The sequence below is a fragment of the Canis lupus genome, chromosome 28 (genome assembly GCF_003254725.2).
Source record: "Canis lupus dingo isolate Sandy chromosome 28, ASM325472v2, whole genome shotgun sequence".
Taxonomy (NCBI): domain Eukaryota; kingdom Metazoa; phylum Chordata; class Mammalia; order Carnivora; family Canidae; genus Canis; species Canis lupus.
This window is the reverse complement of record NC_064270.1, coordinates 269972-392112: the sequence shown is the minus strand read 5'-3', so window position 1 is coordinate 392112 and position 122141 is coordinate 269972. Positions and strand designations below refer to the sequence as shown.

At 44.5% G+C, this 122141-nt stretch overlaps 1 protein-coding gene across 1 annotated transcript; it reads left to right on the top strand.

The window, feature by feature from the left end:
* The first annotated feature begins 8385 nt into the window (after positions 1-8385).
* Positions 8386-121067, top strand: FRMPD2 (FERM and PDZ domain containing 2). Its single transcript, XM_049103128.1, is given in 32 exon segments — positions 8386-8504; positions 38463-38588; positions 40295-40452; positions 43755-43820; positions 47213-47404; positions 49157-49289; positions 50071-50158; positions 52374-52488; positions 52490-52510; positions 54405-54476; positions 55343-55517; positions 61346-61496; positions 62158-62296; positions 69168-69323; positions 74377-74560; positions 76995-76996; positions 79271-79418; positions 84987-85112; positions 85115-85202; positions 90702-90802; positions 91850-91942; positions 93288-93395; positions 93484-93600; positions 96844-97049; positions 100508-100612; positions 101510-101595; positions 102460-102553; positions 104390-104537; positions 106407-106624; positions 109031-109141; positions 112880-113223; positions 121019-121067. Coding segments are annotated over 32 exon segments (3939 nt in total). The 5' UTR covers positions 8386-8485.
* The last annotated feature ends 1074 nt before the right edge of the window (positions 121068-122141 follow it).

Sequence of the window (122141 nt, the reverse complement as noted above, 5' to 3'; positions counted from 1 at the left end):
AGTTCCAGTTGTTTATTTTTATTTTGTTGCTTGTAGTTTTAAGTGTCACATTGAAAAAATTATATACATACATATATATATATTCACTTATATATGGAATCTAAAAACTACAATGAAAACAAAACCAAACTCATAGAAAAAGAGATTAGATTTGTGGTTGCCAGAGGCAGAATTGGAGAAGGGGGAATTGGTGAAGGTCAAAAGGTATAAATTTCCAGTTGTAAGATAAATAAGTATTAAGCGTACCATGTACAACATGATGTCTAGAGCTAACATTGATGTAGGATATATGGGAAAGCTCTTGAGAGTAAATCTCAAGAATTCTCATCACAAGGAAAAAAAAATTTCTTCTTTTCTTTTAATTGTATCTATATGACAAAATGGATATTAGCTGAACCTGTTGTGGTAATCATTTTACAATATGTGTAAATCAAACCATTGTACTGTATGCCTGAAACTTATATGGTAATGTATATCAATTATTTCTCAATAAACCCAGGGGGAAGAAGAGAATAATCATTGACAGAGTGATAACTTGAAACCTCAGGTATGGAGGAGTTAGCCCAGGCCCATGGGACAGCGGGTAGGAAGCAAAAAAAGAAGAAGACTGGGAGCCAGACCTTAAAGAACTTCAGCATTCAGTGACCATGAAGATGACGAATCTGCAAAGGAGCTGCCAGGGAGGTAGAAGGAAAGAAGAATTCAAGAAGAAAAGAGTGTTTAATAATATCAATATAAGACGAAACTTGAAATCCCAGAGTACTTAGAACCAGGAGTGGATTAGGAAGCACTGAGGGATGAATGGGAGATAGAAAAGTAAGGCAGTGATCATAGAAGTGAGTCAGGCAGTGAAGAAAGACAAATGTATTTTACATCTGATGGGAAGACTTTGTTGAGAGAGAGAATTGAAGAAATAAGCATGAGTGTAAGTTTTCTGGGAGAGCAGGAGTAGGACCAGACACACAGATGGAAGTATTGGCAGGTACCTCCTACTCTGCAGTAGACCTCCAAGTAACAAAAGACAATATAATCAGAGAGGTTATGAAGTGAGAGGTGTTGCCAGGACAGAGTTCCTGTGAGTTTCATGTCCATTTCTGTAATGCTATTAACAGCCCCTGTTTCATTCAACAGGGAGTGCTCCTAAGTTAGCATCAACCTACCATGTCAGCATCTAATTATCTACATCTAGAAAGGACATCCCACATGTTTATATAAGTATATGTGCATCTGTGTGATTTCAGAAAGCATTTCACTGCTTGTGACTGACTGCAATAATCTCTGATATTCTGCAAATTCAAAATGCTTTCTCTACCCATATGTGGCTCTGGGCCTCTTTCCTTCTCGTGGCATTGTTCTTTGTTAACCTATCATGCTCTCTGGTTAACCTATAGGGGCCTAACTCAGAAAAGGAGGAAGAGCTAAGGAATTCAGGTTTTTTGACTTTTGTCCCAGGAGACTTGTCTTGGGGACACCCAGTTCTTGGCTCTCTCTGAGGCTGCGATGGGAGAAAAAAAGGAGGGGAGGCTATAGGTCCCTTAAACCCAGTCTCTGCTGGAGCCCTGAGGGATAGTCAGAAAGAGGTTGCACCCTGTCCAGAGCACCTCTTTCCTTGTCATTCTCCTGAGACCACACACATATACTAGACTGTGTTGGATTTGGGCCTTTGACTAATGTGTCAGGTGGATCTCACTAAGCTGTTCAAAGGTACAGTAACCAAAGTTGAAATTTTACCTCACTTCCTAGTTCCCTGGTTTCAATTCAAGAGTGGGGAGCCAGAGAGAGGGGATTTACTGACTAAGGTCCGATGAAGGACACCTCCAAGGATGCACCTTCTCTCCTGACCTCACCTCCACTCCTGTCCTTCCTTTGCCTCACTTTTAAGCTTCCCAGTCTGGCTTGGCTTCCTTCCACTTCCCTCCTCTCCTTTCCCCTTCCCTTCCCTTCCCTTCCCTTCCCTTCCCTTCTCTTCCCTTCTCTTCTCTTTTTAAAATAGGGTCTAATGCTTTACAAAATTAATTAATTAATTAATTAATTAATTTATTTATTTATTTATTTATTTATTTATTTATTGGAGAGAGAGAGAGTGAGCTGAGGGAGGCGCAGAGGGACAGGGAGAGAATCCTTAAGTAAGTTCCATGCTGCTGAGCGTGGAGCCCAACGCAGGGTTCCATCTCAGAATCTGAAGGCCGTGACCTGGGCCGAAATCAAGAGTTGGACGCTCAACCATTGAGCCACCCAGGCGCCCCACCCAGTGTGGTTTTCTAATCATGCCCCTGGTCACATCTAGTCCCTCTGCAAGAAGAAGGGGTTTAGCCCCCTGGCTCTGGGATGCTCTTTCAGACTCTTTCAAGGTAGCGGCTGCTGGCTCCAGAGGGAGCAGTGCAGGCCCTGGTTGTGTGAGGAAAGGAAAGATGAGTGTTCACCTTGCAAAGTGATCTCTCCAACTTCACGAACTGTGGCTTGTTTCCTTAGGGGTAAGACAGGACCAAAAATGAATGGAGTTCCTCAGTTACAACTTGAACAAAACAAAGTGGGGGTAGAAATGATCAGTTCTCTGATTTGAACTTACAAAAGTATCCCCCTCCTCACTGGGGCTTCTTCTTTTAAAAAAAAAAAAAAGAATATATATATATATATAGTCCTTTTTTAAACATTTGTTTTATTGGAGTTCAATTTGCCAACATATAGCATATCCCCCAGTGCTCATCCTGTCAAGTGCCCTCCTCAGTGCCCGTCACCCAGTCACCCCAACCCCCTGCCCACCTCCCTTTCCACTACCCCTTGTTCGTTTCCCAGAGTTAGGAGTCTCTCATGTTCTGTCACCATCACTGATATTTTCACTCATTTTCTCTCCTTTCCCCTTTATTCCCTTTCACTATTTTTTATATTCCTCGCTGGGGCTTCTTTTTTCCCTTCACCCCCATATGTGCACATGGTTTCCAAGAGCACACATGAGACAAACCAGCTCTTCAAACCTATAGATTGAGTATACACAATTTCTCATAGAAAAAATGGGGAGCATTTACTCCTCTAAGAAGCTGCTTCTAAAATTGTTGTCCCCAGCCAGCATCATCAGCATCACCCAGAGGCTTATTGGAAATGTAGATTCTCAGACTCACTCAAGACAAGCTGAATGAGAAGCCATAAGGGAGGCCCCCAGCCATCTGCGTTTTAATGAGCATTCCAAGTATTTCTGGTGCCCATTCAAGTTTGAGAACCACAGCTCTAGGACACTAGCTCTCAAGTTAGCCAGCTCAGTCAAATCACCTTGGGAACTTTTAAAACTAACCAAACCTAGACTCTACTTCTCCAGATCATTTTTCAAAGCTCTACCAGGGTTTTGCAGTTTTCTGAAACCCCTCAGGTAATTTTGATGTACAGCCAAGATTGAGAGCCAATGCCTTAATTCAACATATTTTCTGTATTTTAAAATCTCAGAGCAAATCTGACAGGACAACCCACCCTCCAATAGCTTTTACATTTCAATTTCTCTCTGTATCCTTACTTTCATTGTTGGCTCTTTTTTCTAATGTTCTGCCTCCACCTCCCACAACTTAGATGTACCTCAGCTAAACTTTCCTCCTTCCATCCACATCCAGATATTGAAGATATTCAATATTTATTCCCTGGAGAAGAAGAGAAAGGGAAATGAATGGGAGGGAAAGAATATGGTGTTGAAGTCATGTACCTAACAAAATACTTTTTGTTATTTTAAATAAATATCTACTTAGAAAGAAAGCTTTCCAACAGAAAAGCTTTCCAACTCTGACCTCTCAACAGAGTCTCTGCCTCATTTATACTTATTTAGCCTAGAATTTCTTCTAGGTTGGTGGAATTTTGCCATTTGTAACTCCTATACTGCAGGCAATTTGTTCAGGCCCCATGGTAGAGAGGAGTCAGCACCTCATTACTGGCTCTCACCCTCAGCATCTTCAGAGAGAACACATCTCCATGTCCATGGTACTTCCTTCACTGTTCAGATGTAAAACTGGAACTCATACTAGAATGGCATTCCACAAATGACCCTTTGTCAGAAAGACCCTGGGATTTCTCACTTGTTATCAGTTAAAATTCCAAAGGCTCTCTGTGGTGGTATTGGGTAACAAGATAGATTCTGGCATCCCTGGAAGGTTAAGAGTCATTGCCTGCAAGTGGCAGAATTTTGAACCCCTCAGAAAGCAAAAGTGATGCTAGGAGAGATGTTTCCTTCCTACTGCCTTGCTGGGGCCCTCTGATAGGACAGGATTTATCTCATTTCTCTGACTCTAGGGGTGACCTGAGGCCCACCTGAGAAGGTGTTCTTGCTTCTAGAAAGCAGAGATTAAAAGAAAATCTGATACAGGAATTTCAACACCCCTTTATCCTGTTCCTGAAGCAGATTTCCATACAAGACAGCATTGCTTCTAAGAGTAGATTCCAGTGCCCTTCATGTCAAAACCAACAGGATCAATTCTCAGTTGTGAGTTGACGTAGCTGCAACAGGCTGGTCAGCTCTGAGCTTGTCATGGAACTAAGAAGGCAGAGGAGAGGAGAAGTTCTATACTAGGAAAAAGGCAGGGGCTGGGGCCATAACCCTTAAAGTACGACATCTGAAATGAAGGACAACTACATAGGGGAGAAAGAGAACATTCCTTCTGAACCTAAGGCAATCTACATGCCAACTGATGCTTGAGGGAGAAGTAATCCAGGGTAAATAGAGGGGCATCATATTCCATGATGACTGGTCTCAAGCCCAGACTCCAGCTTACTCCCCCGACCCCCACCCCACAGTATTCTATTTCCTTGTAGAGTCAGGGTGTGGTTGTTAACTGTCAGCCTATGCCAAGCAGAGAGCAGGACTTCCCTTGGAATCAGCAGGAAATATAGGGATGTCACTAACACCTTCTTCTTAAAGGTCTCGCCATGGCATGTGGTTCTCTCTACCACCAAGCAATCAAGCAAGGTCTACCAAGTGAAGGAGTGTCTGTATAGAGACAGGGACCATGCTGTTTGGATTATCTTGTGAGGGCACATACCCGTGTACTTAGAGAAGGTAGAACCACACGAAAGGACATCAGATTCAAATACTTGACTCACTCTGCTCTCACAGCAGGTTGGGACATCAGAAGGCGTAATTTCCTCACTGTTTTAGAGGTCAACAGCCCTGAGAGGCAGACTGAACAGGGCTGGAGGAGGCAAGCCAAAGAGAAAACCAAATACAGAGAGCTGGCCTCAAGGGGCAGAGATAGTGATCATAAAAAACAAAACAAAACTATGAAGACACACAAAAATAAGATCCCCCTAAAGAGGCTAGCAGGTGCACTAGATTTCCTCTTACTCCAAAAAGGCTTACAGATTATAGATCAGAGAGAAGATGCTTGAGAGTGCTGAGTAAACCGTGAAGTCAAGGAGTTTTGAGTGGTACTTGGTAGGGATTGAAAGCCATGGATTCAAAGTGACATAACTGTAGATATTTCTCCAGAATCCTTGTCAACCCAGGTAGAGAAGCAGAGACAGCACTTAAAGAGTTGTATCCACAGTCAACAAAACTAAAAGACAACCTACAGAATGGGAGAAGATATTTGCAAATGACATATCAGATAAAGGGCTAGTTTCCAAGATCTATAAAGAACTTATTAAACTCAACACCAAAGAAACAAACAATCCAATCATGAAATGGGCAAAAGACACGAACAGAAATCTCACAGAGGAAGACAGAGACATGGCCAACACGCACATGAGAAAATGCTCCGCATCACTTGCCATCAGGGAAATATAAATCAAAACCACAATGAGATACCACCTCAGACCAGTGAGAATGGGGAAAATTAACAAGGCAGGAAACCACAAATGTTGGAGAGGATGTGGAGAAAAGGGAACCCTCCTTCACTGTTGGTAGGAATGTGAACTGGTGCAGCCACTCTGGAAAACTGTGTGGAGGTTCCTCAAAGAGTTAAAAATAGATCTGCCCTACGACCCAGCAATTGCACTGTTGGGGATTTACCCCAAAGATACAGATGCAATGAAACGCCGGGACACCTGCCCCCCCATGTTTCTAGCAGCAATGTCCACAATAGCCAAACTGTGGAAGGAGCCTCGGTGTCCATCGAAAGATGAATGGATAAAGAAGATGTGGTCTATGTATACAATGGAATATTCCTCAGCCATTAGAAATGACAAATACCCACCATTTGCTTCAACGTGGATGGAACTGGAGGGTATTATGCTGAGTGAAGTAAGTCAGTCGTAGAAGGACAAACATTATATGTTCTCATTCATGCAGGGAATATAAATAATAGTGAAAGGGAATATAAGGGAAGGGAGAAGAAATGTGTGGGAAATATCAGAAAGGGAGACAGAACATAAAGACTGCTAACTCTGGGAAACGAACTAGGGGTGGTGGAAGCGGAGGAGGGCGGGGGGTGGGAGTGATTGGGTGATGGGCACCAGGGGTTATTCTGTATGTTGGTAAATTGAACACCAATAAAAAATAATAAATAAATAAATAAATAAATAAATAAATGCTGCTCCCTGAGGGTGTGGCTTCCAGTCAGCCTGAAAAAAAAAAAAAAAAAAGAGTTGTATCCAGAAGCTAGGGGGGTGGGGGTGGTTTCCTGGGTTTGTCGAATGGAAAGATGAAGGGCAAGGAGATTGAAATAAGGACCCCAGGAGCCAGCCTGAGCAGAAGGAACAGTGAGGCTAGTAGAGGACACATAGACTGGGGCAAAATTAAGACATGGAGGGAGTGCCTTCTGTTCTTTAGGATTGAGAATGGTTGTCAATGCACAAAAAGGAGTTTAACAGCAGCGACAGATAGGCATTGGATGAGATACTGCAGTTTAAGTTTCCAGCATGCAGCAGCCTCTAGGTATGTTTGTAACTGTGAATGGTTGGTCTAAAGCAGAAGTAGAGATCTCTCAAAGTGAGTAATTGAAAAAACTGTGAGCCTTTTGTGTTAGGTAGGTAGTGTGACTAGATGTCTCAACTTGTCTAAGGTGGGCCCACTTTCTATCTGTTGCTTCCCAGGCTTTCAAAGTATCCAGGTTTGATGGATACATTCATCAGCAGTGGGAGTAGCAGAAGCCAGCAGTGGTGGCCATGGCCCAGGAGAGGGGAGGGGAGCTGCATGAGGGCAGTGCTGGGACTTCAGCAGGAGGCATGATCCTATTCATCTCCAGAGACATTCTCTGGGGCATCTTCACAAATATGAACTCTTTGGCCTGAACTCAAGGACAGAAATTACCCAATACTCTGGCTTCTGATGTCATGGTTCTGGGTAGAGGACTTTCATGCTAAGTACTCATCTTTGGAGTTAGCTCACCTCTGTCTTCTCCAGGCTTGGCACAGTGTCAAGAGATGGATAAAGAGTGAGAAAGGCTGGGGATCCCTGGGTGGCTCAGCAGTTTAGCGCCTGCCTTAGGCCCACGGCGCGATCCTGGAGTCCTGGGATCGAGTCCCGTGTCAGGCTCCCGGCATGGAGCCTGCTTCTCCCTCTGCCTGTGTCTCTGCCTTTCTCTCTCTCTATGTCTATCATGAATAAATAAAAAAAATTTAAAAAAATACTTTAAAAAAAAAAAAAAGTGAGAAAGGCATCCCAGGAAAGCAAAGTTAGAGAATTTGGGTGATTGACCCAGCCAGTCACTTCCATTTTCCCTCTGGTGGAATGAACCGGTCTTTAGCAGCTTAGACACAGTTGGTTTTCCATTCCTGTCCAATGTGTCTAGGACATACTGCTTTCCCATCTTCCTTGGCTGGGGGCCCCTTCAGATCTTAAGACCATAGATCAGAAAGAGAACATTGGAATAAAGTTAGCAGGCCTGTGGAAATATACAATCTCTGTCCAGATACAAGAAAAGTTTTTGCCTCTGGTTTGGGCATGTTGGTATCAATGATGTGTATCCTAATTGTCTTGGAGCCACTTACACTGCACCTTTGATTTTGATATTGTGCCTGGAGAAAATGATCTGGCATGAGGCCAAAGTTCCCCTTGGAGGTGAATTGAAGTCCAGAATTTCATATTGTTCTCATATGATTCTATGAGAAGTAATATTAAGAGTCTTGTTCAGATGAGGAAATGGGTTTAGAGAGGATAGGTCATTTGCCTAAGTTCACCAAGGTCCTCACCAGCGGCATCTGGAGTTACAGCTTAGGGCTGGCTCTAGTCACTGCCACAGCTGCTTCCCAAGGAATGTATTGTTTTCTCTTTGATTTCTAATAGATGGTTGCCTTAATTGGGCAGTGTTGCTCATCTAGTGATCTTCAAGGTCATTCTGACAAAGAACAGTGGCTTTTCCCATCCAGGCAGTTGGCTGTGGTTCCAGGGGTGGCCAGCAGGTGTCACGGTCACTGGCCAGATGCAGTGTGCTGAGTCTGCATAGTTGGACAAGGGACTGCCCTGTCATTGTTCTTAGAAAGGCTTTCTCTTCAGCAACTTGACAAGCGCAAAGAAAAACATCCTGGACAATGCATACCACTCCTTTCTTTATGAACTCTTGCTCAGGTTTGGATGAATGCTTCAGTTCACGGTAAGAAACCATATTGACATTGAGCTCACAACCCAAGAGAATATAAAGAATTCCTAGATTTCTAAGAATCTAAATTTCTAAAAGAAATGCTTTATTCAAGAATATGTTTTTCCACAGATAATGGACTATAGATGGAGGCGCAGTATTGCAAGCCTCCCCAGTACTAAGCCATTTATACACAGACCTCATTTACCACTCTCCTTTGCATTGTGAAGTGTGCCTGCCACAGGGTTGATTTCAGTAGATGATGATAATTAACTTGTATCTGTGTCTGTACTCACTTAATTCTCACAATCATTCCGTTTTAACAGAAAAGTAAAGTAATTCATACAAATTCCCATGGCTGTTGAGTGGTGGAATTGATGAATGAGTGAGCCATGGGAGGATGGGGAAGCTTCATTGTTCTCATACTTTTCTAGGCCAGGCCCCTGCCTGTGAATGGAAAACTCAAGCAGATGCAGGAGGTCACAGCAGGAGCTAGGGCAAGACCTGGAGAGGCAGACTTCTCATCCCCAGATGGGCAGGCTGTTGAGGGCGGGGAAAGGAGTGTCAGAAGGAACTGTGGTGGTGGTGCTGGGAGTGCATAGCTATGGCTGCCACTAAGAGCAGAGGCAGCAGGGCAAAGTCAAGCACCACTTTCCCACCTCAGGGCCCAATAGCAGCCCTCCCCACAGAGCCACTGTGGGCCGTTTATGAATGAAAGCTGTCTCATTCAACAAGGGTAACATTTGGACAAGAAGTGGTGGGAGGGTAGTGTGCCCGGCCCTTTTATTACTGGCAAATCTGAGATGTCTACTGCTGTGTGTAATGTGGAAGGAGCAATCACAAAGAGTCCGCTATGGCCAAGCTCACCTTCTCAGTGGTAGAGAAACCAACAAAGAATGGGCCCCTTTCCTGAATTTTGTGCTTCCTTTGTCAGTTGGGCACTCAAGAGGTTATCTGTTTGTTCCTAGCACCTTGCCAGCAACCTAGCACTTGCCATGAGAAGAAAGGACATAGGAGTTTGGCGTCTTCAACCTTCAGTTTGGTGGCCTTGACCTGTATTTATCTCCATCTGTATCCCAAAGGACTTTGATCCTCCTCTGTCTGTAGAGCTGGCTTTAGTGGATTCTGGCCCTAGTGTACTGCTGCTGTGTTTTTGAGTTCCAGACCTGCCCTCTTTTCTACCTGGACCAGAACATTCCATTGAAATCATTGCTCCTGAAAGGAGAGCCAACCACATAAGGTTAAACGAACAGGGAAAAGGTGTCTGCCTGCACAGTATCTGACTGTGAGTGAGGTAGATCGTTCTGCTCAGGCTGTGAGGACCCTCCTTGTGACTTACAGAGTTGGACCACAGAACCTTGCCATGAGAGTCTTATTAAGGTATATGCCTTCCTTTCAATTACGGTTCCTAGGAAAACAGTGCCCAAATTTTTTCTCAGTGAGTAGCAGCAACACTGTCAGTCATTCCAAATCACACACATTTGTCAGATGCCCTTGCACCTGACTACGTAAGCTTAGCAGAAGTTAAAAGTTTAGCCCTGAAGCAGGTAAGTAAAAGCGGCAGGTCTCAGGCCCTGCCCTGACATTTCTGGCTAGCCTGCCAGTCACAGTTGGCTCTGTCCCCCTCCCCTGTCTCTCTACTTTCCCTGTCCTTTCTGATCACATATAGATCCCACGGAGCCTAGACCTGTCCTGCTCAGCACTACCGGGCCCTTCCATGATATTTACCAGGATCCTCCTTCCTCTATGTCTAAAGCTCCCATTCTGCCAGTCTTCCTCAAAAACTGCCCAGGTGCCATCCGCTCCAGATTTGGATGGTCTTTGATGTCTGGTCTTTAAAAATCCCTGCCCTCATCCACTGAGAGGACATGCAATGTCAGGCACTGAGCCCATCTTTGGCACTTGTCTGTGCCTTGTCCCAGTCATCTCTCCTCACTGGGCCTCCCTCTGGGCTTCCTGATTCTCTGACCCTCCACATAGCTCCCATGGCCCACCTGCTGCTTATCATCTTTGCTATTCCCCTCAAACTGATCACTATCTCAGTCTTCTCAGGGCCCACCACAAACCAAAATTGTTTCGATTTTTAAGTCTGAACTTCAACTGACTTTGTGAGCTACTTTCCTAAAAAGATTCAGGCCATATGACATGAAATTTCTCAAATTCTCCCCCATCAGCCTTAAAATTTCTGTGTCCTTTCACTCAGCTTTTTCCTTCTTTCACCTCAAAGAAAGCTACTTCTTCACCTCTTCAAGGCTTTCCTTTGCACTGGTTCTTCTAGTGGAAGGAATATAGGGTTTGAAGTGTGACTCTTTGGAGTCCAAATCCTAACTTTGCCATCTGCTACAGCTATGTATCCTTGGGCAAATTATTTGACTTCTATGAGTCTCAATTTCCTAATCTGTTTAAGTGGAGACAATACTACCTAATTTCTAGTATGTGTGCATATGGAATCATAGGCTATATATAAAAAGCCTTGATAGACAGTACAGTCTCATTAAAGAAAGTAATTCTTGGTCCTGCTCTTGTAAGACCACTCACTGCCCATCATCCCGCTGTTCTTGAGTGCAATTTCTGCCATTTTTGAAGCTTCTCCCTGGATTTGAGCACTATACCCATTTCCTGGCTGGATGCCCTTAACAAATTCAGTCAACCTCTTTAAGCTCTAATCTTCTTCTTTGAAAAGTAGTAAATAGACATTGACTTCACAGGTTTGCTATGGAAGATGAACAAGACTGGACCAAAGAAAGTTCATCTCTGCATTTCATCATGGGTGCATGATGAAAGTCTGGGTCACTTTTAGTCTATCAAGGCACAAACATTACATCAATCAGTCAGCATGTATTTATTGACTATCTGTTCTGACTACACTGTTCTAGGTGTATTGGAATGGCAGATATTCTTGGTTTCTCATCTAGTAATCACACCTCCATCATCCTTGGTGTCAGATCCCCTGATGTGCAGACATCAGGGAACAGGTGCTCCAGAAAGATGGGTTGGTCCTCCTTTCCAGCGGGAAGCCATGATTGACTTGAGCCAATCACTGTCATCCTATTCCACTTTGGTTTAGGGATTTGCCCATGACCTCCTATGGACAACAATATAAAAGAGGAAGTTTGCTAGGATTCTGAAAAAGATTCTAATGAAATGTAAGGAAATGAAGTTCTTTCTCTCTCTTCTAACATGGCTGGGTCAGGACATAAGGCTGGAGCTGCAATAGCCATTCTTCAGTGTGAGGAGAAAAGAAATGTCAACCCAGGGTTCTGAGGCTGTTGAATGGTTGAAGACACATATATGTGAGAACACAGATGTCCTTGATTGCCTGAGTCACTTTCCATTGTTTCACTTGCCACACACAGCTGAAAACATACCAAAAGCAATAAGTAAGATGGGTAAAGTCCCAGCCTTCATATAGCTTTATCTGTCAGTGGTAGAATAGAGAATAAACAAGCCAACCAATAAACACATGCTATTAAGATAAAAACAATAATTAGTACAAAGAGAGGTGAAGGAAGCAAGGGGATCCAGGATGATGAAGGCGTGTTACCTAAGGGTTAGCCTTTCTAGGAATGCTACACTTGAACAGAGACCTGAATGAAGTGATGAAGTAAGTAGATGAAGATCTGAGCGAAGAACATTCCAGGTGGGGGGAAACAACATGTGAAATCCTTGGATCAGGGCAGCAGGGTGGCTCAGCGGTGTAGCGCCGGTTTAGCGCCGCCTTCAGCCGAGGGTGAGGGTGTGATCCTGGAGACCTGGGATGGAGTCCCTAGTCAGGCTCCCTGCATGGAGTCTGTCCTCCCTCTGCCTGTCTCTGCCTGTCTCTGCCTCTCTTTCTCTACATGTGTGTATCATAAATAAATAACATCTTTAAAAAAAGAAAAAAGAAAATCCTTGGATCAGGAACAATCTGGGCCTGTTTGAAGGGGCAAAAATACCACCGTGACTGGAGTGCAGGAAGTCAAGAGGAGAGTGTGGTAGCCGGGTTAGATTGTCCTTCGTGAGCCCTGGCAAGACTTTCAGCTTTTACGTCACTGGTGTGATGGACATCCATGGGAAGATGTTGACGAGGTGAGGACATGATCTGCCTTTGATTTTAGAAAGACAGTTGTGATGGCTGAGTGGAGAATATTCTGGGAAGGGCCAATTGTTAACGCAGGACCAGCAATGAAGCTACTGTGCAGTTTCAGGTTAGAGAGGATGGTGGTTCTGGCAGAAGATAAGGGGTGGTGCTGAGAAGGAGCCGTCAGGTCCAGTATATGTTTTAAACAGCCTGCCAATTGGTCAGACATGAGGTTTGAGAGACTGAAGACACTCAAAAGTGACTATCAGTTTTTTTGACCTGGGCAAATGGGTGGAGGGTGGTGCCATTAATTGAGATAATTAGACTGAGGAAGGAGAAAGGGTTTATTCAGGTGATTGAAATCACCAAGCCTCTCGCAGATAAACTTCAATTTGAGTTTCTTATTTGACGTCAAAATGAAGATATGTGGACAGTTGTAGAAAAGAATCCAGTTTATTTGAGAGGTAAGGGCTGTTTGTAAATGAATTAGGGATTCATCAGCCTATAGGTAAAGCCATGGGAGTTGAGATCTTATGTGGCAAGTGAGTGTTGAAAGAGGAGAGAAGGAGGCCGCGGAAGAAATCCCCAGGTATTCTAGCACTTAGAGGTCAGCAGGAGGAGGGAAGAAAGCACAAGGATTGAAGAAGTGTCTGGCAAGGCAGGAGGCAAGTCAGAGGAATTCATTCTGAAATCCAGGAGAATAAAGCATTTTAAGGAAGGAAGACTAATCCAGTGCTGCAGCAGATCAACTATTATGAGCATTGAGACCTGATCCTGGAACTCAGCAGCCTGAAAAATAGCCCTTCCCGGGGCTCCTGTGAGGGAGAGCCTGATTTGGGAAGATTGAGGAGAGGAGAGGTGAGGGAAGAGACCGGGGAGAGCAAGAGGTATAGACTTGATGCTGAGACCATGAAGGGGCTCTTCCTGTACAGATCCTCCCTCTTCAGTACAGCTTGAAACTATCTGCTGAGCATGGAGGGGTGGGGGAGAGGAGACAGCATGACTGTGCCCTGGGAGAGTTGACGGCAACCAGGCTAGGGAAATGTGGTGAGATTATTGGGTGATGTGGTTGAGCTGTGTGGCCATGGGTGCACAGTGAGACCGTTTAGCGCAGGCTCGTGCTGTTCTTCAGCCTGGCTCAGCTGCATGGACATGAGGGTGCGGTAGGTGGAAGCAGAGAAGCAGAGGGGCATATGCAGTAGCAGTAGACACTTGGTGCTTATTGTGCCGGCACTGGTCTAATTGCTCTATGCTCTTGACAAGTGTTAACTTGTCTCCCTCCTCCATTTCACAGATGAGGAGACACAGCACAGCCAGAGTCAGGATATTGCTTAGGTAGCCAAGACAGTAAGTGGCAGAGCTGGGATATGAATCTAGGTGGTCTTAGCTTAACAATCCTCCTCTTAGTCATTATGATGTGTTGTAGCTCATGCTCCCAGTGACCTACAGGTGAATGATTTTAGTGACACGCTGTCCTGATGTGACAAAATCTGATGGCTTAGACAACATATTTCTTTTCTTTCTTAACACTCCAAGGAAAATATTCTAGATGGGTGGAAATTGGGATCCCAGGCTGAAGGGGACTCTGCCATCTATAATCTGTGACTTCCGAGGTCCCTGAGATCATCTTCACTACCTTTCTAGCACCCCCTGCTGTGGAGGGGTGGATGAACAACCTGTCCACTGGCTGGAACTCTGCCTTATGGCTCCACCTAGCCACAAAGAAGGCTGGGAAGTGTAGTCTGGATGTATGCCCAGGAAGAAGGGGAGAACAGATTTTGATGGATGGCTAGCAGGAATTTCTGCCCACATGGACCATGGACTCAAAGCTGGATAATGAGGGAAGAAAGTACAGGGGTTAAGTGATGCTCAGTGAAAAAGTGGTAGGACCCAGGGCTTTCAGGTCTTCATGGGCACAAAAATTTGTCAGAGTGGACATAACTTCAAGTCAACAAGCTAGAAAAATAAGTGTCTGAACTTAGGATATTTGAAATGTAAATTTTGGAGGTGATGCAATGACTCGTAATGACAAAGGCTATGTGTGAATACAGGAGTGGATGGCAGATGTGGGGTGAGGAAGGTGAAGTGACATGGTCAAGGACTTGTTGAGGTCCTACAGAAGATGGTGGGGAGACAAATGGAAAGCCTAGGGCAGACACCATCAGTGAATAGGGGCTGCCCCTTCCTAACTGTTGCAGGGCCCAGGGCCAGGGTGTAAATGGAGGCCACCAGACTTTAAATATGTCTGTCCCGTTACCCTGACAAATGTACTTTTATAACTTCCTGCAAGACTACATTTGAAATGAAAGTTCTGAGCCTCTGGGTTTTATGAGAACAGCTGCCTTGGACTTGTAGTCTCAGACTGGGCTGCTGCTCTTCAGGCTCTGCCACACACATGGTGAGGTGCCTTTGGTCTTCATATCCAAGCTACAGCCACACCTACACTGAGAGAGACCTGCACAAGCCTTGAAAGCAGGCTCAGTCCAGGGGTGGACAGAGCTACATACCCTCTGCATCGCCACCATCTCAAGCAAGATGCAGAACTCTCCAGTCACCAGAAAGGTTGCCCTGTGCCAGCCCTTTATAATCACCCCTCCTTCCATCATCTCTAACCTCATGCAACCACTAAAGTATTCTCTCCATCTCTAGAATTTTGTCATTGCGAGGATATAAATAGAGTATATATACTCTTTAAATACTGTATGTGACAATTTGAAATTGGCTTTTCCACTCAACTTAATGCCCTTGAGATTCATATAAGTGTTTCATGTACCAATGGTTCATTCATTTTTATTGCTGAGTAGGATTCCGTGGTTTGAATGTTCCCTGGTTTGTTTAACCGTTCACCTACCGTAGGACATTTTGGTTGTGAACAGTTTTTGACTGTTGTAAATAAAGCTGACAAACAATCATGTACAAATTTTTGGGTGGACAGAAGCTTTCATTTCTTCGGGAAAAATGCCAGAGGTTCAATTACTGACAAAAGCATGTTTAGTTTTTTTAAGAGTCTGCCAAACTATTTTCCACGATAGCCGTGCATTTTTTGTATTCTCACCAGCAAAGTGTGAGAGGTCTTGGATTTTGTTTAGAATAATAAAACTTTATTATTTTAGATGTAACTAATTTGCAGTATAAGTCAGTATAGACATTGGACATATCCTTGGTAGCAAGAATAAAATAAGGGGCATAACTGGGAATTGGTTTTAGTATTAAATTCTACTTGATTTTATCTCCTACTTTAAGGAACTGTATTTAAATATGAATAAACATGATTCTTGAAAGTGAAGCAATCGGATTTTCTAAAAATATGCAAATCCCTAAATCTCAGTACTGAATTAGGATTTTTCCTTGCTTTAATTTGAATGAATGAAATCTTAGCAGAGATAAGTACAGAAGGCAATTGTTACTGAGTGCTAATATTTGTAACAAAAGAGGTGAAGGCAGCAATGACTTTAAGCAAACCGGCATGTCCCTGGGTGTCAATGACTTAGATGTTACTCTCTGTTCTCCTAGGAGCCAGCCTCATGACTGGAAGTGTTCACTTTCTCCCTCTGGGACTCAGTTTCTTCAATTGCACATGGTTGGCCTGAACAAGTTACTAAATGAAAACTACCAGCCACTTGTTAAAATGCAGATCCCGGGCAGCCTGGGTGGCTCAGCAGTTTAGCACCACCTTCAGCCTAGGGCGTGATCCTGGAGACCGGGATGGAGCCCCACATCAGGCTCCCTGCATGGAGCCTGCTTCTCCCTCTGCCTGAGTCTCTGCCTCTCTCTGTCTCTCTCATGAATAAATAAATAAAATCTTAAAAAAAAAAAATGCGGATCCCTCTGTTCCCTCCCAGAGAGTCAGGTTCAGCAGGTGTGGGATGTTGCTGAGAATTTACCAAGGTCCATTCTGAATCTGATGAAGGGACAGATTTGGGAGAAACAGCACAAGATGGTTGTGATTATTGTAAAATCCTTTACTACCTAGTGTGGAGAGCAAGTAGCTTTAAGGAAGAAAAAATAAATTTTGTAAGATATTGTATAATGTTTACTGCTTTAAAAAAAACCCATAGTATAACACAAGGGTGCAGGGGAAAAGCCCAAAAATGGACAATAATTTTCCTGATTAAATAATAACTCATGATTAATTAATAACATTTAAAACTCGCTCCACAAAACAATCACTGTTAAGTTCCCAATGATTCCTTCTAGATAAAGAATATACATGAATATTTAATATGTATAATTTAATATATAATATAGATATATATATAAAGAATGTATTATATAATATTTATATAGCTATTCACAAAGGGGAATCATACAGGTCGAATCCACACTTCTGGCTTTTTAAAAGGCTTTCTGGGTAAGCGTTGAGTGCCAGCACATGCAGATCTGCCTCCCTCTGCATAGCTGTGTAGTTCGATTTTCTTATTTTTTATTTTTTATTTTATTTTATTTATTTTTTATTTATGATAGTCACAGAGAGAGAGAGAGGCAGAGACATAGGCAGAGGGAGAAGCAGGCTCCATGCACCGGGAGCCCGATGTGGGATTCGATCCCGGGTCTCCAGGATCGTGCCCTGGGCCAAAGGCAGGTGCCAAACCTCTGCGCCACCCAGGGATCCCGTGTAGTTCGATTTTCAATGTGTGTGAACAACAGTCTACTTACCTGTCCACTACTGATGGACATTTTGGTGGCTTCCAGCTTTTCACCATAACAAAAAGAAAATACTGCAGTAAGTGTCCTTTTATATGTGCTTGAGTGAACATTTGCAAGAATGCTCATGGGGCAGTTCCTCACAAATAGGTTTCCAAATGCTTTGTACATTTACAGTTTTTTTGTTACATTTACAGTATTAATGAATATTACCAAATGCCCTATTGAAAGCAGGCACCGATCTACATTCCCACTACTGGCAAGGGACTGCTTGTCCACCATGCTCTCAAGCACTGAGTTTCATCAAGTGTCATTTTATTTTTTGGTCAATATATGAGGTAAAATGCATATTTTTGTTTGAAAGTCAGTTTTGAAATTGCTGTTTATTTAGGGGGCTCCAAAGACCTGTTCTTCCACCCCTACTTCTGCAGAGCTAGAATCTAATTCTTGCTGTTCTTCTCCTCTGCTGGTTCTTTTCTGAATCCAAGTACCAGAGAGTGTGACAATTCCTCTTCCTCTTTCTCTGACCACATTCCTCTTTTAAAAACAAAACAAAGCATTTTATTGAGGTATGATTGATGTAGAAAGAGCTGTGTATATTTAATGTATTTATTTAACGTGATGAATTTGGAGATAAGCATCCACCTGCAAAAGCATCACTATGATCTATGCCATAAACCTATTTGTCACCTCCAAAAGTTTCCTCCTACCTTCTTTGTTTATTTAGTTATTTTTATTATCATGATGATTAATTTTGTGTGTATATAACAATCACAACCACATTCCTCTTGCCTTCGCCCTAGCAGTTCCAGGTCTTTGTTCCTCATCATGATCTTGCTTGTTACTCTGCCCTGCCGACTGCAGGTCCAAAGTCTAACCCTGTTGAACAGCATGGAGGGCTGTTGAATAAATGAAACTAAGACTCGGCTCTTGGCTGGCCCCCTTATTCCTTGCAAGGCCCTTTCTTTTGATTGGACCAGGAAATAAAGTGACATCCGTGTAAAAGCTCACTCTGAGCCACAATCCTATTGTCTTCAGTGGCACCTAATCCACTAGAGCTCTTACAAGCTCTCTTACAGGTCACGGGCCTTGGGGACGCAGTTATAGTGGGGTGGCTCTGCTTGTGAATAGGCCAGAGACTGCACGGGGCTCAGGGCAAGAAAACAAGAGTCAGGAAAGGGAAGGCCCTTTGTTGACTCACTCCCTGGGCAGCCAAGTGCTTAGTAACAAACAGTAAACAGTGGCAGCAGTGCCAGGGGCCTCAGTAGCTCAACAGAGGTGAGCAAGAGACCCCTGCTTGTTGTTGAAAAATTGTCCCTGGTGAAGGCCTAGACCTGATCATGATTGCAGAGACTTTCGGATGCAGCCTCTGACTCAGGACACAGGTACTTCTTGGTGATGTTCACTTTTCTTCCATAAATCTGGGTCAGGGGAAGGGCAAATCCATTCCTTAGCTTTGGGTATCAGGAATAAGGATAACACAACTGGACTAAGCCCCATGTTAGGAATTCTGCAGTATTATTTGGAGTATTATTTATTCAAGGCTACTATAGGAGCCTGCCTGGTTCAAATGTGGATTTGCTTTAAAGCGGCGAAGAATGGGCTTAGCAGAGAAAACTTGGGTTTTAGAGTCAGACCAACCCTTGTTTGAATCATCACTTTGCTATTCAGCATCTGTTAGCAAATTCAAATTCAAAGGTAATGTTTTAATTTTCCTGAGACTCACTTTCCTCATCTGTAGAATAGGGATAATAGTACCTACATTAGAGAGTTATTGAGGATACATGAGGTGATGTATTTCAGGCACTTAGCACATGCTTGAAGCAGAGGAGTAGTCCAATAAATGACAACTGTCACTATCTTTGAGAAATGGATATTTTGATTATGCTTAAAGCAGGTCAGTGCTTTAGAGTAGAATTTTGGGCTTTATTTAGTTGACTTCCAGAAAACAATGGGAAATAAAGTGTCAATGACTTTTGTTTTTTAAGTGACAACTGAATTCAGAGGTGAAGTGTGTTTATTTCTCCTGGCTACATCCTGTTATTTGCTATAGGTTATAGCCGAAATCAATGAATTAATCAATTCAGCAAGCACTTACTAGGTATCTCCTGGCTGCCAAGCCAAGTGCTAGGTTCTGGGGACACCTGTCTCTGCCTGGAGAATCTTCCAGGTGAATGCAGGAGCCAAAGAGGTGAGCCTGCATGACAACATGTGGCAGTAGAAAGTGCTGAAGTGGTGAGGCTCCTGGAAGAGATGGTGTTTGAACAGGTTTGAATGCTGGGTGTGAACTAGCAGGAGGTAGGAGGAGAGGAGTTAGGGCAAGCTATCGCAGGCAGAGGAAAACATGCATAAAAGTCCAGTGATATGAATAAGTAAAGGATATTCTGGGAATAGCAGGCAGTTTGGCATAACTGTAGTGAAGTGTGAATGTGAGCATCTGATAGAAGAGGAGGCTACAGAGGTGAACAGAGCAGAGCAAGAAAAGCCTTCTATGGCTTGCATCCCATTTAGAAAGTTCTGGAAAACCACTAATAATTTTAATAAGGGGATGCCATGATTGCATTTAAATATCAGAAAGATTCTTCTGGTAGTAATATCCATGTGGGGTTGGAGGGGATCAAGGCTGGGATGCCAACAGACATACTGACCTAGGGAAACATGAGCGGGAATGTTCCAGACCCTCCAATCAGGAGCTTCCAGCACAGTGAAAAGAAAAATAAACAAACGTGCGTACTATACACATATATATGTTTATAATAAATTTTATTTACATGAAGGATATGCGTATTGCACAATTGATGAGTAGTAAAATATATGACTCTTTTTTTTTAATTTTTTAAAAAATTTATTTATGATAGTCACAGAGAGAGAGAGAGAGAGAGAGAGGCAGAGACACAGGCAGAGGGAGAAGCAGGCTCTATGCACTGAGAGCCCGACGTGGGATTCAATCCCGGGTCTCCAGGATCGCGCCCTGGGCCAAAGGCAGGCGCCAAACCGCTGCGCCACCCAGGGATCCCAATATATGACTCTTCATTGCAAATTTCATACAGCCAGTTGATTCACACAGACTGCATACATCGATTTTGCTGAACTCTTAGTCAGCCTATGTTTGCAATTAACCAATGAGTATAGTCCCAACATGAATGCTGGCTGCTTTTTGGTTTATACTGGCAAGTAAGAAGTTAAGCAATGAAGGTGAATGTTTTAACTTCACTCATTTGTCACTGACATGAGTGACTGCTGAATTGGATAATAGTTTTTGAATTCTGGAAGAACAGTTCCTCAATTTTTGTGCTATTCACAATAGCACAGCTAGAGACGTGACCCACTTTTAGGTTTAATCTGAATGATTAACATTTTCTCCATCACTTTCTTAAGTCTAGATCATCAACAAAACAACAAATCAAGCCCTGATGTGTACATTTTGCCAATTTCTGTGGTGTAAATATTCCCTCTGTGGTCAATTCCAAGCTTTCAAGGTGCAATTACTGAACACAAAGTTTGAAGAGATATGTACTAACATATCATTATATAGTATCTCCGCCACACAAATGCAATTGATTTAAAGGAGCTGAAGAGATAGGCAATAATCAAATGTACTAAAATAATTAATGGTGGATTTTGAATATATTATGAATATAATTTATTTAATTGGAAGTTCATGCAACTTATTATTTATTTATTTTTACAATGATTATGTTTAACAACCAGCTTGTGAAATTTCTAGAGATTTAATTATTGACTCTCACTGGTCAGTAGTAGCTTTCCTCAGCACAGCACAGGATCCAAGAGGGTTTAAAGAGGCAGAATCCATGGGGATGGGAATATGATTATCAGGGATGGGAGAAGCAGGGACCAAGAAAGGAATTAAGAAGATGTTCTTCTCTCTATGGACAAATATACCACTCCTCAAAATAAGAAATATAAGAGTGGATTCCGGGGGTTCAAAGCAATGTTGGAGTCTTTGAAAAGGCCAAAATAGAAGGATAATCATAGATTTAAATACAGAGTGGAGAAAGTTGAGGGCTATTTCCAGTCTCTTTTTTTAAAAATATTTTTTATTTATTTTTTCATGAGACACAGAGAGAGAAAGAGAGACAGAGAGACAGAGAGACAGAGAGAGAGAGAGAGGCAGAGGGAGAAGCAGGCTCCCGGCAGGGAACCTGATACAAGACCTCATCCCAGGATTCTGGGATCTCGACCTGAGCCAAAGGCAGATGCCCAACCACTAAGCCACCTGGGTGCCCTATCTTTTTTTTTTTTTTTTTAAGATTTTATTCATTTATTTGAGAAAGAGAAAGATAGCATGAGTGGAGGGGGTTTGGGGGCGGAGGGGCAGAGGGAGAGGGAGAAGCAGACTCCCCACTGGGGAGAGAGCCCTATGAGGAGCTCTATCCCAGGACCCCAAGATCATGACCTGAGCCAAAAGCAGATGCTCAATGGATTGAGCCACCCAGGCACCCCACTATTTGCAGTCTTGAGAAGTCACAGATTCTTTCAGATGCCTATAGAATCTGTGCTCATTCCCCTGCCAGTTAGCCCCTCTTGGGGAGGAATGAGTCTGATATTTTGAATTCCCAGCATCTCAATCCCCAGGTCTGGCATAACAGTGCTCCATGGAACCTATTTTGGTTGAGTTGGTCTGCGTGAATCCTTTTATTTATTTAGTTAAAAAACTTGGCTTTAAAAAAAAAAAAAAGATTTATTTATTTATTCATGAGAGAAGCAGACCCAGAGAGAGGGAGAAGTAGGCTCCACGCAAGGAGCCCGATGTGGGACTCAATCCCGGATTCCAGGATCATGACCTGAGCGGAAGGCAGGCGCCCAACCACTGAGCCACCCAGGTGTCCCGAATCCTTTTATTTTTAAGGTAGTGTTTACTTCGCCTTTCTAGAAAGTGAATGTAATGCTACTCTCTTCAAACTGTGTTGTAAGCCTTTAGGAATATCTGGAAAGTGATGCAAAACTTCTTGGGTGCCGCCCCTTGCCCATGCTGCCTCTCCATCAGTCATGCTCACTTGAGGACTTGAGGTTATAGAGGAAGAAGGTTATAGAGGAAGGACCTAGCTGGACCATAGGGGTGCTCTTGGTGGGGGCAGGGAAGTGTGGGTGGGCACACAGCCTGTAAGAGAGCCCATATAAAAACAGTTCTGCTGACCATCCATCTCTCTCCTTCTCAATCTCCCTTGTCTCTGGCCCTGTTTGTCACCCTTCCCTCACATATTATCCTCTTTTATAGGTCCCCTTCACGCACAGTTTCTGTGTGTAGGCCAAATAACCCCACCTGACACTGTGCAGCTGGCCCAGGTTTATGGCCTCAGTCCATAAATCCTCCACCGAATTCCTCCCCTTTCATCTGAGAGAGTAGTTACTCAAGTACCCTGGAGCAAGCCCTAGGTACGATCTTCCTGGTTACCTAACACAGTAATTCTACCTCCAAATTTTAGCTGGCTACAGCCATCGCCCACCAGCCATCGTAACTGGTTCTTCCAAATAATCAATGGGACCTAGGGCAGTACTATCTGTAACTTATAATAGGCGGATGAACCATCCAGTGATCTTGTCAAAGATTCTGGGGGCACCTGGGTGGTTCAGTGGTTGAACATCTGCTTTCAGCTCAGGTCATGATCCCAGGGTCCTGGGATGGAGCCCCACATCAGGCTCCGCACAAGGAGCCTACTTCTCCCTTTGCCTATGTATCTACCTCTCTCTCTGTATGTCTCATAAGTAAATAAATAAGAAATCTTTTAAAAAACAAGCAAACAAACAAAATAGAGATTCTAAGAGAGCCCAGGGAGGGCCTGAGTCTGCATTTCTAACAAGTTCCCAGGTGATGCCCTAATGGCGCAGCTCTATGGGTGATGCCATTTCTACTCTCAAAAGCCCTCGTTTTGTGGGTTTGTCCCCACCCTATCCTCTGCCCTCACTTTATAGTCAATGTTGATCAATATGAATAGCTAGTGCTTATTGAGAAGCTACTGTGTGTCAGATGCAATAAGTCGTGTTATAGATGGGTAAAGAGGAAAAAACTAAGTTTCCTAAGGTAGATAGGAGTCAGTCCAACTCAGATTCAAGACCTGCCCTCTCAGCCACTATGCTTTGATATTTCCATCTTCCTCTCCGTATTGGCCCTGAGGTCAGTGTTTTTAGCTGTTTTCCCTCCCTTACCTCTCACATGAGACTGTCTGGTTAACTCTCCTTCGCCAGACTTGGTTTTCATTTTATTCTTGGTCACTGGCAGCTCTACTTCTAATTGCCCCCCCTTTTTTTTCTTGCCTTACTTCTGCTGCTCTATCTCCTTTTCCCCATAATTCCATTGAGTCATAATTTAAACATATGTAGCTTTAATTAGTCTTGTTAGTTTACAACCCACCCTCCCGTGCTTTATTTTAGAAACTTAAATTGCACTTATGAGCCAGACTTTTAGAATCTTAAGTCAGTTGCCTTCTCAGTTTCTTCATCTGCTTATGGGGATCATTTTGCCTTGCCTTTGAAGGAATCCTTTGAAGGATTTTTTTAAAAGATTTATTTATTTATTCATGAGAGACACAGATAGAGAGAGAGAGGCAAAGACATAGAGGGAGAAGCAGGCTCCCTGCAGGCAGCCGGATGCAGGACTCGACCCCACCACCCCATCCTGGGTTCACGCCCTGAGCTGAAGGCAGACAACCACTCAGCCACCCAGGTGTCCCTCCTCTGAAGGATTTTTGTGGGAATCAGAAGAATTTCTGCAAACTCTATGAGCTGCAAAGTGCCATTCTCCTTAGAAGGCATTACCTTAAAGTATAATTGGTGAGGACTCAATCAATCCATCCTGAGTACAGATTACACTAAAACCAGCCCTGAGACCTTAAAAAAGGATGACATAAGGCTTCCCAAAGGAAAGGCAGGACCATGGAACATGAATTGCATTAATAACATTGAATTATATTTTTGACATTGCTCCTTTCACAATGAAAGACCCAGCTTTGGGCTGTGGTAAGATTTCAATGATTAAAAAAAAAAAGTTACCATTATCTTCTATTTATGTCCAATAATACTAATTTTTCCATTTCTTTTTTTAATAATAAATTTATTTTTTATTGGTGTTCAATTTGCCAACATACAGAATAACACCGAGTGCTCACCCCGTCAAGTGTCCCCCTCAGTGCCCATCACCCACTCACCTCCACCCCCCGCCCTCCTCCCCTTCCACGACCCCTAGTTCGTTTCCCAGAGTTAGGAGTCTTTATGTTTTGTCTCCCTTTCTGATATTTCCTACTCATTTCTTCTCCCTTCCCTTATATTCCCTTTCACTATTATTTATATTCCCCAAATGAATGAGAACATATAATGTTTGTCCTTCTCCGATTGACTTACTTCACTCAGCATAATACCTTCCAGTTCCATCCACATCGAAGCAAATGGTGGGTATTTGTCGTTTCTGATGGCTGAGGAATATTCCATTGTATACATAGACCACATCTTCTTTATCCATTCATCTTTCGATGGACACCGAGGCTCCTTCCACAGTTTGGCTATTGTGGACATTGCTGCTAGAAACATCGGGGTGCAGGTGTCCCGGCGTTTCATTGCATCTGTATCTTTGGGGTAAATCCCCAACAGTGCAATTGCTGGGTCGTAGGGCAGGTCTATTTTTAACTCTTTGAGGAACCTCCACACAGTTTTCCAGAGTGGCTGCACCAGTTCACATTCCCACCAACAGTGCAGGAGGGTTCCCCTTTCTCCACATCCTCTCCCATATTTGTTGTTTCCTGTCTTGTTAATTTTCCCCATTCTCACTGGTGTCAGGTGGTGTCTCATTGTGGTTTTGATTTGTATTTCCCTGATGGCAAGTGATGCGGAGCATTTTCTCATGTGCGTGTTGGCCATGTCTCTGTCTTCCTCTGTGAGATTTCTGTTCATGTCTTTTGCCCATTTCATGATTGGATTGTTTGTTTCTTTGGTGTTGAGTTTAAGAAGTTCTTTACAGATCTTGGAAACTAGCCCTTTATCTGATATGTCATTTGCAAATATCTTCTCCCATTCTGTAGGTTGCCTTTTAGTTTTGCCGACTGTATCCTTTGCTGTGCAAAAGCTTCTTATCTGGATAAGGTCCCAATAGTTCATTTTTGCTTTTGTTTCTTTTGCCTTCGTGGATGTATCTTGCAAGAAGTTACTTGTGGCCGAGTTCAAAAAGGGTGTTGCCTGTGTTCTCCTCTTGGATTTTGATGGATTCTTCTCTCACATTTAGATCTTTCATCCATTTTGAGTCTATCTTTGTGTCTGGTGCAAGAGAGTGGTCTAGTTTCACTCTTCTGCATGTGGATGTCCAATTTTCCCAGCACCATTTATTGAAGAGACTGTCTTTCTTCTAGTGGATAGTCTTTCCTCCTTTATAAAGTTCAGGGTCCACTTCTGGGTTCTCTATTCTGTTCCATTGATCTATGTGTCTGTTTTTGTGCCAGTACCACACTGTCTTGATGACCACAGCTTTGTAGGACAACTTGAAATCTGGCATTGTGATGCCCCCAGCTATGGTTTTCTTTTTTTTAAATTCCCCTGGCTATTCGGGGTCTTTTCTGATTCCACACAAATCTTAAAATAATTTGTTCTAACCCTCTGAAGAAAGTCCATGGTATTTTGATAGGGATTGCATTAAATATGTAAATTGCCCTTGGTAACATTGACATTTTCACAATATTAATTCTTCCAATCCATGAGCATGGAATATTTTTCCATCTCTTTGTGTCTTCCTCAATTTCTTTCAGAAGTGTTCTGTAGTTTTTAGGGTATAGATCCTTTACCTCTTTGGTGAGGTTTATTCCTAGGTATCTTATGCTTTCGGGTAAATGGGATTGACTCCTTAATTTCTCTTTTTTCAGTCTCATTGTTAGTGTATAGAAATGCCACTGACTTCTGGGCATTGATTTTGTATCCTGCCACGCTGCCAAATTGCTGTATGAGTTCTAGCAATCTTGGAGTGGAGGCTTTTGAGTTTTCTATGTAGAGTATCATGTCATTGGTGAACAGGGAGAGTTTGACTTCTTCTTTGCCAATTTGAATGCCTTTAATGTCTTTTTGTTGTCTGATTGCCGAGGCTAGGACTTCCAGTACTATGTTGAATAGCAGTGGTGAGAGTGGACATCCCTGTCTTGTTCCTGATCATAGGGGAAAGGCTCCCAGTGCTTCCCCATTGAGAATGATATTTGCTGTGGGCTTTTTGTAGATGGCTTTTAAGATGTTGAGGAATGTTCCCTCTATCCCTACACTCTGAAGAGTTTTGATCAGGAATGGATGCTGTATTTTGTCAAATGCTTTCTCTGCATCTAATGAGAGGATCATATGGTTCTTGGTTTTTCTCTTGCTGATATGATGAATCACATTGATTGTTTTACGAGTGTTGAACAAGCTTTCTGTCCCGGGGATAAATCCCACTTGGTCATGGTGAATAACTTCTTAACGTCCTGTTGGATCCTCTTGGCTAGTATCTTGTTGAGAATTTTTGCATCCATGTTCATCAGCGATATTGGTCTGTAATTCTACTTTTTGGTGGGGTCTTTGTCTGGTTTTGGAATTAAGGTGATGCTGGCCTCATAGAATGAGTTTGGAAGTACTCCATATCTTTCTATCTTTCCAAACAGCTTTAGGAGAATAGGTATGGTTTCTTCTTTAAACATTTGATAGAATTCCCCTGGGAAGCCATCTGGCCCTGGACTTTTGTGTCTTGGGAGGTTTTTGAAGACTGATTCAATTTCCTCCCTGGTTATTGGCCTGTTCAGGTTTTCTATTTCTTCCTGTTCCAGTTTTGGTAGTTTTTGGCTTTCCAGGAATGCGTCCATTTCTTCTAGATTGCCTAATTTATTGGCGTATAGCTGTTCATAATATGTTTTTAAAATCGTTTGTATTTCCTTGGTGTTGGTAGTGATCTCTCCTTTCTCATTCATGATTTTATTAATTTGAGTCTTCTCTCTCTTCTTTTTAATAAGGCTGGCTAATGGTTTATCTATCTTATTAATTCTTTCAAAGAACCAACTCCTGGTTTTGTTGATCTGTTCCACAGTTCTTCTGGTCTCGAATTTGTTGAGTTCTGCTCGAATCTTTATTAACTCTCTTCTTCTGCTGGGCGTAGGGTCCATCTGATGTTTTTTCCCTAGCTACTTTATGCGTAAGGTTAGCTTTTGTATTTGAGTTCTTTCCAGTTTTTGAATGGATGCTTGTATTGCGATGTATTTCCCCCTCAGGACTGCTTTTGCTGCATCCCAAAGATTTTGAACAGTTGTATCTTCATTCTCATTAGTTTCCATGAATTTTTAAAATTCTTCCTTAAATTCCTGGTTGACCCTTTCATCTTTTAGCAGGATGGTCCTTAACCTCCACGTGTTTGAGGTCCTTCCAAACTTCTTGTTGTGATTTAGTTCTAATTTCAAGGCATTATGGTCTGAGAATATGGAGGGAACGATCCCAATCTTTTGGTATCGGTTCAGACCCAATTTGTGACCCAGTATGTGGTCTATTCTGGAGAAAGTTCCATGTGCACTTGAGAAGAATGTGTATTCAGTTGAGTTTGGATGTAAAGTTCTGTAGATATCTGTGAAATCCATCTGGTCCAGTGTATCATTTAAAGCTGTCGTTTCTTTGGAGATGTTGTGCTTAGAAGACCTATCGAGTGTAGAAAGTGCTAGATTGAAGTCACCAAGTATAAGTGTATTATTATCTAAGTATTTCTTCACTTTGGTTATCAATTGATTGATATATTTGGCAGCTCCCATATTCGGGGCATATATATTGAGGATTGTTAAGTCCTCTTGTTGGATAGATCCTTTAAGTATGATATAGTGTCCCTCTTCATCTCTCACTACAGTCTTCAGGGTAAATTTTAGTTTATCTGATATAAGGATGGCTACCCCTGCTTTCTTTTGTGGACCATTTGAATGGTAAATGGTTCTCCAACCTTTTATTTTCAGGTTGTAGGTGTCCTTCTGTCTAAAAAGAGTCTCTTGTAGACAGCAAATAGATGGGTCCTGCTTTTTTATCCAGTCTGAAACCCTGCGCCTTTTGATGGGGTCATTAAGCCCGTTCACGTTCAGAGTTACTATTGACAGATATGAGTTTAGTGTCATCATGATATCTATTCAGTCCTTGTTTTTGTGGATTATTCCACTGACTTCTTCTTAAAGGGGAATTTTAAGAGTCCCCGTTAAAATTTCTTGCAGAGCTGGTTTGGAGGTCACATATTCTTTCAGTTGCTGCCTGTCTTGGAAGCTCTTTATCTCTCCTTCCATTTTGAATGAGAGCCTTGCTGGATAAAGTATTCTTGGTTGCGTGTTCTTCTCATTGAGGACCCTGAATATATCCAGCTAGCCCTTTCTGGGCTGCCAGGTCACTGTGGAGAGGTCTGCTGTTACCCTAATGCTCCCCCCCATAAAGGTCAGGGATTTCTTGTCTCTTGCTGCTTTAAGGATCTTCTGTTTATCTTTGGAATTTGCAAGCTTCACAATTAAATGTCGAGGTGTTGAACGGTTTTTATTGATTTTAGGGGGGGATCTCTCTATTTCCTAGATCTGAATGCCTGTTTCCCTTCCCAGATTAGGAGAGTTTTCAGCTATGATTTGTTCAAATACATATTCTTGCCCTCTGTCCCTTTCGGCGTCCTCGGGAACCCCAATGAAACGTAGGTTTTTCTTCCTCAGGCTGTCACTTATTTCCCTTAATCTGTCTTCATGGTCTTTTAATTGTCTGTCTCTTTTTTCCTCAGTTTCCCTCTTTGCCATCAACTTGTCTTGTATGTCACTCACTCGTTCTTCCACCTCGTTAACCCTCGTCATTAGGACTTCTAGTTTGGATTGCATCTCATTCAATTGATGTTTATTTTTTTTTTTTTATTGGTGTTCAATTTACTAACATACAGAATAACACCCAGTGCCCGTCACCCATTCACTCCCACCCCCCGCCCTCCTCCCCTTCTACCACCCCTAGTTCGTTTCCCAGAGTTAGCAGTCTTTACGTTCTGTCTCCCTTTCTGATATTTCCCACACATTTCTTCTCCCTTCCCTTATTTTCCCTTTCACTATTATTTATTCAATTGATTTTAATTTCTGCCTGATTAGATCTAAATTGTGCAGTCATGAAGTTTCTTGAGTCCTTTATCCCTTTTTTTAGAGCCACCAGTAGCTGTATAATAGTGCTTCTGAATTGGCTTTCTGATATTGAATTGTAATCCAGATTTTGTAACTCTGTGGGAGAGAGGACTGTTTCTGATTCTTTCTTTTGAGGTGAGGTTTTCCTTCTAGTCATTTTTCTCAGTGCAGAGTGGCCAAAAACAAGTTGTATTGGGAAAAGGAGAAAAAGAGAGGAGAGAAAGAAGGAAAGAAAAGAGAAGAAGAAAAAAGAAAAAAGGAAGAAAAAAAGAGAAGAAAAAGAAATAAAAAGAAAGAAAGGGGAAAAAAGGGTGGGGGAAGCAATCAGAAATCAAAAAGCAAAAAGAAAGAAAGAAAGAAAGGAAAGAAAGAAAGAAAGAAAGAAAGAAAGAAAGAAAGAAAGAAAGAAAGAAAGAAAGAAAAAAAAAGAAACACAGGGGAGTATCTTCTGATTCTGTATACTTTAAGTCCTTGACTTCCCCTGGAACTTGTCCGTCTAGCTGGTCTTCTGGGGGAGGGGCCTGTTGTGCTGATTTTCAGGTGTTAGCACTTGGGGGAGCTGCTCTGCCCCTGCCTGGTGCAGGGCTCGGTGGGGGTTGTTTACCCCGTGAGACCGCAGGAGGAACAGCCCCAGTGGCAGCGGCCAGCTCTGGAAACCTGGAGTCAGCCCCTGCAGTAACTCCGGAGCGCTCATGTGCAGGGCCTGGAGGCTCCGGGGCGGGGCCGCTGAGCTGCTCAGCTCGGGGCAGGAGCGTCCTCGCTGTCCTGGGCCCTCCCCGCCTCTGCCTGTCCCGGGGGAGGTCGGATCCTGGGCTGTGTCCCGGCGCCCTGTGCTCCGGGGCCTGCGCTGTTGGATTCGCGCTCCCGCCCCGCAGCCCCCTCCGCGGAGCCGCTGCCCGAGCCCCTCCGAGCTGCTCCGGGTCCCGCCGTGCGCGCTGCAGCCCTTAGGGAGCTCGGCGCACTCTCCCGGGGCGCAGGTGTCTGTTAGTGTCCCCGGGAGCCCAAGGGCATCCCCGCCCTCCTGGGTCCTGCTCCACCTCCCTGCGAGCCCCTTTCTGCCCGGGAAGGTCGGTGCAGCTCCTGCGTCTCCGGGACGGGGCTCTCCTGTCCTGGGGACACTCGTCCCGGCCTCAGCCCGGCTCCTCGCGGGGCCCCTCCCCCTTGGAGGCCTTTTGTTTCTTTATTTCTTTTTCCCCGTCTTCCTACCTTGAATGAAGCGCGAACTCTTCTCCCTGTAGCATTCCCGCTGTTGCCTCTTTAAATCTCAGGCCGAATTCATAGATTTTCAGGATGAGTTGAAGGTTATCTAGGTAATTTGGTGGGGACAGGTGACTTGGGGACCCTACTCTTCCGCCATCTTGCCCCTCCTCCTAATTTTTCCATTTCTTAAAACAACAATTTCCTTTTAAAATAAATGCACTTAAATAAAAAAAGTTGCTGTATGAGCATAGGTAATATAACAAATACTGGGGAAATATTATGTAAAAGATGGATGGTAGGAGAAACACTCCTCTAAAATACTCTGAATGTTTTTCTCCACTTCAGTATCCATTCTCCTATCTAGAAATGCAACGTTCTATCTTGGGAGACTGAAGAAAGGTAGGATATCTGCTGGTCGTCGTTTTTTCATTGGCTTGTTCTGTTTCTCACAACCACCTTGTAAAGTAGGAAGCATCATTCTGTTTCATAGTGGGGCGGGGGAGGGGAAGAGATTTTGGGAAGTTACTTGCTCAAGGTCATACCATGTTGGTACAGCCAGTGTTTATATTGGAGAGTAGGGTCTCTGTGAAGAATATAGTAGTGACACAATATCATCCATTACTGGCTTGAGATCAAGTTTCAAGGAAGTCACTGTAGGAGAGTTCTGGAAGTTAAGCCTTGATACCTTTAGCCCTTTAAACAGAACCCAGATGAGGCAAAAGCTGTCTTTTTTTCCTAGGGGGGGATGTCATTTGCCTTCTGGAAAGTTTTGCTCATATTTTGGTCTGAGTGCAGGCAGAAGGTTTTTAATCAATGTCCAAAGGGAGAAGGAATGAAGGGAGACATAAGGACCAAAAGGAGGAGGGAAAACGGATCGTTCTGAGAGGTTTGATTCCTTGGGAGCCCCATCCTTTCCTGGTTGTGTAGGGTGTCTATTTTGGGGAGATTGAGATATTTTAGGCATCTTGCTAAGGTTTAAAATGGGTTGTTTAAAGCACCTCAATCTTGGCAGACAGATGGAAACAATTAACACCATATCTTAAGAATCTCATACTTGGAAACTTCTCAGCAGCTCTGATGCTTAAAATCCCTCTGAGTGATTATAACAGAGATAGAAAGAGAAGGGAAATAAGATGCATTCATCACTTTTTACATACCTAGCCCTTTAACATAATCTGCTAACAGTTACATGAGGTAGCTGCTATGATTAACCCTGTTTCCCAGATGACAAGACTAAGGCATAGAGACATTAAGAATATATATACTTGTGCCCAAGCTCACACAGCCAGGGAGTTGAGGAGCTGGAGATTCAACCTCCCAGGGCTGATACCTTTTTTGGCCAACAGGTAGAGTATTGAATGAAAAATGGCAGGTGGTAGGTTGAACAATGCTTCCCTGCCAAGCCCCTCAAAAGATTCTGATCTGTGGAATCCATGAATACTATCTTAAATGGCAAGACTGCAGATATGGTTAAGTTAAGGGGTCTTGAGATGGGGAGATTGTCCTGGATTATCTAGGTAGGCTCTAGATGCCATCGCAAGTATCCTTGTAAGAGGCAGATAGAGGGAGATTTAAAATAGAAGGGGAGAAGATGATGAGACCATGGATGCAGACATTGGGATGATATGGCCACAAGCCAAGAAATGCTGGCAGCCACCAGAAACTGAAAGAGACAAGGAGCAGATCCTCCCTTAGAGCTTCTAGGAGTGTGGCCCTGCCTGCAGCCCGATTTTAGCCCTGTAAAACTGATGTCTCTGAGATAACAAATTTCTCTTGCTTCAAGCCACCAAGCTTGTGGTAATTTGTTCAAGCAGCCATAGGAGACTAACACAGGGCCCGAGCTAGAATCCCGAGGGACAGTATTCCAGGGACGATGAGAGGAAGAAGAATCCTGAACAGTCAGGGGAAATGAATGTGAAGCAACAGGAGTGGTTCCAAGGAAAGAGTGGTCGCCCACTGGCCTGTCCTCACGAGACCAGAGGCAGTGTGCCTTGTCCCCTGAACTTCCCCCGCTTCCGTGCTTATGCCTCCTATTCCTGGGCAGTGGTACCTTGAACTCCTAAGCTGAGAGGGGCCTTTGAGGTCCTTCAAATCCATTACATAGCCAGCAAGTAGGTAAGGATTAGCAGGAATGTGCAGTTCTTCAGCACTTTACAAATGCTATCAAGTATCATGGCAACAAGGGCACATGGCTTGCCCTCAGATAGGGGGGCTTGATCCACCAGCTGGTACTTGGTGACCATCACTCAGTAGCAGCCCAGATGACCTGGACACAGTTCTTCCTGAGGTGGGCAGGACGGAGATGTGAGGCTTGCCCTTGATCAAAACCCTCCCTACTAACAGCACTGGTGAGGTGTTAAATGAGACAATGAGTTAGGTGGCTGGCCCTCAGGCTCTGTTACTTCTGTCTCTGCTCTAGTCAATAGCAGCATAACTGCGTCCGAAAGGGTCCTGCTGAGCCTTGCACTACTGTAGGCTAGTTGGCAGGCCGAGTTTCCTATGTGTCTAAGCAAATGTGCAAATTCGTTTCCTTAGCCTGAAAGGTGAGGTGGAGGGGCATCTGGCCGGCTCTGCAACTCCCCCTTCACACCTCTGTGCCCACTTGCTCCCCTTCCTCATCATGCTCCTGCCCAGCTTGCTTCTCTCTCTGTTCTTGGAATCTGTCGAGCCCTGATATTCCGTGCCTGTTGTTCTCTCTGCCCGGAAAGATTTTTCTGCAGCTGGCACCTTCTCAGCCTTTCAGGCCTCAGCTTTAGGGAACGTTCCCTGACCGCTCCAGCTCAAGTGAATCCCCTTGTCTACTTGTTCTTCATAGTCTCTCTCTCTGTGGTTTTATTTTGTTTATCTATTTTCCTGCTCAGTATCTGTCCCCCTCTGCCTGTCCCCACTAGAATGTAAGACCTGCAAGGGGAGGATGTTATATTTTCACCTTTCTATTTGTAGCTTAAAATATACTAACTGCTTGGTAGGTATTTGTTAAATAAAGGGATGGCGGAGGCATGGATGTCGAGGGCATGGGCAGAGCAGACAGGACGGGCTGCTGGAAGCCAGAGGCCACTAGAGGAGAGTCCCGGGAGACAGGATGCACCATAGCATGGGAACTTATGGAAGGGGGTCTGAAGACACTCCTGAGAGGCAAGAGGCCTCAGATGGAGGAGACTGGAGTTAGCAGATGACCACAGGAGCCTTCAGTGAATATAGTCAATATGAAGGACTTGGCCCACAGAGGGGAGCCTGGAAGTGAATGAGACGTGAAGGTCTAACAACAGAGCTGCCCCCCAAAAGAATACCCGTGGCTGACACTTTGCCTGAGCTTCCTTACTGGCAGGAAGCCAGGGTTTATCTGTGTGATGGGATCTCTCTGTTCTTTAGATAGTTAATGGTTTTCCTTTAGTTCATGGTACAGCAGACTGTGTAAAAACACTTGAAAGCAAGCCCAGAGGCACCGCAGCATGCTGCTGGCGACAGCCTCATAGGCTTGGACTGATATACACGAAGTACTGGGAACAGTACTCGGCAGACAGCAAGTGCAATGGAGTGGCTCCTTTTATTGTCAGTATCAATTGGCTCTGAAATGGAATTGGCAATATTACAGAGATTGGGATGTTAACACAAGTTTGGGCTGCTCATTGAGGGCTGGTAGACTGGAATGGAGGCACTGAAGTTACTCCCTATCAGAGTGAGGGAGTATGGTCAGGGTTGCCAAGGAAATCCAGAGCCACTAATGGTTCCCAAGTGTTGGCACTCCCTCCAGGCATCACCTTACCCCTGTGGACAGAATGGAATATTCACCTGTGACACTGGGGTCAGACAGAGTTCGTATAGAGAAGTGGAATGTAGATATTTCTTTCTACAGTGGGATCATGCGTGTACATTTGGAATAAGTGGGACGGGGACAGTTTTTTTTTTTTTAAGAATTTATGTATTTATTTGACAGAGAGAGAGTGCACAAGCAGGGGGAGCAGCAGGGAGAGGAAGAAGCGCACTCTGCTGAGCAGGGAGCCCAATGTGAGCTTGATCCCAGGACCCTGGGGTCATGACCTGAGCCCAAGGCAGATGCTTGACCAACTGAGCCACCCACCTCTGTTTTGTTTTGTTTTAATGGAGAGGATGATGACCAGTTTTCTAGTATTATCTCCTGTGTTTGGGGTTGCCTTTGATGTGGAAGCTGTAATCCTGACACTTCCAGCAATGAGAATGGCAACTTAAGCCTCAAGGAACTCTTAACCCTAACCAAGAGTGGTGTTTGGCCAACCTGATCAGTTATGTGCTCTCCTAGATGTTGGATGTTCCCTTACATGGAAAGAATGATTGAGCCTTTCAGCTGGTTAGCATTTGTTGACAGGATTTCAGGATAATTCTCTCCAGACAAATGTAACATCACTGATGAAAATTTTTGGATTTATATTTTGAGAAAAGAGGTGGAAATGGAGTGCTTTTTTGGGGATTTGCCTAAAAATATTTTCATCAGGGCAATGCTCAAAATTGTTTTAAACTTTTATTGTAAAAGAACAGACACAGAGAGCCATTACAACAAATCTGTAGTCTAATGGATCATTCTTTTTTTTTTTTTTTTTTTTATGATAGTCACAGAGAGAGAGAGAGAGAGAGAGGCAGAGACACAGGCAGAGGGAGAAGCAGACTCCATGCACCGGGAGCCCGACGTGGGACTCGATCCCGGGTCTCCAGGATCGCGCCCTGGGCCAAAGGCAGACGCTAAACCGCTGCGCCACCCAGGGATCCCCTAATGGATCATTCTTAGACGAACACCTTTGTAACCATCGCTGAGGCTAAGAAATAAAACTTTGTCACCCATTCGAGAAACCCCTCAAAATTCTCCATCTCAATCACAGTCCCCTTATTCTCCTAAAGGTAACCATTATCCAGACTTTTATAGTCAGAATGTCCTTTTGTTTCTTTATATTTTTATCCCTCATATGTGCATTCCTATTATTCCTACTATACTATGTTTAGTTTTACATATTTTAAATCGATTTGGTATGTCCTTTAATTGTAGGTTCCTCTTCATCTCTTTTTTCTCTTAAAAATTATTGATATATAATTCACATACCTTTTTAATGTGTATCATTCAGAAGTTTTTGGTATATTCACAAAGTCATGTAACCAACACAACTAATTCCAGAATATTATCATCGTGCCCTTAAGAAATCTATACCCTCCTTCCCCAATTCCCTGCCAACCACTAATCTCCTTTCTGTTTCTATTGATTTGCCCGTTCTGGATATTTCATGTGAAGAAAATCATATGATATATGACCTTTAGTGACTGGCTTCCTTTACTTAGCATATTGTTTTCAAGCAGTGATGGTTTCATGGATATATACTTAACTCCAGATTCATCAAGTTGTATACATTAGATATGTACCGCTTTTTGTATGTCAATTATGCCTTGATAAAAGGGTTTAAGAGAAAAGATTCACCCATCTTGCAGCATGTAGCAGTACTTTGTTCCTTTTAGGCAAAATAATATTCCATCATATGTGTATACCATTTTGTGTATTCATTCATTAGTTAAATGTTTGTGTTGTTTCCACTTTTTGAATATTACCATGGATGCAGCTATGAATATTTGTGCACAAGTTTTGGTGAGACATGTTTTCATTTGTCTTGGGTATATACCTAGGAGTGGAATTGCTGAGTCCTATGGTAGCTGTAATTGATTCTTTTAAGAAGAGTTTATTATTTTACATTCCCACCAGCAATATATGAGGACTCCGACTTCTCTGCATGTTTGTCAACACTTATTCATCTTTTTGGTTATAGCCTTCCTTATACATCTGAAATGGTATCACATTGTGGTTTTGGTTTGCATTTACCTAATGGCTAATTATGTTGAGCATCTTTTCATGTGCTCATGTGCTTTTCACGTGCTTATTGGTTATTTGTACATCTTTGGGAAAATATCAATTCATAGTCTTTGCCCATTAAAAAAAAAGGTTGACCATACATTACAGTTTACCTGTGACACTCTCAGTTTTGCCTATTGTAATTATTTTTTACTGTACTTTAAACTTATTTATTATTGAATTAGAGTTGACATTTCTGGCCATTTTAAAACTGGGTTGTCTTTATACACTGATTGTGGGAGTTCTTTATATAGAGGTGATCCCTGACTTGTAATGCTTTGAGTTATAGGGTTTTTTTTAAGTTTTTATTTATTTATTTGACAGAGAGAGAGAGAGAGAGAGCACAAGTAAGCAGAGCAGCAGGCAGATGGAGAGGGAGAAGCAGGCTCCCCCCTGAGCAGAGAGCCCAACGAGGGGCTCAATTCTAAGACCCTTGGATCACCATTTGAGCTGAAGGCAGATGCTTAACTGTCTGAGCCACTCAGGTGCCCTCAATTATAGCTTTTTGACTTTATGATGAAGCAAAAGCCACACATGTTCAGTAAAAACCATACTTCAGATTTTGAATTTTGATCTTTTTCTGAGGTAGTGATATGCACTATGATCCTCTCATGACACTGGGCAGTTGCAATGAGCCTCAGCTCCCAGTCAGGCACATGGTCACAAGAGTAAATAACTGATCCACTTATAACCATTATGTTTATCACTTTTAGAACACTATTCAATAAATTACATGAGATAATCAACATATTATTATAAAGTTGGTTTTTGTTAGATGATTTTGCCCAACTATAGGCTAATCTAAGTGCTCTGAGCACATGTAAGGTAAGGTATGATGTTGGTGTCAAATCTAAGAACTCTTTGCCTAGTCCTAAATCTTGAATATTTTCTCTCATGTGTTGTTTAAAAAAAAAAAAAGTAAAGTTTTGTGTTCTACATTACAGCTATGATTCATTTTGAGTTAATTTTTAAAAAAAGATATGAGGGTTTTTTTTTCCATGATAGATCCAGCACTATTTGTTGAAAAGGCTGTCCCTTCCTTCATTGAGTTATTATGTTGAAATGATGGTCTTGACTAGCCACAGCACACCTGCCAAAAATACTTTTTTTTTTTTTTTTCTAAAATACTTTCAATGCAATCTTTTCCTAGTCATAAAGTGACTTCCTGAGGCCAGAGGAGGTTGAACTTCCAGGCATACACAGGGAGCTGAGCAGCTGGTGAGTGGAGTGCTTGGATTAGCTGTGTTGGATGGAGGGATGAGGGTCCCCTAATGTGCTCTCCACCCTGCTCCCCACACAGCACTCCCGCCCTCCCTGAGGCTATAGAAGAGATAAACAACAACGTAAATGGATTAGGAAAAGCCTGCCTGGCCTCTTCCTGCTGCCATCCCACCTGGGGCTGGAGATTAGTGGGTGGCAGCTTTGTCAGGGGAACAGACATTTAAATGTCAGCTTTGACTTAAAGGAGCCCATCTAAGAAAAGACGGAGAGGACCAGCTTTCTTTATCCCTTCTCTGGCAAACTCAGTCCCGTGCTTTCTTGTGACCTGTACCTTTTCAAAACACAGGGCTCGCTATCCCAGCTAGTGATTTTCAGTCTTCATGCAGGTGTTGGGGATCGTTAGAGACAGGGCTGCTGCTGGCACCAAATTCAACTCTGCATGTGGCAGAAGAAAAGACATGAATCATGCATCGGAGATTAAAAAAAAATGCTGTTAACCTACTTTCCCAGACAGAGAGGAGAGCAGGCTAAAGATGCTCCTGGGCATGGGTTTCTCTTTTACAGCCCTTGCTCCACTGAGGGAGGTACCATCTTGCTGGTTCATTTCTTTGCTCATTTATTCACTTAAGCCTTCATTTGGGAGTTTATTTGCTAATTCACTGAATCAGCTGGCCAGCCTAGCCAGCCCCCTAGTAAGCATTTCTGTAGCTTCTCTTGTGTACTCTGCCCCAGGGATGCAGGAGATGCAAATATGGTGCTGTGTGCTTCAAAGGGCCTGCACTGTGCCGGGTTGCAGTGGTGAGTGCAGGCCGAGGTTTGCTTGTGGACGTTGTGAGGACTGTGCCATGTACATGTCTTTGCAGGCATGAGCCTGGCCTCTGTGGTCCTGGCCAGTGCCCTTCAGGTCAGAGGTGAAGCTCTGTTGGAGGAGGAAATCTGGTCCCTCTTGTCCCTAGCTGTTGAGCGGCTCCTGGAAGACCTTCGTGAAGGTACGAGAGTGTGTTTGGGGCAGTTGAATCACAGGGAGTTGAGTGCAAAGCTTCCCAGACATGCTACTGGCTGCTGCTTCTCAGATCTGTGATCAGTCCAAACCATCAGATCAAGTGGGCAAATGACATCTACCCGTGGAACCACACAAGGAAGTCAGGCCTGTCTCTTGGACTCACTGCATGCAGCAGCGTTGAAAGAAAGGCCTTGCTTCTAGGGAGACAGTGGTCACAGCTCTCTGAGCCTCTCCCTGCCCCTGGACAGTCTGAGCATAAGGAGACAGGAGGCAGGGGGCAGCTACCTGGACAGCTGACAGCCCCAGACTGTCCCCTGCCAGGTGGCACATCACCTTGTGTCCCATCAGGGGACAGAACCTACAACTAGGTAGTCTAAAGAGGAGAGGGAGGTTAATACAAACAATGATTAAATTCCAACAGTAGAGTAGTTGTAAGATACAAGACAATTCCACATGGCCCCCAGGGCTCTCTCTTGGTGATTTAGCTAATGGCTAATTATGAAGGGAAGCCCCTTCCCAGCTTGGGGTTCAGATCTGGGGTTGCTGTGCCTGGAGCCCACCAGGACAGCGACCTCCGCGGCTGTGCCCAGCCAGAAGTGGCCAGCAGTCCCCGGACAAGCGAGGCACAGGAACTGCCAACAGGGGCGAGGGGGACCCCCTGGGTGGAGATGGGCACCCGGCAGCCACAGCCCCGGGAGCCAGTGCGGGCAGGAGACCTGGAGCCCACGGCGTCTGTGTAGACGGAGGAAACATTGGTCGGGCGCGTGGTGTGTCGGCCCGCGACTCGCGACTCGGGAACAGCCCCCCCAACCCACCCGCCTCCCACAGTGTCCTTCCAGCGCCCTCTACTGAGAAAGCTGCCGTCGCATCACTGTAAGGGACACGGTCAGGTGAATTTGGACCTGCGAGACATTTCGTTGGTAACTGGAACAAAGCGGGTGCCCCCTCAGAGGTCAGCTCTGAAGTCACTGTGCCTGGGGCCGCAGGCCCGCCTGGAGGCTCCCGCACGAGGGGCCACGTGAGCAGAGGGCCGGGGCCCAGTGTGCCGAGGCAAAGGACACTGAGCAACTGCACCCTCGGTTTCATCTTCCCTGAGGTTTTTCCCTCCCTCTTTCCTGCCCTGGGGCGGGAGCTGATGCATAGCTAGCTACAGTACACCCAGAGGACCAGCCGCCTTGGTCTTAGGCTTGGCGCCAAAGAACTCCTACCTGGGCTTATTTCCAAGTGGACCTCACCTCTCTTTACCTCTTACCTTGAGACTCAGAGCACTGAGGGATTTGGATGCAGGTTCTAGTTTCCTGGTGGACTGCAGCCACACTTGGTAGCTCGTGCCCCTGTGCATGCATGTATCAAGGCTGAATTTATTACACTTGATGTTTTCCTGGGTCTTATTCTTTTTTTTTTTAATTTTTATTTATTTATGATAGTCACACACACACAGAGAGAGAGAGGCAGAGACACAGGCAGAGGGAGAAGCAGGCTCCATGCACTGGGAGCCCGACGTGGGATTCAATCCCAGGTCTCCAGGATCGCGCCCTGGGCCAAAGGCAGGCGCCAAACCGCTGCGCCACCCAGGGATCCCCTGGGTCTTATTCTTAGTCTGTCCCAGGGGCACCTGTTGGTTACAGATCCACAACTGGCCCTCCAGACAGTGGTCCCATCTCTAAACTCCCATCCTGGCCTTGGTTTCAGATTCCTTGGACTATGTGATCTGCCCCTGGTCAGCCCTGCTATCCGCAGCTGGAAGTCTTTCTTTCCAGGACCATGTTTCTCACATAGAGGCGGCTCCTTTCAAGGCCCCTGAACTGCTCCAGGGACAGAGTGGTGATGAACAGCCTGATGCATCTCAGGTAAGGTGTGTGGCAGCTCTGCAGCACCTCTGGGCCTGTCCCAGGGAAAGACCTGGTCCTAGGACCTTGGACCTGTCCTGGAGGTGGCATCCCCAACTCCCACCCAGCTTACCCCCAAGAAATACTGATGCAGAACGGGTTTAAAAAATGTTATTCCCAGGCTTTCTTTCTTTTCTTTTCTTTTCTTTTTTTTTTTTTTTTTAGCTCTTAGATGAGGATAGGTCAACTTCTCTGAGCTCCAATTTCTACATCAGTAAAATGAGGTTGATTTGACTGAATCCATCAGCTTATTATAAATCTCTAAAAAGAAGCATTGGGAAAGTTGTGGGTAAAAAAAAAGGAAAAGTTGTGGATAAACAGTCTGGGACATTGGTACCCATGGCAGCGTGTAGCAAAACCCTCAAAAGTCCTCAAATAGGAATGTATCCTAAGGCATGAGTAAAGATTGAGTTAGCTGCACTATGTTTATTGTTGTATTGTTGACATTACTGACAAATTGGAAAAAAACTATATGTCCAGTAAATAAGACAGCATTAAAGTGAAACTGTAAGGGCTTATGGAATGGCTTGTAAAGAACTTAAATATATACATTTACAATGTGACCCTAGTTGAATAAACACACACACAAACATACACATACGGAGACAGTCAGAGATGAGAGAGTGTGTGTGTTCTAAAAATATATATACCAAGGTGTCTGCAGTGGTTATTCTGGATGGCAACATCAGTGGTGATTTTAGGTTTTCCATGGACATGTTTCACTTCTGAATAGCAAAAAGTTTAGTAAATATTATTTTTCATTTTAAAAAGAAAAAATTCTAAGGAGAGAGCAGTGTAAAGCAGACATACCACACTCAGGGCATAGCGGGCACTTCATCAGCAAGTTCTGCTTCTTCCTCCCTGTCCTTTCTTGAGAAGAGTGCAGCTTAGAAGTCCTGCCTTTCTCAGGAGGCATCGGTAGCCTCTGGGGTTGGTTTGTCTGCACCCACATGTCTCCAAGTCAGACCCCAACAGTGGGTTGCAGTGACCCTGACTCTGTCACCCCACAGGGAGTCACCCAGCACTGAGGCTCCTACACTCTTGCCCACACTAACAGAATCCCAGGAATGAATCCCTGGATTCCCGTGTTAGATGCAGATGTGGGTGTCTCTCAGTCCCTCTGTTTGGGTCTCTTTGTGGTGCCTCCTTCACCAGCTGAGATGCCACAGCTGGAGCCGTGGGATCTGACTTTCTGAACAACTACTAGAGGGCTTCATGCTGATGTACCCCAAAAGTCCAGAGGTCTTAGCTTCCTGGGGCAGTGAACCCCAGCCAATGGCAAACTGGTATTTAGTAGGCCAAGAGACAGGGTCACCTGGCCAGTGTCTCTCTTACAGCATCCCTACTACTCAGTTCTATTGATCACTCTTCTCTACCATCTGCCAGAGGCTCCTCTGCATCCAACTTGTCTTGGGTGCTGTGGCAGGTGAGGTGAGCAATCAGGAAAGTGGTCTCAGCAAAAGCTGTGCTCACAATCCTCCCCAACTCTGGGCTCCATTCTGAGCTTTGGATGATACCCTGACTCCTCTCCTTAGGCCAACATCCACCTTTCCCCAGCACTCAGACACACTCACCCCACTACTCGGAGTATTAGTGCCACAGCAGGTGGAAGGTGTGGGCAGGTCTCTAACTCCAGGTCACTCATGCCTCTATCATCCCACCCTGTGCTCATGGCAGGCATCATCAATTGATCACGGTGTTCTTTCCCACTGAGCCAGGAGTTGCCTTCAAAATTGTCACCATCCTTCTCCAGGCAGCATCTACTAATGGGCCGGATTTGGGATTTGGGATGAAGGCTATTGTCATTTTGGCCTTAGGCCTCACCCTAGAATATTTAGACAGAACCCTTGGAATCCAAGTCAGTTACAGAGTATGGTTGGTGCCTCTGGCAGTGCTCAGGACACTGCTCTAGCATCTACTCTCAGGAGCATTTCTCCAGAGATGAGGATGCAATTTGTGGACTTTTCTGCAGGTGTCTAGTCACATTCATCAGATGTCTGGTTGACTAGGTTAGGGGTACAGTTTCGGAGAGAAAATTGGCACATGTGATCCCGGACATATGCCCTTGACCTAGAGATGTAAACAAAACAAAACAAAACAAAACAAAAAACCAAAACCAAACTCACTTGTATTTAACTGAGTGGTTTGCTAAAGTAACCATGCTGTTTTACACACCATGTTTTTTTAACTCACTGCCTCCCTTCTAAAGTTCCAAAAATCATTTCCCTCAAAGATAGATCCTAACTTTAACTGTAGCTTGTCAATTGCAGCAGAAGCTAATAAATTGACTTTTATTGAGAACTTAGCATGACCCAGAGGCAACATAGCCAAGGCCCAGGGCAGGGGCTCTAGTTCAAGTTTAGGCTTTAGATCTTCTTCAGGAAAGTCCCCTAAGTTGCCTTTGCTTTGCTTCCTCTAAGGGATGGAGACAATTAAAACGCTGACCTCCCAGGACTGGGTTGAGGGCTAAATGAGTCGATATAAGTAAAAGACTTAGAGCCCGGTTTGCTGTGAGAATGCTCTGCATTGGATAATCATAACAATAATTATCATTACCATTGCCAGATGTTTTTACTCAATGCTCATGAGTATTCAGGCAGAAAACTCACTTTAAAGGTGAAGAAAGTGAGGCTTGGAGACATCAGATAATGCTCTTCCATTTCACCATGTTGCTTTCTGACAGCACGCAATACTTTTAAATCAGGCCGCCCCAGTGTGTCACATACAGGTGGCTTTGGCTACATGGACCAGAAAGCCTAAAATACAGAGGTTAGAACCACAGATTCAGTCATTATTTGCTTCACAAGAGATCTCGGGGTTGGTTAGCCACTCAGTAAACGTCATCAAGATCTGGGCTATGTATTTCCAGTCCACCCTTCTTAGATGCTGGCTTTTTGCTCTCGTGCCTGTTGCCTCATGGTCTCAAGATGGCAGCTGTGATCCTATCAATAGACAAGGCAAAAGGAGGAAAGAGTGGGAACAGCTAGCTACCTGTGTTCTTATTGTCAGAAAAATAAAAGTTTCCTTAAAAACACTTTAACAGACTTCTGTGTCTTTTGCCAAAGCGAGGTGTCATGGTCCCTGTGGCTTTAATCTGCCAGAGTGGAAGGGAGAAGGGAAAGTTTATGAGAGTCGTAGATGGTTGTTGGGCTAGCCAGCCAACCGGATCTGCCACGGGTAGAACTTGGATGGTGTATTTTTTGCAGGACTATGAAATAACAGAGGTGACTGCAATTTAACCTGGTGCTTTTTGTCTTGGGCAGATGCACGTGTATGCTTTGGGAATGACTCTCTACTGGTCGGCAGGCTTCCATGTCCCACAAAATCAGGTCTGTACATGAGATATGCAAAGTCTCTCCAGGTCATGTTTTTGGATTTCATTCTCAGGTTTTCTTCCCAACAGGGATCATGTCTCTTGAGCTGTGTGCCACCACTCTGTCTTCCTAGGTTCTGGGAAGGCACTGCCAACCCACTACAGAAGTGCTCCTGCTGAGTTCAGAAAGCACCTCAGAATGCTGCTCAGTATGGCAATGCAGCCAGCCACAATCTAGGATTGGCAAGCAGAAGACTTATCTGCTCAGAGGAAGTAGCAAACTAGAGGAGGAGCGAAGATACAGATGTATAAAATAGGCTTTAAAGCAACCCTTCCTGAAGTGAAATGCTTCCCTGGAAAACAGTGCTGTGCTCAATCAATTTGGGAAAATGCTTGCTACAATATCTTCCTCTCAAAGATTTGGCACAGCAGTTTATTAAAGGCTCTGAGAAAGCATAAAGCAAAAAAAAATTCAACTTTATCACAACATTGTATAAACTTTTTGACTACAGAATGTATGTGTTTGTGTGTATGTGTATAAATTTTCGTCTTACACTAAGGATTCCTTAGAAACCAGTGTAACAAAAGCTGGAGAACCCTGCCCTTCCTCCCTCCCTCATCCCTTTCCTACCTTCCTACCTTTCTTCCTTCCTTCCTCCCTCTCACCTTTGCCCTCTCTAATTCAACATCCCAATGTTGTCTGGTGCTTTTTGTTCTTACCTGTCTTTATGTGAGATCTTTCTTAGCTTCCTACTCCCCATGGGGTTAGGTGCCACTTCTTAGCAGGGCATACCTAGAGCCCCAAATTGGGTTCTTAGCCATGGTTCTGATTCCTCTCTAGAGTTCTACCATCATCAGGGCCAGCTTCATGGGTGTGTGGCCCATGTAATTGTACTCAAAAGGACCCATGCTTCATTTAATGCTCTGATGTCACCATTTTGAGATTCTTAAAAATTTTGAACAAGGGGCCCTGCTTCATCATTTTCCCCCTGGTCACTGTCCTGCCCCATCTCATTGTGTCTTTGTCCCTGATTGCATCAATTCTACAATCTCCCTAGCTCCCAAGTCACCTTGTCTCCAGGCCTTTGATTCCCTATGAGGTCTTGTTTTCCCCTTATTCTGTGGCCTTCTATCCTCCCTAATTTCTGAAACTCTTCCCTCATGACCTCTAGAGTTCATAATCCATGATTAGCAAAATCTCCCTTGTCCTCAACCGATTGTATGGCCATTCTTGTTACTTCTTTCCCTACAGGACACCTGGCTCTCCCCCCGAGTTCCCTGAGACCTGGCAGGCTTCCTAAGCAAAGCCTGATTTTTCTCTCACAGCCCTCATTCTCTCACAGGCCTGGAGGTGTGACAGGTGGCATGCAGGTGAGATAGGTGTCTTGCATAGGATTTCATGTCATTGGATTATCTGAACACTGTTGTCTTCTCCAGACCCCCAGGGATCATATTTCGATTATTCTAGATCCTGCTTTACCATCACTCTTCCCAATGTCATCTCAACTATTGGTAATTGCCATATCCACACAGATGATCCTTCCAACACCCAGGTCTCTCAGTCACTTCAACTCCTCCAATAATTTTCCCTCCATTCAACCCAGAGTTATGATTACTCATAACTGCAAAAAAAAAAAAAAAAAAAAAGAAAAGAAAACACACACACACACACACACACACGAACCATAGGTGCATTTTACTGTTTTGTATTTTCGTTTTTAGAGATAGTGTACACCGCAGGTAATGATGAGTATGATGAGTGTTGTGCTATTTGCTTTTGCAGTATAATATATAGTTCTAAATGTTTAAATTACTGTATATGCTATATTCATTATAGGCTAGCATGCTTGTTTTAAAGATTGTCAGTTTATTAAAATCTGAATGTAAGAAAAAAAAAACACGCCACCCTTAGCACATACTGCTGCCTCCATCTGTGGTTCACTCCCGCACTTTTCTCCTGGTCAACTGGTCAACCCCAGTGTGCTTTCTGAGATTTAGTTCCAGTTCTTTCCTCCAGCCCCCCCATGCCCTCCCCAAGCTGGGTTCGATCTTTTCCTCTGTCTGTGCTTCCCAAGACCAAAATCCTTGTCCCTTTAGTTGACCATCTTTCTCATCAGAGTGTGAAGTCCTTGAAAGCAGGGATGGTCTGCCACCATGTAGCTCAAGTAGCTATGGGATCCCGGGCACATCAGAGGCACTCGGATTGGCTGTGTGAGCCCAGGACACAGCATCCCCCTCACACACGGGGATGGGAATTCACAGCTGGTCCTCCACGGTATGAAATGGTAGTGTAACCTTTATCTCAAAAATGACCCACAGTATGTGTGAGTATGAGAAAAAGCCTGATTTGGAATCAATTTGAGGACTTCTCCCTATAAACAATGGCCATTTAGATGCATGAGGGAAGTGCTTAATAAAATATTTTTTCCAGGGGATCCCTAGGTGGCTCAGCAGTTTAGCACCTGCCTTCGGCCCAGGGCGTGATCCTGGAGACCCGGGATCGAGTCCCACATCGGGCTCCCTGCATGGAGCCTGCTTCTCCCTCTGCCTGTGTCTTTGCCTCTCTCTCTCTCTCTCTCTCTCATGAATAAATAAATAAAATCTTTAAAAAAAAAGTATTTTTTTCCTTTGCCTGATGGGTACATCTGACATTAAAGTTCAGCCAATGATCAGTGACCTTGTGGTGACCACTGTAGATTCTGAGCAATAAAGGGCACAATCGTTATATTCCTGGAGCTCACATTCTAGGGGGAAAGGCCCGGTGAGGCCCATCTAAATAATCTGGGAAGTAATTTGGCAGAAAGTAATTGAGGAAGTAATTTGAGAAGTAATTGCATTTGAGAAGTACTCGAGAAAGATTTTGACAGGTTGCCCAGATGGGTGTGAATTGAAGGCTGATCCCTGGTTTGATCTGAGCACAGATCATGGGTGGAAATCCATATTGTCAGGCACTTCTTTTTCTTTAAGATTTATTTATTTATTTATTCATTCAGAGAGAGAGAGGGAGCGAGGCAGAGACACAGGCAGAGGGAGAAGCAGGCTCCATGCAGAGAGTCCAACTCAGGACTTGATCCCAGGTCTCCAGGATCACACCTCGGGTGGCAGGTCGCGCCACACCGCTGCACCACCAGGGGCTGCCCAAACACTTATTTTTCATAAGTATTCCAAGCACATGTCTGTGCTCTCTGTGTACTGAAAAACATTCCAGACCAGAAAACAGCAGACTTCCCACAACTGGCATAGAGATAATTGCTCTGCATTTTGTGGCCCCAGTGACATATCTTGTGATGGTCCCTAAATTCTCCCGAAGGGGCAGGTGTCTGTCAGGTGGTAATGAGAACATCTGTCCATTAGTCCCCACTGCACCCCCGGCAAGCTCTTGGACTCACTGGCCCTTCTTCTCTCCAGCCTCTGCGGCTCTGTGAGCCCCTGCACTCCATTCTGCTGACCATGTGCGAGAACCAGCCTAGCAGGCGGCTGCCCTTGCAGTCGGTTCTGGAAGCTTGTCGGGTTCATCGGGAAGAAATGGCTGTCTACCCAGCCTCTGCCAATGTCCACGTTCGACAGCTGGCCACCTTAGTACTGAGCACCATCTCCAAGGTCAGTGTCTACCTGTGCTTCCCAACCCAGCAGCCACCAGCTACAGGTAGTTGTTGACATTTAAATTAGCTAAATTATAGTCAATTGAAATGAAATAAAATAAAATATTCAATTCCCCTGTCACACCCACCACATTTCAAGTGCTCGGTAGCCACATGTAGCTAGTGATGACCATTCTGGACAGGGTAGATACAGAACAATCTCATCATTGCAGTTCTGTTGGGCAGTGCTGGTGAAGACCTTTGGGGGGCCCAGATTTCTAATGTGGCTGAGACTCTTGGGATCTTTCAAAGAGACTCTTTATATAAAAACAATTGTGTTTATAACCCACGAGTAGCTCATCTATCAAAATTTGACTAAGCCTTGTGTAAGGAGCCTTCCCTGTCTGTGCCTACAGCCCCCGGCTCCTCCCTTCCTCTGATGTCTTGTATCTGCAGAGAGTCCCCTTGTTGCACCTGTTACACCGTGTTGCTTGCTGCCCTGTGTGCTCCCCACTGCCTAGGAGGAGGCTGGCACATAGTAGGCATTTGGCTTAGGTCGGATTCCCTTGAAGCAAAGCCAGAAATGGCGAAGCTTATACATATTATTATTATTATTATTATTATTTAAGATTTATTTCTTTTAGAAAAGGAGAGAGAGCGAGCGAGTGAGTGCATGAGTGAGATGGGCAGAGGGAAAGGAAGAGAGAATCTTAAGCAAACCCCACATTGAGTGCGGAACCTGATGGGGGATTGATCTCATGACCCTGAGATCACGATAAGAATAAAAACGAAGAGCCGAATGCTTAACCTATGGCACCACACAGGTGCCCTTATGCATGTTATTTATTGGGGAAGTGCCCCTAGGAGAGGGGGAATGATGAAAGGAGGACAGGGTGGTTGACAAGCCCAGCCACGAGGTGGAGACAGCCTCAGCCTGGCCCCATGGAGGGTGGGGTGGGAGTTCTGGGGCAGGAATTGTGTCGGGGTTGGGCCCCTTGAGGCTGGGGCAATGCTGGGACTGGGGAGAGGCCAGTGAGGTGTGTGGGATATAAACACATGGAGGTCTGGATTTGAGAGGAACCAGAGGTAGGCAGGGCTGGAGACTGGCTGGGTGGCCGTGCACTTGCCCAAGGTGCAGGCTGGAGAACTGAGACCAAGCCTAATGCAGGGCCATGTGGATGGAGGAGGGGACAGTTGGGGGTGGATGCTGCCTCTAGCCAGTCAGAAAATGCTTCTCACATCCTGTTCCCCTTGGATCCCTTCTGTCTTGGCATCTGAACATGTTGCTCCTATTCATTGAGCCAGAGGAGCTACAATGAAGCACAAATCACACGGTGAGGTCGGGGAGAAACAAGAGAATGTGATATAGTGTTGTATCAGAGAGATGCCAGTAAGGTGATGAGGGAAGGTGACAGAAGGGACACTGCCCTCTGCCTTGAGGGCAGACATGGAGAGGTTTGGAAGTGGAGAGAACATAGCTTTGCATCTTAGAGGCTCAGAGGAGCTCAGCGGGGGGGGGGGGGTCCTAGGCGGTAGGGGGAGCACAGGAACAAAGGCACAACTCTGTAGGAGTACACTTGTTCTGGGGGAGGGGAGTGAATTACATCTAGGGTGCACGTGCGGGGTGGAGTCTGGAGCACGTCTGGTGCCAGAGCACCTTGTTAGGCTCTCACTGTGTAGGACAGACACTTCCGAACTGACTTAATCTGACAGCCAGTCTGTGTCTATATAAACGTCCCCTCTCGACTTTTGGGATGCACTTGACCTTCAGGTGGAGAGCAGAGTTGTGAAAGAAAGCTCCCCTATGCAGCAGGACAGAAGCTACCTGCTCAGGAATAGGCTGCATCAGGAGAGCTACGAGAACCCAGCAGCATGGGCCCTGGAGCGTCTGCACCCTTGCAGAGGTGGGTACAGCATCCCAGGCATTCCCATTGTTTCCTGTCCTGAGTGGACTGGACGATTCCATGCTGTGGCAGCCGAGAAAACCCATGCAAGCTTCGCTCTTCCACGGAGCCCCCAGAGAGAAAGGGCTGTGTCCTGAGGAAAGCTTCATCTGAAGATATTATTTATATCAAACATAAACTCCTTTTTTAGAGTTTTAAGTGTCCGAGTTGATAAAACAAATTTCAACACACAGCATAAGAAAAAGAGGTTTTTTTTAATTAGTGTCTAGGTGGAGCAGAAGAAAAGCAATCTTTAAGAGACTGTTTTTGTTCTTGCTCCAGTTGTGTTAAAGGAATGGATTTTAGAATACTCTTCAAATCTTCCACTGTTCTCTACTCTTCAACTGAATCTGAGCATTAAGGAGGGCACGTGATGTAATAAGCACTGGCTGTTATATGCAACTGATGAATCGCTAAACTTTACCTCTGAAACTAATAATACAGTATATGTTAGCCAGCTTGAATTTAAATAAGGAATTAAAAACAATGTTATTGTTTGCTGTCTCTGAAGCAAGGCACTCTGCCACTAGGTTTTATCTTTCTTCATCCTCCTCCAAAAAAAATAAAAATAAAAAAGCTCCCTTGACTATAACTGTCATTTCCATTTCTCCCATGAGCAAACAGACTCAGAGAGGGTAAGTTTGCCAAAGTTACACAGCTGATATCCACACTTCAGTCTGCTTGATTCAAGAAAGCCATGCTTTTCGCCTCTTCCGTGCCCTCCACTGTGCTGTTTGGTTAGTTTCAGAAAGAAGCACAGAGACACAGAGCTCCCTGGTGCCTGGGCTGAGCACCCCAGCACACAGTCATCACAGCCTCGCTGTCAGCAGGTAAGCAGCAAGCTGTACGGTGTGTGGACCATTCGTGTGGGGACTGCTGTATCTTGCTTCTTTACTGATTACTGATGTGAAACCTTTTGCTTCTCCAGAAAAAGCTGATCCTTTTCCATTGGAAGGTGAAAAAACAACACATTTAAGCTGATACACAGCCAAGGGGTGATGGGGACTGTATGGCAGCTGTGCTGTCGGGCCATTCTGTCTCCTCTGGGAATTGAGTTCAGGCTTAGTTATGTAAAACAACATGTTTCCACATTGTTGTGATTACCTGTTGCCTCACAAGGCAGCATAATGACCACAAAATATAGTGCCTAAAAATAATGGTTTAGGGGCACTTGGGTGGCTCGTCGGTTAAGCGACTGCCTCTGGCTGATGTCATGATCCTGGGATGGAGCCCTGAGTCGGGCTCCCAACTCACAGGGGCGCCTGCTTCTCTCCCTCTGCCTCTGCCATTCCTCCCCCCACCCCCAGTTCGTGCTCTTTCTCTCTATCTCTGTCTGTCAAATAAATAAATACATACAATAGATACCACCTCACACCAGTGAGAATGGGGCAAATTAACAAGGCAGGAAACAACAAATGTTGGAGAGGATGTGGAGAAAGGGGAACCCTCTTGCACTGTTGGTGGGAATGTGAACTGGTACAGCCACTCTGGAAAACTGTGTGGAGGTTCCTCAAAGAGTTAAAAATAGACCTGCCCTACGACCCAGCAATTGCACTGTTGGGGATTTACCCCAAAGATACAGATGCAATGAAACGCCGGGACACCTGCACCCCCATGTTTCTAGCAGCAATGTCCACAATAGCTGGAAGGAGCCTCGGTGTCCATCGAAAGATGAATGGATAAAGAATGGATAAAGAAGATGCGGTTTATGTATACAATGGAATATTCCTCAGCCATTAGAAACGACAAATACCCACCATTTGCTTCGACATGGAAAGAACTGAAAGGTATTACGCTGAGTGAAGTAAGTCAGTCGGAGAAGGACAAACATTATATGTTCTCATTCATTTGGGGAATATAAATAATAGTGAAAGGGAATATAAGGGAAGGGAGAAGAAATGTGTGGGAAATATCAGAAAGGGAGAACATAAAGACTGCTAACTCTGGGAAACGAACTAGAGATGATGGAAGGGGAGGAGGGTGGGGGGTGGGAGTGAATGGGTGACAGGCACTGGGGGTTATTCTGTATGTTGGTAAATTGAACACCAATAAAAAATAAATTTAAAAAATGGTTTATTTAACTCTTGATTGTGTAAGTTTGGAAATTAAAAAAAGGTTGTGCTCAGCTGGGAGGTTCTTCTGGACTTTGCTGGATGCCCTCATGCATCTGTGATCAGCTGTAGCTTCACCTCTGGGGGTGGCGGGCTATTATCTGGGGGAGCACTGGCTCATCACCAGCAGGCTAGCCTGGGATTATTCTCAAGATGATGGCAGAGTTGAGAGAGAGAGAGAGAGAGAGAGAGAAAGGAAGGAACAGAGGGAGAGAGATGCAGAGTGCTTGGATCAGGGAAAAGAAGTGGTTGGTTTTAGAATCAGTCAAACATAGATGCTTAGATCTGCTAAAAATCCACATGAGACTATATCTTCCCACATCTGGAACATTAGGAATTTTGAATCTTGTGTATTTATTTCTTTGCATATTGATATTTTGTCCTTCTCTGGTTCAGCCAAGGGCTGTGGTGATACTTGATGTCACATACACACCTGAGGCCTTGACAAGATGCTGTAGGGTTCATCTCATAGTGATTTTTCCTGCTATTTAAAACTCTATTCTCTTTTTTCTCCATGAAAATAGCTTTCTTTCTGTTTCCATAAATAATGTACTTTTTTTTTTAAACCGAGAAAACGTTTTGAACAATATCTAAAATTCCAAGCAGGAAAGACAGAACCTCCAGTGACCCTATCAAGGTGTTCAGGAGCTGAAGTCATAGGACCTCTGTGTCCTGAGCACAGTGATGCTGTGCTCATTGTGAAGCAGTGTTGTGGGGCAGGGAGGAAATGGACTGTGGCCTTCCACCTCAAACCCCACCCCACTCCTGTGGCTCTGCAGATTTAGTGGCCTCATTGGAAAAGTGGATACAGTAATTCTCCACATAGGCTTGGGGCAAAGGTAAAGTAGTGGACACACCTTGTCCAGCTGAGCACCTGCGTGTGGTGGGCTGTTTCCATTGTTCATCATCTCTCCCTTTCTTGACCACTGGCTAGTGCTCTTCCAATTGACGTTCCCCAAGAGCTTCAGGATAGACAGTGGTTAAGCTCCAGTTCCACTCTCTCTGTGGCAGCAGAAACCCCACAGCCAGCAACTCCTACTCAAAGGGCTTTTTTTGCAAAGAAAAGGAAAGGTGAGCAAAAGAAGACCAAAGGACATTCTCCAAAGAGGTTTGAGAGGGGAGCTATGTGTGGCTGACACAGTAGTTGAAAATGGGCAGGGTCTTCTGGGGGGTGGGTAGGCTCCTTGGGCTAAAATTTACAGAATTAAACTAAAACCAACTTGAAATTTGCAATCTGGGGCAATAGGAGTTTATCAAGTGGGCTTGTGGTAGCAGACACTGTATAGGATAGAAGGTTGAAGATGTCAGGTCCCACCACTCAGGATGTTCATAACTATCAATGTGGGGTGGTGGCAAAACAAGGTATGTGATAAGAGGGCCCAATGTACTTGGAAGGTGCCTTCTGGGCAGGCAAAAGGCGGGAGCAAAGGTATGGGTGGGGCAGAGGAAGAGAGATTCCCCGTTGCACTTGGTACAGAGGGTAATAGGGTTGGGGTGAGTGTGTGGAGTAGAGGCTGTGGAGTACTTAGGCATCCTGCACTGGCTGTGATGTCCAGGCTGACAGGAGGGACAGATGTCCGGTGGCCCCTGCAGTGTGCTCATGCTTCTGGGGACCCTGTCTCCTTGTGAGCAGGTTGGTCTCTACTGAGGGTCTACCCTGCTAAGCGCATGCTAGAGGGTGAGATCAGGGAAGGTCTCAGGGTGCACCTGCTGCCAGAAGCAGCTCTGCCATCAGCCAGCAGAGCCACTTCCAATGTTTAGAAGACATCCTTCCTTGAACAACACTGACATTAGCTGAAAAACTGTTTTAGTGACCATACAAGCCCTCAGTGACCGCGAGGGGATTAGGGTCCCCTGGGGCAGGGATGAGCGCCTGCAGGGCAGGCTGTTAACCCAGGAGGCTGTCCTTGCCAGGTGTTCGGCCTGTGCCTCTGTTTTCCTTTGGGAACATCAGACCTAGATGCCCCCAGAAAGTCTTTGTCTGTCTGTCACAGAGATATTTGCTTAAAGCTCCTTAACCAATTGGAGATGAGTTGAGCCTACAGTAGCCTCAGGACGTCCTCCGCGTTGTGGCTCTGGGCTCCCACACTTCCCAGTGTCCCCCACTGCCCTCTGAGGCCCCTCTCAGGTTCTCGTGAGCTTGCAGGGCATATACACAGGGTCAGGGAGTAGGATTTTTTTTTTGCCTTCTTTGGTTTTTCTTCATGATCACTCACTTAGGATGCTGCCACTGGAGATTCTTTCAGTACACAAGTTATGCACTGGCTGGCCTTTTGAAACAGGAGTCTGGTTGTTTGGTTCCCTTGAGGGGCACATTAGTAGGCCCCACCCAGTCCTAACACTCTCTGGTGTTAGATTTGGGAGAGTTTCCCAACCTCTTGGGCCTCCATGTCCTGCCAAATGGGTTGAGAATATGCACCCCATAGGATGATGGCTGGGTCTAACTAATGACAGGTATGAAAGTACTTCCCCATCACAAGTATGGTACGAAAAATGTGAAATTGGGAATAGCTGTCCATGCATGTTATTGATTCAACATACAGAGCTAGAAAAATGTCTCATCTAATCTAAATCTAAAGCTATTTTTACTTTAAAAGGTCTCTGGCATATAACATATATTTGTATCATATAATGTGTTTTATAATTTTCATACATACCAAAGATTAGGTAATGATGTGAGAATTATGACACATATAATGAAGGGGACCCCCAACTTAATAGCTAGGACATCACCAAGAATCCTGTACCTGCTGTTAAGACATCTGCTTTGAGATGCCCAGCTTAAGCTGGGGCTTCAGCCCAGTTAAACCCCTTTTCCCTGAAGCCTGTTTCCTGCAGACTCTGGGGAAGGGAGAATGGGTAGGGGAGGAGGGGAGGGGAAGCTTAGTCCCAGAGCTGGGGGTGACCAGACCCCCTGGAATGTGACTTCTCTCCTGTACCACGAGTGACTCTGGGTTTTTGCCAGTTCTCTATGCCGGAGTTCGTCTTGCTGGCTGGAGAGGCCCCGGTGATTTTGCATCTGGCTGGTTCGATTGTGGTAAGTGCTGGGTTAACTGGGCAGAGGTGGAGGGTGCTGAGCCAACCATCCTGCTGGGCAGGCCTGGAGGCCTCTTGACTACTGACTAGGGCCTCAGGCTGGGAGGGCCCCGGGGGGGTTCTCGCTCTCTCCTCCAGACTGCTGCTGCAGCCCTCTGCCAAGCTGCACCCCAGCTCCTGGTCCTCCAGCTCTTCCTCTTCTCCTTGAATGGGCCATTCTGGGTGGCTGAGCGGTGGCAGCTGTGGTCAGGGTGGGGCTGTGGAGACAGATAGATCTGAAATTAATCTAAGGAGGGTGAAGCGAGAAGGCAGACCGCCGCTCATCTTTGCACGTGACTCTGCTGACCAATGTCTGATTCAGAGCAATCCCCTTAGCCTGTCTCTTCACTGGATCTGTACCTACCTCTATTCCTTCTTCTGTGTTGTCCCTGGAGGGATAGATTCAGAGAGATAACACCTGGATCCATGATTGAGGACCCTGACCCGCTTGAGCCCTCCCAGAAGGTGGAGCCTGAGGGGCAGCTGGGATTTCATCAAAGGAGAGGCATCTAGACCTGCCTCCCAGCCTTCACGGTCTCTGTGGAGCCTGGCAGAGAGTGTGGATTTGAGTCTAGTTCTGCTTCTTACTAACTTTGGCACCTGTCCCTTGCAATCCTTGCCACCCCTTACTACTAACAGGTCCCCTCACTGTCTCTGAAACACATCTCTCCACTGTTGTATACGAATGCTAATGTACATATCTCTTAGGTTGTTTGTCATTAAGTGATACAATACATATAAAGTGTTTAGCACAGTAGAGAGCCCACAGCAAAGACTCCATCATATCTTGTAGTTATTTTTACAATTGATACTATTTATTGTTTTCAGACCAAAAAAGGGAAATCCTATTTGGCTCTCAGGGAGCTCTGTGTAGTGCTGTTGAGTAGTCAGTGTCTGGAGGTGAAATGTGACATTATGTCAACAGCAGGAGCAATCTTCAGTGCTGTCATGTCCTTCATCAACCTTGGAGAGCTCACCTACTTTGGCTTGGCTTACATGAAAGGTAAGTGGCTCCTGGGTAGCCCATAGCTGGCCTGGTGCTTCATATAACCCAAATATCTGGGTATCTGGACACTATTCCTTCGAAAAAAATTGCTTGAGGTAGGGATGCTTCATCTTGCACATTTAGACCATCAGCTAGCATGGAAAATGCTTCAAGTGCTCATTGCAGAGTGTCAAGGAAGTGCAGAAGATTATATTGGAATCGTGTGTGTAAGATGGTGTGGGTTTCTGCAATGTGCTGGGTCTGGTTGATCAATCTCAAAGCATTGATGTCAGATAAGTGAATGTTGAAAGCATTTCCATGTAGGTGGGAATATGAAATGGGGCAGCCACGTGGAAAACAGTATGGTGGTTCCTCAAAAAGTTAAACACAGATTTACTACATGATCTGGCAATTCCACTTTTGTGCGCACGCCCCACATAATCAATAGCAGGGTCTTTTTTTAAAAATTTATGATAGTCACACACACAGAGAGAGAGAGAGGCAGAGACACAGGCAGAGGGAGAAGCAGGCTCCATGCACCGGGAGCCCGACGTGGGATTTGATCCCGGGTCTCCAGGATCGGCCCTGGGCCAAAGGCAGGCGCTAAACCGCTGCGCCACCCAGGGATCCCAATAGCAGGTTCTTCAAGAGAGATTTTTATACCTATGTTTGTAAGAACATTGTTCAGAATAGCTGAAATGTGTAAGCAACAGACGTGTCCATTGACAGATGAATGTGTATGCAAAACGTGGTCTATATACATAATGGAATGTTATTCCACATTAAAAAAGGAAGGAAATTGGGAAGGCTGGGTGGCTCAGCGGTTAAGCGTCTGCCTTCGGCTCAGGGCGTGATCTTGGAGTCCTGGGATCGAGTCCCACATCAGGCTCCTCACAGGTAGCCTGGTTCTCCCTCTACCTATGTCTCTGCCTGTCTCTCTCTGTGTGTCTTTCATGAATAAATAAATAAAATCTTTTTTTTTAAAAAAAAGGAAGGACATTCTGGCATATGCTACAATATGGATGAACCTGGAGGATGTTGTGCCAAGTGAAACAAAACAGTTGCAAAAAGACAAATATTGTATGACTCCACCTGTGTGAGGTACCTTGAATAGTCAAAATCATAGGGACATAAAGTAGGATGGTGGTTGCCAGGGGCTGGGTGGAGGGGCCTGGGGAGGTATGGTTCAATAGGTTTAGAATTGCCATTCTACAAGATGAAGAATTCTGGGGCTGGATGGCAACAGCAGTGTTAATATACTTAATAGTACTGAGCTGTACATTTAACTATGGTCAAGATGATAAATATGTTATTATGTATATTTGACCACAATAAAAAATTTGAAAAAAATTCCATCTAATCATACAGGACTGATGGAAAATCAGCACCTCACCCTGGAGCCTAAGTTAAGAATTCATTATAAAGATGCTGAAGGAAAGCCTTCTTCCTTTTCCCCCCATCTCTGCCCTTCCATTAAGAGACTCCTATTTCCATCTCCACAAATATGCCTTGCTGTTGCTGAAGCCCTTTAACTTCTGTGTGGGATAATGGCAAGGAGGCAGAGTTGGGATCATATGGGCTTTCAGGTTCACCCCGGGCTCTGCCAGCTGATCTTGCTTAGGAGTCCTAATCTCGGTGTTCTACTCTCTAATCCCCAATGGGAGGAGCCTGGGGGTTATTCAGTGTGCCATGGGTGGGGGTAAGCTGGGGGTAGGGTGGGGGTATCCTCTCCCCAAGGCTCTCCACAGAACTCCAAAAGAGCCCTCTCCTTTTTTTAAAAAAAAATTATTGGAGTTCAATTCGCCAACATATAGCATAACACCCAGGGCTCATCCTGCCAAGTGCCCCCCTCAGTGCCCATCACCCAGTCCCCCCAACCCCCTGCCCAACTCCCTTTCCACCATCCCTTGTTCATTTCGCAGAGTTAGGTGTCTCTCATGTTTTGTCACCCTCACTGATATTTCCCACTCATTATTTGTTTCCCCTTTATTCCCTTTCACTAATTTTTATATTCCCCAAATGAATTAGACCATATAATGTTTGTCCTCCTCCAATTGACTTACTTCACTCAGCATAATACCCTCCAGTTCCATCCACGTTGAAGCAAATGATGGGTATTTGTCATTTCTAATGGCTGAGGAATATTCCATTGTATACATAGACCACATCTTCTTTATCCATTCATCTTTTGATGGACACGAGGCTCCTTCCACAGTTTGGCTATTGTGGACATTGCTGCTATAAACATCGGGGTGCAGGTGTCCTGGCGTTTCATTGCATCTGTATCTTTGGGGTAAATCCCCAACAGTGCAATTGCTGGGTCGTAGGGCAGGTCTATTTTTAACTCTTTGAGGAACCTCCACACAGTTTTCCAGAGTGGCTGCACCAGTTCACATTCCCACCAACAGTGTAAGAGGGTTCCCTTTTCTCCACATCCCCTCCAACATTTGTGGTTTCCTGCCTTGTTAATTTTCCCCATTCTCACTGGTGTGAGGTGGTACCTCATTGTGGTTTTGATTTGTATTTCCCTGATGGCAAGTGATGCAGAGCATTTTCTCATGTGCGTGTTGGCCATGTCTATGTCTTCCTCTGTGAGATTTCTGTTCATGTCTTTTACCCATTTCATGATTGGATTGTTTGTTTCTTTGGTGTTGAGTTTAAGAAGTTCTTTATAGATCTTGGAAACTAGCCCTTTATCTGATACGTCATTTGCAAATATCTTCTCCCATTCTGTAGGTTGTCTTTTAGTTTTGTTGACTGTATCCTTTGCTGTGCAAAAGCTTCTTATCTGGATGAAGTCCCAATAGTTCATTTTTGCTTTTGTTTCTCTTGCCTTCATAGTTGTATCTTGCAAGAAGTTGCTGTGGCCAAGTTATAAAAAGGGTGTTGTCTGTGTTCTACTATAGGATTTTGATGGAATCCTGTCTCACATTTAGATCTTTCATCCATTTTGAGTTTATCTTTGTGTCTGGTGCAAGAGAGTGGTCTAGTTTCACTCTTCTGCATGTGGATGTCCAATTTTCCCAGCACCATTTATTGAAGAGACTGTCTTTCTTCCAGGGGATAGTCTTTCCTGCTTTGTCGAATATTAGTTGACCATAAAATTGAGGGTCCACTTCTGGGTTCTCTATTCTGTTCCATTGATCTATGTGTCTGTTTCTGTGCCAGTAGCACACTGTCTTGATGACCACAGCTTTGTAGGACAACCTGAAATCTGGCATTGTGATGCCCCCAGCCATGGTTTTCTTTTTTAAAATTCCCCTGGCTATTCGGGGTCTTTTCTGATTCCACACAAATCTTAAAATGATTTGTTCTAACTCTCTGAAGAAAGTCCATGGTATTTTGATAGGGATTGCATTAAATGTGTAAATTGCCCTGGGTAACATTGACATTTTCACAATATTAATTCTGCCAACCCATGAGCATGGAATATTTTTCCATCTCTTTGTGTCTTCCTCAGTTTCTTTCAGAAGTGTTCTGTAGTTGTTAGGGTATAGATCCTTTACCTCTTTGGTTAGGTTTATTCCTAGATATCTTAATGCTTTTGGGTGCAATTGTAAATGGGATTGACTCCTTAATTTCTCTTTCTTCAGTCTCATTGTTAGTGTATAGAAATGCCACTGACTTCTGGGCATTGATTTTGTATCCTGCCACGCTACCAAATTGCTGTATGAGTTCTAGCAATCTTGGGGTGGAGGCTTTTGGGTTTTCTATGTAGACCATCATGTCATCGGCAAAGAGGGAGAGTTTGACTTATTCTTTGCCAATTTGAATGCCTTTAATGTCTTTTTGTTGTCTGATTGCTGAGGCTAGGACTTCCAGTACTATGTTGAATAGCAGTGGTGAGAGTGGACATCCCTGTCTTGTTCCTGATCTTAGGGAAAAGGCTCCCAGTGCTTCCCCATTGAAAATGATATTTGCTGTGGGCTTTTTGTAGATGGCTTTTAAGATGTTGAGGAATGTTCCCTCTATCCCTATACTCTGAAGAGTTTTGATCAGGAATGGATGCTGTACTTTGTCAAATGCTTTCTCTGCATCTAATGAGAGGATCATATGGTTCTTGTTTTTTCTCTTGCTGATCTGATCAATCACATAGATTGCTTTACGAGTGTTGAACCAGCCTTGCTTCCGGGGATAAATCCCACTTGGTCGTGGTGAATAATCTTCTTAACTTACTGTTGGATCCTATTGGCTAGCAAAAGAGCCCTCTCCTAAATAAAAAAGAACAATCTCTCTATGCTTTGATATGATGGACTGACCTTTGCCACATCTTTTGTAAAATGTGAATAGTAGAATCTTTAGGAAACATCATATTTTTTACATAAATTTATTTTTTATTGGTGTTCAATTTGCCAACATATAGAATAACACCCAGTGCTCATTTTTATTGATCTGTAACATGCATCCTACAGAAAGCCAGTGTACTTGTGCTGAGTCCAACTTGCCCTTATCTGAGGCTGCTTTCTCCCAGTCAGGTGTTCATCCTGGACCCTTCCATGTGGACATAGTAGAACTACTTACCTGGGGTGTCCTGGGTAAATCATTCAGAAGTCACCAGTCTGGGGTTTGGAAATAACCCACCTGGGAGGTTTTGCTAGCCAAACTGTAATGGAGACCTGCCTACATCTTGGGGAGAAGTGGTCCTAAGGGAAGATTTAGTTGTTGTGGGGAATCAGATTCAGCAACAAGAGCTGAAGGCAGAGGGGCAGAGGTCTGGGTGCTGCATGGTGAAGACTATTTGAACTTCTCTGGGAAGCTCCTTCTGTCTCCCTAGCATGCTAGCTTTTGAGAGAAAAGGCTGGTTATCACTTAACAGGTCTGCTAACTATAACTTGGCACAACTCCTGTGCCCAGGCAACCTCCTGTTGTGTGACTCTGGGCTGAGAGGGTGAAGCCTGGAGAAGGGTATGGATGGGGCAGAGCAGGGTTGGGGCAGGGAGTGGGAGGGGGTCCGGCTTCACCTTGAAGAGGGCAGAGGGGCAGAGGCAGTGCCTGCAGTGGCAGGGGCTGGTTCATCCTTCCTCATAGAGGTGCTGATGTCCTGAGCTTGGATTGGAGCCTCCAAGATGGCCACATTCAGGTCAGAAGGCAAAGGTGACTCCACTCATGCCCTGTCTTCATTTGCTGGGGCTGCTAAAACAAAATATCATGGACTAAGTGGCTTAAACAACAGATCTTTATTTCTCACAGTTCTGAAGACTGGGAAGTCTGAGATCAGGGTTGGAGCGTGGTTAGATTTGGGGTTCTGGTCCTGGCTTGCAAGTGGCCACCTTCTCATGGTGTCCTTACATGACAGAGAGAGTGAGCCCTGGTCTCTTCCTCTTACCACACTAATCCCATCATGGGAGCCCCACAATAAATCTAATTACCTCCCAGAGGCTGCACCTTACCCCCACTATTTTGGGGGTAAGAACTTTGGGGAGGTGCAAACATTCAATCCATATTATGCCAATGCCTGGGGAAGATTTGGGGATGGTCCAGTTGAGGCTAATGGCTTGGCACACAGCAGGAACGGAATGAATACTCATTCATCTGTTTTTCACTTTATCTGCATATGGCGGTAGCTGAAAAGCAGCTCTTAAGTGACATCTTCTCTGAGATTAATAATCACATTCCTCCTCTTGATGCTGAGTTTCTCTTCTTTGACTCTCTCCTCTTTGTCTTTGACTTCTGGCCCCTCACAGACCCAGAAAAGGTCCTGTGGTGCCAGGTGTCCAGAGGACTTACTTCCTGCTCTCTCCTGCCCTCAGATGTCTCTTGTTTGACATTCTGGGCAGAGTTCAGGGCTGTGGGTCTAAAGGGGTGGTGCCTCTCTGACTGCTTTTCCCTCTCTACTTTTATTTCAGGGAAAGAGTTCTTTTTCTTGGACAATGAAACCAGGTTGTGCAAAATAGCCCCTGAAGGTTGGAGTGAACAGCCCCAGAAGAAGACCTCCTTGAATACCTTCACACTCTTTCTGAGGATAAAGTTCTTTATCAGTTGCTGTGCACAGCTCCAGTGAGTGCTCCAGAATTCTTCATTTTTTCCTTAAGGGACCTGTGTATGTGCTGGCTGACATTAGAGTTATAAATAATGGGTAGCAAGTGCTGGGTGAATTGTAAATTACGTATAAATAACAAGTGTCATCATGGTTGAGCTTGTTGATTAGATTTCAACATGACAGAAAAGGGGCAAATCAGAGTTTGGGCCCTGACAAAAATGAGAACTTGCCCTTTTGTTTCAAACACGGCACACTCAAAGTCAAAGTTCTCCCCTGGCCCCAGTATGAGCCTTCCTCAGCAACCCAGTGATCAGGATTGAGGAAAGCGTTATGTGTGACTATGGAGTTGGGTCATGGCCTCTTTATTCTTTTGCTTACTAAAAACATCATCTGAACATAGTTTTCTCACTTGAACTGCAGCAGCAAACATCTCTGTGGGTGTTGTGTCAAGTGCCTGGCACAGAGTACCCTTCAACTCATGGCAGATGGCATGATGTGTATAAAGGAAACCATACTCCTCTTACTGACATTGCATTCTGGGTTCTGTTGGCTTGTATCCCATCTTTTGTCCCTTCCCTGCTTCCCAGACTGAGAAAACCCTCTGGTTTTAGTATTCTTCTCCCCACCTCCCACCTCCACAGCATTCCAGCGGCCCTTATTCCTGCATTTCTTTCCCAGGCACAGCCAGACAAGGCATCAATTTTATCTGCAGCTTCGGAAAGACATTCTGGAGGAGAAGCTGTACTGCAATGATGAGACACTGCTGCAGCTGGCGGTCCTTGCCTTGCAGGCTGAATTTGGCAATTACCCCGAGGAGGTAGGGGTGGACACCTGCGGCCTGTGGTGGGGTCATTGGAGAAGCAGTTATAGGAAAAGGGAGAACTATTAGACATAGGGAGACAGACTTTGAGAAGCGTTTTCAGCATCTACCACTAAGATTGAGGTAAATGGTATCCATCCATCCACCCATCCACCCAGCCAGCCATCTAATCCAACAAGCTTTCATTGACTGTTTTTACTAGGCTGTGGAGAAGACAAAGATGAACAAGTTAAATATATACATTGTAATGTAATTCAAACTAAGGTTTCTCCTAAAAACAATAATTTACTCAATTATTGACTTCCCATCATCATCATCCTTACCAACAGTAATAGACAACCTTTATTAAGAGATCACTCTGTACTTAGCATTGACCTAGATATTTTCCACTCAATCCTCACAGCACTGCCATTACTCACATTTTGTGGAAGAACAATCTGAGACTCATGTGGCTAGAGAATGGTAAAGTCTAAATTTGAGCCTAGATGTATCTGACTCCTAGGCCAGTGCTTATTCTGCTGGGCACGCTGCCTCTCAAAATCTCTAATCTTTTTGGCCAAGCCCTGCCATGCAGCAGAATCACACATACGTTTCTTTGATTAAATTTCCCTGTGATGGTTCTGTGTTACAGTCCTCAGGGACTTATAGAGTCTACTGGTTATTATTTATTTATTTATTTTTCTTTACTGGTTGTTTAATTTGCAGATACATCAAAGTTGGGAGGGATTTTTTTTTAAATAATAAATTTATTTTTTATTGGTGTTCAGTTTGCCAGCATACAGAATAACACCCAGTGCTCATCCCGTCAAGTGCCCCCCTCAGTGCCCATCACCCATTCACCCCCACCCCCCGCCCTCCTCCCCTTCCACCACCCCTACTTCATTTCCCAGAGTTAGGAGTCTTTATGTTCTGTCTCCCTTTCTGATATTTCCTACCCATTTCTTCTCCCTTCCCTTCTATTCCCTTTCACTATCATTTATATTCCCCAAATGAATGAGAACATATAATGTTTGTCCTTCTCCGATTGACTTATTTCACTGGATGTTATTAATATCTTCACTTACTTAAGATTCAAAATAGGTACACCAGGCAGGAAAGAGGGACCAGCCAGGTGAGCTGTTACAGAGAGTAGGGCAACTTTGTTCTGAGTTCACAAAGCCTCCACCCATGTTCCAGATGAGTGGAAAGGGGCTTGGCAGTAGACCTCAACTGAGCCCAAGTCATGAGACTCAGAAGTGTGACATACTGTCCAAATGTGGAGTCTGCATCAGTAGAAGTGGGAGGGAAGACTGAGGAAGGTTGGGCTCCCCACCAGCCCACTGGGCTTTATCTTGACGGATTTTGCCATTGCCATATGACAAAAGCTGGGTGCCTCTAGGAAGTGCTTAACTCCCAGAAGATATACTCAAGAGAGGACCTGAGGACTACGTGAAGGAAAGTGAAAGGTTTAATCCCTATGCCCCTGAGCCTTTGCATGCTTTCCCAGCAGTGTTTGCACATCCATTGCCACCTTACCCACCCTCCAAGGCCAACCCCAGCCACACAAATTTCCTGGCCTCTTTACAAGTAGAAGGGACCCTCCTTCCACCTTCTGGTGTTTTTTGACATCTCCTTTACACCCCTTGGCCAGGAGAAGTGATGATTCAGTGCTGTCTTGATAACAAGTGACAGAAAATTCAGCTTAGATTGGCTTGAATAAAACATGTAACTCACTGTCTTGCAATTCTGAAGTATTCAGGTCCTCTCTACCCTTCTAGTCCTTTTACTTGCTTACTCAGTAGCTTCTTCTTGTCTACTTTTAGCCACCAGGACTGGGGTCCTAACCATGTCTAGGGCTTGCTGGGTGTAGGGTACTCAAATGACATCAGCAGGACTTGGGCTTCCTGCATCTCTAGGCCATGTTCTCTGCAGATTCGCATTCAGTGGCTTCTGGACTCTATCCTCTAGGTTGCAGCCTTACACCAAAGAGAGAAGGGATCTCTCTCTCTCTCTCTCTCTCTCTCTCTCTCTCTCTCAGTAATGCCATGGAAATCCTGTAGTTCTGTCTCATTGGTTCTGATAAAGTCATATGTCTACTCAAGCCAATCACTGTACAGGGAGCTACCATGCTCTGATTAGTTAGATTTGAGTTATATGGCCACCCTGAGAACCAGGGTAGAGTTCACACTATGAAGATGCGAGGAGACTGAGAGGGAGAAAGGATGCCTTCTGCTTCCAGAAAGAGAGGGAATGGTTGTGCATAGCTAAAAATATATGTCTACCACCAGGGAGCACTTAGTGGTCCATGATGCTACATCCTTGGCGAACAAAGGAGCTGTGTTTGGCTGAAGTTCTGAGTTGGCTGGGGTCATTTGGGTCTGGCTTTGTGTTATGGATGAAGTATGCTCCTTTATGATTTATATGTTGAAGTTCTAACCCCTAGTACTCAGAATGTGGCTGTATTTGGAGATGGGGTCTTAAAGAGGCAGTTATGTCAAAATGAGGCTTTCTGGTTTTATCTTAATCCAGTCTGATCGGAGTCCCTGTACAAAGAGATTGGGACCCACAGAAAGACACCAGGAGCACAGGAGAGAGAGACGGTGTGAGGACTCAGGGAGAAGAAGGCAGTCTGCAAGCCAAGGGGAGGGGCCTCAGAAGAAACCAACCCTGCCCACACTTGATCTTGGATTTCTAGCCTCTGGAACTATGAGAGGATAAGTTTCTGTCATTGTCTTAAATGACAGCTTGTGGTATGTGTTATGGCAGCCCCAGCAAATATGGGAGGCCATATAACTCAAATCTAACTAATCAGAGCATGGCAGCTCCCTGTACAGTGATTGGCTTGAGTAGACATATGACTTTATCAGAACCAATGAGACAGAACTACAGGATTTCCATGGCATTACTGAGAGAGAGAGAGAGAGAGAGAGAGAGAGAGAGAGAGAGAGAGAGAGAAAGCCCTTCTCTCTTTGGTGTAAGGCTGCAACCTAGAGGGTAGAGTCCAGAAGCCACTGAATGTGAACCTGCAGAGAACATGGCCTAGACATGCAGATATACCTGGAATCTGGGAAGGAGAAGCTGTAGCCACTGCCAAGTGTAGATGCCTCGAAGAGACTCTGATCAATGTTCTTCATCCTCACACAGTGTGGGGCGGAGAGGGCAAGGTGTGTGACCTTTGTCACAGCTTGCCTGCTTCGTCTCAGTAACCGGGTTTAAGAGCAAGGACAATATCAAAAGCTGCTTGAGAACAGTGGCTTTCCAATGTTCTGTGCCATGCCCATGAGAGAGAGAGAGAAAGAGAGAGAGATGATAACACAATCCACACACATATGTAGCTAGAACAGAATTGAGGCAAAAACTTAGGCAATAAGATGCACCCTTTATATATGTGATACACACTGGTATTTCCTATTCTATTGTAGTTAACTTTAAAAATGCTACCTATGAATCATTAGCTCACTAATGTGCTACAAGCCGCAATTTGAAAAAACACTTTTTTGACTATGCCAGAACCATTTTGCTTTCCTCCCAGTCCATCTTCAGAAGGTGTTGCTATGCCCAGAGTCTTCCAAGGCCCTCCTTATGCCTTCACTTTGCTGCATTTTTCTTCATAGCATTTACCACTGCCTGGCATGGTATACATGTTTATTTACCGGCCATCTTCCACCTCCAGCTCCTTCTCCAGATCCTGTGGAGCCTCAACCTCTCTCACTGCCATGGACGAGAGTGGTTCCAGGACACTCTCTGCTGTCCCCACATGGCCCCCAAAGGCAGATCTACTCCTTTTCCTTTGTAGGTGTAAAGGCAACAGATTACACAAACCCACTCATTTGGGCCCTTACTCCCTCAATCCTCATTTATGGAGAGCCCGTTCCATGTTTGGTATCATCTAAGCCCTATGTCAACCCTGCAAAGCTGGTGTTATTTCCACCTGAGGCTGAGAAAAATTGCAGCTCTGTGAAGTTGGGTAAGGTACTGAGAGCCCAGCCAGGACTCACTTTGCAGGGCCTGGCTTCGTTGTGTGCCAGGCACTGTGGTGGGCTCATCAGAGCGTTTTGGGAGACCCAGACAGGAAGACCTGTCCCTGTGTCTGTGTCGTTGAGCGGGCAGGAGAGGAGGGCTCCAGCATTGTCACTGCAGCCCTAGCTGAAGTGGCCTGGAGGCTGGACAGCACTGCAAGCCAGATCTGGAACAAACCTTATGTGCCCCCCCAAGGGGCTTGTATTTTGTTTGATAAATGGTTCTGGTGCTAGGAGAAAAAAATTAATTTGGAAACCACTGTAGTGAAAGACTGGGACCCATTGAAGAATTCTAAGCAGGGAAGTGACATGATTACATTTGCATTTTAAAGAGGGAGACAAAGACATTTTGGTATAAAAATAAATCTCCTTAATCACATCTTGTGGCGGAACAGCTTTCCTCATGGTGAGCTCCCTTCTAGCCTCTGATTGCCTGTGGGGATTTTATGCAGGTGCAAACAGTGCCACATTTGAGTTGCATTCTGCTTTCCCACTTTATGGCAGATGTCTTCCTGTGGCCTTCCTAATAATAATTCAGGATGGTTACACGGTGCGCCTTACCTGGGTGGACCTTTGCTCACCTTTCCATCCTCTCACTGTTGGGCATCACCTGGAAGTGCCGTGTAAATGGTAATATTGTTACTATTGTTCCCATTGCCTCTGATCTTCCTCTTTTTATGAGTGACATGGAAATACATGTTTGTGTTAGGGCTTTTTAGTTCCATATTGACGTCTTCTCTTGGACATAGTCCTAGCACCTCCCACCAAAATGGTACATGCGTTCCAGCTGATGAACCCGCATCAACGCATCACTGTCCATCACTGTTTTTTCCATCAGAAAGTGTGTGGTCTTTTCAGATTGACGTCTTTCACTTAATATGCACTTAAGTCTCCCCCATGTCTTTTGTCTTTCGTGGTTTGGTAGCTCGTTTCCTTTTAGTGTTGAATAATACTTTGTTGTCTGGATGTACTACAGTTTCTTTATCCACTTACCTACTGGAGGAATCTTTTGCTTTCAAGTTTTAGCAATTATGAATGAAGTTGCTATAAGCATCTACGTGCAGGCTTCTGTGTGGGCATGATTTCAGCTCCTTTGGTTCAATACCAAGAAGCATGATGGCTGGATCCTATGGTAAGACTATGTTTGGAAGACCAATTATCTTCTAAAGTAGCTGCACCATTTTGCATTCCCACTGGTAGTAGGTGAGAGTTCCTGTTGCTCCACATCCACACCAGCACTTGGTGTTGCCAGTGTTTTGGATTGGGGCCATGTTAATGGCATTCTGAAGGCTTTTTTAGGCAGAAGATTGCTGGGCAATTTCTTTCTGCTTGTGTCTGAGTCGAGCCCAGAACTGGCATGGGCTAACTCTCAGCTGAGGATTCTTAGTCCATGGCTACATGGGGACAGGTCTGTGCCACACCAGGAGATGGGGATGAAGTGGGTGATGTGCTCTTCTCTTCAGATCTCCCCAACAGGCCGACCTGTCCATCCCCAGCCCTGAGAAGGCAAGATCCTTACAGCTCCCAGCTGCCTTCCTCACAGGTAGTTGCCCTCAGCTATGGGGTAATGTCTTGCCTAAGTTTAAGCTGGGAGGGGCTGCCAGTGACCAGGAATTAGGAATCAGGAATACAAGGACAGGGTCAGCTTTCTCTGACAAGTTCTGCCTTCCTCATTCCTACAGTGGTCCCCAAGACCAGCCCCCCCCCAAAGCTTCTGCATACCTTTCTTTTTTTAAAGATTTTTATTATTTATTTATTCATGAGAGACACACAGAGGGAGAGAGAGAGGCAGAGACACAGGCAGAGGGAGAAGCAGGCTCCATGCGGGGAGCCCGACGTGGGACTCCATCCTGCGACTCCAGGCTGAAGGCGGCGCTAAACCGCTGAGCCACCTGGGCTGCCCTCTGCATACCTTTCTGCTTCATGGTCTATATCAGGGAACTGTGCACTGGGTGGTGAGTGGCACTGACCTAGCTGCTTGTGCTGGGGTGGCAGCCTCAGGTTCCCGAAAGAGCAGGCTGGTTGGAGGTTCAGGCTTGAGGTGAGGTGGGGTTGACAGATCTTTCTTGTTCACAGGACAACTGCTTAATCCCCTTCATGTGGAGAGATGGTGGCACAGCCAAGACTTCCTTTGTAAGAGGGGACGGTATAATAGGAGCACAAGCAGACAGAAATGCTAAATAAATAAAAAGAACCAAAGTGTTGGGGCCAGGGTTTTGCTGTGCCTTTCAAGAACTGGTGTGGCATCATGGGATGTGTGAGGACTTTGAGTGACTGAATCTTTTTTTTTTTAAAGATTTTATTTATTTATTCATTCATGAGAGACACAGAAAGAGAGAGAGGCAGAGACACAGGCAGAGGGAGAAGCAGGCTCCATGCAGGGAGCCCAACATGGGACTTGATCCTGGGACTCCAGGATCACACCCTGGGCCGAAGGCAGGCGCTAAACTGCTGAGCCACCCAGGGATCCCCTGGGTGACTGAATCTTGTTTCTGTCACTAAGTGGTGTGATCTTGGCCCTGTTGAATGACTTCCTTCCTCGTTCATTTTGTTCATCTTGCAAATGGTACTAATAATATCATCCTCATAGGATTACTGTGGGATTGAAGGAGCTAATGTGTTCTGAGGACCGCCTGGCATACAGAAGGGTCTCAAAGACAGGTGGCTCCTCTTATCTCCCTTCTACTCATATCATATGGTTTAGGCCAACTTCTAATACAGTAGAAAATACTATCCGAGGTGGGTACTTCAAGGGGACATCCTTGCCCTGGGGCCCTACCTGGGGTTTGGAATGCAGACAAGCTTCTCTTGTGCTCAGAGTCCTATAGAAGGCTTCTTGGTTATGCCATTTTTCTTCTGCATCTTCCCAGCAGAAAGAGAATAAAGCCTATTTTCGGGTTGAGGATTACATCCCTGCAAGTTTGATCAAGAGGATGACTGCTCTCCAGGTCCAAGTTGAAGTCTCAGAGATGCACTGTCTCAGTCCTGTGCTCTGGGGAGAGGATGCTGAGTTGGAGTTCTTGAGGGTAAGACTTCTGGTCTCCTGGTGGGGGGAGTGTTGTTGTTTAAGGGCACACAGCCAGCCCTTCCCTCTGGAGCTTTCTCTGGGGGGCCAGATATGCTCTGACCCACATGGAGGTATGATCAAGGGATTTGAGACCAAGGAGAGGCTTCTGGAAGCAGGTGGCATTGGAAATGATCCCCCCAAATGGGTAGGATTTAGTGGGCTGAGTGGGTATCGCTGAGCCTTTCTTTAGCCATAGAATTCACAGTCACTTTCCTCTAAGTGAGGAGATCACATTTCTCAGAGAGACATATGGGACAGCTACCCCAAACTGGGGTATGAGACAAAAGCAAAACCATTGGAAGACCTTAAGTTTCCAGCCTTCCAGGCAACTGTTCTCAGCACAGCACAGATGGTATGGTCCATGCAGCTAGGTATAGCTCTGGTCCACACTCTGCTCAGCCCTCAAGTGTAAGCAGTGGCATTTCAGTCCCCCATATTGGTGGGCACACACATAGCCTAGGATGAAGAGCTTTGCACACCTCACAACTTACCTGCTCTGGGCCAGGTGCTTCATGGAATGGAGACAGAAAGGACATGCTCCTTGCCCCCAGAGTATCTTGTCTCCTGGAGAGGACAGACAGGTACCAGAGTCGTGCAGAGTATGCTGTGTGATGAGAACAATAACAATATGTCAGGATAGGAGGGACTGCCACTCCGCCTGTGTAGATGGAGCTAGGGGCCCTCAGTTCCCCGGGGTAGGATACCTGGCTGGCCTTTAGAGCTGAGGAGGAATTTCAAAACAAGCTCCAGATTTGTACATTTCTCTGTACAAAAGTTTCCCAAGATGGATAGGAAATGTATCCGTGTTTTTGGCCTTTAATAGAGATGGACATTTGGAAGCAGAACTGTCCAGAGGAGATCTGGCCTTTCTTTTTGGTCTGCCACTTGGCAGATGGTAATACCTCACCCATGTAAACTTACAAACACTTCATTTGAGAAGCCCTGGTGGAAAGGTGCTCACTGCTTTCTATATTCCAGTCTTCGCCCATGTTCTTTGTCTAGAGGATGCAGCCTTCCTTTGATGAGGGGCGAGTGGACTCCTCAAAGCCATGAGCACACGTCTGATGGAAGGTGGAGGCAGAACCACAGAATCTGTGGGGAGGCCAAGGACTTGAGCCAATGGAGGCCTCTCTGGGCCCAAAGATGCCCACCTGCTCACCCCTCCCCAGGCTCTCTGTGTCCCTCCTTCTCCTGGTTGAATGATGAAAATTGGTTGTGAAGGAAGCCACCATCTCATAATAGAAATACAGTGAGATTTTGTTTTGTCGAATAGATTTGACTTAATTTGCATGCCATCTTATCAGTTTCAAGGAACGCTGGGTTTTGAGTTCCCTGTGCTGGCTGGTTGGGCCTGCGAGGGCTGTGTGTCACCCCTGCTGCATGAGACACGAAAGGGCTTTGTGATCCCCATGGCACATTGGGACCCTTCTCGTTTGGGTGAATGTTAGTTAAGCAAAATCTAACGCCCCATCCATAATTATAAAAGTAACAATTTGCTCATGATTCTGCCCTCTGGAGACAGCACAATTCTATCTTCTTATATTCATTCTCCTTTGTTCTGTGCCTTCACATGTGTATACACATTTAAAATTAGGTTTATATTACATATGCAGTTTTGTGTATTTTTATAATCCCATCTCACCAACATTTTGAAACTTTATTTTAAATCAACACATGGTGTACCCTAAGTTTTTTCTCAATACTCCATTGTTTGGCACATAAATTATTTTAAATAGGGGACTATTTTAAACAATACTGAGATTAGCACTTTTGCTACCCAAGTCTTTAGCTGCCTTTGTGCATAATTCCTTAGGGATAGAAGCTCATGAGTGGAATGCCAGCGTCTCAGGTTATAACCATTTGAACATTGCTGATAAATATTGCCAAGACACTCGGATTGCAGGCCTTTCTACACATTTCTTGTCCTCCCTACTAGGTTGTAAATGTCAAGGTCCCGAATCTTCAGGGCCCCTCACAGGCTCAGTAACTCCATAAACAGCCACTGGATTATTTAATTACAGCTCCTTGTGGCTCCTCTCTTCCATTATCAGATGCCTCTTGGCTTCCAGTTTACCAATGGCTAATTCTGCTAGTTCATCATCTCACCATCTCACACTGGTAGACTTGGCAGAAATCCTATGTGGGTGATGCTGAATGACATGCTCTGTCAGGAAGTTTCACGACTACATTAGCATACTAATGCCAGAACAACCTAACCTGTTTGAGGTTAACTCCATGTTTTCCAAACCTCTTCAACCAGGGAACCATTTTTTTTTTTTTCACAATAATGAGGGGTTTTGATATACTATTAAAACATTTCCTTTTCTTTGTTCTTTTTAGCTGTTGAAATCATAGTGCTTATATCCTGTGTTTTACTTCATTTAGCATTATAACATATGCATGCCCCAAATAATCACAAATGTTTTGTAAATGTGCTTTCTGAAGATTGCCTGATGATCCCTTTCAAGACAGTACTGCCGGGATCCCTGGGTGGCGCAGCGGTTTGGCGCCTGCCTTTGGCCCAGGGCGCGATCCTGGAGACCCAGGATCGAATCCCACATCAGGCTCCCGGTGCATGGAGCCTGCTTCTCCCTCTGCCTGTGTCTCTGCCTCTCTCTCTCTCTGTGACTATCATAAATAAAAAAAAAAAAAATTAAAAAAAAAAAAAAAAAAGACAGTACTGCCTTTAGGAGATCTTTATCTCTGGGAGCCAGTCACCCAACCCAACCCTGCTAGTCTGCACCAACCATCACTAGAGAAGTGTTGGTCTTGATTACGCAGTACATTTTCTTAGGACAGATTGCCAGGAATGGAATCATAGGGTCAAAGGATATGAGTAGTTATGACTCTCTTGATGAAACAGTCTGCTTGTTCCAACAGTTTACAATACAGCAAGGATGCTGCATATGCTGGGAGCCAGGAGAGCCTGAGTCCAGTGTAAACCTGGCTGCCACTGTAGGGAGAAGGAGAAGATAGTGAGATGCCTCTAAGCACATGAAGATAAAGGAACCTCTGAGAGGACAATTAGCAATCACAACATGGAATGCCCAGGAGAGGTGCTCCAGAGGATTTCCTAGTAGAGAATGGAGACATAGATAATATTTATTTTTTTACCAATTGAAAATGCCCCTGAGGATCTTATGTATACTCACCCATGTTTCCAAATGTGATGGGAACTCTGTATGTTAGTTGCTAAGAGTGAAGACTCAGAAATAGACAGACTTATACTTCCATTTCTGGCTCCTAAGTAAATCTACTTTCTCATTTGAAAAGAGAAAAGATTGCTGTTGTGATTGCTGTAAAGATTAAACAGCATGGTACATGGGAAATGTTTTCATGGCGCTTTGCCATTTTATTTTTAATTTTTAATTTTTTAAAGAGAGAGGCGGGGGGAGGGGCCAAGGAAGAGGGTAAGAGAATCTTAAGCAGGCTCCACACCCAGCTTGGAGCCCAGTACAGGGCTGTTTCATGACCCTCAGATCATGACCTGAGCCAAAATCAAGAGTTGGGTGCTTAACCAACTGAGCCACCCAGGGCACACTGGTGCTTTGCCATTTAAACATTTTGTCACTCCAAGTACTTCAGGATCACATCCTTCTCTATATACTTAAAAAATAAAATAAAAACTAAAATTAAAAAAAACTAAAATTAAATACTAAACAATTAAAACATGTAAGGGAGTCTAGCAAAGGCATCTTTATCCTAGTGAAGTCTAAGGCTTTAAATTTTTTTTGGAAATATCACATCAAATTATTTAAAAGAATTTACTTTATTGCTTTGGGATCACCCTAATTTAATACCTAAGCACATGCCTAGTCTGGCCATTGGATATTTCAGCATGAAGTGCTCAATAGTGTTTTGGATGCTACTGCTGATGACAACAATGGTGATGAACAGTGCCTCCAAAGTTAAAACAAGCAGGCTCAAGGCCCAGAAACTGAATCAACATCATATGAAGAGCTGTAGGCTCTGCGGGCAGTATAACCTGTCGGCAGAGATTATTAACAGAAGAAAAAAAGCACAGCAAATATCCTGAGAAAGGAGCTCTCAAAGTCATAATTTGTCCCTATTGTTATTACCCTGTCTGGGGGGTGGGAGAAATTGGCCTTGGCAGAGTGCTCTCTTTTGGGGGCAGGGGTAGGGATAGGATACCAGATCTCACCAATGAAACCCTTCTGAGAGGGAGCAAGAAGTCCCTGCTGTAAGTCCAGGTGCATCAGTCTTCTGATGAGGCCTGAAGTCTGCAGGTGAAGATGCAGAGGCTAGATACCAGGATAGAGATGTGATTACCATTCAAACATAAAAACATCTGCATCAAGTTTATACTCCAATCTCTTAAGAATCTGATGGGCCTGATGCAGTCTTCATCTCTGATTGACCCTCAGGACTCTGACAAAATTCATTATTCTGAGCTAGTGAACTGAGGACAGACCTTGGACTGGAGGGACCCCAGCAATGCACTGTGACATGGTGAAAGATGTCATTGCCAGTGATTGCTCATTTACTCTGCAGGATGTTCACGACTTATCTTGCTCTCACAGTGGTGCTGACCATCTGGAAGGGGCCTTTCCCTGCCTGGATCTCAGTTTTTCCATTTGTAAAATGAAGGGGTTGTAGCAGATAACATTTCAATAGACCTTAATAGACACAATTGGGAAAAGGAATCCCTTCCCTGGAGGTGACCCAGAAGAGTCTGAATTCTAAAACCTTGTTCAGAATATTAATATTCTGTTGTATCATTTTTATGGTAACTGTTCCAGGTGTTGCTTAGGTACTCCATGAAAAAGGAATCCTAGGGTTAATAAAATAGGAAATGCTATCATAGTAGAGGTGAGGAGAAATTCTGTAGTAAGGCGATCTGGTTAGCTCAGTGTTTTCCTAAGCGTATTTGGGCAATCCTACTCTTAGTTTTTGGAACATCTGTGAAAATGCTTTTCATGAATTGGTCTGAAGCCTATTATTTTAGGTTAGTGGGACTGTCTCTTCTCAATTGGCTTTTTTTCTTGCTCCAGGTCACTCAGCAGCTCCCAGAATATGGTGTGCTAGTTCACCATGTTCTCCCAGAGAAGATAAAGGGAGCAGGGGAGATGGCCTTGGGGATCTGTGCCAAGGATGTCATATTCTACGAAGTGAAAAACAACAGCAGAATTGCAACTTTGCAGTTTCAGTGGAGAGATCAGGAAGATTTCTATTTGTGTGAGTGTAGCTCAGTGGATAACTGCTTCATTTCCCTTTGGTCTGTTGCCCCCATAAAGGAGCAGCGGAGTCATATGATCTTCCCCTGACCAGATAAGCTCACAACCAGTACTGGGATACATTGTGGCGTATTTGAAAGAAGTCTACCAGAGGAGTCCCCAGGAGGCCGTTTCCTCCCCACCATTTCTTGCCAGGTCCCTGTGCACCCCCATGGGTAGCCATCAGCTGAAAACGCTATACCTTCTCTCTGGGTGGAGTTCTCCTAAAGTGGGGAATCCACTGATGCTGATAGCAAGGTTGGCGTTGGAAGATGGGAGAGGAGAGCCCCCATAGGTGGTGTGAAATCTGCCAAATTTTCAAATTTTTTCCTGTATGTTTTAAAATTTCCCTGTGCACACAGTGTCCTGAGACATTCAGCCTGTCTCCCACAGACTACAGGTGTGCTACAGGATGCTGGGGACTGCAGACCTTTGGTGCCTTTGAAAATTTTAAAGTCTTTTTTTGAAACAAAAAATCTCTATTAAATGTATCACGTTTGAAATTGTATTTCAATGCCATTTGCATGAGTATTTATATACTTCCTGAATGTAGTTACAATAAATTTGCCACCAAAAGCATTATGTCTGTCCCCACAGCAGATTACTCTGGTACCTAATCTTCCTGCTTATCCCATAGTAGGTCACCCCAGTCAGTTTGCCATTTCCTTTTTTTTTTTTTTTACTAAAACAGAGCAACTCATTTAATCAGTACAATAGACACAAAATGCTTACAAAACTGATACCGTGAGAATGCTACTCTTTCCTTTTTCTTTTTTTTTTTTTTTTTTTTATTGGAGTTCGATTTGCCAATATGTAGTATAACACCCAGTGCTCATCACGTCAAGTGCCCCCCTCAGTGCCCATCACCCCATCACCCCATCCCCCTGCCCACCTCCCCTTCTACCATTTCCTTTAGGTATGATTTCCTTATCAAACATGAAGGTCTTCATCTTTTGGCCCATGAAATAATCAGTTTTTTCTTTCTATTTAATTTTCTGTTAGGGTTTTAAGGATTTTCCTCCTGGTTAGATTGCTGTTTTTACTATCATTATCTGATGTTAGAGTTTCCTAAGTAGAAGGTAATTGGTTTAATTCATTTGCTTAATGTTTCCTTTGTTTCTTCCATCTTGTCTGTTGAAGTTGACATATTGTTCAAGCATGATTCTTGATAATGTTGCTTTTTTTTTTAAGGTTTTATTTACTTATTTGAGGGAGATAGCAAGAGCAGAAGGTGGGGGAGGGGCAGAGAGAGAGGGAGAAGCAGACTGCTCAGGGCAGAGCCCAATGGGGGCTCAATCCCAGGACCCGGAGCTCATGACCTGAGCCAAAGGCAGACGCTTAGCCAACTGAGCCACCCAGGTGTCCCCTTGATAGTGTTTCATGATAAATTATTGTTTGTCTTTGGAAAAAAAAGCTTATATCTAAAAGTAAATAACAGAATTAAACTGAGTTCTTATAATACTTCTAATACTAAAAAAAAAAAACCACACACACACACAAAAACAAAAACAAAAAACTTATATTCTATCAAGAAACTTTTTCCCAAATATTTTTGACTATATCTGAAAGTAAAACATGTATTTGTAAGTTTTTAATAATTTTAATGATTCGACTTACTTTAATTCAAATGAAAGATTATTTGAGGAGTTTTAATTACTGAATCAATACTATTGCACTGCTTCCTATTTTCTTTACGTCATGGTTAACTGTTTAAATTTTTCTTTTCTTTTTTAAGATTTTATTTATTTATTCATGAGAGACACAGAGGCAGAGACACAGGCAGAGGGAGAAGCAGGCTCCATGCAGGGAGCCCAATGTGGGACTCGATCCTAGGACCTCGGGATCATGCCTTAAGCCAAAGGTAGACGCTCAACCACTGAGCTACCCAGGCGTCCCCTGTTTAAATTTTTCAATGTAATTTGTCTTAGGACATTTGTAAAACTGCAGATAACCTAAAATGTAATTTTGAAAATAGAATTTTAGAAGTTATAAAATTTAACAATCCCCTTAAGTAAGTGCTTTATTTTTAAGTTGATTGAATGTTTATAGACATCTATTTTCCTGTGACCAGGGAAAATTTCTTGATTAAAGCTGGAAAATCATCAGGTTCACAAGACAAACTTATAGCTTAAAAAACCCCAAAACGACTTTGCCACTAATTAGGATTTCCATGCCTTGATGACCATCCTCTTCCTCAGCACCAATGTCTTTTTTATGGAAAAGTCATCCCATGAAATTATGTCACCAATTGCTTGCCACAAATCAGGCATCTTGTACAGAAAATGACTGTCACTCTTCATGCTTCTGCGAGCACAAAATGTGGAACTCTACAAATAATGCAAGAATGAGCTCAGGAAGTTGGTTTGAAATTTGCCTAATTAATAACAGACGCCAAGATGTTTCAGACAATTGCAGGCCATTCATCTCACCAGCCAGCAGGGAGGTAGCAATAGAGTTAGAGAGAAATGCCATTAAGACATTGATTTGACTATGGTTGTAGGCATGATTGATTAAGACTGTGATTTGTAGGCATGTTGGCAGCCTGTCTGTGACAGAGACAACATTGGTTCAGAAGATTATCCAACTGAGAAAGTGTTCATTGTGGAACAAGGAACCTATCGTGTTTGTAACCATCCTGGGTTATTAGCAGTAGTTAAAACGCTCCTGAAGAATGTTGGTGGTATACATTCTGTTTATGTTTCCATATTATAGCACTTTGTAACATTTTCTCTAGAGGCAATAGAATTACAATTTAGACTTTCCATGCTGACTGCAAGTTGTTTTTATTGTTGATAAGATGCACAAAGCATGCAGCTTTGCAGAGAGACACAGACACACTTGCTCTTTGTAATGCTGGTATAGGTTTCTGTGCTGCAAGTGCAGGGAATCGAATAAATTCTATTTCATGTGATTCTCCATTAAAAAAAGAAAAATATTGTGCATTATATTGAGAATGCAGTATATACAGTTATAAAGTATACCCCTGATAGGACAGAACTGCCACTCAATTGGGATGTTTTTGAGAATTAAGTCACAGTCTTTTATTTCTGACAACTTGAAAGAGATTTCTGTCAGACTGGCCTCTAGCTCTGAACATTTCAAGGCTTGCTTTCCACACTTTACAAGACCCTGTGAAGACTTGGCTGGAGCCCCTCCCAGGACCCTCAGCTTCATGGCAAATCTGCCTCCGTCGAAGAACATCATTGCTCCACAAAGAGATATCAAACAAGATACACAAACTAGCGGGCGAACTCACAGCAGCAATAATAGAACTACAGGTGATAACATACTCAAAATGGTAAAACAATGCTTTGAAACAAAGGTGATTATGGAAGCACCAAGTGTGTACTGCGGCAACAGAGGTGTAAATACATTTTTTTTGTTTGTGCTGAAAACTCTGAGATTCTAGTTTTACATCATCTTGTTCAGAGAGCAGCTCACCTCTGTGAAAGTTTGCTTATAGATATGCATTTCTCATTAAATGATGTTACCGAAATGGAGAAGAAATCCAAACTAGGGATCCCTGGGTGGCGCAGCGGTTTGGCGCCTGCCTTTGGCCCAGGGTGCGATCCTGGAGACCCGGGATCGAATCCCACGTCGGGCTCCTGGTGCATGGAGCCTGCTTCTCCCTCTGCCTGTGTCTCTGCCTCTCTCTCTCTCTGTGACTATCATAAATAAATTAAAAAAATTAAAAAAAAAAAAAAGAAATCCAAACTACTACAGTTGAGACCGTTTTCAGCTTTATGCCTAGAAAGTCCACTCTTTGTGCTGCTTAGTATCTTAAAGCATTAGTATCTAAAAGGAGAGTTTTGCCAAGAGTTTATGAGTTGAAAGAAAGATTGGTGTATGTGTGTGTGTGTGTGTGTGTGTGTGTGTAAATGATTCTCTTTTCTCAGATTTGTTAGTGAATAGTTATTATATTTTTTTATTTTTTTATTTTATTTATTTATTTATCTCCAGTTTATCCCACTTAGCTGTACCATATTATTACTTTGTATGTGGGCCCTGAAAGTATAAATATGGGGAAGCATTTCTTGGTGATGTGACCTGAATTCTGCTGCATCCTAAGGACTCTTGGTGTGTTTCCTCATCTGTAGGATAGGGACAATTGTATGACCTACCTCATTCTGTAGATGAGATGAATTAATACCCAGAAAGCACTTAGAACAGAGCCTTGCCCATAAGTGCAAGAAATATGAGAATGCATATTATCTTTTCTTATCTTATTCTTATCTTATTTTATCTTTTCTATAACCCCACTAGCTGAAATTTTGTCTGCACCTTCTGGGAGTTTGTGCAATGAAAACTATAGATATATTTTATGGCCTTTCAAAGTGCACACGGAGGATTATGTTCACTCCTTGCTGAGGGCCAAGTGTGTACCTGACTCATTTCATATGCGTTTCACCTAGCTCCCTTCTCAGCAGTTGGCAATTGCCTGATAAACAAACACTGGCTTTGTGAATGAAGAAAAAAATAAGAAGAGGGTTTTTTTTTTAATATAAGAAAAAATAATAGGCCATGGTCAGAGAACATCTGTCATATACTTCTAGATGCCTAGTACCTTGAGACCAAACTGGAGGCTCCAGCATTTGATAGCTCTTTGGACAATTGTGCTTAAATGGATGGTCAGCATAATCAACATATGAAAGTCTGTGTTTGCTTCCTTCAGCGAAAGAAGTTCACCATCACAAGCAGCATCTCTGGGAAAAAGCATACATTTGTCACCAATTCAACAAAGACCTGTAAATATTTACTGGGACTCTGCTCTGCTCAGCATGGGTTTAATGCTCAGATGAGCTCTCTTCCAGTTGCAGCTGGTGAGTAGACGCTATATTCTCTTTTTTTTTTAATTTATTTTTTATTGGTGTTCAATTTGCCAACATATAGAATAGCACCCAGTGCTCATCCCATCAAGTGCCCCCCTCAGTGCCTGTCACCCAGTCACCCCCATCCCCCACCCACCTCCCTTTCTACCACCCCTTGTTTGTTTCCCAGAGTTAGGAGTCTCTCATGTTCTTAGACGCTATATTCTTAACCTCGCGTTTGGAAAGGTTATTTCATAAAACAATTTGTATCAGTATCTATAGTTGACCCAGAAACCTCTAAAAAGTTTTATATCTCTCTAATAACTCAAGAAATACCATTAAGGTGAAATGTATTTATTTTCTTCGACTGGTAAATGCTAAAATAGGTACGATGGCGGGAGGCGGGGGGGGGGGGGTCAGTGGGGTAAATGGGTACAATCTGTCTGAAATACACTTGGTAATATATATCAAAAGCCTTTAAAAAGCCCATGTCTGTTAGCCCTGCAATTTCACTTATAGACAAATATTTATCCAAAGGTGATAAATACAGAAGTTACATGGAAGTTGATGCTCATAGGTGTTCACTAGAACGTTATTTATAACAGTGTCCATTTGGAAGCAACCTAAATCTCCAAAGCCTTAAGATACATCTTTATAATTTAGACATTAAAGTCAGTTTCTGGGGAATGATGACATGTGAAATGCACATAATGTGGCTCTAAGTGAGGAAAAATGAAATATGAAGTCTTATTTCCCACTGATAAAACTTTCTGCAATGAAAATATGCATACTGTTTGTTTCAGGGTCACTGCCAGTGTGTATGGGTGTCACTACCAGTATGTACCTACTGAGCACTTGAAAGGTGGCAAATAGAACTGAGGAACTACATTTTTTATTTCATTAATTTTAACTAACATATTTAAATGTAAATGGCCCCATGTATCTCCTGCGCTGGAAAGCACCAACCTAAGCGCCAGGATAGTAACTTGGTTGGTTTTAACATGTTATGAAACAGAAAAGGAAGAATATGGAAATGAACCTCCCCAGAGTACCTTCATAGGTTTATTGTTACCTTTGTGGGTCAGGCACACAGGCACACAGGCACACAGGCATGATTGTTTTCTCCTTTGTGTCGTTTTCAGGATTTACCAAACATTCAACAATGTACATGTAATATTGCTTTAATTAGGAAAGAGACTACTAGGTCGGATGAAGCTACACATCACAGAACACTAGTTAATACTTCTTGAGTTTTTAAGAAGCACTAAGGAACTATTTATTACTCTTATTAGTACCAGGAGGTACTCTAAGCCCTTCTATGAATTATCTCATTTATGCTCATAATACGTTGTTTCCTTAAACTGCGCTTGTCAGGCAGCCCAACGAGGCAGGCACCAGCATTACTGAGGAGGTTAAGTAACAGGCTAGCTGGGAGGTGCTGGGGCTGAGGTTTGAACCTGTCTCCCCCTGAGGCTGGTGCCTAAGAACTTCACTCTGCAGTACAGCCTTTATCCTACCAGAACAGGGACTCTAGGACTAGAGAGGTTTGGCACTGAGCATTGGATTGATCATAGTTGCCGTTGATCTCTAAGCATTATTTTTTCTTTAGTTAGAAAAGAGAACAATTTAATAGAGTGGTTTCAGCGTTCATATTCAAACAGTGGTCTCTGCATGTGCATCACTCCAGAGCTTGCTAGAGATACGAAACCTCAGGCACCATACAGACCTACTGAATACATCTGCATTTGAAAAGGAACCCAAGTGATTTTGATGCACAGAAAAGTTTGAGACCCCCTTGCTTGGAATGTGGCCCTGGAGCCCAGTAGACTCAGAGCAGTAGAGTTTACTAGCTGCATGACTTGGGGCAACTCACTTCCTTTCCCTGAACCTCGGTGTTCTTAGGTGAGCACACTGGTGTCTGGTGGCTTTAGAGGAACAGTACATGAGATGTTTCTAGCTCTGTGTCCCATGTTCACTAAGTCTGTGTAGTAGTAACAGCAGCTTCTGCTTGTGGGGGTTTTGTTCAGTGCTAGCTGGTTCATGGGGGAAGAGGGGACAGTGAACACTGGGTTCTGGGAGCCTGGGACGAGGATCAGTCAGGAAACAAAATTGCTGAGCATTTGGATGCAGAACCAAACACAGAAAAAGGGGACATATGATTTGCAGCATACCCAAATAAATTATAAATATTTCATTGAAATCACATAGTGGCAGTTTTAGGGTGTTTGCAGGGAGCTGGAGATAATGAATGTAAATTAACTGTATTTTACCTGCTATTGCTAAGATACAATGTGAAACATCATCAATATTACTTTTATTGCCTGATACAAGTGAATGTAAAATATTTATAAAGGTCTGCAGGCTCACTTGTGAAACTAGTCCTTCTAAGCCAGCTTTGCTCATATTACTGTTTTCTCATACTCCAAATTCTACCTTCATAAGAGTTTTCAGGAATATAACATTGATATTAAAAGGATTATTTCACAGTTTTTCTTTTTTGGGCTGGGTTAATGTGATGCTATTTTCCTTTATTTTTTCTAGCTTTATTGAATTATTAGTGACATATGTATATAAGTAAGGTGTGCAGTATGATGGTTTGATACACCTATATACACTGCAAAATGATTACCACAATAAGATAGTTAACACCTCCAGTCCCTGCCATAATTATAATTGTTTTTGTGGTGATGACATTTAAAATCCACTCCCTTAACAACTTTCAAGGATGTAATACAATATTATTAACTATACTCACCATGCTGTATATCAGATCTCCAGAACTTATTCATCTTACAGCTTGGCGTTTGTACTCTTTAACCAACATCCCTCCATTTTCCCACCCTGCCCCTGGCTATGGCAACTACCATTCTCTTCTCTGCTTTTATGAGTTCAGCTTTTTAGATTTGGCATATGATGAAAATATACAATATCGGTTTGTCTGATTTACTTCACTTAGAATAATACCCTTAGAGTCCATCCATGTTGTCTCAAATGGCAAGATTTCCTTCTTTTTTATGGCTAAAAAGTATAATACATGTGTTATATACACATGTGCATTTCCTTTTCCACTCACATGTTGATGGACACTTGGGTTGTTTCCATGTCTTGCCTATTGAAGGTGCAGAGATCTCTTCAATGTAGTGTTTTGATTTCCTTCAGGTAGGTCACAGGAGTGGAATTTCTGGATCATATGGTAGTTCTTTTTCAATTTTTTGAGGAACCTCTATACTGTTTTCCATAGTGATTGCACCAATTGACATTCCCACTAACAATGCACAAGCATTCCCTTTTCCCCATATCCTCGCTGATGCTCGTGGTGTCTTGTCTTTTTGATAGTAGCCATTTGGACAGGTGTGGCATCTAATTGTGGTTTTCATTTGCATTTCTCTGATTAGTGATATTGATATTTTCATTTGCCTGTTGGTCACTTGCATATCTTCTTTGGAAAAATTAGATAATTTTTCTTTGCCTTTAAAAAAATTTCTTCATATTAGAAACTCTTTCTGCAGACACTATTTTCAGTGATTGCACCACCTAAGAACTGGCCATGTCCATCTCATGGCCCCATACGGTCCTCAGACTCAGCATGTCTACAGTTGATCTCATGCTTCCATACAAACTTCTCCACCATGATCTTTGTCTTGTTCAACTGAGACCACTCAACCACTCTGCAAGAAACTGAGTGGAGGGGTGGGGGGTCTGAACCTGCCTCCTCCTGTCACATTCTGCCTCTTACTAAGGGCTCTCAAATGGGCTTGCCATTGGCAGTCATGTCCCCATAATTGTCTTGTGCTCAGCCTTCAAACCTTTTAAAAGCACCAATATGATCGTGTTCTTCCACTGAAAATTTGCAGGGGGCTTTCTGCCATCTGCAGGGACAAGTGAGGACTTCTAGGATGGCATGTCAGACTCTCCCCAGTTTGGCCTGAACCTTGACATATGTCTTGCCTTGAGTCTTCCACTTTGCTTTCCAGCTATACTGCATGCTTTCTTTCAGGCTGAGAAAAATATCTCAAAGATGTCTCAGGTCCGTAATTAAGCCTGAGATCACTGTCCCTTTGGGCCCTGGTGATCAGAAGGCTGGGCATGTCTTGGATGAATCTCCCATACTGCTGTCTTTGTCTTTGTGTCCTGGGCACCTTCATTTCTAGTACAGACTGTGTTGTCAGCTGACTTGAGAACAGGTTCTGCTTTACCACCTACAAGCCATAGGACCTTGAGAAAATTACTAGCTCTCTTAGCCTCAAGTTCCTCCTCTATAACATAGGTATAATAGTATCTATCCCAACAGGGTCATTGTGAGGTTTAAAGGAGACCATATAGATAACACACTTACCTCTGTGCCTAGCACATAATACACATTCAGCATATATGAGTTGTTGGTGTTAATGTTACTGTTGTTGTTGCTTTGTGTCTAAAGGGTCCAAGCTCTGGTGTAAGATACTATACAACTCATATAAAAAGCTGTAGGTCATATTCAAATTGCTTAAGTTGTCTTTTTTTGCCCACTGTGTATGAGTGATAGTACCAAAAATGCTTCATAGACACAAAAAGTTCTCAAAAAGTATTTTTGAAAGGCTACCTTTTTTAGTGGGAACAAACCTGGCAATGGACCAGACACTGTTGTAAAGAAGGGGTTTCTACTTGAGCATATAAATGCTCATGGACACCCTGGAAGTGGAAGGACTTCACCATGCTTTACATACACATACACACAGACAAAGCCAGAACCATAGAAGCACCACGTGCCAGAACACTTTTTTTTTCCTTCTCAGTTTTAGCAGAGAGCAGATGGCCAGAATTTAGTCATCATTTTCCTTTTTCACAATACAAACTAGGCTTTATAAAGCCTAGTTAATTTAAGGACTCTGTCAATCAAATCTCAATTTCTTATGAATGACATGAATAGTGAAGTGGTGGGAATCACTTACATGCATGATCTCGAGTTAGGGACGTCATTAGAGCCATTTATTATATCTTTCTGCATGAAGGAGAAGGGGAAGTTCTTCCCCTTCTAGGGGCTAGGAGACTCAATACATCTGATATGTATTCATACTTCAGAATGTGGATCTTAAATAATTATTACCAGGGAAATTAAACTGTATAGAGGTTAAAGATTATATTCTATAGGCCAGAGCTTAATCTTGGAGCCCAGGTAATTTGAAGATTCATTTGTTACAATGCTTATGAGGATGGTTTTGAAAAGGCAGTGAGCAGGATGGGTGGCAGCAGTGAATTTTCTACAAGACTCTTTCTATAAGTTTTATTGTGACATTGCAGTGAATGTTAATACCCATCAAAATCGTGGCTGAGGACCCTCAACTACAGGGGGAAGGAGAGCATTTCCTTTCCCTTTTTGTGTTTCTGAGGTTGCTTTCATTACTGTGTGCTAATTAGGAAGGTTTGGCATCCTCAGGACTAATTGCAAGCATCCCCTCAGTCAGCCTGAGGACAAATTGTGGAGAAAGAAGAGCAGCAATAGAACCTGGAGTCTGCGATGCCTTGTTGTTTCAAGAGTGATAGATCCAGCATCATGCTTGTATGTATTTATGTTGCTCATGTTTTTCTCCCAAATTTCAGGCCATGATAAATGTGTGCAAATGCCCAATGTGAGTCTTGCACACCCGGCCCAATCCAAGCCTCTCACTTGGATTCAGAAACTGTCGAGCTCAGAAAATACGCCGTTCGCACCCACACCCAGGCTGCGGTGACCGCAGGGGGCCCACTGCCCACGTTGCTGGATAACTTCGCTGTGGAAACCACCAAGGAGGCTATGGCACAGGGAATCCGAGGCAGGTGGGTTTGACACATCCATTCTCTGAGCCCAAACCATCTTGTACTTGGCGCTCTGGAGCATTCCATACCTGAAGAAATTGTTTAAAGGATGTCAGATGTCTAAGGGAAGGATACATTCATTCACTAACAACTAATTCCATAGAGATTTCCTGGAGGCGGTCTATGGGCAAAGTCTATGCTGAAGTCTGCAGGGCAGACATCCCATCCCCCAATGGTGGAGAAAGAACTAGGTGATGGTACGAAACCGAAGAGGACAAAACAAAGAAGTCGTAATAAGCCTAGTAAGTCTTATCATGAGCCAGGAACTGTTCCCAGCACTTACACACATCAATTGATTTTACTCTTGCCACCCTGCGAAGTGGTTTCTATCATCTCCCAGCTGTACCAGGAAAGAAATGGAGAGTTTGGGATTTGAGCACATGCAGCTGGCCCTGGAGTCCACACTCCTAATCTCTACATTATGCTGCTTTCTCTACTGATGGAGTGCTTGGAATTTGATTTGTAAGTGAAAATAATGAGCTTCTAAACACAACTTTACATTATAACACATGGATTCACAAACTTAAAAATAGCCTAGAAATTGGATTACACTTACATTGCAAGTTATATAAATAGCACAGATTCACAGGCAGCATGTGACCAATGAAGGTTACTGGAGGAGCTGTTTTTTGGAATGAATTATACTTTTGCTTCAGCAAGAGGGTGTATGGGTAATTCATCTGAGCTGTGATGTCTGTCTGTCTGTAGCTTACCTATAATTCTCTTATATGTATAAATATTATGCATCTCAAAGTAATCCTTAGAAGATTATTGCCCCAAATTCTGTTGATGCAAATATGCCTCACCATGCACTGCAAACGACATCAGCAATGGTGGAGCAAGACTGTTGGTGTCATATCATTGTGTAACAAATGACTCTAAAGCACAGTGGCTTCATTAAAACATCAACCATTTTGTTATTCTCTTTCACAGTTTTCTGGGATAGAAATTCAGGCAGACCTTAGCTGGGTGATTCTTCTACTGCATGTGTCATTGTCTGGGGTCACTCCATGGTGTTCAGCAGAACTGGTCTGGAGGCCCCAAGATGGCTTTTCTTATACGTGTGGCCCCTTGGTAGGGATAAGCTGGGACGTTGAGTTCTGCTGAGCACCTTTCACTCTGTGTGGCCTCTGGGACCACATGGTGCTCCCAGCCAGGTAGTCAGGCTTCAACCTGGTGGCTCAGGGCTCTGAGGGCTTAAGGTGAGGCTGTCAATTTTCTTAAAGGCTGGGCCTGGAGCTGACACAATGACACTTTGGCCATATTCTTTTGGTCAAATTTCTCACAGGTCAGCACAGATTCAAGGGTAGCAGAAATAGACTCCATCTCTTGATGTAGGAGTGTCAAAGAATTTGTGGCCATTTTAATTAATTAATTACATAATATTTATTTTAAAAGATTTTATTTATTTGAGAGAGAGAGAACACAAGCAGGGGGACCAGCAGGCAGAGGGAGAGCAGAGCATGGGGCCTGATGTGGGGCTCTGAACCCTGAATCTCAGGACCCTGAAATCATGACCTGAGCCAAAGGCAGATGCTTAACTGGCTGAGCTGCCAGGTGCCCCAATTTGTGGCCATTTTAAATCTGTCGCTCAGATTAACAGTACTTTACAACACTTTATAAGCCTGAAGAAGCTGTGCCTGGCTCAAGGCCACCTCGAGAACGTGCTGACTGCAAAGGATCTTTCTTGAGGTGATGGGCTTCCAGTGATTTGCCAATGGGCTCACACAGTGGGGGCTTAACAGCATTGCAGGGCAGCTGGCCTTCTCTATAGAAAGCTGAATTAGAGTCTTCAGTAAATCCTGCTACTACTCTAATTTTAGTTTACAAATGCCAAATTTTCAGAACCCTTGATATATCACTTCAGAGGTTACTAATAACCCTTGCATGGAAAGGGAAATTGAGTCCTTGACTGTCTGGAAGGTCCCCAGAAGCACAGCTTGAGACAATGACTGGGTGCAGGTGGTTCTGTGGAGGTGGTGCCAGGAAGCAGGAGGGAGCAGGGAGAGAGACAGGGAGGGAAAATTTTAAAAAGGAGGGCAGACTGTGGCTCAGTCTGTTCGGCATCTGACTCTTGGTTTCAGGGCAGGTCATGAGCTCATGGTCATGGGACTGAGCCCCACGTCAGTCTCTGCACTTAGCCAGGAGCCATCTTACACCTTGCCCTCCCTCTCTGACGCTGAGGGCAGTGCCATTGAAGTAGTTGGTGTGGGTAACCGGGGCTGTATTCCAATGAGAAGTGTACAGAAGGCCTCCCAGAATTGTCTGTCTGAAGGACAGGCAAGTGGACACATAAGTACTGAGTCCTAGCCCCTCTCTGCTGGAATGTTATCTGTGGGAGGCCCAAATTCTCCTGCACTTTTAAGCAAGGTGGGGATAGTCGGGGAGGAGGGCACCCAAGATGTACAAGAGCCTCTAGTCCAGAAAGAGGACCATACTGGACGTTGTCAGTATGGGCTGAGCCTGAGCTCACGTAGACCTGCTCACCATTGTTGTGGCCAGAGCCTGAGCTGGGCCACAGGCTGATGTTCATCTGGCTCTGTCCGGCTCTGTGGCACAGATGAGATGTTTAGCATGTCTGCTGTGTCTGGTACAAAGATGACTCAGCTGAAGATCCCCTTCAGACAGGGTACTGGAGGTATTGGAGCCAGCTCACTGTCTGGTTGAAGTGCACTGCTGATACCTGCTAAACCAGCAACTGCTGTGCGAACTTGACCAAGTGAGCTGACATGTGCCTCAGTTTCCTCACTTGTCAGTGGTGATGACAGCCCCTGGACAGCTGTGGGAATTAAACAGTGTTAGGAAACACTGAACATGGGCTGGGTCTGTGGTCAGTGTCCTGATGTTGGTCCTCTTCCCCTCATTTTTGGGGACATGGAAGGAACACAGACCCTCTGGGGGTCTGTGAAGTCTGTAGGGTCTGCGATAGAGTGGGTTAAACCTTTAAAGCAGGCACAGATACAAGTTATTGTTCCCTTGAGAGTAAGGTTATTTCCTAGTTAGGGGCTTGGGAAAGGGGCCTGGGATGCCAGGTCAGGACTGCTAGGAGGTTGGGGCCCAGTGAGAAGGAGGGGAGAATGCTGTGAGTAAAGGTCCAGTTAGTGTTGCTAGAAAAGTTGGTTGCTCTGTGCCAGCCCTGGGCTACAGGCTGAGGATGCAGTGGTGAGCAGGACGGACACAGTCTCTGCCTCATGGGACTCACAGTGGTGATAAGGAGCCTGTCTGGGCAGGAACAGGTTGTGCTGTTGGCTTGGAGCCTGGATCATGTGGCTTGGTGGCCGGAGCCAGGACAGGAAGGACTGCATGCAGGCCTTAACACTGATGGGTAAGGACTCCATCCCCAGCACCATTCCTGAGTTAATTACTCAGCACCCCTTAGAACATGGATGTCAGTGGGGTGCCAACCCTGCCGTACAACCCCTGCCTCACCCCCATTCCACGTTGCCTCTCATGTGAGAACTTTCCCGACTTCCCTGCAAAGAGGTGGCTCCTTGCTATTACTGGCTCCATTTAGACATGCCACCCGTGCCCTTCTCCTCGACATCCACAGGTGTTTACCCATCTGCTTGTTAATCAGTCAACTTCCAGAGAACAGTAGCTTGCCTGATTTTTCTTCAGCTTTGAAGGGAGCATGTGGAGGCTTCTAGGAAATGGCTGTTTTTTTTCTTTAGGTTTGCAGTAACATGCACATCACATAAAATTCCCCAGCCCAACCATTTTTAAGTACATGGTTCAGAAGTACATTCACATTGTTGTGCTATCTCCAGAACTCTTTTCGTCTTGCAAAACTGAAACTCTGTGTATTAAATAACTCCCACCCTCTTCCCTGAGACCCTAGGACCACTATTCCACCTTCTGTTACTATGAATTCAACTCCTCTAACTGCCTCAATTGGGTGGAATCATACAGAATTTGTCCTTTTGTTACTGGTGGTAAATGCCACTCCTAATCCTTTTCAAGCAGGAATGGCGTGTGTGGCCAGATCAGGTAGGCCACAGGAACCTGGGGAATGAAAGGCCTCTCTTTCTCCAAAGGCCCTCCCAAATGCCACATTGTCCTCATATCCTCTCTTGGCCCCTCAGGACTACTGTCACCCTGCTCTAGACCTAGGGGCATTCTCCTGTGCCTGGGCACTCTGGTCACCTGGGCACTTGTCCCTGGCATAAAAGGCTCCAACCCCCCATCCTGTAGCAGGCCAGGAAGATCCCAGAAGGCAGAGCCCACATCTGACCCACCTTTTCTGTCAGTGCCTTACCAGACCAGGGCCTGACACCTGCTAGGTGCACCTAGGGTTGCATTTGCTCAAATGCAGGGTATAAGAAGGAGCCAAGTCAGATTGAGGCCTCATTTCCAAACTCTGAAGAATGGCTCTGTGCTTGCCCTTCACCTCTGCACTCACTTTCTCTCCCCCTTCACTTTTGTTCTTTCCTTTTCAGCTCTGTCCCCTCTGAACAGTGCCAGGTTCCGTACCGAGAGCACTTGGCAACATCTATCCAAGGGAACAGGGCGATACTCTGTGGGAAGCTGCCCGTACTCACATCCTCACCTTCGTCTGGCCACCTGAAGCAGTGGGACGGGCATGAATTCACTGAGCTTAGGGCCAGTCTGGGTGATAGAGGGCCACATCTGTTCAGATGGTTGGCTTTCCTGGCCTTCCTTCCTTCAGATAAGGCCCAATGCTGGCTTTTTCCAGGTCTCTGAACCCAGGTGGCTGTGCATCTATGCTTCCTTCTCACTCTCCATTTTGTTCATCCTGCAGGGTAGCTTCTCTTGGGCACAGCTGATCCTGGGGGCTGGGGCAGTGCCACACTGAATTCATTTTTCTCCTAGGGCATAGAGTATTCTTTGTTCACTAGAATACTGGCTCAGCAAAGGCCATCTGCATGCCTGCATGAAAGGTTCTTGTTCTAAGCTTGGTATGATTAGGGGATGGCCAACTCAAATGCCCACAGGGATCAAGCAGGTGAGTCACTCTGTGGAGGCCACAGGGTCCATCATCCTGGGGGTGCTGGAGCATGCCCAGCCCGATTAAAAACAGAAGCAGACAATAAAAATCGAAAGCATTGGTGCGTCATCCTTACTACCTTGTTTTGGAGCCAAGTGTGTATCATCATTTCACAAGTGTGGGAAATAAGAATATTATTCCTATCTTCTGGTTAAGGCAAAGGAGGTTTAGAAGGGTGCATGTCCAACTCTAAGGAGAGGACAGTGGGAAGTTTCCAGGAAGCTCAGGGGACTCTAGGGTCCCTTCTGAGACAGAAAGACCCCAAAGGTATTCTTCCCAGTACACTCCTGACAACCGAGTCAGCCTATGGTGGAGTCTGTTGATGGGTCTGCTGGCTGACAGGGCATGAGGCTGCCTTCCCGAGGATGCCTTCCCAAGCTGCCATCCAGACTCAGAAATGCCAGAAAGTTGCTCCTTAGAGTCACCTTTTCTCATCTTGTGGCCTTTTCCTGCAGCCCTTGTGCAGATCAGGAGCAGTTGGAGACTGTCTGTTTGACCCAGAAGCCACCGACTTGTGACCCCGTCTCTGGATCACCTGCTGAGAGCGTGCACAGGGGTATGGGCCAGGGCATGGGCCAGGTTTGGAAAAAAGGAAACCTTACCTTTGATGCTTACTTGAAAACTTTTGCCACTACTTCATTCTGCCTTCCCAGTAATAATCACAATCTTCTTGATTTTTAAATTAATTTCAAAATGATTTATGGTCAGGAAGAGCCCTTGTGGTCCACCTTTGGCTTGGGCTGGGCATGTGGATCTATAGTATATTACAGGTGAAGATCCTCAGAGCTCTGGTCCAGCATGAGGAGTGCCTGCTATGGAGTGATGTGGCCAGAAATGTGCCATTCACTTCAGTTACAATCTTCATGGACCCAGAATATCACCTCTCACTATCCACCAGATACAGGGAAGGCAGTACTCTCCTCTGTCATACATCCCCTGGGGAAGACCATAGGGAAAGGAAAGATAGAAAGATTCCAGAACTAGATAAAATATTTATAAGCCTTAGGCCTGGGGATTGGCTCTGGAACACCACCAGGGTGCTCTGTACCATGAACTGTACCAGGGTCTGCTGTGGTCCTTGGGGGAGCAGAGATGTGGAGAGCCTGGAATGCTCTGACTTAAGCTCTGATTCAAGACTTCAGCTCTGGGGGAAATCCTGCAGGTGCCTTTTGCTGATATACGGGGCCATGTTGCCTCTGAGTATTAGAGACTCAAGAGAGGAAGGCTTTGCTATCCTAACTCTGTACTTTCACCTTAGTTTTACTTTTCACTGCCCACAAGTACATCTCTGCTCAAATTTGGTCTTGACCTAAGACCAATGCAGAAAAAATTAGCTATGGTAAGTTGTATAGAAAACGAGCACCATGTCTCCTTGCCCCCACTCTCATCTCTGTTCTTGATGAGCCAACACTGACCCAGTGAGGGTGTATCTGCTGCCAAAGCAAGCATGCTGACCCAGTGATGGGGATCAGAAGTGTATGTTCATTCCCAGTATTGTGTGTGCATAAGCACATGCATATGTAAAATACTGTTTACCCCTTTTGTATTAGGTCTCAGATAATTTGGGGGGAAAGCACAACTTGGGGCTTTGTTTCACCTCTAGGGCCACAAAATAACAGGAGAAAGGGCTTTAGAGCTGAACCAGAATGAGAAATCGTGCATGTGACACTGAACCAGGACCCACATCATGGTTTTGGTAAGACGGTTTCTGGCAGATGAGACACAGTCTCTCAATCCAGGCAGAAGGGAGGCATGTCCTGGTCCTCTTTTTGGCTTTTTTACTGCCCTCTCCTGACTCTCCCCCACCTGTCTTTTTCAGGGATCACTTCTTTAGTTTCCTTTAAGTGTCCCTATGAAATAGTGGGATTTTGAGGGCAAAGTTTTCCTTTAAAGCCTGGTAAGATTTGGGGATTTATAGCTTGATAATCTAAGTACAAGACAGAAAAAAAACTTGTTAGGGGTGCCTGGATGTCTCAGTCAGTTAAACATCCAACTCTTGATTTCAGCTCAGATCATGATCTTGGGGTCATGAGATCAAGCCCCATGTCAGGTTCCACACTAGGCGTGGAGTCTACTTAAGATTCTTTCTTTCTCTCTGTCTACCCCTCCCCTTCTTTCTCTCTCTCTCAAAAAAGAAAGAGACTTTTTATCCTAATACCATGCAACAACCTTTCTCTATATACTTAGATTCTTAGTTATGGGAGGGAGCAGTCAATCTTTTTCAGATCTTTATTGTTTATTACATTTTAAGGCCCTGAAAAACCACACAAGAAACAAAACAATGAGACAAGATACTCTATTAAAAATCATCTCTTTCTGGATAAGATCAAGCCATTTGGAAAAGTGTGGAGGGACCTAGAGGGTCTTATGCTAAGTGAAAGAAGTCAGACCGAGAAACACAAATATCATATGATTTCATTTATATGTGGAATATAAAAGAAATGAATAAACAAAAAGCAACATCAGACCCATAAATATGGAGAGCAAATTGATGGTTCTAGAGGGGAGGGAGGTAGGGGATTGGGCAAAATGGGTGACGAAGAGTGGGAGATACAGGTTTCCAGTTATGGCATGAACCGTCAGGGGAATGAGAGGCACAACACAAGGAATACAGTTAACGACATTGTAAGAGTGATGTATGGAGACAGATGGCAGCTACACACATGGCGAGCACAGCATAATGTGTGAACTTGTTGATCACTGTGCTCTGCTCCTGAAACTAATATAACATTGTGTGTTAGCTAGACTCAAAAAGAAAAGTCTCTTTCCTATTCTGATTATCTACTGGGGCAAAACCCAGTACACATTGACGGGCTGTGTTCCTAGTTTAGCCGTGCTTACTAGTTGGAGGGGTGAGGGCAATCAGCTTTCTTTTCTCTATGTGTCTCACAGAGTGGAGAGAGCTGTTTGAGAATCAGAGGGCTTAGCTACAAACATCAGCAGTGCCACTTGGTAGCTGTGTGATCTCAAGCAAATAACCTAACCTCTCTGGGCTACAAAATTCACCAAGTATTATCTTATTAAATATCATTGGATTACAGGCTTTGTCATTAACGAGGGAGAAGAGGTTGGCAAAGTTGACCCTGGCATCTTTGTATCCTCTATTATACCTGGAGGACCAGCTGCAAAAGCTAAAAAGCTCAAACCAGGTATGTCTTTTAAATTGCCAAAGACATTGCCTTGAGGAGCTGCTCTTTCTTTCCTTGATGGCATTATTAAGATGTTTTATTGTTCTAGGAGGGCAGATACTAGCCTTGAATCACATCAGTCTGGAGGGTTTCACGTTCGACATGGCTGTTAGAATGATTCAGAATTCTCCTGACAGCATAGAATTAATCATTTCTCAGTCAAAAGGTATGTCCTCACCTGTGTTCAGAAGCTGGAGAACCTCCTCTACTTTCAGAAGTTTGTCATTACCGGGAGGTACTAGATCTTTAAGTTTATGTAGGTTTGATGTTGCTTTTTTCATGGTGGTGGCTTGCAAAGAAGCACTGCTGTAACACAAAACAATAAGCTCTGCAGTTTTACAGGCAGAATGGACCCTACTGCTGCTTGCTCTGCCTGATTGGAGCAGCCTACTCCAATTCATTATCAGATATGACCAGTACGGCCATTGTGTGTTTTTCTGTCCACTTTTCTTGCATGACATGGAGGACATTGTTTTGTCACCCAAGTCCTTATGGAAAGTGGCTGCTCCAGGGTTTTACAGAGTTGGGGCTTGGATGTAGCAATCAACTGGGGAGGAGACTGGAGAGCAGTTCTTGGTCTTACCTGGTTAAGACTTGGCCTGTTGGAGATCATCCAAAAGAATAAAGTGTTTTTAAAAGATGTTTTTATTTATCCTTTAGGTAAATAGGAGAGCTCAACAGTTGCCCATATAAAAAATAATACGGTTATGTTTATTTGAAGCAGGTTCAGGGATGAGGGTAGAAGTAATGGGGGATGTGGGGCACCTGGATGGTGCAGTTGGTTGAGCATCCAACTCTTTGTTTCCGCTCAGGTCATGATCTCAGGGTGGTGAGATTGGGTCCCTGTCAGGCTCCACACTCAGGGTGGAGTCCGCTTGGGATTCTGTCTGTCTGTCTCTCTCTGTGACCCCCATCTCAAAAAAAAAAAAAAAAAATCTTAAAAGAAAAAATAAAGGGAGTAATGGGGGATGTTAACATTCTGTTCCTTCCCAGTTACCTGGAATCACCACTGAGTTTTGGTTGAATGATCCTGTGATTGAACCACAGACTGCCTGTAAATCCAAGCTTCTGGATTTCTTTCTCACATTCTGGGTTGTCTGAACAATTTCCCCTTATGTACAGAAATGCTTCACATCACACCAGCCAACATTTTGTAGGTCTTAAATGTAGGCACCCCATTTGCCTTGTCCTCTGAAAACCATGCACAATCTCTCACTCTTGCACATGTTTTACACCATGGCCAGATGTTTTCCCCTGGTGTCACGGCTGTCCCTGGACAGAAGCCACAGGGGATGGGAGGTGGCAAAGCTGGAGCCTTGGTCATGTGACTTCCATCCTGTGGTTGGAGCTGACTCAGCGGTTTGGCCCTAGCTCTTGAAAAACACCAGTCCCAGTTCATGGTCTCTGTTGGATTTCCCAACACTGTCACTGTTCTTCCCATAATATTTTAGCCTTTCTTGCATTTCCCTCCATATTTTATTTTTTTATTATTTTTTTAATTTTTATTTATTTATGATAGTCACACAGAGAGAGAGAGAGGCAGAGACATAAGCAGAGGGAGAAACAGGCTCCATGCACCGGGAGCCCGATGTGGGATTCGATCCCGGGTCTCCAGTATCGCGCCCTGGGCCAAAGGCAGGCGCTAAACCGCTGCGCCACCCAGGGATCCCTTTTTTTTTTTTTAATTCCCTCCATATTTTACACAGAAATAGGACAGAGAGGAGGAATGAAACCAACTTTTGTTGTCAGGAAATAATGCAGCAGAGTTGGGATTGATTCAGAGTCCTTTAAGGCTGGCCGTGGTGTTGGAAGGTGTCAAAAACTGGCACCCAGAGTCTGCAAGGCTCAAACAAGTTTCACACTAGAATTCTGGACAATGAGCATCTCATAATGCCTGTGAATACATGTCTTTCCACCCAGGGCCCCAGTTACCTGTTGGTAAGTCTGCCTTACCGCAGCTGGGGTTCCTTGCACAGCTGCAAAGGCTTCACTACTGTGAATTTCTATCTGGTTAGCTTGCTGTTTGGGCAGGTGCTCTAGACTGGAGGTCAGAGATAGGACAGATAACATTCGCATCATAGGCAGCCATCACTCTCTGTGACAGATTGAGTTTTCATTCCCCAGAGAAGGTCTCCTAGTTTGTACTTCCATGAGGCAGGCTCACGTACAGCTTGACTTTTTAATTCAATCATAAGTTCCATCCTCATCTCTCATGGAGGGTATGGAAGAAAATGAACAGATGCTTCCAACATTGTCAGAAGGGCAATGATGGTAGAATCTGTGAATGAGGTCTCTAGGAATAAGGCATTATGGAACGGTGGCCCCACCATTCCCTCTTGAATACTTTTAGGCTTGGATAACTTCTAATCTAATTCATTAAATTACAGTTCATTCAATGTGTGAGTGGGTGCTAATGAGTTAGTATCACAAGTAAACTTACTTGTATGTTCTATATATGTATCTAAAGAAAATCAGACTATTCAGCCTTCCTCCCATGTACATTTGTTAGACAGCTAATGTTAGCATATTAATAGTAAATACCTTTATTGGAGCTCTACTATGTACTAAGCTAATTTCTCTTTATCTCTCTCTCTCTCTCTGCATGTAAAATCTCTCTCTTTCTCATATGTAATTTCTAAGCCTTACACACCCCAAGAGGTAGCTGATATAATCTCTACTTTCATTCAAAGGAAACTGAGGTCCAGAAATGTTAGGTACCTTGCCCCAGGTTTTACCTATTGATTCACAACCTCATGTTCTTTCCCTTGTTCTGTGCCAGGTCAGGGGTCAGACATGGGGTAAATAGGAATCAGTGGCTCAGCCTTTGCCCACAAGGAGTCCACCATCTTGTTATTACCAAGTCCTCCCCAAAGGACCTAACATGTTGGTCTTTGGATCACATGTTGATTACTGCTGTGCTCATTGGGATTTCTGGAAGAGGCTGAATGTAAGGGCTCACTACCACATGCTGGCTGTGAGATCCCGGGCAAGCTACTTAATCCTTTTGACTCTGCTTTCTCATATTTGAAGTGTAATAACACATTCCTGATGGATGTGTTGAAAAGACGGGAAGATATATACATATAAAATGTGTGTGCTTGTGCATGTACATGTGCATGTGTGTGTATATTGCCATCACCTGACAAGAAATTAATAAGATAGAGCTGGCATTATTAACTCTCCAGCTGCTCCTATGTTTTCATAGTTAGGTCACAAACCTCTACTTAGGTTTCTAAATCACACCCAGAATCTTCCTTTTCTCTATTCTACATGCATTATCCTTCCTGAGGTGCTAAACTCACATCATTCCCAGCAGCCATAAAAGGTCTCTCTGTCATTGGAGGAAAATCCCATGTACACTGAGATACCAGGCTTGCCAAGCTGTTGACTTATTGGCTTGTTTTTATAGGTATCTGTGGAAATACTCCAGGGAAGGAAAAGAATAACATGGCCAATTCTGGAGTCTTCTCTACAGACAGCCTGAGCAATGGGCACCAGGGAAGTTCCTTGTCACACACACAAGACCGGGGGAAAAATTCTGAAGAGCTTGAAGTGGTTCAGACTCAGAGCTTACTGCCCAGGGAGAGGCTTCAGCTTCCTCCTCTGCCATTAAAGGTAGTCATCTCTTTGGTTCATTCTCTAGAATTTGGAGGAAAGAGAACAGGGTGCAGAGCCCAACAGTCCTGGCTCCAAGGTACCTCTTTGCTCTCTCTTTGCCATGCCAGCTAGACAGAATGTATTTAATCCATCTGATGCTCAGCTTTCTCATATGCAAATAGAAATAAATGCCTGCATTGCGTAGTTTTTGAGAAGAAAATTAAGGGGAAAAGGCAAAGCTCTTAGTGCAGTGCTTGGGTCGTAGGACTCAGTGTTTGAACCTCCAGTGTCCTCAGCCACTGATTATAATTGTTACTGGTAATAACATTGGTTGCCACCAAGGGCAATGAATGGACAGACATCCCACATATTCTTGGTCTGTAGTTGGTCCTTGAGCTGCAACTCAAGGGCTTTGCTCTTGATAACAGCAGTGAAGAAGAAGACAAGGCCAGCTTTGGGATAGAGGGTGGACCCCACTCACCACACCTCTGACACCATTGCAATTTTCACCCCAGAAGGAATTTTGTCGGCAACTGAGTGGAATTAGCACCAGATCTCACAGGTTTTGTGACACTACACTCAGTCCCCACAAGAATGCCTCTGTATGAGATGCCAATGATAAGTAGTAGGTCCCCAGGTTACCTTGTCTGAAGTTAGCTACAAATTGAAGGTTCCCATGTCCCCTCCGTGGGTTTGATAATTTCCTAAAGCAGCTCATAGAATCCAGGAAAAACCGTTTCTTGTTACTTCCCATTTATTATAAAGGATGTTTTAAGGGGTACAAATGAACAGTCAATGAAGAGATGCATAGGGGCAAGGTCTAGAATGGTCCTGAGTTCAGGACTTCTGTTCCTGTGGAGTTGAGGTATGCCATTCTCCCAGCACATATATATGTTCACCAACCCAGAAGCTCTCTGGACCCCATGCTTTTGGTATTTTTATGGAAACTTTATCACATGGGCATGATGGATAATTATTAAATTAATAATTTAATCTCCCTCGCCTCTCTTCTCCTCTGTGGATGGGGAGTGGGGTGAAGTGGAAAGTTCCAAGCTTTGAATCATGACTTGGTCTTTCTCGTAACTAGCCCCCATACTGAAGCTATCCAGAAACCCACCAAGAGCTACCTCTTTAGAAGAAAAGACCATAATCCAAGAAATTCCAAGGGATTTGAGAGCTCTGTGTCAGGAACTAGAGTCAAAGACCAGATATTAGAGCAAGAGATGCTCCTAGTCTCTTAAGACTTAGGAAATTACAAGGGTAAAGAGAGTTCTATGCCAGGAAGTGAAGAGAGGCCAATATATATATTTGCTATTATTTCATACCATGGTGGCAGCCAGCATTTGGGGGTGAGTGAGGACAATATTGTCACTCTCTACCTGTGCTCAGATAGGTTATGTCCCTCTCCTGAAAGCACAGCTCCTATCATGTGCTCTTTGCCTTAGAACTACTCTCTAGATTTCATCAGCCACTTCCTCCTCTCACTTCTCAGGCTCAGAGAAGGGAATAGCACCTACTGTTTCTAGCCCCAGGGTGCCTGGCTGTTCTTATAGGTTTCTTTAAATGCCAACATCTCTGAAAGCAGGCCTCCTCATATAAACTCTCCTCCGTGGCCCAGGTTGAGCGTGTACACTTTTGCTTTCTTGCTGGGACTGAAACAGGCGAGTTATCCCACCTCTCTCCACCTCATTTTTATCCTTTGTGAGTAGAGATAGTGTCGGTCCACAGAGCTGTGGAGATAGAAGGGCCTCGCAGCAGTGCTCCAGGAATGTTAGCTCCTTCCTAATTGGCCATGGGCTCAGCTGGATGTGTACCCCTTGAAGAGCAGGATGACGGGTCAGCAAGAGAATACTCCTAACAATGGACATTTATTGGGAGAGTAACCATGTGTCAGGCAGCATCCTGAGTAACCTACATGTGTTCTGTCACACAAGCTTCATTACAAGCCTATACAATCATTATTATCATCATCAACTCTTTTGGCAGGTGGGGTGCCTGAGGCACAGAGAGGAAAGGAACAAACCCAAAGTCTCTCAAGGAGTAAGAGGCAGGGCTGGGATTTGAATCCAACAAGTTGGACTCCAGAACAGAAGCCTTCACCCGGGGGGCTGTACTTCAGAAGGCGCTCCCCCCCTTGACAGGAAGCAGGGCCAAGAGGGATTCAAGTTGGGGCCTCTGAGGTTGTATGAACCCATGAGCTGATTTTTGGTGAGCAGTTGAAGGGAGCAGTGGTGTTCCAAAGCCACAGCTGACCGTGGCACAGGCTGTAGAACCTATACAAGCCAGGCTCTTTTTTTTTTTTTTTTTTTTTTTTTTTAAGCCAGGCTCTTTTGGGCCACGGGATCAGCTTTGTGTGCAAGTAACTTTCTGTGGGATAGGTGAGTTTACACTCCCACTTTGGACTTCAACCTCAGTGGTTGCTTTACTCTTTGAATTTTAAAGTTTGGGCAAAACACCTTGCAAGACTGTGCAGTGTGGAGTGTCTCTGGAACAGTTGGAGTTTCATTGGTTCTATACAAATCTCTTTGGAACCTCTTCTGTTGGGTTGATAATTTTCTAGTTTACTTCAGTCTGTTTATTTTCCTATTGTATTAGTATATGTGCTGCCGAAGCGAGCACTTCCTATTGTATTAATGGTATTTTCCAATATGGTGAACCAGGAAGCACTAAGCAGACGGGGCGGGGGTGGGGGAGGGGGGGAGTTGGGGGGGATAAGACAGAAGGCTGGGAGTACTCACAGCTCCATCTTCTGGCCACAGTTCGTTAATAGTTTCTCCCCCACTAAACAGTAGTTCAGTAGGGGCAGGTCTGTCTTACCAATGCTGTTCCCTCAACTTGCACAATGCCTGACATATAACCAGTGCTCAATTAATGTTGTTGCATGATTGGATGAATGAATAAACAAATCACCCATGGTTATTGTTATAACACTGAGCTAAATTCCTGCCATGTGGTAGATAATTCTTGTCTTCTGTCCTTCTGTCAGGTATTCAACCACTGTTAAGTAGAGCCCCAGTGCAGCTACTCTTGCTAGGGATGACTGGAGTTCCTCCTGAGGTTGTCTTCTGCTCAAGAAGCTGCTGTGTATTTGGTATCGAACATCACTTAGCTGGTGTCATGTGTGAAGCTACCAAGAAGTGCCTAGATTGCTTTAGTTCTCCAAGTGATATTTACATCCTGAGTGGAAACAGGAGGGTAACTACATTTATTGCGCCCTGCTCTGTGTTGGGTATGATTCACAGTCACATTGAGAAGGGCATTTTCTGTGGATTGGGAAACCAAGGGTGGAGAGACCAAGGGACTGGTCCAAGATCATATAGGGAGGAGCTGATAAAGCTGGGAATGATCCCTGTTGAGCCCTGAAACTCATGCTTCTTTCTGTAATGCAATGCTGACAAGAATGAAGAGTTGCTATCTGCTTATGGAGGGCAAGTATCTTCATGCCTTCTTTATTTTCATTTGTTTTTCAGGGGCAGGGTGCTGGCTCTTCTTGTCCTCCACCACCTTCAGAAATCAATGCCAATGAAATCTACTTTGTGAAACTTGTTAAAGAAGATGGGACACTTGGATTCAGTGTGACTGTAAGAATTATTAGGCAAGATTGGGAAGTACACAGTTGTAAAAATGTTCATCTGGAGCCTTTGTGGGCATCCCATTCATATGGCAACCTCTGGTAATGTGCTCAAGCAGCACATGGGGAGTAGGGAGCCAAGAAAGTCAATGGGGCCTCTGTGGGGGACAGAGGCAAACTGGGAGGTGCAGGACAGACTTGGGCACTCCAAGCAGTGTGGGTGGGATTGGGTGATGGGTCTTGGTTCTGTGGTTATACTGCACAACAAAGAAAGGGCAGCAGAGTGAGACTGCAGGGACATAAGACAAAGGTGAGTGAGGTGATCCATGGTCATTCAGAGAAGGGTCACAGTGTAGCCTAATATTCCTGCTTCCAAGGGCAGAATAGTCAAATTGGTCAGACCAGAGTTCAAGATGGCCACTTTGCATTGGTTTCTGAGCTTATCTGCAGACCTTGGAGGAGAAAGGGAAAAAACTGTACAGGAATAATAAAATTGTAGTTCATTCTAGGATTGTATCTACAAACCAAGACTCAAGCGTATAGGACCTGCCAGGCCAGCCTCTGGGCCTGTGACTGCATCTATACCTATGCTGCTTGCTGCTTAGGGAGAGACCATATGGTGCATTGATGTGACTTGGATTTCTGAGCACCTGCTACAGGCTGCTGCTAGGCTGGAAGCAGCACAGCTCCCTCATGCCAGCTGTGTTGTTATACTCCTTATGGACATCTAACCTTGTTGCACAGCAGACAATGTAGTCTGAACAAACAAGTGAATATATGAGGTTTCACATGGAGATGAGGTAATGGGATAGATCTGGGTAGCCAGATGGGGGATTTCTTTGGGAGATTAGGGAGGCTCTGTCAGGAGGGAGCAGACAGGTGGTGACACTTTCATTGTGTTTTCCAGGGTGGCATTAACACAAGTGTGCCCTATGGAGGTATTTACATGAAATCCATTGTTCCTGGAGGGCCAGCTGCCAAGGAAGGACAGATCCAGTGGGATGAGGGATGGAGTCATGTTGGGAACTGCATTCTGTGGTGTGATGAGCCCTGGCCTGGGAGCTACAGCCTCCAGGCCTTACCTCACTCCCACCCTAGAATTTGTGCAAATGATTGCCTCTCCAAGTCTTGGTTTCCTCACCTGGGAAAGGGGCTGACTCAACCTGGCCTACCTCCATGATAAGTTAACAAGGGGATGAAATGTTTGTAGTGGCACACTGGGGAGCATAAGGTGATTCTAAAATATGTGATTTTAAATAAGCTTGTTGCTGTTTGGCCTTCAAGGGAGAAAGTAGTGCTTCCTGTGGAGGGCAGAGTGTGCATTGATGATCCCCACTTTAGTATCCATAGAGGACAATGACAAGTCTCCTCTCTGCCTTTCCTCATGTCCTCTGCTCTGAAGCAAGGGGGTGATTTTTATTGCTCTCCAAAATGGCAAGTTGAGCTAGAAAGGGCACCCAGGATCTTAGTTATCTCTATTTTCTCAAGAATTCTCTTGTTCCTAGCATCAACCAGGTCTTTCTGGCCTGTTTTGAAATGTAAAAAAAATCCTGGAGATATAAATATTACCCCTAAGTGACTTGAAAGTGCTTTCAAAAATGGTTTCACAGGAAAATAGGAGAAAGGATTTAGTTATACAGAGTTGGCTCAACCCCTCTGTGAACCAATAATAGAAATTTCTGTGTCATTGATCTATAAAGGTGTTCAGAGAGGTGGCTGGCAGCCAGGCCCCGTTGGGGATCCTCACAACTCTGCTTCCTGTTCCCCTTTGAGGCTGCATGGAAGAGTGCTGGGCAGGGACTTTCAGGAACAGTCATTTTTACAGCCTCCAGAGCTTGGAGAAATGACTTCTGTCCCCCTTCCAGGTGACCGGCTCTTGCAGGTGCATGAAGTGGGTCTGTGTGGCCTCACCCACAAGCAGGCTGTGCAGTGCCTCAAGGATTCTGGGCAGGTCAGTGCCGCATTAGTGGGAGCTGTCCTTCCTTCCAGAGCTTTCCGGGACAACATCAGAAGCTGTGGTTGCCTCTGGGTGGGAGGCAGATGGGGAGGTAACAAAACAAGACTTTCTTCTTTGTCTTATTTTCTCTTTTACTTCTTCACTTTTCTATGGTGATGTGAAAGCCAGGAGGAAGTAGACAGATTCTCCAAGAAGAATACCTTGTCCCCTGCAAAGAGCCTTGAAAAGCTAGCTTTCCACTTGCCTAGGTTCTGAAATCAGACAGCTGAACAGAGATGATATGGTGGAGCGACATCTCCCACCTGGCTCTGGCTGCCCCTTAACACTCTCTGCTCCAGCCCAAACTGACCAATGCTTCCATCTGCTCTCAGGCCCTGTCACCAGCTGGCCTTTGTACTTGCTGACACCATCTCTCCAGTTCATGCTAGTCCCATCTCCCTGGGAAATTCAGGTCATATTGTCCCGGTATTCTTATCGCAGTGAAGTAAAACTCAGAACTGAAGGCATTGACCCCTTATAGACTCCTTATTCTATGTGATGCCCAAGCAACATCTGGATGTTACCATGCTGCATTCAGTTCTCTGGCTTGAGGGTTGGAGCCTTTTCATGCTTCAGTGTCCTAAACCACAGAGCTGGCATTGCCCTCTAGGTAACTGGGGAATTGGCAGAGATGGAAAGGACTCCTGTGGGCCTTTCTGGCAAAATGAGGGAGCAGGAGGGCCCCTGTTTCCTTCCTTTCCCAAAGCAGTCTTCTGGTTCGCAGTGAAATTGACTCATACTGGCCACCTTGGTTGACCTATCTTGAGAACAGAGTCATAATTTATTAGTACTTGCTGTTCCTTAGACTTTTGCTAATGAACCTGATTAGAGAAGATTCTTCTTGCTTGCTGCCAGAAACTTGCTGGCAGTGATGACAGGTAGGAATTGTTGCTCTGGGATCATGGGCTTGGTGCTGAATGACAATGGCAACAGAAGGACGTTAGCAGGCCCAAGTCCCCTGAATGGAAGCTTAATATTTCTAAAAAGCGTCCAGGTGATATCTAGCCACTGGTTCCTGAAGTAAGCTTTGTGTAACAAGAGTGTGTGGGGAAGAAGGGTGGGAAATCAAACCAAAAGAAAGTGGGAGGTCAGATTGGCATAGGTCTGGGATACCTGCCAGGAGTTGGATTCTAGGTGATGGGAAACATTAGAGACTTTTGATCAAGAGTGTTGCATGTTCAGTTTGTGTCTTAGATCAAACCATGTGTAACAATGGGGGGAATGGCCTGAGGAGGAGGAGCTATGGCCCAGGAAGCCAGGTTAACTAGAGCTTGTCACAGTCCTGCTGGGCACTGACAGTAGGAGAGGGAATGGAGGAGGGGGAGTCCTGGGGAAGACGTTTCTGATGGTGAACAGGCAAGTCTTAGGAACTAGGCATTTGGAGAGCTGTAGGGCGGGCTGGAGAAGGGGGCGAGCTGTATCCTGGCAGGTGTGGCCACTGGGAGGTTAGTTGAGAGGTGGTTCCATGTTCTGAGAAAGCAGATACAAGGGGAGGAATGTTTTAGGCAGAACAAAGAGTGGATAGTGAGGGTGAGAGAGGGGAAGATGAATTTGGCCTTGAATGCATTGAAATGGAGCTACATGTGTTACCTCCAGGAACGTTTGTCCAACAGATAGTTGAAAATATGGCTATGGATCCCAACAAGTGGGTTAGATTGGAGATTTTAATTTGAGATTCAAATGAAGCTGCTATTGGAAGTATCAGAAATTTAAGAAGCACTTGCAGGGTAAAGGGAGAGCCTCCTGGTTGCCATATCATGTGCAAATGGAGTTTGTTCACCCATCTTCCAGGTTGCAAGACTCGTCTTAGAGAGAAGAGGCCTCAGGACCGCCCAACAGTGTCCTTTTGCTAAAGACAGGATGGGAGATGAATGCATGGCGGTTTCCTTGGCAACAGCCTTGCCTGGCAGGCCCGCGGGCTGTGTCTCAGTGACAGATGGTGAGAGGAGAGAGAATTGAGTGTTACTATTGTTTTGTCATCCTCTGCGGCTTTTGAATTCTCAACTCTAAAGGGAAGGTAGGAAGGCTTCCTCTGGGTTCTCAAAAGATAGTGAGCATGATGCGGCTGGCATTCAGATTGGCGGTGGAAACCAATCTAATGGAATAAGTTTCGGGGAAAAAATGCATTTTTCCAAAATGATTGCCAGGCATGATTCTCCTCCATGCCTTCTGAGGTCTCTCAATCAGCTGTCTGAATGCTAGTGTATAAATATTTAGGAATAAAATTGGAACAAAAGGGTCGGGCATTTTCTGACCAAATCTCCACATTTTAGCTAAGATATCCATCACAAAAGATCTGGGATGTGATGAGGCAGGCAGGCTGAGAGGGGAAGGTGCTCAGAGCTTATTTTTATCATCATGTAAAACAGTAACTCTCCATCAATTTGCAGGGACATCATGGCATATCTTCTGATGGGTTGCCTCTCTGCACTGCCCTGTGATTGTTTCTTGCTAGGAAAACATGTACTCCCTTAGTATTTCATGATTTGGACCTTAATCATTTTTCAATCTCCTGTTAGGGATTTTCCTGAAGATGTGAGTCAGGTTGGATGCACAGTAGCCATATGAGTGATAGGGTTGGGTGGAGTGGGGCACGCGTGCATAAGACAAGTCTGTTTCCTCTTTCGTGGCTCCTGTGCTCACTCCAGAGAGGCCCTCCGAAAAACTCACTATCAAATGAGGTGGGGGGAGTGTCTCATGGCAGTGATGGTGAAATTGGTCATATGTTATACCTGGAACTAAAAGCTTCAGATGCTTTCATTCTCACCCCAAATTAAAGTTTATGAGACAGTGCTCTGTCCTATTGATTCATTGCCAAATGGAAGGCAGACTAGGAGAGACCCAGAGGCCTCTTCTTGGACTAGTGAGGTTCCTGGGCAGTGTCCGTCTTTGCTGCCTGGAGGCAGCTGTTTTGTTTTATGGTCTGTCCACGTGGCTAAACAAAATAGCAGCTAAAACATTTTGACAGAGTTGACCAGAATTTTCTCCACAGTCTAATTATGCAAAATTTTGTTTCAAATATACTAAAGACAATTGAGGTTCTAAAGGAGTAATGGCGGGATCCCTGGGTGGCTCAGTGGTTTGGTGCCTGCCTTCAGCCCAGGGACATGATCCTGGGGTCCCGGGATCAAGTCCCACATCGGGGTCCCTGCATGGAGCCTGCTTCTCCCTCTGCCTGTGTCTCTGCCTTTTTCTCTCCCTCTCTCTCTGTCTCTCATGAACAAATAAATAAAATCTTTTAAAAAAATAAAGGAGTAATAGGAATATATATAGGTTTTACTAAATGATATAGGCATATTGTATATGTCTATAAACTATATTTACACATAAACCTTACTGATTATCTATAATTGCTTTGTCCAATAGGGCAGCTACTTGCTATGTATGGCTATTGAGTACTTGAATATAGCCAATCCAAATTGATAAAATATATATTTGATTTTTGAAGACTTAGTTCATAAGGATGCAAAATATCTCAATACTTTTTCATATTGATTACTTGTTAAAATGGCCATATTATAGATATATTGGTTACATATACTATATGGTTAAGTTTATTTTACCTATTCCCTCATACTTTTTAAAATGTAGCTATTTGAGAACTGAAATTACACATGTGATTCACATTTGCAGCTTGCCTTTTATTTCCCTTAGCATCGGAATGGACTCTATCATAAAAATGAGCAAGATGAAATCTTTTTATGTAAAACAGAAATAATTCATCTATTTGACCATTTACATTTTAAGGCTAGTTAATTTCATTGGGAATCTACTAAGGAATTTATCTTGTCCACCTCCCACAACACAGGTCCAAAGTTTGAAGTCACTCTGAAAAAAAATGCCAGTGGTTTGGGATTCAGCTTCGTGCAGATGAAGAGAGAGAGCTACAGTCATCTCAAGAATGATCTTGTGAGGATTAATAAGAGACTCTTCCTGGGGCAGCCAGCTGAGGAGAATGGGACCATTGCCGCTGGTGACATTATCCTGGCTGTGAATGGAAGGCCTATAGAAGGCCTCATTTTCCAGGTAGGAGACCATGCAGCCCATATGTATGCACACTGACACCAACCATGCCTCTTTCAGGTTCTCCCACCATAAGGAGTACTTTGGCCTCTTGAAAGCATACCTGGAACCTGGATCATACAAAGAAAGCAATTGGTAGAACATTCTCACATTTAATTTTCTGTCTCAGTTCTTGAATAGCTAACCTTGAGTAAGCCTTGCTTCTAATTAGGTTTATAATGAAACTGAAGACAAACCCTAGCTGTATGCTGACTAAAGCCCTCCAAACATTCTAGGAGGTGGGTGTGTGGGCTGAAGAGACTACAGTGGGTCCCTTTCTGCCCTTCTTCTCATTTTTCTATTAAATTTATATTTTGATGTGTAGTGTTACATCGGTTGTCCTGCATACAACGGTTGTCCCAGTTTTTACATATGATAAAAAAAATGTAATTTAAAAAAGAGTAAAAAGTGGACACTTCTCTGGGCACCTGGGTAGCTCAGTCAGTTAAGCATCTGACTCTTGATCTCAACTCAGGTCTTGATACCAGGGTTGTGAGTTGAAGCCCTGCATGGATCCCACTTAAAATAAAAGTAGACACTTCTCAATGTTTATAGCACAGTATCTCAATGGAATATTGTGCATATCAGTCAGGGTCCTGGATTGAAAGTGAGTCATATGAGGAGAATTGAATAAGGCTGTGATCTGGTTGTTGGGAAGCTCAAGGGAGAGTGTAGAGCCCTGGAGCTAGGAACAGTGGGTGCAATTATCTCTCTACCCCTCCCAAGTCCAAAAGCATATAGGAAGGAGCAATTATTCAACCAGGGAAACTGAGAAAGCTGGTGAAGTGGATCTGATGACATAAGCTATGACATTTACTGAGGGACCTAGCCATTCTGTAACAATCCCATGTGGAGGAAGGTGGGAAAATACGTACCCACATCCTTTTCTTCCTAGCTCTGATTCCTACCCATGCTTCCATTGGCTGAGCCAAGAGGAAGCCCCTCCCTCTCCTCCTATCTCTGATCCCACCCATGCTTCTATTGGCTGAGCCCAATAGGAAGCTTCTCTGCAGTCTGCACAGACCCACCTCCAGAACACAGAGCAAGGTGGAGAATGGCTTTGGGCTGCATGGTGAGGGATGGAAAATCCCCAGGATGGCATATGTTGGGTGGCAATACTTTTATCTCTTTATTTTGTGAGCCAAGAACTATTTCCTGAGAACCAAACCTGGGTCAGCAGCTCTGTGAGGAGCTAAAGACACAGAGGCACGAGTTCATATATTCTCAGAGCCTGTAGTGGGGTGGGACAAACAAGAAAACAGAAATGACTGTGTAAAACAAGTGTCATGAGAAACAAAAATGCTTGCCCCAGGGAACAGTGCAGGGAAGCACATTCTGTGGAAGTCCATTGCCAGTAAGAGGGTATTAGGTGGTGTCCAGATCAGTGATTCTCAAGTTGGAATCATATTGCCTTTCAAGGAACATTTGGCAAAGTTCAGATATATTTGTGGTTGTCACAATGGCAGGTGTCAGGGACATCAAGTGAGCAAAGACCAGAGATGTTGCTTGACATTCTTCAGTGAACAAGGCAGCCAGCCCCCACAACAGGGAGTTATCCAGCCTAAAATGTCAGTACTGAGAGTTTGAGAAATCCTAGTGTAGATAGGAAATAGGAACTACCAAGGCAACTTGAAGCCCTGGGCTCTGAGAAAGTGGGTTGGAGGAAGAGGCTCAGCGTAGCTGGAGCTTAGGATGTGGGAGCAGCGGGAGCAGGTGGGAGAGAGAGAGTGGGGTGAGAGGCAGCAGCAGGTAAGAACAGGTCCTGTGTGCTGTGTTGCAGAGCCTGTTGAATGTGACATGAGACAGAGAGGGGGTTCAGTGGGAGAGGGACCTGGTTATGTCTGCATTTTGGAAAGAGCTCTCTTGAACACTGTGGAGGGGGGGGGCGAGTGACACTGGAGGAGGCAAGGAGCAGAGAGGAGGGCATTGCAATTTCATAGGTGAGAAGTTCTGAGTGTCTGAACTGAGCTGTGGAGGACAGCTCAGGGCCAAGGATGAAGCTTTAGAGATTGGGGTGGTGGAGCGTACATGCTGATGGCTCCTGAGATGAGGGGGCTGCTGAGAGGAGAGGAAGTTTGAGGTGATGAATAGCTATTTGTTTGAGTCACTCTCTCAGTAAAGAAAAGGCATCAGTACTGACAGGTGCTGCCATGAAAAGGCCCTGGGCAGACCCTGGTCACTTCTAGCCCAGCATGGGTGTGTGTGTTACCTTCATGGGAACCTCAGGTCATGGCTTTGGATTCTCTCACCTTAGGAAATCAGGCCCATAACATTATTCTCTAGAGTTCTCTGGAGCCGAGAAGCAAATTAAGGGGACAGTGCCAGAGAGATATACCACCATATCCAACCACAGATTCTGGTTTCTTGTAGGAGGTGCTCCACTTACTTCGAGGGGCCTCACAGGAAGTCACGCTCCTACTTTACCGACCCTCTCCAGGTGCACTGCCTGAGATAGACCAGGGATGGCAGATAAGATGCGATGCCCTCTAGTGCCTTCAAGCACCTCTTTTCTTGTCTGGTGGGTCCTGAGAAACCCAACTTTTTTTTAGGCAGGATTCAATGCCATCTTCTTCCACTGGGGCAGGAAAATATCTAGCCTCCAAACCTCAGTTAATCTGTGAGAAGTTAATGAGAACCTATGCCCATCTTCTCCTTGCCCCCTCCCCCACTCCGCCTCTCCAATGTTTGTGTCTTCCTGTAGATAGTCATATATCCAGATTTTTGTCTGTGAAACTTCTAGAGCCAGGCTTTCTGGTGGACACAGCATCAGAGGGGAGAAATCAGGAGCAATACAAAACCAGACTGAGGAAAGGTACAAATTTCCATTTGGAGGGATGAAATGGAGAACAGGATGTAGGTCCAGCTTTAAAGCATGAATTAGATATGCATGGTCAAGGCAAAGAAGAAGCATTGAAATCAGAAAAATTCAGAATTTTTGCTTTGACACCCGTATTAGATTCTCCAGAGAAATAGAATCAATAAGGTGTGTGTGTGCAGAGGTATGGGAGTGGTTAAAGAATGGGCTCACATGATTGTGGGGGCTGGCCAGTCTAAATTCTGCAGGGTAGGTTGGTAGGCTGGAAACCTAGGGAGGGGTCCATGTTGCAGCATGTGTCCCAAGGCAGGCTGGAAGCAGAATTCCTCCTTTTTTTGGAGATCTCAGTCTTTCTATCCTAATCCCTCAACTGATCGAATGTGGCCCACCCACATCATGGAGGATCATTTGCTTTACTCAAAGTCTGCTGATTTAAATGTAAATTTCATCTAAAAAATGGCTTTGCAGAAATATCTAGACTAGTGTTTGAGCACACATCTTGGTACTGCGGCCTAGCCAAGTCGACAGATAAAATTAGTCATCATAATGCCACCCGTTGGCTCCTTGGGACACAGAAGCTGCAGCAGAGATTTGAGTGCAGGACGTTTATGGGGCCTGCTCCTGGAAATACCCCTGTGAAGGCAGAGTTGTGTGGAAGGAGAAGTTAACATGCTGCAGCTGCAACAGGGGCCTCCTCTGCTTATGTTACAGGGAGCTTTTGAGCTGGGATGGCCCCCTCAGAGATGTCCTGGTCTGGGGCAAGAGAGCCTGTGGCTTTGTACTTTGTATAAACCAGCAATGGGGTGTGGGCTGCCCCAAGGGAGGGGAATCTGACTTTGTTGAGACAGCTCCCTTGAGTGGAGCACGATTCCTGGGGAGGGGCTAGCTGTGAGCTGTCAGTAACCAGCATTCCCGGCAGCTGGGGGATGAGGGCCTTCGTCCTGTGAAGGCATTTGTGTGAGTACCCTGCAATCACCTGCACCTGCTCTTCCTCTTGCTGACTGCCTGCTCTTCCACTTGCTGACTACCTGGACCTTGGGCAATTTCCCAACTTCCCCAAGCCTCATGATTCCTTATTTATAAAACGTGAATAAAATCGATTACTCATCACTGAGGGTGCCAATCACTAGAGACATCACAGAGGATTTTGTGACCCAATCCTTTGATTCTCTGGACTCAGGATGTCATTTGATACAGACTTCAGTGAGAAAATTGCCAGGGAAAGGAAATCAGAAAGCTGTCAGTTTGGAAAAGAAGGTAGACATGGCAGTTGTATTGAGCAACTGACCAGGGAATGAGAAGATCAAGCCTCACATGCACAAAGATCAGGCCAAGGGCTTTGTGCCTATGTTTTTGTTGAGATATCTAGGAAATGCCAAGAAAAAATGGTCCTTCTGATCTGGAGAATATTTCCACTTATAAGGGCCCTGAAGAGTCTAGTGGGAAGGCTTGGAGTGAGGTATGGTGGGCATGCTTTCTCCCCCCTCCTACTTGAAGGACAAGAGGAAGAGGAATTTTCAGTCATTCATGTGGCTTCAGAGGTCAGATAGAAGACCAAGGAAGGGGGCATTTAGTTCCTAATTAGAATACAGTAGTCATAGAAAGGAGGCAGCCATACACACATCTGGAGTAAGTCATTCCAGGCAGAAGTGATAGCAAGTGTGAGGCTCTGAGATGGGAATGAACCTGGATGTTGGAGGGACAAAAAGATAACAGGTGTGGAAGGGAAAAAGCTATAGAATGAGTCAGAGGCCACCTCACTTAAGGCCTTGTAGGTCTTGGCAATGTGCTGATTCCATTTTGGCTTCAGTGGGAAGCCATTTAGCTGGAAGTAGTGGGAGGGTGAAGGGTTAGGCAGAAGCATACCCTCATCTGGCCTATACTTCAGGAATACCACTGAACTGGAGATGGACTGGAGCCAGCCGTCATTCAAATAAGATATCGTGGCTTGGACTCAGGCTGTAGCCAAATAGTTGGTAAGAAGCAGTCAGATATAGGAGGTAGAGCCCAAAGGATTACTTTTGGCTTAGATGTGGTCACATGGGAAGAGAGCAAAGTTTGGCTTGAACAACAGGTTGAATGATAATACCACTTGCCAAGCTAGGGAGTGTGTAGAGAGTGCAATTTAATGTAGGTAGAAGAGAAGCGATAGTTCTTGGTAGTACATAGAACTAAAATGTCTATGGGACAGCCAGTGGAGATGTCAATTAGGCAGGTATTTGTGGAGAATTGGCATGCTATCAGGGCTGGAAAAATGTAGATTTGGGAACTGTCAGCAAATAACATTATTTAAAGCCATGAAATGGATGAGATCACCCTGGGAAAGAGTGCAGAGAAGTAAGCCTTGGGACACCCCCAACATTGAAAGGTCCAGTTCAAAGAAATGAGATGGTAGTAGGGGCCTGGGAGGTGGGGGGAAACCCAGGGAAGGGTAGAGTTCAGAGCAAACATATTCAAGTAGTGTTAAGTGTGTAAAGGACGTTCTTAAGAAGGAGGAAGAAAACACTTATGTTGCATGCTGCTGAGAAGTAGAATGAGGTGAGGACAGGAATTTGTCCTTTGGCTTTAGGAAAATGCAGGTCCCTAGAGACCCTGATCAGAACTGTTTCTGATGAATGATGGAGAGATAGATGCGTGGGTGGAGTAGGTGCAGGGACAAACAGCGAGGCACATACAGAAAGAGTGAGTATAAGCATGCATCTGAGGAGCTGAGAAACGAATTGCAGATAGCTGTAGGAGGTGGCAATAGGGCGAGATGGTATCTCATCATGGTTTTGATTTGCATTTTCCTGATAATGAGTGATGTTGGGCATCTTTTCACATGTCTGCTACCCATCTGGATGTCTTTTTGTAAAGTGTCTAGTCATGTCTTCTGCCAAATTCTTAACTGGGTTATTTGGTTTTTGGGTGTTGAGTTTGATTTTTAAAAATTTTAAAATATTAAAAAAATAACACTTACATTATTTTTCCAATGCTCCAAACTAAGTGGTTTAGAGATGGTTACTTGTGTCACTTAGGGCCCAGTGGGAGCTGGGGTCCTGACAGAGGGAAACTGACCCAGAGCCCATCTCTGAACTGCTTTGCCCCACAATCACATGGAAGAAAAACCATGATTATGTTTTTTTTTTTTAATTTTTTTAATTTATTTATGATAGTCACACAGAGAGAGAGAGAGAGAGAGAGAGAGAGAGAGAGAGAGGCAGAGGGAGAAGCAGGCTCCATGCACCGGGAGCCCGACGTGGGATTCGATCCCCGGTCTCCAGGATCGCGCCCTGGGCCAAAGGCAGGCGCCAAACCGCTGCGCCACCCAGGGATCCCCCATGATTATGTTTTAAAGAAGTAAGTTTTAGATTTTGCTTAATATGCACCATGGATCCAATAACCCTTAGCATTTCTTTTAATAGACACCTGTGCTCTCATCAGACAAAGAATTCACCAGGGCAACTTGCACTGACTCAGAGCAGAGCCCCAGTTTGGATCAAGAATATAGCCAAAGGGAGAATGCCTCCCTAGATGCAGGGGAAAGCCCGGCTCCTGGGCCAGAGTCTTTCCAAAGAGCCACTGGGGAGGTACAATGGGACCAAGACCTAGAGAGATTCTGGGCCACTTCCTCGATGCATCCTCAGGATTCCCACCCTCACTTATGCAGACTGCAGCAAGAAATGGATGCATCAAATTTGGCCACCTCTTTGGAAAAGGATATAAGGGAAAACTGTTATTCAGTTTGTGATATCAGGAGACTTGAAAGGTAAGAATCACCACTTTTGCAGATACTTTGTAAATAGCATTTCATTGCTAGAAATTATAATCAAGCAGTTAATAATGGTGTTCAGATGCTTACTGGGTCCAGCACTATTCTAGGCATTTGGCAGAGGTGGGAGGGGTGGGGCAGAAAAAAGAGAAGCATAGGTCTGGAGCTGTTGCAACCACAGTGAGCTTTTGGAAAACTAACCTCACTCGGTGGTCCTCCTGTACCCTTGGAACCTACAGATAGCAGGTGTTAGGTGTTTCTCCCAGCATACAAACCTTTGTGCTACATCCTGCATGCCCTTATTTTTAGTTTTTTAAAGATTGGTTTATTTATTTTAGACAGCAAGTAAGAGAGTGCAGAGGAAGGAGGGGTAGAGGAAGAGGGAGAGAGAAAATCTTCAAGCAGACTCCCTCCTGAGCTCGGTCCCATGACTCTGAGATCAGGGCCTGAGCCGAAATCAAGGTTGGAATTAATTGACCCAGCCACCTAGGCCCCCCACCCCACCTCCTGCATGGCCTTTTAAAGCATTGTGATAAGAAAGAAGTTCCCTTGTATACATCACCCTCTTTATTGCTAATATAATACTTGATAATTGACACCAGTTTTTTTTTTTTTTATGATAGTCACAGAGAGAGAGAGAGAGAGAGAGAGGCAGAGACACAGGCAGAGGGAGCAGCAGGCTCCATGCACCGGGAGCCTGATGTGGGACTCGATCCCGGGTCTCCAGGATCGCACCCTGGGCCAAAGGCAGGCGCCAAACCGCTGCGCCACCCAGGGATTCCTTGACACCAGTTTTAAAAAAAAAAAAAATCTGTCTTTATCTTTAAAGACCGGACTGAAACATTCATTTTAATAGACATTTTTAACTTAGCCTTCATTTTGTGCCTCACCCCCAAGTATTTGCAGTCTTCCATCCTGTTCTGATGGAAAACATTCTGGGTGATTCAGTTTGACAGTATTTATCACATATACTAAGGTGCACAGGAACCTGTTAGGAACAGAGAGAGGTTTCAAATACCTAGAAAGGGGTGAGATACTGCCTCAAGGCACGTGCTAGCTGGATGCATGGGCACAAAGCAGGCAAATGATAAGGAAGGGTGGCTTGTGTTTGACACTGGATATGCCCACTGCTATGAAATGGCTCTTTTTTGTTGGTCATCCTAGAAGGCTGACTAGGGCAGATCTATAGGGCCTGGTAGGTGACATGAAGAATGAAGCAGCCCATTTCATGCAATCAGGCAAGGTGAGATCTGTGACTAATAGGAGCCAGGCACATGTTCTCCAAAAATGTTCAGGGGGCTCCTGGGTGGCTCAGTCGGTTGAGTGTTCGACTCTTGATTTCGGCTCAGGTCATGATCTTGAGGGTAAGATCCAGCCCCACATTCGGCCCCCCACTCAGGGTAGTCTGCTTAAGGTTCTCTCTCTCCCTCTGACCTCTCACCCCTTCAAAATAAATGAATAAATAAAAGCATTCAGGTACAATTTTTATAAGAATGCCATACCAACCAAACAAAAACTAACTAGTCTGCAAAGTAAAACAGAGTGGGCAAGCACATTCATCAGTGGTATTCATTTTCATTGTCTGAAAATGCATAAATACACATGTATTTATCATTTCTTACAATTGTATTCTAAGCAGGAATTGATGTACTTGGTCACACGATAAAGGAAAGAACCTCCAGAGGTTTACCCGAGGACAACTATTAGTGTGATCTTATAGGAAACATTTATGTTTTCCTACTCGATTTCCTTATAGGAATGAGGCTACTCTCTTGGAATTTTAAAGGTTTAACTGCCAGAGAGTACAGGATGATGGACAGAAACCCTGAGCATTGGATTATTGGATTTTAGAGTTACTCTGGGTTTAGCTACAAGCCTGGAGTTTGACTTGCCATGTACTTTTAAACTAATATAGTTAGCAGTTATTAATGTTTTTTTTTTTTTTACTAATTTTAGTTTTGTTGCTGTTTCATTCATGAAGTCACAGAATCAATACAAAAATGATCTGATCAGACTTCATACTCCCTGCTGAAAACTATCCCTGAAGCAGGGGACCTGCTTTTGATTGAATACCTCCAGGGATGCAGAACTTGCTACCTATAAAAGTGGCTCATTTTATCATCATGTATTTGTTGACTAGAAAGTGCTTATATTAGGGTGAAATCTGCCTTTTTTCTATCTTCTACTTATAAGTGTATGCCTATTTTCTCCTATCTTTTGTCATTATTTTTGCAAGAAATATCATATTATTTTTTTTGATCAAATTAAATTTGGCTTTAGTGTTCCTACTTGAAACGGTATACCTGATGTCCAAAACATACCATCTTCGGAGGAAGTTCTCCTCTCCTGGAGTTATACAAGAATCTTGAGGGCTTTTCCAGAGCATTCTGGTGGAGCTTCTGATATTCAGTTAGTCATGCTTGTTACCAAGGCCAATGGTGGTCCATGGAGCCATAAAGAGGCAGCCTTACTGTTTCTCTGTCCTGGCTCCCTCCATGGCCAAAACCTCCCCCTTGTACTTGACCTCCCTGTGGTGCTCCTGGTAATGACAGCCACTCTGCCTCCTCACAATTCCTGGCTGCATTTTTACCATGTTTTTTTCCCCTGCTCAGGAACTTTTCTTTCCTTCCAAAGGAAGGACTGAAACCATGTTAGCTTCTTCTCTAACAGGACATTATTAACTTGCTCTAGATGCATACATAGTGACCATCCCCTACAAGAAGAAAGCATGTCACATGCCCCACAGTCCCTGAACATAGTCCCCCAGTTCCTGGTAGGATTGTGGCTCTTTGCAGACTCCTCTTACAAGTGTATGCACCTCAGTTCTGAGGTGGCTGTTCCAGGCAAATACCTCTTCCTTTCTGGCACCTGTGAGTCAAGTTGTCTTTCTGCAGTTTGGAACCAAAAGAGCACAGACTTCATGAGCATATAGCTGGTTTCAGCTTTAACATGTACTAAGATGTACTAAGTATGCGGGGAGTGTTGACTCCTCTGAGCCTGAGGCTTCTTTTTTATTATTTATTTATTTTTTATTGGTGTTCAATTTTGCCAACATATAGAATAACACCCAGTGCTCATCCTGTCAAGTGCCCACCTCAGTGCCCGTCACCCAGTCACCCCCACCCCCCGCCCTCCTCCCCTTCCACCACCCCTAGTTCGTTTCCCAGAGTTAGGAGTCTTTCATGTTCTGTCTCCCTTTCTGGTATTTCCCACTCATTTTTTCTCCTTTCCCCTTTATTCTCTTTCACTATAGCTTCTTTTTTATAAAATAATAAATTTATTTTTTATTGGTGTTCAATTTTGCCAACATACAGAATAACACCCAGTGCTCATCCTGTCAAGTGCCCACCTCAGTGCCCGTCACCCAGTCACCCCCACCCCCCGCCCACCTCCCCTTCCACCACCCCTAGTTCGTTTCCCAGAGTTAGGAGTCTTTCATGTTCTGTCTCCCTTTCTGGTATTTCCCACTCATTTTTTCTCCTTTCCCCTTTATTCTCTTTCACTATAGCTTCTTTTTTATAAAATAATAAATTTATTTTTTATTGGTGTTCAATTTGCCAACATACAGAATAACACCCAGTGGTCATCCTGTCAAGTGCCCCCTCAGTGCCCGCCACCCATTCACACCCACCCCCCCGCCCTCCTCCCCTTCCACCACCCCTAGTTCGTTTCCCAGAGTTAGGAGTCTTCATGTTCTGTCTCCCTTTCTGATATTTCCTACCCATTTCTTCTCCCTTCCCTTCAATTCCCTTTCACTATTATTTATATTCCCCAAATGAATGAGAACGTATAATGTTTGTCCTTCTCCAATTGACTTACTTCACTCAGCATAATACCCTCCAGTTCCATCCACATCAAAGCAAATGGTGGGTATTTGTGTTTCTAATGGCTGAGTAATATCCCATTGTATACATAAACCACATCTTCTTTATCCATTCATCTTTCGATGGACACGGAGGCTCCTTCCACAGTTTGGCTATTGTGGACATTCCTGCCAGAAACATCGGGGTGCAGGTGTCCTGGCGTTTCACTGCATCTGTATCTTTGGGGTAAATCCCCAGCAGTGCAATTGCTGGGTCGTAGGGCAGGTCTAATATTAACTCTTTGAGGAACCTCCACACAGTTTTCCAGAGTGGCTGCACCAGTTCACATTCCCTTTTCTCTGCATCCTCTCCAACATTTTGTTGTGCCCAAGATTGAGAATCCGAGAAACCACCAAGGAGCCGACACCGATGCAAACACACGAGGGTTTATTTACAAACTCGAGCTTGGGTCCAAGTGCACCCGACACAGCGGAGCAGAGACTTGGACCCCTAGACTAAGAGGCGTAGCAGCTTTATAGGGGCCAGTGGCCCTTGGAATACGCAGAAAGTTGCACAGTCATGTCGGTCCACACGCAGGTGGCCGATTGAATTACACCTTACCCTATAGTATCCACTTGAGCTGGCCTATTATTTTGGTCAGAATCGCTGCGGGGTTTTGGCGGGCACAAAGCAGGGTTACATTGTTATGAGCCGATTTCCGATTAGGGTGTGCCCAGCGGTTGACTAGGGTGGGGCAGCGCCTTAAGCAATAAGCAGGTCTTGTGGGGGTTCTACAGGAGGTGGCGGGTGTAGCACAAAATGTAATCAGTCCTGCTCTGCTTGTCCAGGGGTAGGGGATTTTTGTTAAATTTCCTGGTTCCCACAATTTTTGGTTTCCTGCCTTGTTAATTTTCCCCATTCTCACTGGTGTGAGGTGGTATCTCATTGTGGTTTTGATTTGTATTTCCCTGATGGCAAGTGATGCAGAGCATAAGAATGAAACTAGACCACTCCCTTGCACCATACACAAAGATAAACTCAAAATGGATGAAAGATCTAAATGTGAGACAAGATTCCATCAAAATCCTAGAGGAGAACACAGGCAACACCCTTTTTGAACTTGGCCACAGTAACTTCTTGCAAGATACATACACGAAGGCAAAAGAAACAAAAGCAAAAATGAACTATTGGGACTTCATCAAAATAAGAAGCTTTTGCACAGCAAAAGAAACAGTCAACAAAACCCAAAGACAACCTACAGAATGGGAGAAGGTATTTGCAAATGATGTATCAGATAAAGGGCTAGTTTCCAAGATCTATAAAGAACTTATTAAACTCAACAGCAAAGAAACAAACAATCCAATCATGAAATGGGCAAAAGACAGGAACAGAAATCTCACAGAGGAAGACATAGACATGGCCAACACTATAGCTTCTTAAATATAAACAAAGACCAGGATGGTGCCACAGGACATTCTGCAGGTCAAAAGAAAGAACTCCTAACTCTGGGAAACGAAGTAGGGGTGGTGGAAGGGGAGGTGGGCAGGGGGTGGGGGTGACTGGGTGACGGGCACTGAGGGGGGCACTTGACGGGATGAGCACTGGGTGTTATTCTGTATGTTGGCAAATTGAACACCAATAAAAAATAAATTTATTATTAAAAATTATTTAAATAAATAGTTTGAGTTTCAGAGAAGAGAACAAACAAAAAAACAAAGAACACCTGCTGAGTCCTCTCAAGGCACCTGGCATGCCACAGGAACTTAACAAAAGTCAATTTCTTTCCCTTTCTTGAATTGTTTCTAGCTAAAGAATGAATCCCATCAACTGAAATTCCCAGTAAATTGCCAGAATTTACCATCTGCCAGGTGGCTCCTTCCTAGAGCCAGGTGGCTGCCAGCAAATCCAGAGTGTTCATGGAGGAGATGAGATTTTACTTTTCCTTCCTTGTTCTTTTCTTTTACAACTGTACAACTAGAGACTCCATCATGTCACAGTAGGTGCTTATAAAGCATGCTAATAAAGCAGTACAGTACATTTTCATGGAGGAGGGTTAGAATTGCCTGCTGCCGGAGGGAGGACTTGGCACTTGGCCAGAGTCGCATCTTAAGCAAGGTTTGTTTCTAAAGTTAGGGCATTGAGCAAAAATCACATGAAGTGAACATCACTTTGGAAGGTGTGATGTTCTTTGCTCCTCTGGTGTGGGAGGAGATTGCTTTTTCTTTGAGCCTCAAGTGAAGGGCCTTGCTGTCTGCCAAATACTTATCTTTATGTGCTGGACTCATAGGAATGAATGGGGATAGCAGATTTGAGGCTTTCACTTGTGTTCATTCCAGGGCTTATGCTCATAGATTGGAGAGCTGGTCATTGCAGGATGTATAAGGTTATTTCTCTCTCTCTCTCCCTCCTAGCACATATAGTTAAATTCATGTAATTAAAATGCAAGTATCATTTAGTGAAAGTGATGTTGTAAGTCTTCATGGTTGTTAAGTATGCAAAATGAAGCCAGTGTCCTTGAAATGAACCTAAAGTTACAGTACACTTTCCGGAAAGGGTGCTGTTTCTGGAATAGCAAAGAATGAGTAGGAGGCTATAGGTCAAACTCAATAGCAGCTGCCATACCTGCGGTGACATAAGCGTAGCTGGCCGAGGCATGAAGCTGCCAGGTGAGTGGCCTCTTGGTTAAATAGGAAGGCACAGGGAACCTCTGTGAGGTCAGAAGCATGCCTGAGGGAAGAGAGTGAGGCCTGTGCCTGGTCAAGAATGGCAGTAGTCCAAAAGCAGAGCTGGGGCAGACTGGGGCCTGGTGTTGACTGCAGCTGGCTTCTCTCTGCACACTTACAGGTTCCCAGGAGATGCCCCTAAGCCCTCTGCTCACTCCCTGCCAACCACACATGGTCAGGCACACTACTCCAATAACTCCTAAATACTGGGCTTCAGCTCAGGATTGTCATGCAAGCGTCAAACTCAGCAGTCCACTGGACTTATCTCCTTGATGTCTTAGAGACACTGCAAGGTCACCCTTGGGACCAGCAAGGCCCCTCCAGACACTCTGACACCTCAACCTCTTGCAAGAGCTTATCAGAAAGGTTGGAGGAGGTTGGTGGTGGGAGGTCAGGCACTGTCAGACATTGTAGTGGCCCAAGGCATGTGTTGTCACCTGCTTCTCCTCCAGCCAGAGGGAGGGAGGGAGGGAGTGTGAGAGGTAGTGGGCTGCTTGTGGAGGCAGGGGTGTGGGGGGTGTGGGGAGAGTGCCTGGGCAAGAGGCTGGATTTCCTGTTCTTTTTTTTTTTTTAAGATTTTATTTACTTATTCATGAGAGACACAGAGAAAGAGAGAGACAGAGACATAGGCAGAGGGAGAAGCAGGCTCCCCACTGGGAGCCCAATGCAGGACCCAGGATCACGATCTGAGCCAAAGGCAGAAGCTCAACCACTGAGCCACCCAGGCGTCCCTGATTTCTCTTTCCATGACAAAACTTCCACAGTGTTCCTTTCCATACTTATAAGGAGATGCATTTTCTACACAGTTTGGTCAAATGCTTTAAGATTTTAAACCAATTTTCTTCCAAAGTGCTTAGTGATTTTAAAATATTGCTTTCCTAAAGTGAGTATTCCTCTTAGAGTCCAGGTAGCATACAGTCTCCTTTTTATGCACATGAGTGTGCATCTATTTACATGAAATACACATTTACATATATCCTGTAGGTCTCATGCGCAGAAATAACATCTTTTTGATGGTGAAACTCAGGTTGGTGAAACTCCAGTTATACTGGGGAGGACTGACCCTCTGTGCATTTGGGGGCTTGTAGCTATTGAGAGGCATCAAAGCTGAGTTTACAAGAAAGGGACATCTCGGGGAAGGGGGAGGGAGGGGAGAGCAGAGGGTATGTAATAAAGCAACACATTGCTTTGGATGTGGGGAAGGAGGCTGATAAATGAGAATTCGTATGTTTGATGAAAAGCTAAATCTGCTTGCATTTCTTATAGATTTTCCTCCTCATCCTCTCTAACCGGGCTTTCAACAGATATTTTCTGACCACATTCTCTGCATGTTTGAAGAGCTGTACAAAGTGCTCTGCCATCTGTCTGGACTGCTTTTTCTAATCAGAGAGCATGTGGAGTGACCTTTGGGCAGTCCCTGGAATGTGTGTTCTTCCACTGTTGTGCCTGAATCTTCACAGTCAGACAATGTGCCTTTCTCATCGCTCATCCACTTCCTGTGTCACACGGGGACTAAATGTCACTCCAGCTGGCTGCCTCTCCAAATAGGCCCTTTCTCAGCACTACAAAAAGGACTTGATATTTGCACGAAGTGCTTTGAAGGTCACCTGCTTGTGTTGATCCCAGCCTCCTGCTTGGGCTCTTTCCCCTGACCCTTCTGTCGAAATGACAATCGTCATCATTATGATGATAGCCTCTCCCATTTACTGAGGACTCCTCCCGTACCAGGAGCCATGAACGTATGTACCAGAATTATGTGATCTAAGCAATTCTATAAATTTCTTGACCTTCCCATTTTTCAGATGAGCAAACTGAGGTCCCAGAGAAGTTAATAAACTTACCTGAGGTCTCCCTAACCCCCCATATGAAGAATCAGTCCTAGAACAGAGTCATAGCTCTGTTTTCGATGCCATGTCCTCTGGCAAGTCCTCCGTGGTCTCCTGGGCTCAGTCAGGAGCCCCCCTGCTCCCATAATGCTCTATGCTGCCTCTACCATAGCACTCTCTCCCTGGATTCTAACATTTGTTCACTGCTCACTCTTCCCACTAAATCAGGGGATCCTCAAAGACAGGGCCATGCCTTGTTTACTTTTCAGAGCAGTCTCTGGCAGGAGCTGTTTGGACACTGTCTGGCTCTCCTATGCTGTGTCATGATGAACATCCTGAAAGCAAGGAAAGTGGGGAGAGGAATTTCTTATCAATGCTGGAAGACACATGGGTTTCTGTTTTCTAGTCCTGAATTGGACACAGATGATGAGGAGAGAGACACGGGTCATCTACGTAAAGCCTCTTCTTCCACTGTGGAAAATGAAGCATATCTTACCATCAACTCTACATGGGAAGGCCAGCTACCCTGTGAAAAATGTTTGGAGGCAGATTCAGAGACCATT